We start from the raw sequence: 144,179 nt of genomic DNA on the forward strand, positions 1-144,179 counted from the left end.
TTACTATCAGCTGTCCCCTCCTTCCCGGGCAATGCAGAGACTGACTTGGATCAGGCTGAAGGTGGGTTATGGATCAAATATTGTTTTGACTCTGCATTACTCTTGATCAGAACCAGTTCTAAAAGGAAGAGAAAAACAGGCAGCACATAGGCGGTCTCTATGGCATGTAGTAGCATCAGGATGGTATCTTGCTTGATCAAAGAGAAGACAAAGGTCACTGTAGAAGCTCGCTGGTTAGGAGAATAACCAAAGCTGAGCTCCTTGAGGAAAGTGTGGGACACAAAGTCCTACAGCGAATACAGGGAACAGGAATAGTTTGGGGCAAATTGACTTTGGTATTAGGTAAAAAGGAATCATACACACAACTGGAATATATTGCTATACTGCATAAACAAATAATTTTAAATTATTTTTAAAATTTTGCTACAGGATACCTGCAAGCCCCAAGTGCCAAAATTTATCCATGAAGGAATGAGTCGGTTTGGTATCTGCCAGGGAAAATATTTGAGTAAGGTTTCTTTTGCTCTCTTACTTTGCAACGTCTGTGATTCATCCTTCATTTTAACTCATTACTAAACTTGGTATTTTTGCAGTTCTACTTCAGTACTGAATTATAAACATCATTAAAAAGTGTGACTGTTCCTGTTCACAGTGTCTTTTATAGCAATCTGAGAAAGCAATTTAGCAGATAAAAGCATTCCTATAATTGTATCTCTATGACAAAAGGATTCTGCATCTTGCTTGTTAAAATTCTGCATTTCAGGCTGCTGGTAAAAATTCAGGAGGAATTGTGAGCTTTCAACATTGACTTCCTTTGTACTGTGATGCTGCAGGCACATACATACATATGCACGACTCAGTATCTTAATCTGTGAAACACTGACAGCACATACAGACAAAATAAATCTTAAAATATTTTACTTTCTTACATTTCTGTACCTTACTTTAAACAGTAAGGCACTTTGAGGTTTTTTGGGTTTTTTTACAGACAGAAAGATAGTATGCAAACATGTAAATAAGTGAACATGGAGCTTGTAAATTCTACCAGCAATACAGGCTTCTATGTGTCCTGAGCAGTAATATTTATTTATTTATTTATTTATTCATTCATTCATTCATTCATTCATTCATTCATTCATTCATTCAATTTATGTAGCCACCCATCTCAGACCAGTTACTCTAATATTCTGATTATTATGGTGCAGGCTTTGTTCACCCCTGCAGAACGGTCTTTTCTCCAGCCCAACCACTAGGGCTGGGCTGTTAATTCTGGACAGCGCATGCCCCAAAGGAAGGCACAGTTCTCCCTCAGAGGTCAAAAACTAGTTAAACTGGAGAAGCACTCTGTCTCTAACCTCGATGAGGGCCCTAACAACTCATTGTTTGGAAACGCACTTGTTTCACTTTCTCACTGGCCGGATCGCACAAGATCTGAATACAGTCCCTGGTGCAATGCATTTGCTACGTTCAGTGTCTATCCAAAAAGCAGTGCTCCCATTCTGACAGGTAATTGCTGGTTCCTAGTGCAGTGGATTGCCTCACACGGCATCCACACCTTCTGCAAAGGGTCGTCGCTCCAGATCAAGGTTTCCAGGATGAGAATCATGTAGGCCTCTTCCATTTCCAGGTAAGTCTAGCCAGATCATTATTTCTCAAGAGGCACCTGAGGTCAGAATGGCTTCCGCTCAGAATACTCAGTGTTACAACTTCTGGGTTGCTCATGCTGACTGGTGAATAGCACCTCAATCCTGTATGAGATAGCATCTCTAATAGTGTTTTTTTTTTTTGTCATATAGAGACAGTGATGGCTTCATACATTTTTGCCCAATAGTTAGATTTATAGATTTATATGGTGATAGCATTTTTCATGCTATTTACATCATGGATAAAGGCAGGACTCTATGTTTCCAGCCTAAAACTGCCTTCTCAAACCTGGTTCTTCATATGCTTGGATTCGCAAAACATACTAGGCTACGTTAACATGGTGTTGGGTAGTTTTTGATCATCCTTTAGGGGGGAACCTGGTCATTGTCTTAACATGTGCTGGCATAGAGAATAAGGAAGATGACCTTAATGGAAATATGTAGGAACCGTTACCTAGGCAAAAGGGGCTGAAGTATGAGTGTGGGCATTGCTGATGTTACCTAGTTGGGTAATGAAACATCTGTGAGCAAAAAACCAAGCTGAGAGAGCACCAAGGACTCCAAAGTAAGATTTGCAAGATTCTGTTGTCATCATAGCCCATCTCAATAAAAGCAGTTTTGGCCTTCATGTGGAATTGATTTCTTGGTTTGGTCTACACAGTGGGGCTGACAAGTACGGATCAGGCAATCATATTAAGCCAAAGAGGATTTATTTGGGCTTGGCAAGTGATGTTTTGCCAACTCCAATTTTAGCACAGGAGTAGACAAGCTTACCCACCATCATCCAGAATACTTCCGGAATGAGTGGGATTAAAAGTTTGGATCCTTTCTTTTGGGAAGTGAAGAGGGTTATAAGAGGCAAAACTTTCAGCCTTGCAGATGTTTGGCACCAACTGCACCCCTTCAGAAACCTAAAACACCTTCCCACATGGACAGTGGACAACTCATTTTTGGAGTGTAGGCCTCAATGTGTTACACAAAGCTTGGTACTGTATAGACCTTGAATTGACATATGTTGCACACTCCTTTAATGTATAGTAAAGGTAAAGGTAAAGGTAAAGGTTTCCCTTGACATTACGTCCAGTCGTGTCTGACTCTAGGGGGCGGTGCTCATCTTTAATGTATAGTATAAACCAAATGGAAGTATTGAACTATGCCTATTATCCTAAGCCAGCATAGTTGTAAACTAAGAGAGGTTGATCTAAAGTACGACTAGGTTCACATTTTACTTTTAGCGATAATGTGGTTGGTTTGATTTTGACTTAAGAATGGTGTGTGAATCCAGATTATGATGGTACATTTAATAAACTCTGGTTAAGCAAATGATGAGTCAGGAATAGATATTCCACCTTTGTTAAGGCCTCTTTTACTGAACATGCCAGCATGGACATCTGCAGGAAGAGACAAGTAACCTCGTGTGCGTCATGATGTTATCTTGCAAATGACATGAATTACAGTACGTAATTCATGTCACTTGCATAGCGACGTAATCACACTTGTGACATCACAGTCAATTTTTCTGATAGTCACCCATTTGTTCCCTTTGCCTCCCCAGTTCTATCGATTTGGCCAGTGGGTAAATATGGTAGTAGAGGACCTGCTACCTGTTGTAGACGGGGAGCTGTTCTTTGCACACCCATCTGACCAAGATGAATTCCGAATGCCTTTATTGGAGAAAGCCTATGCCAAGTAAGTGAGACATTTTTCCTTCTGAGTTGCCCAAACAACCCAGTTGCTGAAGTTTGAAATTGACAAGAAAAAACAAGTTTTTTTTTTTGCTGGATACAAGCTGACTGCAGGCATGTTTATCTGGAATTAAGGCTAAAATCCACTGATATTCTTTTTTTAAAAATGCACACAAACCCACAGTGCTGAATGCTGAGAAGTACCTCCTTCAAAAAATAGGAAGAACATCAGGATTTGGAAAAGAGGAAAACACTGCTTCACTGAACACCTCTAGACCACTTGAAGAAGAAATGAATGGAAATTCCTCTTTCTATAGAACAATTATTGGCAATGGTGGGAACGCTGTATCTGGAAGAAGCCTACAAGCTACTGGACATCATCAGTCACTTGAACCACCAGAAATTATATGAGCTGCAGCTACAAGTTCCCCGTCTGTATACTGTATGTTGGGAAATGAAGTGCTTAGAAATGATGACTGGCGGGCCACTTACAGAAGCAGACTCGACAGAGGAGCCAGAAGTCAAACAATGTATTTGTAATGGGGAAAGTAATGCATGTGACAAAATCATGGCTTCTCCTGGATGTCTGTAAGGTCAACAGAGGCCCACACCTTTCTTAGTGCTTTAAGCATTCTGCTCCCTCAGTAATAATATTTTGTGTGCCTCCACTTCCATTTTTCCTGTTCCAAAGGCTTAATGAAACTTATGAAGATCTAGCATGGGGATCCTTGAATGAGGCCTTTGTGGACTTCACTGGAAGAGCTGGACAAAAGTTTTACCTGAAAATACCCAACCAAAGTGCTATGAAAAAAAGTGCAGGATTAGCTAAATCCTCTGTGATGGGGACAGGTTTGAAGGTAAGTGCAGGCAAAGAATGCCATGTAAGAGGCAGCAGCTGGGATTACCTATCAAGCCAAACTTGCGAATGATAGGTACATGTTAGAAACATCATGTTGACAGATAAGGATTTTTAAGTAATTCTGAAGTCATGGTTGGCCTGATGCTCCTGCATCATTTTGATTTTCTCCGGACATTTGGAATCTTCAAGAAAGAGAAAGGGACTGGTAAAGTCACATGTCTATGCCATCACTGGGGTCCACAAGGTAAGTCTTGGAATATTCAAAGTCAGCACTTTTTTTTTCTCATACTGTAAAGACCCAGCAAAGGCAAACAAGATGAAGTTCTGGTAGATTCAATAGAACAATGGGAGCAAAGCAGGACATGGAGGTTCCTTGGGGTGACAGCCTACCACTGCAAATTGTCTTTTTTTCTAGGAGGGACGGCACTCTTCTCCTCCATCCCCAATAAGTTGCAACTAGAAACCATCTTCATTCTGTAAAAATTCCAAGACAGTCTTGTGTTCTGCTTTCTTAATTTTTTTTTTTTCAAAACTCCAAGACTGTAATGAAGAAATAGGGTAGAGAGTCTGGGGAATACTAAAAGAGGGCTCTATGAGGACATTGGAGACTTTTGTGGCCAACCTGTAATCTAAAGGATTAGAAGCCATGTCTCTTTTAATCCTACCACATTGCCTTCTGGATGCACAAATGCCACTAATATTTTTAGCTTGACTTGTGGGACAAGATGGTGAGGCTGCGGAATCCCTGGGCAAGGTGGAATGGAAGGGCCACTGGAGTGACACATAAGTGACCCCGAGGAGATCATAAACAGGAGATGGTGAGGAAGCCTAAAAGAATAGGCAGGTGCTTGTGCTCCTGTGCATTCTGCAGCTCCTCTTCTAAATTATTTTTGAAGTAGGCACTTGCTAAGAAATATTTTAAATGAAGAAAGATAAAATTTATTTATTATGTCCATATTTTACTTTTCCTGGCTTCAGTTCAGAATGTTAGATTTAGATCCTGGACTCCAGGAGAAGCTACTTCTGAAGAAGGAAGATGGAGAATTCTGGTAGGGACTGTAAAAATTTTACTGAAGCAAAGGTATGTCAGGACTTCAATACACTTTATTAGATATGTCACCCAAAATTATTCTAGACATTATTCCATAGCAGCAATTGTAACCACCCCAGTCTTTCATATTGTATACCATATTAGTACCCTTCTTCTGGAGCAACTTGTCCCCTGGGTTAGACATGCTTCTACCCTGGTATGTTTCAGAAGACGATGAAAACAACCCTCTTTGAAGAATATTTAGACACATTTGATGGCAGCTATGTGTTTATTTATAATTTAAGTTTTTATTATTTATTGGTTTTATGGATAGATTTTATGATTTAATGTTTCATCTCACAAGTTGAAAGTGACCTAGAATTGGAAGAGTAGGTGGCATATAAATTTTGGCAAGCAAGCAAGCAAATACAGTAAAGTGAATGTTATATCCCTTCCTGGAGTATTGTTATTTATTTATCAAGCCTTTAACAAATAAGATAATCTGAGTTTGACTGCAACTACTGATTGGTGTCAACCAAGCTATTTGATGAAAGTCAGGATGTGAACAACAGCCAGGAAGGGTTTTGGTTAGAAAAATTCAGGATTGAACCAGCTGATGTTCTTTCAAGGGAAAATTAGTTCAGGCATTTTTTCCCCCTCCTTTTTGCTAGTACAACTTGGAAGTTTTGACTTGGAATCTTATGTTTGATGCCCTATAATGGATGCAGAATGAGGTTACTGAGTTCACACTTTCCTGTTCTATTGCTGGTTGCAATACAAGTGTCTGAAGTGGTAGCAGATGGCATTTTATTGCACATCACTGTCTTATGACTATGAAAAGGATTTTGATATCCTTGAGAGCTGCCATTTAACTACTGAAACACCAGAAGGGGAGAAGGGCTTCCTGAACAGCAGTAGTTTCCAAGGAAACTGGTGCCCAAGGTCTCACTTCTAGTGGAGACAAATGCTATCGAATGGTACCCTTGGAGCTAAAATGTGCTTAAGTGTGCACATATCATGGGAATGTCACATGAATATTTGGGGGGCTTACAAGATAGGAAGACAAAAGTGAAAGAGATGAGTCCCTGTCCCATTTGATTACTGGAAATTAAAAGAAAGCATGTACTGTATATGAACTCAAATCAAAAGACTTTAACAGTTTTCCCTGCAACAACAAATGAAGAAAGAGGTCTGAGTAGGCAACTTGTCATGAGCACTGATGGTGAGCAGGAGGGGGCCCCTATCCAGGGGGGAAAGCGCATGCGTAGTACTGAGGAGTTGAGCAGCCGTTCAGAGAGACCCAGATCAGACCCGCCTTGACTTTTGGGGTGTATCTGTCTGAGTTTTTCCCACGCTTCTTCGGTTTGTCAGGATTTTCTGTCTAATGTAGCAGTAATAAAACACTAGAGACCTATTCCTCGTCTCAGCGTGGTTCCTGACTGTTAGGACACAACTTAATTACAGCAACGTTTGCTCTGATTTATGTGGGATTTGGGTGCGTGTGTGTGAGAAATCCAAATCAGACTCAGATCCCTTTCTATCCTGCCATATTAATAGTGGAACACGCTGCAGGGTTGTTGTAAGCCACAGCACTGCTTCACCCAATATTGGAAGAAGGGACTGCTTTAGCAGGAACATAGGGAAGTTAATTTTTCTAATATATTGATAAGTAAAAGCAAACTTTTTTTCCACAAATAAGGTTTGAGTTAGTAAGAGCAAGATTTCCTGTCTTTTGGCTTGCTTCTACCACCAATACTAAATCCTGGATTTCTGCCGATAGTTCTTACTTCTGGTTTTAGGAAAAACCAGCAACAGCATCAACACACATTGGGAATACTGTTTCTTACCCAAATAATTTTATAGCAGGATTTACTCCAACAACCCACAAGATATAGAGCTGAGATTTGCCCAATATTACGAAATAAACTTTATTACTGCTCATAATTGACTGATACTCCTTAGTCCTAGTCTCAGCTTCCTAGTCCGCACACAACAGAAGCTAATCCCCCAGCTGATGATTTGCACGAAGTATGACAAGCATCTTCCTTCCTTCCAACAGGGCAATGCAAACGAGGGTGGACTAATCTACATGTATGAGAAGGAGGTGAGGGAAAAAAATCAACCATATTTTCAGAGTTTTTACTGGACATATATTTCTCCCATTGCTTTTCCTTGCTATACTTTGCAAGAGATACCCTTCAAGAGATTTTAGATTGATTCAGGTCCATGCCTGACAGATACACGTCTTAGCCCATCAAGTGTGAACTCAACCCTCCCTTCTTTAATGCAGGAAATAATAGAAATAGCAAACTTTCAGTGCAAAATGAAACATACAGATCAGTAGAATTATGGTTGTTTTCTATCAATAAGAACAACTATGTCTATGTAGTATGAGAACATGAAGACGTCAACCACAGAACATTTGAAAATCACAAGCAGTTCAGTATAGTTTACAGGACTTTTAAAATTAGTTCTATGCCTGCCATCAATCTCTGTATTTATATCGCTTCTTTTTGCTTCAGAGTACCTATGTTTTCCCTTAAAAGGACATCCAAATGTGAAATTAAAGCTCACCTGGTTTTGCCTTTCAGTGGATGGAACTTGCCACCTCTCCTTGATACAGAAGAACTGATCCAGCTGTTTCTACTATAATAATCACTGAATGATTGTAATGATTATCGCCAAGTCCATCAGTAGTCATTTCCAAATTAAATAAGCCTCTCAAGTTTTGCATCAGAAATCTGAATTCTGCAATCAGAATAAACACAATGCTGTAGTAGAAAACAACTGCCAATTTTGATTCTGACATGCAGTGCATAGTTAAAAAGTATTATGTTGTTTGCATTAAGGTCATAATCATTGCCATTTGTTCTTTGTACAATACCCAAGCAGGAGTACTTCTCCATGGACTTCTTGTCACTTTCAAAGCAGTTTTTCTTTCATTCAAGAAAAGCCAAACCAATTTCTATACCATTTTTAAAAAGAGCAATTTAATTTACACAGAAGTACTAAATGTACATAATTCTTTTAAAAAATTGTTATACACAATAAATACAGTACAAAATTATTTTATAGTACTATATTTTGTTTTTGAACTGCGATGTTCAAACTGGTACCAGCAGGGGGGAGAAAGAAAATTTGTTATTTTTTTCAAATATTAAAACAAGTGGGGTATTACTTTTGGCTTCCTGTTATATGGAAACTCTTCCTGTTATTTGGTTGTATTGGGTGGGAAAGTTGAAAGAGCTGGAAGAATGTAAATGTATGTTCTTAATTTTTAAAAGTGTCCTTTTAGAACTACCCTCTCAAAGCCTCTTAAGTTCTAAATTGGTGATTAATTGAAATAGGCAGGTGGAACCTTCCCAAAAGTTGTGATCTGTATCTTTCCTTTTTCTGATAACCTTCTCTCTCTCTCTCTCTCAAAAATAATAATAATAATAATAAAAAAAGTTTAAACACAAAGAGATGGGAATTTCTCTTCTGGTTTTGTGCCTATGAAATAAAAAAAACACAATCACTTTGTTCAAAATACTGGAAAAGGTGTAACATATACTTCATAACAGTGCACATTAATTTATATTAGCTTTTAATTTGAAGGGAAGAACTTTCCCACTTAACCATATTGCAGTGAGAAGAAAAACAATGGCAACCAAATGAGCTAACAATCCCAAATCTACACTTTTAAAAGGAAAAAAGAGAGGACACTAAACAAAAAGCCAAACAATTTCATATACATTTCTCTATATATATTTATATATAAAAAAGAAGAAAACCCATCAACATCCCTTATTGCTTCCTAACCATTTGTTTCCCCCCATGGCACAGGAATAAGGTTGAGAAACTGTGGTGCGCTGTAACTTTAGTGAACGATGCTTTTAGCAAACGACCAAATCTGGTTTTGTTTGGGATGCTCCTTTGACAGCTTTATCCTACATGAGCTCCCAAAGCAGCCTTTCTTGTACGTGCTACAACTCTATTTGACTTCAGTGGAGGGAAGAAGTGCATGTGTGCTCCATTGCACATGAGCTGGTAAAGCCTACGTGCACAGGAATGCTCTACATGGCGGGCACTGGATCATAAACAGCATGAACGTATTACTAGGAGCAACTTCCTTCCAAAAGACGGTAGTAAATGTTCTGTAAGGGAGAGCCACTTTGGAAGAGTGGGGAGGAGGGAAGATCAAGAGCTGGACAAGTGCTTGAGAATGTACGGAAAGCTTCCTCACCTTGTAAGAAAGATACATCACAATGCATGTCACCTTACAAAAAGCCAAAATTAAAGCAGGAGCTATACTATTAAATTGCATACTGCTACAAAGCATAAAGAGACAGGAACACAGTAGTCTCTCTGACATAATCCACTTGGATAGCTTCAGATTGGCAATGAATGAGAACTGCTCTGTGGAATTGTATCTTTTCAAGATTATCTGGACCCTGATCCAGCAATCCCTCCTGCAAATTCTGATGCAGATACAATTTCATATGCACAAGGCACTCTTCAAATGGAACACACAAAGCTGGGAAGATGCTGTGGTATACCATTTCTTTAAAAAGTCTGAACCATTTACAAAATATGAGACTGAGATATAAAAACGTAGACCTCTTATTAACTCCCTTTTTGGTTCTGTTATTTTCCTACCTAGTTCTTCTCCAGTAAACTTCATTTTTAAAGTCCAAAATGTTTTTCTCTACTTCACAAGACACAGTTAAGTTTAAAGAAGGAACTGATGCTAATGAATAGTCTTGGATCCACAGCAATTTATTTCAGCATTTAGCAATGCCCTGTATTTTGGGGCAGGGGGACTACTGGTATTGCTCTTATCTTTGGGAGTTAGTGCATGGTGGGGAATGCAAGGGGCAAAATCCAGATGTCAGAAAAATGAACGCAGCTGCATTCTATACTGTATTGTGAATAGAAAAGAATCTGGAAAAAGAAATGAAATGCAAGATGTTACTAATGGGGTTATATATCCTGATCTCTGAGAGAAAAAAAATGTATTAAGTAATTAAAATAGGCCTAAATTCAGTCCGTTTCCATTTAGTTAAACTAGATACTGCTTGGTTCTCTACCTTTGTATTTTAGAACAGACTTATCTGTCAAATATGCTTTGCAGTTGAGTAGCTATATTTAAAATACTTGTATGATAATAAATGCATATCCAACTAGGCGTGTGGGTACCAATTAATAAAGGAGGATGAGACAAGACAATAAATAAAGCAATGACACCGTATGTGTGCAGCACACTCCTATCAGGGAACCAGGAATGGGGCAAAATTGCTCAGATCACTTCTATTCAACAAGCTACACAAGCGTAATTATTTCCTCATCTTCTTTTAGACCAAGTTGTCTCAGAACTGGTCTTCTTGAAAACACAAAAACCACAGTATTATATGTATGTATGTATCTGTGTTTAAACATACTGATCATTATTTTTAAATGGATATATCAAAGGAACACATGGATAATATTAAGGCTTTATTTGTGCTTGTTATTTGAAGTGGGAAAAATTAGTGAAAGAAAAATGCTCAAGAGCATTAGGTTTTCTGTACCTAAACAATCTAAATTTATTAACAGTTCCAACTGCTAAATCATTTTGCTGAGTTGCTTTAAGAACAAGTTTATCCATTTTAGAACTTTATAGTCTTTTAAAAGAAGCATTTCTAATTTCACAAAAGGACATCTGAAAATAGATGTTTGCCTTGTTTTTTAAAGTGAAAATTTAGATTTGTTGTATCTACAGAGTTCCCATTTTTGCACACTTCTCCCTGAAAAGTGGGAGAATTTACTTTTTAAACAAAGTTCAGAATTTCTGAGGACATTATCTATGTTGACCAGGGCAGAATGAGGGCAATGGTTGTGGCTACAAAGGAAGAAAAGTATCAAAGAGACGTTGTTTTATGAATGCCTTCAGTAAAAAAAAAAAATTCACCAAACATAAAAAGGAAAGTGTGAAGGAAACTAGAAAATATCTGCATCAAATTTGGATGTGGAAATTAGGATTATAGTATTTTTTTTTCTTGGAAAGAAATAAAGAAATTGGAGAGTAAATAAAAGGTTTATAGCAATGGCTAAATACAGTTCATTTGGCACACTTCCCAAAGGACAAACAACTTATCTCCAAGTTGAACATTTTGGGCTTTGGTTCTGTTCTTGGTTTATCTTCTGGGACAACCACCAAAAGGATAGGCTGGCCTGCATTTAGCCTGAAATTTAATGTCAAGAAAGGCATTTCTTTTTCATGCAGGTAGTGGAAGATGGAATATCACAAATCCAATTTTGCAGTAGATAAATTAGCCTGTTATTAGGCAATTCTGATAGCGATAGACAAAGAGGCAGCTACTTAAATTTTGGCAGCACCAGTTGCTTTCCAAATTGCATGGAAGGTGGCACATTAAGTCTTTCCATTTTAGATAATATACAAATTTTGCAAAAAGAAAATGCAAACTGAAGTTTAATAGTAGCTAGAGGGGGCACACATACCAAAGTTAAATATCACTGGTTCTCACAACTGGATTTGTTTCAACGAAAGTACAAAACACACTGTTGGCAATTTGATGAACTAGAAAAACATTGTATCACACTCTTGTGTAGGAGCTTCCAACTGCAATCTGAAACAAGGGCAAGAGATTCATCCTATCTGACTAGAACTAAGAAGGCTAACTTCTACTGAAAGTTAAGCACCTCTTTTTAGAGAGAGAGGAACAATTCTAGTCCAGGTTAACATGAGACCTTGACACAATGAACCAAGCTTGTGCTCTGACACTATGAAAAGAGATGTCATCCCACTGCCTTCTTCCCTCTGCTCCAGCTCAGTGTTGTTGAAAATCTCTATTTTTTAAAAAAAGGGTGGGGGGGAGTATGTCTACATGCACATCCAAATGGTACACGTGACAGCCACTAAATGCTTACCCTAGAAAATCTGATCTTTAGGTGAGTTGTTGCTATGAACAACTCTACCACAAACACAGTTGTGCTAGATGGACTAAACATGTGTATGCCTTTCACCTTTCTTTCTTATTTTCTTGGTTGCCCATGCATGCCTCAGTAGGGTACAAACTTGTCCCTATACCTCTAAGTCCTTTCCATAATATACCTACTCTAATATACAGTAATGGGAAGAGGAAGAATTGCAGGGAGGCCACAGGAACTTGATACTTAAAGGCAGGAGAATATGATTTTGGTTTATTTGTTTTTGCATTAAATCTGTCACCTGAAGGTTACTTTTTCTGACTCTTACTAGCGTTCACTTACAATCAAGCCCAGCATTATTTTGTTATAGCTTCACTGGAGCATTGTGTTGATAAAAGATTAATGAGGAATGATCAGATGAAAGTTAACTGCAGATTGCTATGGAGCTTTTGTGAAAACTTAAAGATTAACGTTTGATGTGGACTACTGCTGCTGATATAGAGCCAGAAAGAGATACAAATTAAGAAAAGACAGTAAGCTTTCATCATACTTTCTGGCAGAAAGAGTACGTAAGTTTTCAAGTTTTGCAGAACTCTGTACTAGACAGAAGAGGCATGACTTATCAGCCTAGAAAATAGCAAAGATACTTTTAAATTGTTACAAATAAGATAGAAATGGTCAGCTTTTTGAACTTCACACTAGTTCAATCCACTGCTTTTTGTAATATCAGTACTAAAATTGGTCATAACTAGCCATTAAGCACTGAAAATATTTAAAAAGTCCTGTTTTTTAAAAAAACAACTAAGAGCATCTATCTTTCAGCTTGCCTTCCAAAGGGTTCTTTGCAAACAGACTTGCATATTATTCTAGCATAACTGTGTGCCAACAAAGGATCTCCTCACTTATGTTTCCTTTTTTCCCCCTCACAGAATCCAGTTAAAGTGGAAGAGAAAATGCTCCCACTGCTCTTCAAAAAAAGCTAAAAAACAGCATCTTAAAACAGCAGGCTGTATTTGCCAGTCAGTACACTTACACCCCCACCTACAAAGGAAGTAGCAATAGGCAACATGAGTAAGTCATACAAAGAGGAAGAAAAAATGCTGCAAAAGGTTTGAGCACCATCTTATTAGGCCCAGGAAATTGTGAAAGGAAAGACTTGAGTGAACACAATCACCCACGAAGCTTACAATTACAGATGGCAGAAGCACAAATGTATAGATAATGCCATTAGAAGGAATTCCAACGTGCAAAGGGAACTGTTTTTTATCAGCATACTGGTGAATACTTTTGTGAAAAGATGCCTCTTTAATTATCTATAGATGAATTGGGACAATGAGACAGACAGATGTTTTGTACGCCCACTCCATGTGTTAGTCCCTCATCCTGACTTTTTATTTTACCAAGCTAGTGATAATGAAGGCCTGTATCCTACTTCAGCTGTAACATTCACATAAATGGTTATAGGTCATCCTGTGACAGTTATAATGTGGGAAGGACATTTCCATTTATGCCTATCTATACATCAAGACTAAGGTAGTCCAAGAATTTGGACACTGCTTGACATCTTGTTTTGAGTCACAGAAAGCTTCAAATTTACAGGAAACCTTTAATTTTTTGAGGGAGGGAATTTCTGACTTATTGATGGACAAATCTGATACTCAAATTCTGTATTAGAAGTCTAGGTTGTGGAAAAAATGGTGGAGAAAATGTGAACTGCTGACATATGAAAACCAGGAATGAAGTGCTTAGTCACTGAATTATGAGCATGTGCAACAGTCTAGCAAGAGAACTAAGTAAATCTGAAAGGATGGATATCTTTATTCTCATCAGTTAATGAATAATGAATTCCAAAGAAGGTGTAGGATTAGACCCAAAGTAAGGTGGCCACACCAAGGCCCATGTTAAAATTTAGATATGATTAATTGAAGTTCATTTGAAATCAAGGGGGACTAAAAGTTACTTAGTCTGGAAATGAACAGTACTGAAGTAGCATTGCTGTTTTCTTCTCCAGATGACTACTGGGAGCAGCTGAGACCTTCCATCAAAGGCATGGCCAAATAATGGTTTTAAAAATAGGAACAACCACAGAGAGTACTGAACCATGGGAGGCAAATATAGGCAAACACAGGCAACTGTGGCACAGAGCAAAATACCATCAACATATAGAAAGGGAGCCAGCTTGACTTTCTGCAACTGCCCAGTTTCCAAGGCAAACATTTACCTGAGCCCCAGCATACAAATGATCATCTTGGACCATAATGTGATCAAAATCCCAACTTGATTTTTCTTTCCTTCTTATTTTCTTTTAGGATGGGACGGGAAAAGAGGAGAGAGAAATGCACATCCTCTTGCCAGAACTTTCCTTGTTCCACCCACCACGGTTATGTTAACAACACCCATCCATGTCCAGAAATGGACTGGTTTCCTCTTTCAAAGTGATTTATTTGTAAATTCATCCATGCTTATTTGTTTTTAAGCATTAGTGTTTATATTTTTTGCATCTTGTTCAGAATCTATTTTATATAAAAAAAGCAGACAGTTTATACTTAAAATAACTTAAGAAACCTGACAAAATCAATTACATAATTGCCCCATGTGCCAACTCCTTGTAGAATTGTCACCTTACCCCTGCCCCTTCCTTTGGCCTCCCTGCTGGCTTCTGATTTAAGATTTGTTAAAATGTCCTAAATATAGTAGTAGAGTTTGGGGAGAGGAGGAAAAACAAACCCAATTATCATCAGAGATTCAAATTAGCAATTTGTTACAGAATCTAAATATTACACAGCCAACACTACCTATGGGCCCCAATCCAACCCCCTCCCACCTGCCTGCTTGGCATTTGCTGAACTTTTTTTTTTTAATGGTGCATGTGATGAGACAAGTATATTGTAAATCCAGCCGAAGCTCGTACTTTACAACAACCAAAGCCCATCATATAAACACTTGGATGGATGAAGCCTCTGTAGGACATTCTTGTTGCCCTCCCCACCCCAGATCCCCACTCTTCCCTTCTGGTATCAGCCCTATTCTAGCAGGTCTCTGGGAAGTGGCACCTTGGCTTCCAACCGTTCCCAGCCAGCAGAAGCTGCTGCAGCTTCAGTCCTTGGCTCTCTTTGTACAGTCTTTACTTGCTTTAAACTTCTGTTATCTGTTTAACGTCCTTGCTCCAAGGCCACCGTTGTGATTGGGGGCAAGGTATGTGTCTGTGCGGTGGACAGGTGAGGAGAAAGGGGAGGAGGAGGAGTTGTATGAAGATGAGGGTGTTCGAGTGTTCTGGCTCCCAGCCTGAGGTTGCTGCAAATTCAGGATGCTGTCAATGGCGCTCTGTAGATGCTCATTTAGTGAGTCATCTGGGGGGCTGTCACTGGAGAAGCTGGCATTGTCCACATCAAAAGATTCGGACTTTCTCCGTTTGGCTGGGGGCAAGGGCACCTCCCATGTGAGTTCAGAGGCTGACCCATGGTCAAGTGGCTCAGTCTTTATCATTCGGTGGTAAAACTCATCCTCAACTTCCGCTAATTCCTTCATAAGGCCACTGGTTGAATCATCGGTCTTAGGAGGGGCAGGGCTTTCTTGCATCACCAAAGAACGGGCATCACTCCGGTTGAAAAAGGTGTGTTTGGTGTTTTCCTCTGACCTGCTTTTCTCTGCCACAGCTGTGGAAGGACTCTCCTGAGTTTTGTGGGATGTGATAACACTTCTGGACCCACCATCCTGTTTGATGATAAGAGAACTTGGCACCGTATCAGATTTTGGGATGCTCCCTTTCAGAGGGGTGTCAGAAGCTTTATCTGCTACAAAAGCATCCACATTCTCCCGGTAAGTTTTACGGAGAGGAAGCCTGCAGTAGGTCACAATGGGTTTTTTCTCCATCGGAGCCGCACTGATATGGTCAACCGTCCCATTCATTTGTCCTGCCACTGAGGTAGTGGCGGTAGCAGTCGTAGTTGTAGTGGTGGTAATGGATGAAGTAGACGAATGCTGGTCAGGTGTTTTGATAACCGTGCACGTGGGTGGTGGTGTCTGGTGAACTGGATCCAAAGCAGTGTTATGAACCACTTTGCTAAGTCCTGCTTCTTGTTTGATCTTTAGCTTCAGTCCAATCCGGCTCCGAGCTTCGTAGGTTTTAATGGGCGGCTTGCTCCTGGAGGGCAGGGCATCCTCATCCCCATCTAATGAGGGAGACGCTTTGGCCCACGTTACAGATGGGGAACCTCCACTGTGCTTGATGACCAATTTGGTGGGATTGATATGAGTTGCCATCTGTACTGGAGGTGATTTCAAGTTCTCAGAGGTCAAAGGAACACTGCTGGGCAGAGAGCCTTGAGCCACAGAAGAAGCAAAACTCTGCGACCGTGAAGATGAGGAGACATATTCATCTACAAGAGAAGAATGTATACCACTATTTTAGTCAAAAGCATGTTGAGAATGTATCTTTGGTTTGGGCAATCTGCAGAAATGACCAACAGTAAACTTTAATCTAGGGATGGCCAACTTCTCTTTCTCAGGCACTGGAATTTACAAGGTAAATCAAACCAGCCCCATTCATAAATAGTCAAGTTATATAATAATGCTGCCACTGCGTCACAGCAAGGTCGCTGAATGAGAAAAGAAATGTAGCTGATAACCATATGCATGTTCTGAAAGATGCCCTTAGGAGGGGAGTATCTGACCAGAGCTTTTGGCTCTCTAGAAACAGTCTTGCTATCTTGCCTACAGATACTGATATAAAATATGGAAGTAGCTTCTTTTCCTTATAAGTGGAACATTATAAAAATATCACACAATAATTAAAAATTGGAAACGTAAATGGACGTAAGATAAAATTGGTCGGTGATCTACTCTGGCTTCTGGGTTGCTTTTTTTTAAAAGTTGTGGATGACCATATATCAGCTTACTAAAACAAGATATGAAAAAGTATTTTGCATTATCACCTCAGCCCCTTTCTTCTACCCTTTATGGCAAACCATGGAGTGTGGTCATCTCCAGGTAACCATAATCCTCTTAAGGTTACTGCCTTCACAATAAACTAGGAACTTAAATTAATTTCAAGTTGTGTATTAGGATCTGGATTTGCTCTAAAACTAGTAACCATAACTTTCTGACTTGGACAAAACAAGAAAGCCTCGTCAAGTAGAGACATCCACATCCCACTGAGTTGTACTGTGAGGGGAAGAATAAAGAGTTGCATGCACAAACATAAAATTCCTTCATATTTTGGCTGACTAAATCAAGATATCATTGTCCAAACTCGGTCTCCATTCCTTAACTGAACAAGTGTTTTAATCTGCGCTGAAAGTGTAAAATACAATCTTCATAAGCTAAGAACCTCAGTTAACTTCTTCCCCACCTCAGTCCTTCAAACTATCTATATACTTTGATTCTCTAATGCTACTGTTCTGATATGAGAGGCACTGGAGATATAACTGCTTAAAAGCGAGCTCCTGGACCAGGAAGTTCTTCATGTTTTATGGGACAAATAAAATTTTGAAAAAGAGACTAATGGAAGGCAGCATATACTTTCAAATACGTAAGGTACCTAAAGAGCTGAAACAAATGCTTACTTACCTGGCTTCTCCTTTGCTAGCTGTTTATCAAGAGCTAAGGTAGTTTTTTCTTCCTGTATGAACATCCGGTCAATCATCACCATCTCTGCTGAAGGACTGACTCTCTGCAACAGAAAATAGTATTGGCAAATTGGCTAGTTCTCTATTTAAGAATCACCAACTTGAGTTTCTTAATAATGCATGCCCCCCAATTCGTACATCTCTGGTCACTTCTTTTCTTCTGCCGTCTCTCACTGCTGAAAAGCTACAAGCTGCTCAATACAAGATCCAATTTTATTAAAATGTTAAATACACTTTAAAGCCCATATATTATGAAATGAAATGATCTATAGCTACAATATACAGGATAACAACAAGTTCCACCCCAACGAACAATTTCAGAGTTTTTTTTTTAAACTGCACTGAATTCTGGAAATCTAATCTATTGTATCAGGCGAATGCAAATGGAAGTCTACATACACTGTACAAATAAGATGTGTTTATCTGTGATAAATATAAAAATGCATTTGAAAATGCACAGCTTCTGTTAAAATAAACTTTACTATTCAAGACTAAAACGTTATGTTTCATAAGCTCAACTGTCCCTTTTTGCAACCAGTCATTTCCCTATTGTTCTACTATCCTTCAACTTGCTTATTCCTCCCTTTTTGCTGTCAGCACACTTTTGCTGAGAAAAACAGCAAACAAAAAGTGTGTTAAATATCCCCTAACTTCAAATCTGCAAACTCTCAGACATTGTTCAAAAGATCACAGATTGAGAAAGTATTGAAAAAAAAGGATATTGACAGAATATATGTATTTGCATGAATGCATTCTAGGTGCAAAACTGAGTTTCTTTTCATAATAGAGAAAGAGTTTCAGATTATATACTGTATGAACACACCTACTATCAGCAGTGTTATTTAGCTGGTTCAGTCCAGTCTGTGTGAACCAGTTGCTAAATTGTCACACTTTATAGCTAAGTAGTAAGACTGGAGCCCTGGCAGGGTGGCACTCCAGTCTTTGTGGCAGCCAGCTTCACCCAACAGTGCTGGGTCAGAAGGAGGAATATTAGTTTATATCTTAGTTCTAGTGGCATTGACAATACTGGGACTTAGGCATCTAATGAAGAATTTAATTATGGATGAAAATCTCTCCCACTTTTTTATATGTACATATGCCAATTTAGATTTGGCCATAAAATTGTATCAACCCAGTTCCAAGTAGAATTGTGGCCACAGAGTTTAAATGAGGTGTTTAGGCCTTTAAAATTGTATTAATTGTCTGTTAGATAATTGTTTTAATTATCTGCGTACCATCATATCAGCAATATTAAAAAGTGTGTGCGTGGGGAGTTAAGTAAGGAAAAAAATCTCTCTTAGCACTCATACTTTCATCATCCACGTTCAAGCTACTCTTTCTAATATCTTCAATTTTCTGAGTAAGGCAACCAGGACCAAACTTTCTAACCCTTTATTCCCAACAAATTCCATCCAGTTCGAAGGGAATTCTTAATGTGATTTTGTCTGTCTCTCTCTGGCTTATAAATCACTCTGCATTTCACAACAGGTTCAGTTTAACTTTTGTTACACTGTATTATTTGGAGCAGATTCCTGAATTTGTGATATCCAGTGTTAAGACTCACAGATTCTTATCTTTGTTGAAATAATACAGCTTTTTAAAAGGCACATCGACACTGATATGTCTTGATTATTAATAATTTTGCTATTTTTAATTTGGAAAGGCTAACATGATAAATTCTTATCAGAACCAGTTGTTGCTTAATTTAGGTAAAATCCCTGCTGCCCATCCATCTCTTTTTACAAAAACTTTCTGTTTGTTAAGTTCTAATAAGTGAAACACACAACTTTCAGAGTATTCCATATTACTGTGACATATTCTCCCCAATATGATAAAAATGTTACCATTTTTTGGCCTGCTCACGGCAACTCAGCCAGTCAACTAAATGCCAATGAGAGGGGCAAGCTGCTTGCTGATGTTCTACCTGATCCCAAAGAGGGATCCGAAGAAAGAAAATCTTACCCGGGATTCCTCCAGGAGTAGCAACCGATATTTGTTCAGCATGGCTTGTGTACGTTTCAACAGCTGTGTGGACACCATTTCAAATTCTTCATCTACTAGAAAAAAAACACACAATGAGAAAGGAAAATAAAGGAGGGAAACTTGTCTTCTCTCAAATGGGAAGTGCAATAAATAAAGCTCTTTGAATTATTGGAAGATGTGTTTAATACACTAAGCATGTCCAAAAGGACAGTAATTACATATAGCAAATGGAGCCCTTTATAATCCCCCTCCCATCCACCACTCAATGACACAAATAGCTATGTATAATGTAGCAAAAATTGCAATAATAAGCATTCAAGAGACAAGCAGCTCTTGAGCCACATGCTGAAACAGGATTGAACAGAAGGAGGGTTTCTTCTTTATTCCCTTCAGTCATTGGACATGGAAAGCAACCATGTCTTTGTAACTAATGACCATTCTGCATAGCTAAATGACAATCCTAAACATGGTAATTACCTTCTGAAATGAGAAAACCATACCATAGTATCAAATTTCTTAGTGAATTCTAACTTTAACATATTGAAGCACTTTGGGTGCTTAGGAGAAAAAGCATTATTAGAATCAGCAAAGGATTGGGGAACTGAGGCTAAAACGTGTAACAGACAAGTTGATCTTGATCTATTTGCATCTGATGTGGGAAAGTCTCAATAAATTCACCTTTCCGATAGTCATGGGGAGAAGGCAGCGTTCCCTGATAGACATGGTAAGGTAGGAGCCTTTGTAAAGCATCTTCAAATGACCGAAATGAGGTTTTGTAATCAGGATGCAAAACTGCTCCTTGGTGTTTATGCAGCTGTTCCAAGAAGCTAAAAGGAACAACAGAAAATAATGCAAATGAATTAAGAGAGTCTATCCCTATATTATACTAAAGACAAGTAACAACTGTCTCCCATTTTATCTTGCTTAAATCTGTAGTAAGTGGGCTGCAAAACAAAACAAACTCAAGTTTCACTTTTTGACACTGCAGTACAATAGATTGCCTTGCATGGGGGCTAATCTACAAGAGGTAAGAAATTATTCTACTTTCCAGGTAGTATATCCTGATACAAACATGGGGTCTGAAAAAAGCATACACTACTGTTTGTTGATTCATTTTTGCTATTTCCTACGTCTGGTTCCTGGTGCCAAAAGCTGTTTCTAGGATGAACCTAAGTTAAAATAAATAACTTTACCATTGTCAGTTGTTCAACTGGGACACTCAGATAACATCCTTATATGTTCTAGATGCAATTTTGATATTATATAGCAATTAATAACTTAGTAAATAACTAATAACTATGCAAAGCAGAATGAGTAAGAGACATGCATATATCTGCACATGTGTGTGTGAGAGAAACATATGCAGTCTGCTGTTTTTGCAAGCAGGTTTACTTTGCATGTGTGAATTTTTCTCAGAAAAAAAATGAATTAAGTTAGAGAGAGAGAATATTATTCAGAAAGCTCTCAGTGACAATTCAAGCTATGTATTACTGATACACCCCCAACATTTAACCCACTATGTCACACTGGCTAAAAACATTTTGTTGTCACTATTCACATTTTATTTTTTCATACAACTAGCTCAGAGGAATTGGGATCCTTTACCCACAGGAAATCATCAGAGTTGGGTTGGGTTATGGTCAGATAATTTGACATAATACAGTATCTTTTTTACTGCTTTGCTTCTGTTTTTATGCTGTTTGTTGGATTGCTCCAGTTTAGACTTACCAAGCTTCCTTGCTCGGTTGTAGCATTGGGGGTGCTTTTTTCAGGCTTCCAAGCTTGCTATCATACTGGTAAAGAAAGAGAATGTAAGAACAAAGAGGCAATTAGGTGAACTGGAGTTCCAACTAAAGCATAATCCAGCATGTATCTATGAAAATGCTTCAAGATGAATTCTGCTTAATAAAAAGACAATTTATACAGGTAGTCCTCGCTTAACAATGGTAACTGGGACTGGAATTTCTGTTGCTAAGTGATGCAGTTGTAAAACGTGACGTCACGTGAATGCATCGCTTAGCGATGGCAATCCTGGCAGTCCCCATTGCTGTTGTAAGGCGAGCAGGTGAGTGCTACAGAGTGCAGCTGGGCAGGGGAGGGAGTGCTGCACTGTGGCAGGAGTGTGGCAAGGCCAGGGGTGGATGGGTGGCATGGCAGGAGTGTGCCCCCCTAGGGCCTGCACTTGCCCTGCTGCCCAGGGGCTCCTTGGGAGAAAAAGCAGTGGGAGTGGGAGTGACTTAACAGAGAAACTTGTGATGTTCCCTGCCAGCTTCCCCCTTGACTTTACTTGTGGGAAACTGGCAGGGAAGGTCACAAATGGTGATCACATACTACAGGATGCAACCCTTGTAAGTGGAGCCAGTTGCCAAGCACCTGAATCATGATTACGTGACCACAGGGACACTGTGATGGCTGCAACTTCAAGGACTGGTTGTAAGTCCCCCTTGTTCAGCGCCATCGTAACTTTGATCAGTTGCTGAACAAGTGGTTGGTAAGTGAGGACTACCTGTAATGTGCTTGATGATATAAAAAGCTCACATTAATAAAGATTTCCCAGAATACATCAATTATAAAAAACAACCATATTTTGACATGCATTTGCTGAATGAACAAGCACTTAGCAAGTGGGTGGTTGCTGCTAACCGAGGCACAGATTTCGGATGGGACATATTTTAACGATACCATGGTAGACTCACAACTATAAAGTGTTCTATGTAGGAATACTGAATTGATCCAGAATGTACTGGCCAAATTGCCAGCAAGACCTACCTAATGGGAGCATGTCAGTGAACCCAGATTTTCCTGCTGAGACATGTGCTTCCGATTGGTTTCTAGATCCAATGTAAACTGCTGGTTGTAATTTTGAAACCCGCTAATGGTTTTCTTCTTCCTTCTGAGTCCGAGATCTTGTGTATTCCAATAATCCCTGAAACCTCCCCTCCCTACTTTTTTAAGAAGGACTGTGGTTATAGTTTTAAAATTCTGTTAGAAATTGTTTTGCTTCATTCAACGCTTTTAATTCTCTTGTAATAAAAATGGTTCGTATCCCATGAAAGCTTATGCCATATCAAGTCTGTTAGTTTAAGCTGCCACTATACTTAAGTTTGTCACAAGAGACTAACACAGCTGTTTTTGAAATAAATTTTAACATCTGCTGTTTTAAATGTTTGTACATTTGAATATTGTGATTTTTATTGCTTTAAGTGATTGGTATCCGTATTGAAGGCTTTCTGAGGAATGGTGGGATTAAAATGTTCCAAATAATAAGAATACACATAAAACATTTATGTGCTGTGTATGCTATACCTCTCGATTCAATATATGAACAAATACAGTGCTGCCTTCAGATATTGTACTGAACCCAAAAAGAAAAACTTCAGCAAATAATTCTACAATAAACAAAGTAGATTCTCACCTGCTGCTGGATTTGGGCTTGTGCTGAAGACATTACTTGTGGCAAGCCTTTTCCAACTACCTGGAGCTGCAGCTGACCTTTCCCAAGATTCAGGCTTGATACAGAACTAATGACTCCAGGCTTGGCCTGACAAAGAAACAAGAAGGCAACTTCATATCAGGTGGCTTAGAAGAAAGGAAACAAAACTAATAACCTGAGGTGACTCGCTTAAATGACCGAATGGGAAGTGACATCGCAAGTCCGTCACAGTCATGTGATGTTTTGCTTAGCGATTGCATCACTTCGCGACGGAGTTGCCAGTCCCAATTATGGTCGCTAAACGAGGACCACCTGTATAGAGAAGAAGCATCAACAGTCTGAACAACAGGAAAGTGAATGCTAAAATAATACCAACATCTGGAAAGCCAGGCAGTATTACTACAGTTGTAAAATCAGTGTAAATGATAATCGTAGTGTTTAATAAATTATGTGATTCAAATTAATTGAGTTGTAATGAATTATGTGATTCAAATTAATTGAATACAAATTCAGTGGATAAAAAAAAATTGAGATGCATGCTTAAATTCTTTAAATTATTGGAGTTTAAACTATTAACTCTGCTTTTATCCATTTGGAAGAAAGCCTACCATTTAAATAATAATTACTAAAATACCAAAAATGCCAAAGAGATATTGATAAATATAACTATATAGTCAGTAAGTGGAATGCAAATTAATCTATCAACAGGATCAGCCTGTAGTTTTGATTAGAACTGTGAAACTTGACAGGAAAAATGGTCACTATGTTTTAAGATATATTTATTAAACTATTATTGGCTTGAATAATCAACCAAATAAAGCATTTAAAAAATTAAATAAAAAAGTTGAAAATATTTAATTACTTCAGGGCAGATATACAATTAGTTTCAATGTTTAGGTAACTGTAGTCGCTGACCTTATTCATTACTATCTTAAAGTCAGTAGTGCCTATCAGTAATTAGTGCTAAAAACTAACATTCAACAACAATAGCAGAGATAAATGTTTTCGCAAAAATTGGTTACCAGTTACAACAAACCTACCTGAACTGACTGCTGTACGGCATGAGGAATTGTGGGTTTTCCTTGTCCAGAAGTTGCTTTCCCTCCAGAAATAGCTGTGGAGCTGCTGGAAAATGTTTTACTCTCGGCAGAAACTGGAGCAGCAATTGCTGGAGAAATGTGGAAGAGGGACAGATACGTATGCACAAGATTTTGTAATGAGAAGCATTGCCGTCTCGTTTTTTTTTTAAGGACGATATCCTAGATGTTACATCTCTCTTCTGGAAACAGATAATCTACACAGGACCAGAAGCAGATTTATCCTCCTCTTCCCATGATAAAATGCATGGGACCTGTTTGCCAGTTCCTTCTCTTAATTTTTCTCCCAAATGCAATTTGCAGCTATGAATTTTAGAGAACTTTGAGTTCTGACTCCTCAATTAGTCATTGCTTGGGATAAAATGGAACAGGAAGAAGGCAAGAGGCCAGCAATATCATGATTGCTCTCTTTCTCTCTCTGCCTCTTTAATTCTTTAATCTGCTTTCTTTCTAGCTGGCCCCTAAATGTATTTCTCTCTCTGCCTCTTAATAATGATCCAGCACACTTTCGTGAAGGTTTTTCTTAAGATAAAAGTACAATTTTGGTTAATGAAGATCCTTGAAGGTAAGCATTCAGTGAAATATGATTTGGAGTGTCCACCACTATGTGGAGGCTACAACAGTGCCTGTCATTCTGCAAATTGGACATCCTTGCTCTTGCATCCAAAGCCAGCTGATTGTTCCATCAGTTAAATGCAGAAAACAAAGGATCTCTACCCTTTTATTGCAAGAGATGGGGAGAAGGCCATTAATCATATTGGAGTATGGCCAGGCCATCAGAATTAACATCCTTCTCAGAGATGTGCCAAGCAATATTTCAACAAAGGGAAAAACAGTTTTTTAATTGTCTGTTTAAAGGCAGGGAAGGCAGAATTAACGTAGGGAAAGTCAACAGCAGCTGGGGGATAAAATCTTGTAGATCAGCTTAAAAAAACTAAACCCCCCAAATTGCAAAACCTTTGCAAACTTGCATGAAGAATATTATTGATTTATTCTTTTTGAGAGCAAAATCAAACAAACCATTTGTTCTGAGATTATTTCAGTCTCTGAGCAACTGTAAGCATTTATTAACTGTAAGCAATGCTGCATTCTGCTATGCCATACAAAATAAATGAATGAAGGAATGAATGAATGAATGTTCATTTTACACAGGACTTTTTGACAATAAATGCTCAGGAAGAATTTCATAGACAGCAACATATACACTTGGACATTTAAATTATACGAGCAGGGAAACTGCTACATAAAATTCACTCTCCAGCAAATCTTCATCTCAAGATTCTGGTAGCATTTAAGATCTCAGGATGTAAGATTTTAGAAATAGATGAATCTTATACCAAAAAGAAAATTGAAACATGTTGGCAGTTTCTAATAATTGATCTATTGGTCTTATGAAAAACAAAACATCTGTAGCTTCACTGTCAGTCTAATGTCTCATGGTCTGTTTGAGGAATATAAATTTGGGGTTTGCACATGTATACTGTACACCCATATTGTTATTGAAAAAGACAAAGCAGAAGAAAGAAATCTTTGCCCTCACCCCATTCCTCACAAAAGGCACACATGGATACAACTATTATAGTGTCTGGAGATGGGAGGGAATCTCCTTCAATTCTCATAATAAGCAGATAAATATGAATATACAAGTCAAAAGTTGAAAAGTCAAAAGGACTGGCAAAACAAAACCATTATTCCCTTTCCCTAATTCAAGGACACCAAGACATATAAAGCTGTTTATCAACTTACATACTGATCCTGATTTGACTAACACAGGTGTTTGCTGCTGAAGAACTGCTGTACACTGTGCAGGCTGCCCTCCTCCTCCACTTGTTGTTCCTCTTGGTACTTGCCCCTTTTCAAGCACAGGAGCTGCTTTGCTTGAACCTGTACTGGAAGACTGAATTGTTGTGGGGACAGGCGTATGGCCATGAACTGCTGGTGCCTGAGCTTGAGTTGTTGTCACTGTGACCTGCTGTCCTTGGCTGCTAACCAAAACTGAAGAGGACTGACTGCTAAATTGGCTCAGTGCAGGGGGTGCCTGGCTAGTGGATGTCGACTGTTTTGTTTGAAGGATAATTCCCTGGGGTACCTGTATGAGATATGAAGGTAGAGAATGAAAATTAAATCCAAAAGTTATATCCAAAAAGAATTTGAAAACACACATTCCTTTTGGATATAGCATAGCCTAGGATTTATCAGAACAAACCCTTAGAACCTGGGAATGAGGAAAGTAATGTTTTTTAAGCATGCAGATAATACTTTTCATCTATCACTGAACAACTATAACACTCACTAACACCAGTGGGAAAATTGGTTAAAGGTTCTAGATTAGAGAATACATATTAAACCACAGCAAATAGATATTACTGTAGACATTAAATCAAAAATCAGTTTGGTGGTTATGTATAAAGATTCTAAGTAGTTATCAAATACAGGAGAGCCATCTTGGTGTGGTGGTTAAGGCATTAGGCTAGAAACCAGGAGACCATGGGTTCTAGTCCTACCTTAGGCACAAAGCTAGCTGGGTGACCTTAGGCCAGTCACTTTCTCTCAGCCCTAGGAAGGAGACAGTGGCAAACCATTTCCAAAAACACTGCCCAGAAAACCACAGGGACTAATCCAGGCAGTTGCCAGAAGTCAACACTGACTTGAAGGTGCGTGCTCACACACACACATACATATAAAATACAGAAAGTAGAAAAGTCATTTTTGCCTCCACCATTTAAGATGCTTGACATACGTCTCTCGCGACAAAAATTCTCCTTTCTTATAGTTAACTGGTGGAGCAATCAAAGATGAGAACTGACTTCCTTCAAAGAGTCAGCATGCACAATTAGTAACAACATTGACTATTTAGTTCTCACAAGTTCTGTCATATTAACACATTTTTTCATCCAACTTGCTTGAAATAAAGTAGGCCATGTTTCAGGTTAGGTTTCTCTTTCGTTTCAATGAAAATCGGTGAAAAAAATAAGGTAAAACATTAACCTTATGTAAGAATTTGGGAAAGAAAAAGAAAGCTGTAGGACTGTTCAATCTTTCCTAGGGAGAATTAGAAATCTTTGGGGTATGGTAGGGGTACAAAAAAAAAATCATCAGGAGACAAGGTTTCTAGTTGGGTTTTTTTTTTTTGTATTACACCAAATTGGCCCAAAGAGGTTTCATAAATGCCATAAATGATTAAGTAGCACCAGGAAGCTAGCGAGCTTCAAACATACTCTATATGCTAGAGTATAACTGCAATAATGATGGACCTACTGCAAACCATTTTTTCACATAGTTTTCTGGGCAATGTTTTTTCATTTAATATTATTGCCATACCTGTTGAAATCGATCCATTAGCTGTTTCTGCTGAGGAACAGGAGCTGGAATCGTGGAGAGAGCCTGGAACTGGTTTGAAACCATCTGAAAGCTTCTCTGTTGTTCTGATGTCAGATGAAGTGTCTGGGTTGATGTGGGAGGTTTGATAGGGCCTTGGGCAGGGAACTGTATCTGGAAATGGGGGGAATGAGTGTGCCGCACTTCAGAAGAAGCCTGAATCTGGGGTTGTAACCGTGCCTGCCCCTGAGCCTCAGACTGGGTCTGGAGTTGAGGAGCAAGCTGCACCTGTAACGGCAGATGCGGAGGGGTTGCTAGCTGAGGCTGTCCCTCTGGCTGGGCTTGTGGTGCTTGAAATGGTACCTGAGGCTGTGAGGGAGGTCGTAGGGGATGCTGGTTGGAACCATGAGGAGAGGAAGCAATCTGATTCTGGATCACATATAAGTTCTGCATCTGTGTCTGAGGGGTGCAAGATCGTGACAGGGGTTCAGAAGGAGGTCTGGATAAAGTCTGAGGCTGGGAAGGAGGCCTTGAGTGAGGCCGGGAGGGTGGCCGTGAAAGAGGTTGAGGCTGTGATGGAGGACGGGACTGGTGTGGAGACTGTATCTGGGAAAGGTGCGTGGGCTGGAGCTGGGGGCTTTCCCCCATTGAAGGATGAGGTAGTGAATGAGATGGGGAGGCTCCAGGGAGTTTCTGCTGCCCTGAAGGCAACTGAAAGAGAAAACGAAAAAGGAAGAAAGAGAGGTAAATGGGTTACAAGTCTTGTGTGAGGATCCGGTATTCTGAAGTACCTAGGCACCAGAATGCAATAGAAGCAGCCAACATTTTTCAAATCCTAAACTCACAGTTGTCAACTTATGAATCAAAAGGCTGTTTATTCCCTCCCTCATTTCATCCCCAGTTCACTCTGGAAGAAATCCTGTGCCACGAAGAGAAGATTTCAAGGGTAGAAAATGAAATGTTCATGCTGTTCCACTGAGAATACTTTTAGACGTCTGCAAAATTTATTTCAATATGTTGCTTTAAAAGACGTGCCTTTTAAAACTATGGAGATGAGAATAAGTCAATATAGAAAGAAAATTAAAGGTTTATTTATTTATATATATCAGATTTAGTCACTGCCCATCTCACTCAGAGAGCGATGTTACCTGGGCTCTGAAGGAAAGCAACTTAAAGCCCTCCCAGTCTCTGCCTTTGCCTCCCTATATGGTTTAAGCAGCTATTTAAGTCATAAATTTTATACTAGAGGCAGATAGCCGCAGAGCTGGTGAACTGTATTAGTGCCCTACTGTGCCACCATGTCAGGAAAGTCATGAAGAAGCGGTTTTTTTTTGCTATATGATACAGGAGAAGGGAAAGGGGTCCTCTAGCCCTATGTGAAGCAAACATTTTGCTACCCTTTCCATCTTTCCTGCCTTGGCCTCAAATCTTCCTAGATACTACTGAATCAGCCTAATATTAGATACATCTTCAAGTCCTGTTGTTATTACCTTGTTTTCATAAAATTTCTATAATCAATGTTCATGTTAAGAAGCAGTCTTAAATCATTATCTTCCACATGTTAGCTACACCACCATTATACACTAGGAAGGCATAGGATTTTAAGAATGTGGCCAGCATTGCAATACTTTCAACGTATGGACTACACACTGATATTAAGGAAGTCAAGTTCGTAAGTAATACCTCTTTAAGATATACAAATCAAATAGAGGTGCATGTTTTGGTCAAAGAGAAACATACCATGAGTGCAATGCAGAGAAGACAGGAGAAAAGCAACAAAAGGCGGCAGCAGCAGCACCACCACCACCACCAATTCCCAGGGTTAGTTGGAATCAAAAGGGAAGCAAGCAAGAGCAGCAACGAGGAGAAAAGACAAACAGTGAAGGCCACAGATGGGCAACAAGACCCGGGAACGGCAAAGGTGGTTCAGCACATTGGCCCACTAAGCAGAGCCAGGGATAGTTGCCTATTTCTGGACCATGTGTGCACATTCTGCAAACTCTGTGCAGACACATATGGCTCACCTTATATTTACAACTGGAAGCTTTTCTATTAGGCTAGATTAAGCTGGCTTGTATCTGATGTATCCATCTTGGAACTTACATTCTTTTGCAGAAACCCACAATGGTTATGACATAAAATGGTCTGTGCCTTTACTGCCCAGTACCGCATTTCATTATTTACTAGCACTGCACAGTTCATCACATTTGATTCCAAAACAGTGCTTTCAAATGTAGAGAAATGTGAATGTACCACCTGTTGGAAACTGTTTAAAGCAGCCACACCTGTTTCCAGAATCCCACAGCTGCAGCAGAACCTTCCCTACAGCAGCTGCACACTCCTAGAAACAGACACTTCAACAAATTGCGTATGAGTGCCGCATACACAGACTTGTACATTCCAAAGCCCCTGTTCGGAATCTAATCCAAAGAACTGCGCAGTGCTAATCTTTGCTATGAACTTAATCTGATCTTGCTTTATTACTCAAAGTTTGTATGATTTGCAAAACATACTTATAAAACCCTGCAGTCCTACTTGTATCTACTTAGAAGCAATCCTATTCAAGTAAGCAGATACGGATTGCAACCTAAAAAACACACTGGACAGATACAAAATGACACACTCAAAGCTTAAGATTTCTAGGTATGTGTCAATTTCTTTTAGTTTTAAAAGGAAAATTGAACTAATTTGGTTTTTCCTCCTATTTTTATAGTAACTTCAAGACAAGCAATGGTTGTCATTTCCATATTCTACTATCTACTCTGACACTCTCTAAAATATTTTTGCTTCATGGAACTACAGTAACACTCAGGAGGTAAAATAGTGCAGGAAGAAATGAATGTTTACCTGTTTTGTTCTCTCTAGTTCTTGAAAATAACACTCAGGCATGAAAGAATTTACCATGTTCTGTCAATTATTTTCAATGTAGGAAAAATGTTGTTTTATTTTTAGTTGTAGGTCTATTGCTATAGGCACTATAAATTTGAACACAGAGAGATAATCTTACATTTAAACAGAAATATTTATCCTGGTTGCTAGCCAGAAGGTTACTGCTCTTTCCCCCCTTGTATTATTCATGTATTTCCACAAGGGGGAGACTTCTATTGCAATAAGAGAAATCATGTCACCACCAACACCCAAGCCTTTGTTTTGAAGTGTGGGAGAATACAAACCTAGATGAGATGCTAATATTTCCCTCCTCCTTATTCTCTCTTTATGTTCTGCACTGAGAATGTGCAGGACAAAGCAAGTAGGTGAAGGGAAAACTAAGAAGAATGGGCAGACATATTAGACAGGAGGAGGTAAGGCAGAAGAACAGGCCAAAGCAGGGCAACTTTATGGATTTGCAAACAGGTAAGGTCTACCTGGCAAGCCAGTGCCTGCTGGGAAGGGCCAGTCGAGAACTGTGGTACTTTGGAATCCACCGGTGGCAGGTTGTGGTTCTGGTTCAGCTCTCGGCTGGCAGGCGGCTGCAGGGCTGCGCCTACACTGCTGCTGACTATCACCGAGGCTGGGACACTGCTTGTGGTGCTGAGTGCAGTGGTGGCTAGGCTGTAGATGGGCAGAGGCATTGGCAGGTGGGGAGGTACGGTGGGTTCATTCATACTGCTCTCCTGCTGCATTTTCAGGGCTGGCGAATAAAATTGCTGCTGCTGCTGCTGCTGCTGCTGCTGGCTCTGATCCTTCTGAAATTTCCAAGAGATTTAGCATGGACCACCTTTACATTATTTGCCCACCTTTAGCAATGCTGATTATTGTTTAGGCTCACATTTTGAGTTTCACTGAACTGAAAAACTTTAGCACATGCTAGACATAGTACCCTCAGCATTTCCTCCCCTGCTTTTCCCTTTGTCACAAAAATCAAGTTTATGTAGAAAGCCACACCTGAAGCTATGCTCTGCATAATTTTGTCACCAAATATCAACATACCTTCCTTTGTAATTTACAAAGCTCATAATTAATGAAAGCTATACAATCTATATTCACATTCAAATCAGGTCTGGCCCTTTAAAGAATGCAGTTTCTAATCATAAACTGATCTTTATACTATGAAAGGCAAACACATCCAGCCTACTCTGTTGCCTTGCTGTGTGTAGACGGCCTACTGAAATCTGACCCAGGTAAACAAGTATCAGTATTACCTATAAGAGTGGTCATACCCTCACCTCAAATCTGCAATCCATTAATTTGAATGTTGCCCTAATTATTCAACTGATTATGTGTCATCGAATCAGTGTTGACTCTGTGTACACATGACCATTACAGATATTTGTATTTGTTGATTCAAATTACATCACCTGTTCAGCCTTACTCTGATTCTTAAAAAGCTGAAGATTTGGGGGGAAGGTATGGTTACAAATAATGAGCTATCAGAAAGAAGTGATGAGGTCTATGGGACAAAGTCAAAGAAATGAAGTTTGCATATCAAGATATGTGAATAGGAAAAAAGGAGCAACATGGAATATCAAAACTGCTATACTTCAGTTAATAGAAACTGGCCACTCCCCTTCCACTATTTTTCAGCATTTACCAAGTGACCTTCAAAGCCTTCTTAGTTATCTTGAAGACTAGAAAGTTTCAAAATTAGAATAATTTAATGGCTCTGAGTTGTCATGGCCACAAACTTTCTTGACTCTTTATCCACTCATGTTCTGCTAGTAAATTGTAATAGTGAACAGTAAATTGTAATAGTAAATAGCCACTCAGAGTTGCTTAAGATGGGCGGCCATATAAATCTTTTAAACAAACAAGCAAACAAAATTGGAGTACTCCTCAACAGAGATAGACCAGACTAATCAAAGCATCAGGAATAGCTGTGATTCTAAGAATTGTTTAACTTGCCTGCTGTAGAAACATCTGCATGGAATCCTGGGAGATGACAGTTCCAGCAGCTGTCTGGCCCAAAATAATCTTTTCAGGACTTGATGCCACCAAGTTAGGGCTGGACTGGGAAGTCACGGGTATTTGCGCTGGTTGCTGAGGTGGTGATGTTTGTTGCTGAACATTCAGCTGAAGCTGAGAAGGAGCAGAGGGCTGAGAGGTGGACTGGACAGTGAGCATATTGGCTTGGTCACTGCTTGGTAGTAAATTGGTGCTGGAGGATGACTGTGGCTGAATAAGACCAGGGCTCTGGCTGCTGGCATTAGGAGGTGCTTGTATGGTCACGGTTTGGTTGAGGCTCTCAGTAGCGTTTAACATAGCCACTTGGTTAGGCAGAGTGACTCCTTGGATAACAGTCTGACCACTCTGATTGATGGCCCCGCTGGCCAGTGAGGCTGCAACAGTGGGCTGGCTTTGAGTTGTCAGGCTACCAGCCAGAGATACAGGCATCTGGAAGAGAGTTGGCTGGCCGACCTGCCCTGGTTGCAACTGGATAGGTGCAGAAAGAATATGAGCAGTTCCATGTGCATTCTGTGAGGTGAGTACCTGTCCCAAATTGAGTTGGCTTGCCAGATTCTGATTGGTAAGAATTTGGGCAGGCAGTGCTTGATTTGTTATTAGCTGCCCACCTGGGCCTTGGCTGGTGATGATATGAGTTTGCCCACTAGGATGTGAGGTTGTGAGAATCTGACCACCCATGTTAGCCTGTAATGCTGAGAGCTGCTGAGGGATCTGAACTGTAGATGTTCCAGTGAGTTGTCCTGGGAGAAGGAACTGATTCTGACCCTGCAGCATGGCCTGGGGGACATGCTGTGCTGGGATAACAATGCTGCTGCCTTGATTAAGCAGATGAACACTCATTGGCTTGTTAAGGGTTTGTTGCTGTGGTGGCGGCTGCTTGAACATGTTGGCGGGCAGCCCTGGGGGGAAGCCAGAAAGCACCACATTCTGTCCTGCTTTGCCTGCCATAAAAGTTAAGTTCTGCTGAGCTTTCTGTTGCTGGAGAGCAGCCTCATTCTGGAGGGTCAATGTGGTGTTGTTGGGGCCAAATGGCTTGGGGGTAATCTGGTACAACTTCTGCTGAAGAACTCCTGCAGGTTTGGGTTGAATCGGTGTGGGCGTCCGGTGAATGATTACATTTTGGGCTTGAACAAGTGGGCTGCTCAAGTTTGATGTGACAGTGAGTGGCTGGGAACCCTGAGTGGCTGATACACTTCCAAACATGGAGCTTCCATTCAGAGTTGTAGTGGCCACTGCTGGGAGGTTCTTCTGGATCACAAGACCAGCATTCTGTGGGGATACTCCAGCGGAGGCAAGGGTGACCTGCTGTTGTTCTGGTGCCGTCTGAGTGATATAACTTCCTACTGGCATAGTGGCTACTTGGGAAGGCTGAACTTGCTTAGCAATAATCTGTTGAGTAGGCTGGTTAATTGCCATAACTTGCTGGCCAACCACTTGAATCTGCCCAATGCCCAGTGCCCCACTGGGGCTCCCATTAGGCAACCCTTGAAGGTTGGAAATTGGCTGTATGGTGACATTCCCTAAGCCAACTTGCTGAAGAAAAGGCTGTACACTGATGGCTTTGTTGACAACATCAGCCCCAACAGACTGCTGCACCAGTGCTTGATGAGTTAGGACAGCAGGCTGCTGTAGTCCAATAAGATCAGCCCCACTGGAAAAAATCTGTGGAGTACCATCCGAGGCAGTGTGGACCACTGGTTGGAGCGTAGGGAGCTGAAAAGAACCCAGATCCAGTTCTGCCTCTGCTTCCAGAGTCTGCTCAGTGATGTTTGCCTCCTGCAAACTCTGCTGGAGGATATCACATGGTTGATCTGAATTCTGCAGGTTAGCTCCACCTCCTGAAGGTGACCCCAGAATGTCATCTTCCAAGAAGTCTAGATCAACACTTGTTGTGGGTTGGCTTTGCTCAGCATTCAAATGATTGCCAGAGGTTTCTTGTACATGCAGCTAATAACAAGTGAAGATTAAAGCACAGAGAGAGTAAAATAAATATTTCAGTGATATAAATAGAACAGAACTTCTAGATCTGTGTTCTGCAGCTTTATATTTTTTACTATATAAATAACATAATTCTGTTACTCCATAATCTCATCAGTGTGTATAATGACCATTTTCTATTATATAATGCACATAATTCAATGGTTTACTTTTCTTTAGATCCATGTTAGCTAGTTTAACCTTTCTTTATTCACATACCCAGTCAGTAATTTCCCTAAGAGAAACTTCTCTCACCAACCCTAGTTCTATTAGCCACAGAGGAGAAAAGATAGATAAAAGGAAGAACCTGAGTGGAAGAGGCAATTCAAGTTGGGGAGTAGTACTGGGAAACTTAGTTAAAAACCCAACCCTCCTTCTCAACCTTGATTCTAACCCTCATCTACTCCCATCCCCATATGCTTTTAGGCAAGGAACAAAATGCCAAGAGATTTGATACCATGTTTCCCATGTTCAGTTCTTAATATACATCATTATATTGTATACATATTCTACTGACCGCAATTCATAATGGACAAAAAAGTGGTAAGCATTTTCTGTTTTGTATCATGCCTCACAACAAAACATCTCATATGACAAAAAGCACTTTAGTAACCAAGATCCCAGGGCACACAAATGGAAATCCTTGACCTCATTCTGAAGGAAATCTTTCCCAAGCTTTTGTGGTCTTCTAAATATTGGTTGACCATACAAATCCTAGGATGGCACCACCACATTCAATGGCACCTAATATCAGTAATTCTGACATTAGGTGCCAAATCACTCTTAACGTTTCATACAGATTATTACATTCCAACTTAATTAAAGATAGATGCACAGACTACTTCCAAAATGCTTAAAGCAATATATGGTCTTAATTATATTTTTAATTTCATTATAGCATACAAATGAATATCAGAGCCAGAATTAACTGTAGAAATAGGGAAGGCTTTTTCCAGAAACATGTTTTTCAATGAAGATTACAAGTGAGACCTCATATTATTTACTGCCTTTCTGCACTGTAACAGTTTTTAGAAAAGTCTAAGTTAATTATGATACCAGCATGTCGTCTTCTGCTTAAATTCACTGGAACCCAACATTATGTTTTTTTTGCTATTGTGCCTATTTATATTTTGAATTGTGCATCATTTACAAAGAAAGGAGTTGGGATTTCTAAAGAAATCTAAACTATGCTTTAAAAATGAGATGAAAAATACATACCCCAGCACCCTCAAAGAAGGCACTGGCTGCATCTCCTGTGTTGTCCAAGAGATCATCACTGTCAATCTGTTATGAAAAAAGATCTAAATTACTGTATGTAAATTCAAAGCTGAGGGAGTATTTGAGGAATTGGACTGTCATAGAAAAGAGACCAAATGGTATAACTTTATCTGGACAACAAGACAACAGTTAAATCCCTCTCAGTGGCTAGATTTCTCTCCAGGAGCTATGCATATACTTCCCTTGTGAGGTGAAGTTGTCTTGCCTCTTCACTTTAACCAGGAAATAAACAGTGTATCCTCATACATAGGCAGTAATTCTGTGATAACATTTATTTTCCATTGTTCAAATTTTTGGAGAAAATGACTGGCAGAAAAGTTTCTCAGGTCATCAGTTCTAAGACTGGCACCATCTCAGTTTTCTTCATCCCTTTTCTTTTTGTAGGCATATAAGTCAAGGGTAATTATTGCATGGAGGTATTTGTATTTGTTAATTACACATGTAGCAAATTAAAATGAACATATAAAACAGCAAAACCTCACCTTTTCAGATCCATGTAAAAAATCATTCAAGGCCTGAGGATCACTGGAAAAATAATTGAGATGAATTTGTTTAAAGATGACTAGAAGAATTAACTTTTGCATTATTCTCTTGATTTTTAAAATTTCCTAATGAATTACCAAAACTTCATAATTGCTTAGATTCTGACTGTTATAAATAGTACATTGCTAGAATATTACCATTTTTATCCATTGCCTTCATACCTTATCAGCTACATTAGTGTGCAACATCTGTTTATTAGTATTCTGATAGAATACACTAATTATATAGAAACACACACTTATCTAGACTTGTGTGTGTTTCTATATAATTGTTTGTAGGGATACACACACACATATAAAATCAATCTCAATTTTTACACAAGGATGTTAGAGTGATTTCTTGGTTTCTCCCCTATTACTTTGGTCTACAAATACATTTTATTCCACTTATTCAGGATTTTAATTCTTAAACCATTGGTAAAGTTTATTTACATGATACAGATTGTAATATAAAATATTGTTCTAAAATAACAACTAAAGTTACTCTGCTTTGACCTACTGTTGTCTAAAACAACATTCCTCAATGTTTGCACATTGGAACAATTCTCAGCATTTCAAGGCCAGCTTGCTGGAAATTCTGGGAGCTGCATTTCTTGCACGTATAAAGGATACCAACCTTTTTTGGGGAAAGTTGGTCTACTTGTTTTTTTGTACAACTGTTCCATCCAGCTGTCACTATTGACACAATTCAAAAGCTTTTGGTTCTGCGTTCATCTCCAAAAAGTTTAAGAAAAAGCCAAGTGGCATTCAGCCAAATTTCACTTGGAATAGCAACAGTAGCTAGAGTTAGTGGTCACACAGAAACATTCCAAGGTTATATACCAAGTATGAATGAAAAAATATATTGGTTGATATTTGAAAATTAACAGAAATCTCTGACTAAATGCTTTGCTACAATAAGAGTGAAAAACAAAATATAATTCGTATCAAGGGCAAATACTTACCAAATTACATCTAGCAAGCATCGTCCATCTTCATCATCCATGTCAACTGAAATAAGAGATTGGAGTCCACATTAAAAACAGTAAGATGCCACATGGCATGTAAGCACTGTAGCAAGCTTCTATCCACAAAAGCCTCTACGTAAAATTCTACAATTCCAGCCATGGTAGTTCCAGGATTTGGGGCAAGTCATCCTCACTTACACTTTTATTAACCTGAAAGAATTTGGGACTTCAAATTATTAATTCTCTTACACTGCTTCTACAAGTTTTTAGTACTCTGTGCAAATTAAAAATGACAGTTGTTGAGAATTATGGTCCTTGGCCAATTTTGTAATCATGCATATGCTGCAACTAATCATTCTTTGGAATTGGCAATGCATCCACGAATAAATGATATTGCTGTTATTTTTTTCTTCTGGTAATAATCCAACTATATTTTTATTATATGTATTACCACCCAAAATTTCTAGGGGAAGACACGTTGCCTAAATTTATTTCTAGTTTGGCAAAGATACTGTAGTATCTTATGAATGTTTAAGACAAAAGCAGAATAAAATAAATTATTCTCATGCCCAAAGCATCCAAAGCAGTTCATATTAAGAACTCCAATTTTCAATTTAAAAATCATTCCAAAATCAGAAAAAAATAGTAATCAAACAGATCAACCATTAGAACTTGCTTAACCTCCCAGCCCAAATGTCTCATAATAGTATTAGGCATGTTAACTGCCTTAAGTTGACCAAATATATAAATGGAAAAGGCAGGATAAAATCATCACCACCACCACCACCACCTGTCATAGCACTGATTCCTCTGTCAACCATACTGAACAAGTCAGGCCATGGCTATCAAACTTCAAAAAAATCTGCCAGGCTATCCCACCTCCTTTACATGGACAATCTGAAGTTGTATGGTAAAACACCATCTGAATGGAATCGCTGCTCAACACTTTCTGAATATACAGCCAAGATATTGCACACTGAAGTCAAGAAGAAGGTTAGCAGTGAAAACATCAGAAGAGTAAAAAAGACATTAAAGTCCAAACTCGATGGCAGAAATACCATCAAGGCGGTTAACACCTGGGCAATTCCAGTCATTAGATATACAGCTGGAATAGTGGACTGGAGTCAAGCTGAACTAGAAGCCTTGGATAGGAAGACCAGAAAAATACTGACAATGAATCATACCCTTCATCCACACAGCAACATTGACAGACTCTATTTACCAAGATGCATAGGTGGGTGTGGAATGTTGCAAGTACACCGAACAGTTGAAGAAGAAAAAAGGGCATTGGAAGACTATCTGAAGGGTAGTGAAGAAGATGCACTGAAGCTAGTACACCATGAAGGCTTACTGAATACCACAGAGACCAAACTGGGCGATAAGAAAGACCAAATGAAGAATAGAAAAGAGATGTGGCAAGGCTAAGTATTACCTGGTCAGTACATTAAAAAAAAAAAAACAACTAGCAGGCAAAGCAGATAACAACAAGACTTGGCAATGTCTAAGAGCAGGAAAGTTGAAAAAAGAGACAGAAGGGCTAATTCTGGCTGCACAAGACAAAGCCATAAGAACAAATGCATATAAAGCCAGAATTGAGAAGACAGCAACAGACAGCAAATGCCATCTCTGCAAAGAAGCTAAAGAAACAGTGGACCACTTAGTTAGCTGTTTCAAGAAGATAGCACACACTGATTACAAACAAGGCATGACAAAGTAGCAACAACGGTGCATTGGAATATCTGTAAGAAATACCACTTGCCTACAAGCAAGAACTGAGCCACCCAGAGTCATTGGTTTGAGATGGGTGGCTACTTAAATTGAGTAAGCAAACAAACAAACAAACTGGTGGGACCACAAAATGGACAAAGTAATAGAAAATGAAGAAGTTAAAGTGCTCTGGAACTTTAGAATTCAAACAGATAAGCAACTGCCAGACAATACCCCAGACTTAACAGCTGTTGATAAGAAAGACAAAAAAGTCTGGATAGTGGACATTGCAATACCTGGAGACAGCAGAAGAGAAGAGAAAAAACCAGAGAAAAACACAAAATATAAAGACCTGCAAATAGAAGTAGGACAACTGTGGCAAAAGAAAGCAAAGATAGTACCAATAGTAACATAATAATATTTGTTTATATTTTAATTCTATCTTGCTGTATTGATAAGGTCAATTCAACTAATCAGTCATTAAAAGTTGTTATTATTATTATTGCACCAATAGTAATCGGCTCCTTGGGTACAATTCCAAAACATCTGGAGCAGCACTTGAACACCACCTGTATTGACAAAATCACCATCAGTCAATTGCAAAAGGCAGCTTTACTTGGAACTGCTGACATCCCGTGATGACACTTTTAACATTATAAAACCACAACATCTGCCTATCCCAGGTCCTTGGGAAGGACTCGACAGATGGACAAAATGCCTGATCCAGTCTAAACATCTGGCTGACAGTGTGACCAACCATCATCATCATCATCATCAATAGTAGTAGTAGTACCTGGGGCATTTGTCAGATTTTTTCACAATTTATATTGGATCATACTTACTGTAAAATTTTAAAATAAAATGTGTATTCAAATTTTGAATTTAAGGTATGAGTGGCAAAATTAGGAATCTGATTTTGAAAACTGATGCTTTTGCTTCCAATAAATTGAATTCTCAAGAGGCTGGTGAAACTGTAGTAGTAAAATTACGGCAAGCAATTTTAGACTATTCTCTGAGAAGTTCAAAAACTTGTTTCCTATTGCCAGCTGTACTCATTTAAACCAAACAGGCTAGGTGAGAAAAAGAATGGAAAACTTTTCTGTATGAACACAATCTTTGTGGTAGAAGTACGATCTTGTGTCTGCATATGTGTGCTACATGTTTTTTTGTGTATAAAAGTGTTGTAAACATGTTCTTGAGCAGGTATGTTGAGGAGGTGTAGTGAATCCCCAGTTGAAGTGACTCTAAACAGACAGGAACTTTACTGGATCATCTCCAAATCTGGACAATACTGGCTGAATTCAAGCCAGGAAAACAACAGAAAATAATTCAGCAGTCGTGGAAGATAAAGTTCTCATTCTGGGGAAGTAAAGCATTCATTTAGAAACACTTATGTTGAACATGCTTAATTATCTCCCATAAACTACAGACAGAGGAATTGCTCAAAGTCCACAATGCTTCTGAGATACTGAGTTCTACAGCAGAAGTAAAATGAATACCTAGTAAGATATAACAGCTTGCTAGCTGGAGATATTCAAGATTCTGTAATCAAAGTTTTGGATTTGTTAAACAAGCTGCCAGTTAAAAAGAAGCACAAGTTGTTCTCTTGGATATATACTCAAGTTCTAAAACTAAAAAGTGAATTGGATTCAGGAAGCACATTCAATCATAAGTGCATATCCAAATACAAAGATAAACTATCATCAATGTTTTATATACATTCTAAAGGAAACCTTCACATTTAATTAATGATTCTGTGCTTTAAAGTATTTGCTAAGTCAAAAACCTTTAATCAGTAGAGCCTAATATTCTAATCAAGGGATGGAGAGAGAGAGAGAGAGGCAACATACACGTCCAGTGCAAGTTATCCAGTATTTGCTGGACTTCATTCAAAACTATGCGCAGAAGAAATGCTTCAACTTCCAGGACCAGGCCACAAAGTGAGTGATGCCAAGTGTATTTTTCTGACACATACCTTCACTTTATCATTACACCTCTCCTTGACACTTTTGAATGTTGTCTGAAAGACAAGTATCCTCATTACTACTTGGTATATATCAGGCTGGCACATGTGGCCCACCAAGCGGCCTGCCAGTGTTTTTAAAAAAGTCGATGAATTCACTGCTGCCACTGCCACCTTAAAAAACACACTGCTGAGCCCTTCCAACATCTCTAGGCTTCACTGCCAGGCTGCCAAACAGCTGACCAATGCCCCAACTATTACTTTGTGATCCTTATTTTTAATTTATGACCGTGGCCCTTCCCCTCTCCAAGTTGTACAAGCCTAGTATAAATTGTTATACTCCTTGTGGAATTCTTGAACCTGTTGCCTAGAACTAATAGATCTTCTAAAACTTTTGTACATATTTTCAAAAATTTTAATTTTCAACCTACTTTGTTTTGATAGCATTATGTAGCATAATTACATAGAATTTTTATTGTGATTAATTAAAAAATAAGAGAATGATTAAGATATTCTATCACACTTCCTACCAACAATGATATTTACCTGAAAAAAAGACTGCTTTGACATCCCTGGATGGGATTAATTTTGTTTCTGAAAAGACCTATTTGCAAAGATCCATAAAAATTACAACTTGGTAAGTTGTATTTATTCATTAGCTGATCAAAACGCATGGAGAGAAGTCTGCTTAGTAAATCAACTTATAAACGAACTTTGAGTACATTTTACTTAAAAAATCCACAAATTTGCTAGATACAAAAAAGGACCTTCTCTGCTGTGACGAATGTGACATGTTTATAGTCCTCTAAAGACCATAAAGGAGAAAGGTTTCTCCACTTGTGTTATGCCTAAGAACCACTGAGAATGCCTCTAGAATTTAGCGCAACAGAGTGAACTCTAACATCCTTTCCCCCCATTCTGGAACTGAAAAAAGGACAAGGAGTAATCTAGACCTTGTGCTGGGTTTCAGAATGCTAAGAGCACCTCCAGAACTCAAGTCAACTTAGAGAGTGCTTGCCCCTCCCCAATGGAAAAAAGACGCAGTTGTAATTGCAACGAATTTGGCTGGCTAGCTAGCAAGGCAGCCCAAATGCATGCATCCCATGTTGTGGCAATGGCAAAACATTATTCAAACCCAAATACTTGGAATAATTCATTTCAAATATACCATATACCTTTTTCCATGCTCAAAATCCAGTCTCTGTTAACACGTGAGGCTTGGACATATTCATATACAACAGTCAAAGAGAAAAAGCTTGGACAAATTATTCTGATCTAATACACTCACTGTTCAGCTTACACAATCTGCAGTAGACAACAAGCCACAATATATATTTCAGAGTAAGAATCTATGAAGCAAGAAAGATGTGCTCTCTTCTGGCACCAGTGACACAGAAGACTTTCATGTCATCCATTGAAGTAAAAAGTCATTTCTCCCCACTACTTGCACTGCATGATAATTACTTTCTTACTCTTACTACCACCATAGTTCTCTCTCATGTTCACAACAACAGCCTGGTAAGTTCCAGCTCTGCCCTGCGTGGCATTTTTGAAGCTGCTTCTGAACTACAACCGTCACCTCTGAACTTCAAATAGAAGCAAGCTAATGAAACGTTAGGCAACTAGCAGATTTCTAGGTTTCACAGCAAAACAGCTTTTTGGTTGATAGCCTTGCTTAGTAGAACAAAAACCAATCAGGTCCAATAAATACGAGCTCTCTTTTACCATCAAGTAAGGAATCTTCCTCATCAGAGATTCAAAATTAACAGAGTAATGATATTAAATTGGTCTACGGTTGGCTTGTGATGTACCATTATAAAAGCAGAAAGCACTCTAAGGATCAAGTGTTACTAATTCAGAATTACCTTCTGCCTTTCATGGAGCATTTTTAGAGCACATAGCCAATACTTTCCAGTCACATTTCAATCTTTTTTTGGCTTACTGGAAAAAATCTGGACTAAATAAGGAATCTAGAAATTACATAATCTGAACAAAATAGTAACAAAATGACTTCTGTTTACTTCATATGCCAAGATGAATATACATGGTGCACAATGTACACCTCTCCAGATGTTGCCACATCAACCCCCACTAACCTGAGGCATAATGCGGGATGCTGGGAGATGTAGCTCGACAATATTAGGATGGCCACATATTCCGTATCTGTTAAATCATATACTGTGCAAACATTTATAGAGCAAAGCTTAGCTCTGGATTTAAATCAGTCGGCTCAATCCTTTTACACTTACCATGTCCTGGTGTAATTATCCCAGTATCTCTCAATTCAATGTAAGAAATCTGGTGTAAGGGCAAACTGAAACAGTCATGTCAGTGTTTTTATGGTTCAAACAAGGAGTATCATCTTGAAAAAAAGTGAATTATATGTAATGGAAATTTACATTAGAGTTAAGCAGAAGATATGTCTGAATCTACTGGTAGATCTCTAGATGATTTACAAGAATTTCTGACTTAACAACAACAAAAAAAGCAGCAACAGTCCTTCCTTGAATTATATTGCTGAAATGAGGAAAGCTTAGAGTAACTTGGAAAACAATATGGAAGGACTGTGAGCTCTATTCAGTTCTGGTGCTCAAGACAAATTTCTTGGCTCAGAATTATTGAATTCTTTTTTCCTCTATTCAAGGCTGTAGTAGCTAGAATCTTGGGATTTGGTGGAAAAAAACAAACCAAAATGAAAAACCAAAACCAAACATCAAGCCAATAAAATTAGATCCCACAAATGGTCATTTTAGGAACAAAAATCTGTTTTAATACAAAGTAATTTGAAATGACCTACCTGTCCTAAAATATTATGCTAACAGAAACATACTATCACTGCATTTCATGATGCAGTTCTCCAATATAATATGGTATATGCATAAATGCATATATGAGAATATGGATAAAAAAATTACAAACTGATACATAAATGAAATAGAATGCCTCAACTCAGCCAACTTCATAAACATATAAAGGAAAAAAGTGTCTACATGCTTAACTGAGCTCCTTGAACTTTCAGATACATACATAGCCAGTCATTAAAAATACTCAGAATAGAAGAAATATTAGATTGAGGGGCTGATCTTTTAATTTTCGTATTATGAAAATGTAATGGTTGCATTTTGAGAAAATGTGCTAGTTAAAAAAGTGGTACAGTATACTTTTTTTCTGAATAAAAAATATGCCGTCTGTTGCTGTGTTGAAATATCTGCCAACTGGGGCACAACACTAGCAATACAAATGGAACAGGACAATCAAGGAACTACCAACTCAGACAAACAATCAAGCAGTAAACAACAGCCTAATCAAGGAGCTGCCAAAGAGAGAACAACACTCCCACCAACACTGCCAGGGCAACCGACTGTATATAAACAGAGAGCAAACCCCACTCCCTGCTAGCACTGAAGATGTTGCCTAGTCAGGCAATGAAACATCTGCAAGCAAACCATCAAGCTCAGAGAGCACCGAGGACTCCACGGAACAGGACAAATCAGACATCTGGTACTTCAAAATGCACAATACAAAGCAGAAGTTACTTCCACAGCAGGCTGAGTTAGTGGAGCAAGATGTGAAGTAGCCTCCTTCCATATTAATTAAATGATTCTTTGCTAGAAGATGTTTGACTCAATGGAAGGCTTCAACAGTTTTGCTTCGTGCTTTTTTTGGATCTTCTGCTTCCTGTGAACCCATTCCAAGAAGGCAAACCCTGCCATGAAATGTGGAGTAGCCTATGCTTCCCACTGTATCGCAGAGTGGCACTGAGATGTGCCCTGATGGAGATTTTATTTAGTTATCAAGCATCATACTTCAGAATTCAAGAATGAGCCAGATTACCTCTCATAGTAATTTCAGTTTATGTGATTCTAGCCAATGTGGGAAAACAAAGATATAAGACACTTTAACATAATTAGAAAATTTAGTTACCGCAATTATTTCTTAATATTTTGGATGAATATTCATTTGTAGAATGAAAGTATCAATACAAATGAATATACACCCACACACAGAATAATTAGACATAAAGGGACTTACCTTGCCAGAACACTTGCCAACTGACATAAACATCAGTCTGATACTGATATTTTATTTCTTAATCAACATCCATTTTTTCCCTAACTTTTAAATCAAGAGAAATTTCAACAAGCACAGGTCACCCATTAACATATCCCAGAGGAATTCCTTTCCATTTAATGTGAAATAGCACTTTAAGATGTCTGGATAAAAAGCTGAATAGTAGGCCTGATAATTACACAGCATACCGTATTGAAATGAGGGTTCAGAAAAATAAAGAAGATGATTGAGACCATATAACCCACTACTGGAAATGCAAGATTTCCCCCTTTCTCCCTGGCAATTTTCTCTTTGCCAAAGCAAAGTTCTGGTTTTTCTTAAACCTGGTAAAGCTGCCTTGTAAACCAGCCTTTAGCAAGGCAATGGCTGGCTCTCTACTAGTGCCTCCTCATCCCTAGCACATTTCCCATGGATTTACACTAAACAAATCAAAACTTTGGCAGTCAAATCAATCTTGGTTCACACAGACCCATATCTTATACAGCTAGCAATTCCAAGCAGCAGTCAAATTAGCTGCCATAAACTTCTTTCTTCTTCACAAAGCAATTCCACGACATAATAGTCACTGTTGTGTCTCATGTTCATAGAAACAAAGAAAAGCTGTGTTAGGTACTGTAGAAGATGTGCACTTGGTTCAGTCTGCAACATTTATGTATAATGAAACAGATACAGTCATGAAGGAAAACATACTCTATGAGCAGACACTGCTCCTTTGAAAGACAGCAGAGCAATTGTCTTATGCCAACTTTCTACAAATGGACATTTTTTTGGATGTGCTGGATTCCAGTTCCCATCGTTTTCAGCCACCATTCCATAACAAATTTACTTCTTTGAGAATGATGGGCACTGAAATAGTTGTCTGGGTAAACATCAATTGGGGGGGTGGGGTACCTTTGAGTCAGTGACTGCCTGGACTAGTCTCTGCAGTTTTCTTGGCAAAGATTTTTGGAAGTGGTTTGCCATTGCTTCCTTCCTAGGGCTGAGAAAGAGTGACTGGTCCAAAGTCACCCAGCTGGCTTCATGCCTAAGGTAGGACTAGAACTCACAGTCTCCCAGTTTCTGGTCTGATGCCTTAACCACTACACCAAACATCAATAGTTTTACTGAAAAAATTAACTCCTTAGGATTTAGATAATATTTCGGGTATCACTGTACTAAAGAGAAACTTATTCATGTATACAGAACCATATATGTATATTTTTTATCTATCTATCATCTATCAAATTTGTCACCGCCCATCTCCTCCCACCAGAGGGACTCTGGGTGGTTTACAATAAAAATGTATATACATATCAGATCTTGAAGACCTTGAATGATAGCTGTAAAACCCTCAAAGACTAACTGTGTTCAAGGAGGCAAGGATAGCACATGCTGCTGGTTCACACTTACCTGGGGAGATGTAAAATATTGACATCAACAGTATTTTCATTCTTCTATGTACAAAATGCAAACAATCAAGATCATTAGTATTAGTATTAGTTAGTATTTAGCCAATTTTGTCTAATAGCAAGAGTAATGATAGGCCAACTTTGATTTTCCTTTTTTTTTCCATATAGAAATGTAATGCTAAACGGAGTAATTCAGTCTCTGGCTATAAAGCGTATAGGGTTCTTTCTGTGTGTGTATTTTGTATACAGTAAGAGACCTCTTCCTCAGTTTTCCACAAATGCTAGAAATGTCAACCACAACAGCTTATTAAGGGTTCCATCAAGCTGAGCTCAGTTGCTGATGACTACATGGATACATGCATGAGTCACATGCGTGAGATGGGCGGCAATATAACTTTGATCGATCGATCGATCGATCAATAAATAGAATACCACCTCTATTTTGTTGCTGAGAAGCCAACTAAATGGAAGCAGTTGTCACTGCCTTCTTTGGGGACTTTTGTTTTTGTTTTTCCAGTCTAACCCTGGAAGTTTCAAATGATCTCCAACTGAATTACTAATCAGCTCTGATCCTTCTTAGCTTTTGAGATCAGCCAAGAGTGACTATTGTGTTGCCATTTCCTAAGCCATCTAGCTAATAAAGGAAGCTGAATTTGTAGGGCCTAAACACCTATACTTTTTACAGGACATCATACTGTATTTTTAATTCCATCTCCATCAGCAACTCAGACTTTAGCAAGATCTCTTATAGTTTATGCAACAAAAGTATTTCATTCAGAAACAGAAATAAATTTCTGTAGAAATTGCAAGATTAAAAGTTGTGCATGGAGATTTTTTATATATGTATATATACATATAAAATCACAAACACATAATTCTGTGCATATTAGTTTCAAACCCTTCTGGTTTTCTGTGCATTTTGTAATTGAGATTCACGTACTGAAGGCTTATCCCTGATAAATAATTTTTCAGAGCAATTACAGATTCTCTTTAATGGTAAAAATTCCCTACATATATTGAAAGCTAACATAAATACAGAAAGAAGGCAACAAGCAGAAAAGAATGCCAGGTTTTTTGTTTTTGGTTTAGAGCTCTGAATGGAAGGTGGGACTGGAGATGCTTTTTCCAAGCTTTCATCGTAGCAACCTATTAGACTATACATAAATGCAAAACTGGCAGATAAGCAATAAAGCTTCATAGCTGGCTATCCATTTATTACATCAAGAAATTGCAGAAAATATGCAAGCCATTCTAAAAAGAGGCAAAAACTAGCAATATTTCTGTAGTATTGCCTTTTCAGTTACAGCAGTACAGTCCATTAAAAATTACCCAGAACACCACCCCCTGTTTACACTTACATTCACCTATCAGAGGTTTTATTTTTACAGCTCTTCTGGAGGGGTTGATGAACAATGAGCAGTGCCTGGGGCAAAAAAGGCTTCCCCATTATGAAAACCGGCATCTGGTATTGTGTGCCAACACATGGTGTGTCGTTCTTCCCCCTCCCCCTCCCCTTAGCTTGGCTGGGATTCGTGTCCTGACCAATAGCACTAGGACTGAATCTCTGCAGATCTCTAAAGCAGCAAGACTGCCTGCTGAGCTGCAGCAGGGGGCGAAGAAGGGACTGAAATGCCACTATAACCACAAAAGATTGTTGGGGAAGGGGGTGTCTTAGGCCAGAGGAGGAAGAGATACAACAGGCTACTGATGATTGTTTTGAGAAAGAGTTGCACTTCTACAGGACTGCTTTAAGGAAGTGCCAAACTCTTTATATGAGGAAATTATCTACCCTGAAAATTAGATTGCCTTAAATCAAATATGGAAGACAAACAGATTTGGAAGATATTACAGCTTTTATTTGACCATTCAGGCTTTCACATTACACAGGACTCCTCAACAAGTAGAATGACAGTACAGATTTCAATTAAGGGACAGAATCAAGAAAGAAAACGGACAGCAGAATGTTATATATGCCACCTGGAGATGTGCTGGAGAGAAGCAGGATGTAAATCTAACAAATAAATTAATTATTTTTTTAAAGGATACGCATGATTCAATACAAAGTAAATGTACAAGCTCAACTCTTGATGACATTATGGACACATTAATATACTTCTTTGGGAACAATATAGAAATGATATACCAATACTGCCTTCTGGGGCGTTTTTCCAACTCCACAGCCTAGCCTACAGCCCTGGTATTTCCTGGTACTAACCAGGCTTCCTAGAATAAAACCAAACGTATTATTCCATCATTTGAACATACTGAATGAGATGGATAGCTGGGTTTCCCAGAGTGATTAGCCCTATCACCTATGCATGACAAAGCCTGGTCCCTTGCACCTCATAGTGTGGAAATGTTTAATAAGATCTCTCCTGCTGACTGTAGCTTTCTTTTGTAACTCTGGCAAAATCTCACGCGGGTAGAAACATACTATATACTATTCTAGTGATAGTTTCACCGACAGGTAGCAACCATTATCCACAACTATTTCATTATCCTGTTAACTTTTCCTAATAAGTTAGCTAATAATTCTGGTGTTATTTTCCAATCCATATGCATCAGCCACTGTAATCTGTTCAGCCAAATGACTAATCATAAACCTATTCTAAACCTGTATCTATTTAAATAAACACAAATGGGAATTTAACAAGTAAATGAGAAAGAATTTCCATCTCCCCCCCTATTTCTGGTCCCCAAAACTTGATTTGGTGTGGTGGGATGTTAGAATGTGTTTATGGGTAAGCATTTCTCTTTCTCCAATTTATTTGCAAGATTTTAAGGTCTGTGTAACTTGTGCTGCTTAGTATCTCCCTACAATAACATCCTCAGCCATAGGATACATAGTTCAACAAAACATACCTCTGGATATTTCTTACAGCTTTAATTTGAAAACACTGAAGAGATGAGTATCTTAACAGTTCTTTTTAATATTCTTTCCTCTTATGTCTATGTCAGTTACTCAATGTTTCTTGCATACACTACCTCCATTTAGCCATTCCATATCACAGCTTTAAAAAGGTGGGTTCCCAATATTGTATATATAATCTCTTGCAATTTCTTTAAAACAATACAGTTCAGGGAAATGTGCAAATACGTTTAATTTGTGATTTTTATCTTGATTTGTATCTTTATTCTTATTTATATTCTTATTGTAATTTTATACTGTATATTTTATGACTGTGGTTTTCATTGATTGTTATAAACTGCCCAGAGTCCCCTGATGGGAGGAGATGGGCGGGGACAAATTAGATAAAACAAACAAATAAATAAATAAAATTTTTGGGTGATTGTATTTACTGGCAACAATCTGCTTCAAGCATGTAATTTAAGACCCAGAAGTGATAGCCTAAGATATTTGGTAATACAGTATAACGTTCTTAAAGTTTCTGGGTAAAGTTAAACTTAGGAAGGACCCGCCCTAACTACTCAGATGGTAAATAGGGAGGGCAGGAGGTTTGTACTTTCAGACTTGCAAGATTGATGTCAGCCCTCCCAGGTAGATGAGACAGGAAACATAATGAAATGAGCTAATGCCAGTTTATCATAAGGCTACATTAACAGAATCTTGCAAGTCTGAAAGTACAAATCTCCCCCTCCCTATTTACCGCCTGAGTAGTTAGGGCGGGTCCTCCCTAAGTTTCTTTCTCCGGCCGTTGCTCTGTGGAGGGCTCCTTCCTCTTTTATCTGATAGCTCCCGAGGGGCATCTCTTCCCCCCGTCTTCCAAGGTCACCTTCACATTCCATCACACACGGTAAAGATAAAGGAACTGGTGAGTAGACCAGTTCCTTGGAACCTCTCTGGATAAGGAGAGAACAGGAGATTGCCCACATGTGCTCTGGGCAACAGCGGTTTTCCAGGGGTTTGAGCTCTGGGAAAGCGGGGATCAGCCATCTTGCTTGCAACTGCAGCACTTTTAAAGGACACTAAGTTTGCAAGCCTCATTTTCTAATGACTTTTGGAAATTGCCTGTTAACCATCTTAAAGCTATTAGAGACCTTAGGAACAACAAGTCTGAAAAGTTTTCAATGGGTGAGAATCTTCAACTCTGAACAAAAGAAAATTAATTATAAGCTTAAGAATTTAATGGATATGAAATAAGCAGCAAAAAGCTAAATAAGATTTTGATCTAAGAAAGTTATAAATGGATTAAGGGTCCAGATAAATTTGGAATATTGACTTTTACTATAAGATTTTGGAATTAACTATAAAAAATAAACAGCTTCTTGTGGGAAACTGACTTATTTTGGCTATCCTGGCTATTGTAAGTCATAACAAGGATAAGTGATGATTTTAGAAACTGGACACTAGAGGGGACTAAAGATTCTAAGCAGAAGAAAAAAAATACAAGCCTGTTCTTGATGTCAGTTAATGCTGGGACTTACAAAAAGGCACATGTTATAACATCAGGAACATTAAAAGACATCTTTGAAGATGGAGCCAGAAATTAGTAACTATACTATCAATACTGTCAGTAATGTTGTCTGCTTCTATGGACAGACTATGTTTAAATGATGTTAATGAAGCAATGACAGTTGTGGAACAAATTTTATCTGACAAGACAGAGAAAGTACCGAAAGTGGAACTACAAATGACAGGCCAAGAGAATGATTTGGAAAAGGACGTTTTACTGGATATACCAAAAAAGAAAATTGGCTGAAGTTTTAAAAATTAAAAGGGAAATACAAATGATAAACCAAGAGAATGACCTGGAAAATGTTTTCTTATTGGATTTACAAAAGAGGCTTGTTAAAGCCTTGAAGAAATCTGTGTGATGGGACAAAGATGAATTGAAGAGAAATCAAATCTTATGACAATATTTGATTGCTGATAGACTGTTAGAAGTAAAAGGAAGGAATATAAAGTTGGTTTATTTGCTCAAGGTTAAAATAAGACTTTTGTGCACAGTTCTGGCAGCCCTTTATAGACTTTTTGCTAACACCAGCATTGAAAATTTGTTTTATGGATTTGCTTATAGATAAGGGATGAGATATGGGATGAACAGATATCTCTTTGTAAACTTATAGGGGGTGAAGAGTTATTAAATCTGTTTATATTTGCTGTGGTGAAGGTTGGAAGTCAATTCTTTGTATATTTCTTTTCTTTTTCTTTATTATATTCTTGTTCTTTCATTTTCTTTTTTTCCTGAACTTTTTATTCTTTTTTCCAATTCTCTTCTCTTTCTCTAAGTTTAGTTTGTATTAGTTTTTACTGTAATTACTGTAATTAATATTCTTAGTAAAAATTATATTAAAAAAAAAGAGCAGGTAGCCGAACTCATAGTCATCAGAACCTTGTCCACTTTCTCAGGTCCAACAGGTTCAAACCGTTCCCAGATAACATGGGAAGACTGTACCCCAGGCATCTCCACAGAATCTGTAAAAATTCTAGCATCCAGCTGAGAGCAAATTTGAGCAATTTTGTCTGACCGTGCTCTGCAAATTCCTTGGCACGGCCCTGAAGGTGAACCTCAGGGCTTCCCCTGCTCAGGAGAGTCCAGGTCACTCTAAATAGGGCTGCCAGTCAGCTGGAGAAGCACTGGCACTTTGCCGCCCTTACTGCCACAAAATAGGCTTTAATAGCGGGCTCTCACCTGTGTTTGGTTAAGTTCACTTTTCATTGATTCCCAGCAGTGCTCCAGATTCTCTTAACCTGTTTCATCTCTCTCAACTCTTCTGTGAACCACAGAAGGTGATGGGATCCATGGGTTGGGAGCGGTCGCATGGGCTTGATACGGTCCAAGGCCTCAGCTGCTCTCTTGTTCCAAGCAAAGACTAGAGCCTCAGCTGGCCCTGCAGCAGACCATCAGGAACAACCCCCAGCTCCCTGTGGAACCCTTCTGGGTCCATCAGTCGCAGGGGTGGACCAATCTAATAGGTCCAGCCTCCCTGCGGTGGAGGGCAGCACCAGAGAATCTCATGGTTACCAGGGCATGATCTGACTATAACAGAGGAGCCACAGAGAACTCCTCCAATTCCAGATCACTTTGCAACTGCTCCATCAAGAAAACTAGATCAGGTGTGTGCCCACTGTCCCGTGTCGGGCCCTGGATGACCTGGGATAGGCCCATGGCTGTCATGGTGGCCATGAATTCCTGAGCCACCTCGGACTCCACTCCCAGGGAAGACTGACTGAAATCCCCCAGGGCGATAAGCCTGGAGAATTCCACCACCAACACCAAGATGGAGTCAAAAAGCTCAGGCAAGGAGGTTGCTGTGCTGCAGGGAGTAGTTCATATAGTAACAAGTACAACAATATAGTAACAAGGCTAAAAGATGTTACGTATACTTTAAAACTGTAAGCCATGTTACACGTTAAACACATTACTGAAACAAGGATGGTGGTCTCTTTTTGGACAAGTAACACAGTAATTAAACATTTCATTTGGGAGAGTATTCCAGAAACTGAAATGTTACATGTTTCATGTAAGAATTAGAGCATGGGCAATTAAAGATGGCCTATGGGCACAGGTAGCAAGACTTTTTGGTACACTTGAAAAGGAGAAGGAGCAGTTCAGTTCCAGATCCAAAAAGAAGCAGGAGCTAATGGGATAGGAAGTTGGAGTGCAAAGATTCTCTGAATTCCATATTCCTAAATTCTTTATGTTAAGCATATGCCCATTGAGAATGTCTTCACCTTTATGTGACTCTGTTTACCAACCAGAATATATTTGACAGCCTCCTAGGAGAGTTCTGAAACTAGACTAATTAATGGCTAAAAAGTACCTAGAAGCAACTTGGGATTAAAGGTAATACCGGGAGAGAAGGTATTCTTAGCATGATAGTTTCCAATTTAAACTCTAACAACAATGCTTAACACTAAGAAAGAAAAAGCATAATAGACTGTATAGCAATATAGGAGAATAAACACACTTTTTATTAATTACCTCTAATCTCAGCACAGTAAGAAATAACTTTCTGAAAGTGAAATGAGCAGCCAAAATGCAGACCTAATTGTTGTTCACTAAGGTTTACTAATAGCAAAGAATTAAGCATACATAAGCCCATTTTAAACAATAGGCATAAATGTATCTGTACTCCTTAATGAAGCAGGTGCTATTGAAAAATTATATGCCCTTGTAATATATCCATTTAACCAGAAGTCAAGCTAGAGTTTTATTTTTCAGAAATGGAGTGGGTGGAGAGCAGAGGAACAATACTGACTTGTGCTACTAAATTTCCTGTTCCTAATCAGTACATTTTTCACAAAGGGTGAGCCTGCAAGGAAAAGGTAAAGACTGCACTGATAAACTGAAATACCTTGCGTCTATTCAAACTCTATACATACTGCCCTGCACTCTCTACAGAGAGAAAGGGCTTCATAGCTTCAAAAGAATAAGTAGAATATAAGCATGTATCTTCCCATAATTATATAGGCAATATAAAGCACTTCACTAATCGCTTCATTCTTGAAAGCATCCTTTCAGCTGATATTCTCCATTTCTAAGAATTGCAAACAATCATGAATTTACCATCCAGTCCAATCTACTTGTCTCATTTCATCTTTCCCCAATTTTCTATAGTATCTATACTTTCCTTAATCTTGAAACAAGCTACTTAATCTTTTCCCTTGACAGCCACCAAATGATTTTGATTTCTGTTTGTTTCACTTAGTGAGCAATACATTTACAGCATATAGGCCTAATTATGAGCTTCAAATTGCTTTTGTTCCTGACAAAATGTAGCATTACTACAGCACCTTTTTAAAAATCACTAAAATGTTTCAAATTTAAGAGTCATCTGCATGTTAAAATATGGTTAATTGAGCAAGTGTAGGAATTGATTGGGACTGCACAATTGCTTTTCACAAAGCTTCCAGACCAAACTTTGATAAAAGTTTTCTCCTACCTCCATATTGTCATGGCCAGAGAAAAATGACTCAATAAAGATACAATGTCTTCAAATAATGCCAAGTCTTGTCTTAGCTGCACAAGCCTTGGGTTTGGGTGTACCCTCCATTGTTCAGCAACTACAAAGAGACTGAATATGTCTGTTCCATTTTCAGCTAACTGCAGGTAATTGTTGTTTTTAATCTTGGTAACACTGGGGTTAATGTTAACTATATTTAAAAGAAAACTAAAAGAAAACACAAATCAACTCCATCCTAGGGTTAAGGAACCAAGCTTGCTTCCTGATACTATTTAATTATTATATGAATTTATATGGCTGCTCAACTTGTACTTGCAACTCCAGGCAGTTAATATAAGATTTAAAAAAAACAGTAAACTTCAAATTAATAGTAGAGAATAATATAAATATAAATTGTGCTCCAGGCCCATAACCCAGTTTCAACAAACAAAAAACAGGCCTACCTGATATCTTGGTCTCATGCCCAGGGGAACTTTCAGGTCTTTAACATTTGTTAAATGTTAAAGCAAGCAAGATTGGGGCCATATGAATCTCAGGGGCTATGTTCCAGAGGGCAGGTGCCACAACAGAGAAGACTTGCATCCTGGGTCTCTCCAGACAGCATTGTTTAATAGATGTGACCCAGAGCATGCCCACCCTGTCAGATCTGGTAAGATGGACAAAAATAATCTGAAATAATCTGTCTTGCAAATAACCTGTCCCTATGCCACAGAGGGCTTTTTTTAGGTGACAACCACCACCTTGAATTGCACCCAGAAGTCTACTGGGAGCCAATGCAGCTAGCCGAGTAGAGGTGTAACATGGGTATACTGAGGAGTACCAGTAACTACTTGCACCACTGTGTTCTGGACTACTTGCAGCCCTGTCTGGGAGGTGAGCAAGTCATGAATGACAGTGAGCAACACCTACTGATCCAGGAATGGACACAGTTGGTGCTTAAGATGTATTGTGCAAAGTCCCATGACTCCAAGAGGACCCCCAAATTGTGCATCAGTTCTATCTGGGGAAATGCTACTGCATCAAGAAATAAAGATGGAAAGTTTCCAGAACCAGGGAGCCCTAAAACCCAAAGCCACTCAATCTTATTAGGGTTGAGCTGAAGCCTGTTTTGCCCCCATCCAGATCTCCATAGCCTCCAGGCACCGAGAAAGAACCTTGAGAGCATCACTTCATCAGCCTTGGGTAGAGATACATAACTGAGTATCCTCAGCGTACTGATGGTGGGATGGGATGGGATCTAATCCCATGCTGGTGGATGACCTTGCCCAGTGATTTTGTGTAGAAATTAAACATGAGCGGGGAATGTGTAGAGCCCTGAGGGACTCAGCAGGGGCCTGGAGCTGGATCTCTGTCCACATCAACATTCACAGAACCTAGTCCTGGAGGAAGGAGGAGAATCACTGCAACACTGGCCCCCCACTCCTAATCCCCTGAGCCTGTTCAGAAGGATACTATGATCAATGGCATTAAAACCCCTGAGACACCAAGGAATGCCAGGATGGATGCATCACCCCCATCATGTTCCCACCAGAGATCGTCAATGCAGTCTCAGTATTATACTTAGGTCTGAAAACCAACTGAAAAGAGCCCATATAGTTAACACCAACCACAACTTGTCCAAATTTGGACATGCATAACTATAGTTAATAGATATGGGAGATAGCTTCCAGATTTCCTTGATTTTGAACATCGAATGCTTGTTCTCCTTATTCATCCAACCATAAAGCCTGCTATATTTCTGGCCTGTCTTCTCTAGAAGACACAGCAAAATAAGTTCACTTCTTGATTTTCTTCCAATAAACATACATGACAGTCCCCCAGTGGAGTTTTCATAGAAAGAGGTTACCGCAGCCTTTAAATTTGCAACAGCAATAAAACAAATACAAGGCTGAAGATTCACATAAAAGCATATATGCGATCAACTTAGAAATATAGTAATTGTGCAGAAGAGGTGGGGCTTTGAGAGAGATATTCTTCTCCCTCTATTTTGTCATGTCCTAAAAAGCAGCTGATGCAATACTTCAAACTCTTTTTAATTGTAACAAGTTATTTTCTGTTAACAGATTAAAGAACTGAAGGAATTTCTTGTATTATTTACAGAGTTGTTTTCATTTCACTTCCCCTCCTTCAGTGCCCTAAATAATAACTGATAGACACTGGGACTAATCTGTCTGCAGTCTATCCATACTCCCCGCTCCCACCCTTAGAGGTCTTGTACATCTAATGCTATCTTGCTGCCACAAGCAAGCATTTCTGGTATCATCCTGTAAGGTTTGCTGCCATTATTCGTATGATCCAAGTACAACTGTGCTTGCTTGTTCTTTGTAAATATTCTTCACTAAGTTTTTGGGAAACGTGTGAAATGCTTTCACAAAAGTCAGGTATTTAGGCAGGAGGGAGAAAGGGCGGGAAACATTCAAAAGTTATGTGATGGGGGGAGGAATTGTATCTACTACTCTATCTTCAGGTTCACTATGTTTAAATTTTAAAAAATTATGAAACCTGAGAAGCCACCATCCAGAAACTACTTATGAGTAAATGGTTTGGTGAGGACAGCCAATATCTTGAAGGGAAAAAAACGAAGAGCCAAGAATGGGGCTCTTATTTTCCAAACAATTTGCTAAATTTGGAAAAAGTTAGATGGAAGCCTAAAGACAAAAAATATGCTTACTGTAGCATAGCCTGGATTCTAAGGGAAAAAAAATATTTGCATGGCCTTCTTATTTCACTTCTTCTTTATTTATCAGAACAGAAGAGAACACATTTCTGGCAATAAGAATGTTTAAATGTTTCAGTAACAGCTGTGCAAATGTACACAGAATTGACTGTAATAATATGAGGAGCTAAGCCACAGTTTTCATTCTGCTTAAAGCAAGGGGATGCTTCCTGCCAACAGTAGCTCTAACTTGATTTATGATGCAGTAACATTCAATGTTACGCCTATTTTTAGAACTCTCTCACACAGAGACACATCACACACTTGTGAAACAAGGAAAAGTCTCTTAGAGACACCATTTGCAATGGAGTTGATCTTGAAGCAGCCTCAGCTTGTAGCACTTAGAGTGCAGTAGAAATGACACAGATAGGAAGAGAACAGTCAGGGTTCTTAGAAATCGGCTGTTCTATACATTTTAACCACTACTGTGGAATGCCCAAGTATCACTGGAAAACATGCCAAAAAGACAAAAACCGCCAGATGTTCTACATGTTCATTCTTATCCTGCTTTCAGCCGTTAACCTGTAATAGGCAAAACATGGTTTAGAAAATACTGTAGGCTGAAATCACATGACATTGCTGTATTACACACAGACTCAATGGGAGACTTGCTATTATTTTCAGAAAGAAAGCATACATTGCCTTTCTAATAAACACTGAAGGAGGCTGTTATTTCCTCATGGGAAAGTTATGAAAGTTGGAGAAACCCTCAAAATTCTGATAGTGCTTAGGGTTGGGAAAATATTTTTTTCATATGTTCTGCAATCAATAAGTGGCTCCTGAAGGCTAGAGGGTCGAGCAATTTGCCAGGTTGGACAATTTGCTCATCTAGCTCGGCACCTTCTCTAATGGGAAAGCAACCTGGTGCTCTTCAGATCTTTTAGGCTACTGCAGCCAGAAGAACTGTAGGTCAGGGATTGTAGGAACTGCTCTGAGAAAAAAGTAGGAAGTTCAGCACGCAAAAAAACAAAAAACAAAAAAAACCCCCATATATTCTACTGCTGAGCTATGGTCCTTCCCCAAGAAACCAGCATCCAGTCCAACCTTTCAGAACCTGGGTATACTCTGATTTGTAGATTTCAAGTTTTAGAATTAAAAAAAAATACCCCCCACACTTGCAGGGCATCTAGGTGGATGAAAACTGGTCTAGTGGATGCTATATTCCCCAAACAATATAAAAATTAAAATAAACAAGCTTAAAGACATATTGTAAAACTTACTTCAAAATTAACATTACCATACATCTCAGAAAGCTTGTGCTTTACGATTGAATATTCACATTTTATCCTTTCTAGCAGAGAAATTAATCCTTGGTGATTTCCATGCCAACATAATTACAGGTTGCAATTAAAACACAATGTATGTAAAATGCATGATTCTTTTTCCTGTACAACAATGTATTGGATCCTTAAACACATAGGGAAATATTCTAGGCAAAATTTTCCACACGAATAGTAAGGAGAACCCAAGAGTGCCATATCATGAAAACTAACAGCTTGTTACATAGGTAAATGTCACCTATGATTGCCAACAGGCTGCACTGTAATTAGCATATAACTATGATCTACCTTTGGAAGCCAGAGGGAAAAAAAAATTATGCTGGGAGCTGCAATCCACGCAGTGCTCTGCCTGATATGAATAGGCTTACCTCATTGACTCCAAATAGGAGAAACCTGGGTTATATTTATGACTTCTACATTTTAGCAAATAGGGTTAGGAGCAGTTAACTATAACAGGAATTCAGCATTTCCTGCGTATATAACCATTCATAACATTATTTGGAGCTTATCATCTAAACTCAAAGGATGCACCACTTTAATGAAGTCCTAGAACTTTCTTACTGTTTGTTTAATAAATTTATATGGCCCCCCATCTCACTGAACGTGACCGTGGGCAGTGTACAACCAACACTTAAAACTATGGCACAGCTGTTTAAAAAACTTAAAAATATAAATAAAAGCAAGATGGTGGGAGAAGAACATTCATCTAAACTCACCTACAACCATCATGTAGGCTCCCCATGGGATCTCCAAAGCTGCTGGAAAACCCACATTTTCAGGGCCTTCTGAAAGGCTAACAGGGATGAGGCTAACCACACCTTGGGGGGGGGATGATGTTCCAGAGGGCAGGAGCCACAGCAGAAAAGGCATGCTATCTGGGTCCCGTCAGATGGAACTGTTTAGCAAACGGGACCAGCAACATAGCCCTCCTACTCGACCTGGTGGGACAGGTAGAAGTGATTGGGAAGAGGCTCAAGTAGCCTGGCCCCATGCCATGTAGGGCTTTAAAAGTCAAAACCAGTACCTTGAATTGCACCTGGAAGCAAACTGTCAGCCAATGTAACGTGTGCCATCCTAGGGGCACAGGTAATTGCCGTGCAGCCTCATTCTGCACCAGTTGAAGCTTCCAGATACTCTTCAAGGGCAGCCCCCTGTAGAACACATTACAGTAATCCACTCTGGAGGTGACCAGGGTGTGAGTGACTGTGAGTAGAGCCTCCTGAGCCAGGAAAGGGCTAACTGGCACACAAACACAAAGCTGTGCAAAGGCCCTCCTAGCCATGACTTATAAGACCCCTATGAACTGCAGCTCACTTTACAAAGAAACCTTGGGTGATAGGTACATCTGCAACTAAAGCAGGGGGTTGCAATAACATACAAATTTATTTTCTAAAATATTTGTGGCATTCTGGTAAATAAAGATGATGCTAGAAACTGGCACTTTTTTTTGCAGCATGCCAGCTTCCTGTCCTGTTCCAGGCCATACAAGTTACTTTCCAGAATAGATTCCTTGCTGTTAGAATCCTCTGAGTCAGACCTGGCCATGACACTACTACTGCCTCCACCTCTGCTACCACCTCCTCCTCATTAGTATTTAATTAAAAGATTTCAAATAAAAAAAATAAAATCAGATCAGACAGCAACAGAGGTGTCCCTGCACACATTGGTGCCCATGGGCCCTGCATAGTTTATTTATTTGAAGAACTTATAAGGCTGCCAATCTCAGCCTAATGACTGTGGGCAGCTAACAATGCATAAAAACATAAAGAGAACAAAATAAATACAGTACAATATTCTACAATGCAATGCAACCAAGGTTATAAACAAAACTCACTCTTAAAAGATATATACTAGCCTGGACTACAGTCCTGGCCCTAATGCCTAGGGAAATGCCAGGTCTTCAAGGCCTTCTGAAAGGCTAACAGGATTGGGGCCATCTGAATGTCGGTGGGGTGGCCATTCCATAGGGCAGGTACCCCTACAGAGAAGGCAGGCCTCCTGGGTCCAAACAAATGGCACTGTTTAACACAGGGGACCTGGAGTAAGTCTACTCTGCTGGATCTGGTGGGATGGGTGGAAACCACTGGAGATATGTGGTCCCACAAGTAATCTAGCCCTGTGCCATGCAGGGCTTTATACGTGAAAACCGGTCCCTTGAACTGAACCTGGAAGCCTACTGGAAGCTTATGAAGCAGTAGTGTTATATGGGTGTACTCAGGTGTACCCAGAACTGCATGCACTGTTGTCTTCTGGACATGTTGCAGCTTCTATATGCTCTTTAAGTTCAGCTCCATATACAGTGTATTGCTTGCTCTCCCCAATTTTTTTATGCTACTGTTTACATAAATGTCTGCCTGTGCAAGCGACAGTCTAAAGAGTTAGATTATTTTAATACAGGTTTGTTGTTGTTGTTTATTCGTTTAGTCGCTTCCGACTCTTCGTGACTTCATGGACCAGCCCACGCCAGAGCTTCCTGTCGGTCGTCAACACCCCCAGCTCCAGGTAGTCCTTGCTTAATGACCAGTCACTTAATGACCATTCAAAGTTATGACAGCCTTGGAAAGGGCGCTTTATGGCCTGTAAATTACTTCCAGCCATTGTGAAATGTTGCACCATCTCCCCCCCGCGATCATGTAACTGCATTTCAGGTGCTTACAACTGGCTCGCATTTACAACCAGTTGCCAAGTGCCCTGCGATCAAGTGATTGCCATTTGCAATCTTCTCTACTGGCTTCCCCAGAAAGTGAACGGAGAAGCCAGCAGGAAAGGTTGCAAGTGGAGAGGATGGATGGGGGGGAACCCTTTGTGGAGCCACAGGAACAAGCTCAAATCCTGAAGATTTCTGCTTCACTCCTCCAGCCCAAGGATTTCCCCTCTGTGCACAGAGGGGAGGGGAAACCCTTCAGCATGCAGCTCTTCCACTACGTCTGCTTAATGACTGGGAGATCGCTTAACAACTGCAGCCGGGAGTGCTGGGATTGTGGTCATTCAGTGAAGTAGTCATGTGGGGGTCTCGCTTAATGACCAATTCACTCAACGACTGAGATTCTGATCCCAATTGTGGTCAGTAATCAAGGACTACCTGTATAGTTAAAAAATGTTTGGAAGACAAATGTTTTGTGTAGATAAATCTTAAAATGGGGAAAGAACTGAACTCTTATGGCTAAACTAGACATAGCAGTTCAAATACATTTGATTCAGACTAGTCAATTTAAAATCATTTTTAATGTGTGTAGTTTTTACAGTGAAAATGCATACAGGGTACAGAATCCTTCTCCTACTTATAGTCTATATACAATATGCTCCCCCAGATGTTTTTTTCCTTGGCTAAGCTCCAAAATTTCAAATGAACTTTTGTAGGGAAAAAGCAGCTATGGAAAAAAGTTACAAAGAAAGAAGTGCAGTCATTTTAGAAAGCAATGCCTAGATCCTGGAACAAGCCACTGTTCCAGAAAAGATGGCTGTTTTATGACTGGAGTTATGAACTGCTATGCTGGAGTGTGGATAGGAGCTCAGACCGTTTATTAATATATTGCAATGAAGCATAAGGGATTCAGGTTATGAAGTAGCAAGTAGCACTAAAATATGAGGTTTGGATAAAAAAAGAACGTAATCAGAAAGAACTGCTTCTCCCAACAAATGGAGCTTAGACTGTTTTACATTAATCTACTGCAACTAATAACTGAGTTAGGCTACACTCCAAAACAGGTAGTCCTTGACTTATGATGACACTTGGGACCGGAATTTCCATTGCAAAGCAATGCGGTTGTAAAGTGCGACTGCGTCGCTTAGCGACAGCAATCCCTGTATTTGGGAGTCTTCAGGTTTTCTTTCTGTCCAAACTGAATTTTCATACTACTAATTACTATATGTCCTAGGAAGAACAAGTGTATCTCTCAGTTTGTGTGACTGCCTTTACAGCTCTCTAAACATGCATATTTTCCAAGAAATAAAATGATGGGGCCAATTAGATTTCCCGCAACAGGTGCTGAAATGCTGTTTTGCTTTGTTTATAATAATGAAGAATCCACAAGTAGAGTTGTCACAAGCTTTGGGCCTTAGAAGTCTAGAACTGTAACCTGAGATTATAATGACATGGATCTATATAGGGTCAGGGTCAAGACAGAAGATGCAGTAAGAAATTGCCAAATGGTTTGAACTGACCACATCTCATAAATTTGAAAAGCCAAGAGTTCTACGTCCAGCTATACCTCATGTTCAACCACTCTCTCTAGTTCAATAAAAGGGTATTTCAGAGATATATTCATGGTCCAAAACAACTAGCTGCCCTGTCAGTTGTCAATTATCTAATCATGGATAATACTGTAAAGTGTTTTACAGGACTCCAAGAGATTTTGCTGGTACTCCCAGAAGCCATCAAGGGCTGAAAAAATGGCTAAAAACAAATCAAAACAATATATTTTGTGACATACATAATTAATCTGGAGGTTTCAATTCACCCATACATAAATACTGTTAAAGATTCTTCTGTGAAGCTTAATTAAGGCAATTTTATGCAAAGGGACTATAAAATTTCCTTGATTTGGGAACTTATCCATTCTTTGCTTTAGTCATTTTAAATCACATCACAGAAAATTCGCTAAAATTACATTTTTCAGAAGGGAACCCTGTAAATTTGCTACTGTAAGACTTTACAAAGCATTTTGAGACACTTAAAAGTTCACATATTTATTATGACATTAACTTTCGGATGTCGCAATTCTTTCCATCAGATGCATGAAATTTTAAAGCTGATAGGTCAATACACATGACTGAGCAAAGACAAAATGCTTAAAGTGCAGTAGTGACAATTATATTAAACCTTCAATGTAAAATAATAACAGAGACCTTCACCAAGCATGTTAATGATAATTTAGGTATGGAGGAGCTAACTAAATACTTATATAGTGACGTAATGTTGGTCTATTGCCGTAAAATCAGCAAAGCATCCTGTGGCACCTTAAATACTAATAAATGTATTATGGCATAAGCTTTTGTTTACACTATAACAAATTATAAACTCACATACATGTCCACTACTCTATTCCCTTTCAGGGTAAGCAATATAATGCACAGCACAGGAAAGGAGTAAAAAATAGGAAGGCAAAGACTTAAAGGGATCTGTTAAGAGAAAAGCAAAGGACAAATAGCTAAACTTAGTTTATAGTAACACTATTAGCTATGCTTCCCCATACCTTTTTACTTTGCAAACTATCTTTCTTCCACCATGTCTGTACACAACTTGATTTACTGCCTTTAAATCTCTGACCATTCTCTTTTTGAGATCCTCACCATCTCCATCCAACCATGACTTTCTTGGTCTTCATCCTCCACCTCCTGACAAATGTATTCTTCCTTCATGTATCTGTTTTGTACTTCAGCCCTTGTTCATTCTCTCTCTATAACCTCTAGGTGCTTTTTCCGTATTAGTCAGGAGCTTTTTAATTCAACATTTCTTGAACCTACCACTTCTTGTTTTACTGCACACAACTTTTAAGTACTTATTTCCATTACATTCAACTGATTTTGCTTGTTTCCCTTCATATACCAAACTCTCATATCTATGTAAAGAACTGGGCAGAAGCATCCTCTTATATATAACCAGTTTAACTTCTTTCAACAAATATTTATTCTGCATTATAGACCACACAGTACTGATTACCAAGATTATCATTTTTAAAGAATCTCTATCCATTCCCCCATGTGTAGTAAACTTTCCACCAAGGTACAGATTCATCTACTTGTTTTAGCTTTTCACATTTATTCCAATTGTTCACTCCATTTTTCCTGTCAAACTAAAGTACCTTCATCTTTAATACATTAGTTTTCAGATCCATATCATACTCCTTTTTGGGTCTTACAGTTAATCTAGATGTTAATCTACAGCAAATTATTCAGGTACTTAGCCAACAATATAAGATTTATATATAAAATTACATGCTCATTCATATCCCCAATCAACAACCTTTAAGATTACCTCAATCATTTATTATGTATCTTTCTATAAATATATTAAAGACTAAGGGGACATTAAACAGTCTTGTCTTATTTGAACGTTTTGCTACATTCAATTTATTCCCACTCATGCTTTACGTTCACCATACACAGCTCTTGAAATCACACTGAGCAACCAACGTTTACTTCTTATTCACACGACATATTCCATAATTTAAGCCTATCCATTTTATCATATGCTTTCTCTAAATCAACATAAAGGTAGTCCTCCCTTAACAACCATTCGTTTAGCGACTGTTCAAAGTTACAATGGTGCTGAAAAAAGTGACTTATGGCTGGTCCTCATACATACAACTGTCACAGCATTCCCGTGGTCACATGATCACGATCTGGGTGCTTGGCAACCGGCTCACACTTATGACAGTTGCAGCGTCCTGCAGTCACGTGATCGCCATTTGCAACCTTCCCAGCCAGCTTCCAACAAGCAAAGTCAATGGGGAAGCTGGCAGGAAGTCACAAGTCACGGTCATGTGATGTCTTGTTTAACAATTGTGGGTCATTCGCTTAATTGCCATAGCAAAAAAGGTCTTAAAATCAGGTGCAGTCATGTGAAGCCTCACTTAATGACCGTACCACTTAATGATGAATTTTCTAGTCCCTGTTGTGGTTAGGCAAGGACTACCTGTACAATAAATTTATCATATTCATATATATCTCATTGACCTGGTGAAAAGCAAAAATCTAGTCTGTACACATTCAGCACTTCCCAGATTTTGTTTATGTTACCTCTTGAATCAGAATTCTGCCAAACACCTTCCCAGGAACACTTAAACTGATCACACTGTAATTGTTGCATTCACTCTTGCTACCTTTACTTTTGTATACAAGAAAAATAGTAGCATTTTTTTCAATGGTCAGGCACAGATGCAATCTTTGTGCGCATGTTTAACAAGCTGCATGACTACTCCATAAACAAACTACATTCATATTTTAATACAACTCTTTTCACTCTGAAACAGCTTTCACATCCTTTTCTTCCCATTCATTCGGTTGGAAGATTAATCTAACTTCTAATACTTTCATATAGGACTCATACTTTCTCTTCCGGCAGTCTATGTTCACTTTCATTTCTTTCACTTCTTCCCTTTCCTTCCATATCCATTTTCCCAAGATCCCTCTGATACTATCAAAAAATGGTGTGCCTCACATTTAAAACCTCTTATCACCATTGTAATAAATAATTTGTTAGTCTATGTGGTTATCATGATTCATTGTTGTTCTAATTAACAATTGCAATTTCTCTGAAACATTTATATTAATTCTCAAAATTATTGATCTATGCTAGGTCTTTTACTTCAGTGATGTTTACATGTTACATCAAGAATATTTGCAGCAGATACATAAGAATAGTTGATAAATTCTACACAACCAAGTTATGGCAACTGAAATCAATGAACTTAAAAGCCTGTTGTCCCTTTTCAATAAAGTCATTAAGTGAGGGAGCAGAGTTTGACCACATCCTAACAGTGTCCTTAAAATTCTTTTACCTCTACTTCCATAAATATTGCCATTCACTACCATGGAAAATATTAAACATACACCACTGAAACAGAGATTAAAAACCTGCCCTGCCTTCACTTCTAATGCCTCTCCAGGAATTCTCTCAATCTTCAGCTCATTTTACTAGTACATAAAGATAGTTGGCTGGGTTTATACATAATTTGGTTTTGATTGTGATGTGTGCACCCTGCAACTGTGATTACCTTATGCCTTAGTGTTTAATGAAAACGCAGTCAATTATAATTTCAGGACAATTATTGTCATTGTTTTTGTCTTCCTTGATCCTGGGTGTATACAAATTTATCTGAACATGCCTGTATAAGAATTGAAAATAACAACATTCCTTTTAGAGTACAGCATGTGGATTCGTTCTTTTGATATAATTCATAATTTTATCATCAGCCTCTTGAGGCTGCAGAAAATAAAAGCATCTGGGAAAAGTAATTGAAACCACAATACTTAAAATTATTCTTTCCTTTTAGTGAAGGATTTGTTGGCCTCTAGAGTTAATTGCCAAATTATTGCCATGACCCCTGGAAAACCTCTATATAACAGTCAGTGACTACAACAGCAACATCTGCCAAACCCTCATTTTGAAAAAGTTTTGTTGCAACAAGAAAAAATGTTTACATCAGGATATGGTTTTAAAGTAGAAAGGCAAAGTAGCAGCAGTAGAGAGAAAAGAAAGTATTATAGGTTACTTGAACTATTAAAAGTTCTTGAGAGTAAAGTCTTTTAAGGAATGTTTTCCATTTAGGTATTTTGTTCCTCTTTCCCCAGAAGATGTCAGGACTGAGTGAAAGCAAAAGGAGTCAGAGATTATTACAGCAACACTGGGGGGAGGGAATACCAGAGGTCTCTGGAGAATTTAGTATTCTATACAGTATGGCATTAAAACAGTATAACCACAATGGCAATAATCATACACATGCGCATTTGGAAGGAAGCTTCCCTTTTAAGTGAGTTTGCTTTACAACATGATGCACATATTTTCTATTAAAGAAGTAAAGAGCTATACATGTAGAAATCTCAACAACAAAGCATACTGTAGTGCAGATTGCTGAAAATTAAAATCTCCCTACAGGAAGGGATTTGTAGAGTCTGCCAGAATTCCACTGGGAATCCAGGAAATCTCCATTTCAATGCATAACCAGCAGGGATACTACCTCTTCCCTTCAACTGTGTATGTGGAATGGGGGTGGAGGAAGAAGGGACAGACAACAGCTTTATGAAGAGAGATTCCTGCAGAAATATGCCTATGCAGCCATATTTCCAAATAAGATCCAAAAGCTGGACATTTTTTCTTAAGAACTGTTTAAGTTGAATAGAAAGAAAAATACCTTCAAAATAAACCCTATAACTTATAGGCTAATTATCCTGTTTTCTCTTTTTTTTCAAATGTGTAGTATTTCTGGCAATAATTCTTCACTAAATTTTTCTTCTAAGTAAGTCTACCAGGAACATAGTTAGATTTTAAAGTTTAATAATACTGTAACAGAACAGCAACAAACAGGAAGGGTAAGCTACTTCAATAGTCAGTTGCTAGCGTATCTTCTCAACTGGTTTACCAAATGTATAATGTTCTTTCCTTGCATGCCTAACACACAAAAAAGTACCCTAATGAAATTAAAGGCAGAATTCTGGGAGTCCTCCGCATCATGTTAAACAGTAACATGCTGCTAATCCTTCTTTAGCATATCTTCTAGTTTACATCTAAGTGAGTAAAACAAGACTGTAACTCATCCTATCCTCAGTAGTAAGTCTCACCAATTATATGTTGTTACACATGTATATAAAGAAATGTTTAGTCAACCCATATATTGTTTTCTTTAGAAAACGTTTTATGGCAATTTTTTATTTAGTTTTAAGTTATAAAACAGCAGTCCATTAAAACATCCTTCCCCCCTCCCCCCACAAAAAAGAGATAAAGACAGACAGCTCAATGGGCAGGCAAAGGGAGTGAATAAGATATGATATCATCTCCCCAGTAAAACAAAAGCCTTCTGGAATAGATGAAATGAGAATCAAGATAGCAAGCACTACAGGCAAAGAATCCCATGATTTGGGAATGACTATTAAGAAGGTCTTTCCTCTCCTCCCCATCAACTGAGCCTCCATCATAACTGGGATATGGAGAAGGCACTGTCTATCTGCTCATATTGCATAAGTAGATCTTTGCAGAAGGAGGTGATCCCTAAGGCTTCCTGGATTAAAGCTGTTTAAGGGTTTAATGTAATTACTACTGTTCTAAATTGTATTTAGGGACAGATAGATAACCAGTGAAGCTCCATAACTGCCCACCAACATTTTTGCTGCCAATATCTGAACCAAATAAAATCTGTGAAGATTCTTTAGAAGTAGCTTGCACAATTATCACTGCAGTAACCCAACAAACACACAATCAACCAAGTTTCACTATAGTCCAATCTGTGTCAGCAGACTATAGATGCAGTTAACCAAAGTGACTATAATTTTTGTATTAACTAACAGTGTGCAGCAAAATATTCCCTTGCCACTGGCAAAATACTTCTGCTCCTGGATAAGTGTTACTTCTTACAACAGTTATTAATGGCCATCAATTACTGTGATCCTTAGTTCTAACTACTTTTCTTTTAAGAACAACTCCCCTATTACTGCGTCTAGAAAAAAATAATTAAATCTATCAGGCTGAGCAGCTAAGTGTTGATAAGGCTGACACAGTCTACATCTGATATTTATTTATTGTTAAATTTATATCCAGTTTTTTGTTCAGGACCTCAAGGCAGCACACAAAACACCTCTTCTTCCCATTTTTCCCTACAACAACTCTGTGAGGCAGGTTAAGCTGAGAGAGAGTATCTGGTCCAAAGTCACCTAGGGAGCTTCCAGGGCTAAGGGCAGATTAGAACCTGGGTCTCCCCAGTACCAATCCAACACTTCAGTATGATAGCAGTACCCCTTCCTACTCCCCAATAGGTATTGTAACAGGAGAGCTTCTGTGCCTGATTTTTGTATGCGCAAATGATCTACCACTGTTTTAAAAACAAAAAATGCATGCCTTTTTCTTTTGTCATTGCATTACCCACAAATATTTCCAATAAAGAGTTCTTCTCATACTTGCTTTCATAACCATTGTCAAGCAGAAGTAGAAAGCTGCTTCATAATATCCCAACATTTGTTGTAATAAAATGGAAGCAATTAATTATTAATTATATTATGTTTATTATGTTATGGAGATGGGGGAGAGCATTATCAAACCAAAATATTTTGTATCCTCATCTGTTTGGCCTAGTTAAAATTAAAATTTGTTATAGTTGCACTTCCATCAGATAAATTTTATACACAAAATGTTTGTTTGTTTATTTCATTTATTTGTCTGTCACCCAATCCCAAAAGGCTCTGAGTGGCTAACACTGTCATCATAAAATAATACATCAATAAAAGAAAATAAAAATATATAAAAGAGCCAGTCAGAATAAAAAAAAATAAAACCAGCAGGATAACCATCATGCCCTTCTGCTACCAATTAAAGTGTCCCCTCTTCTTGTGCTAGATGGAACAAGTAGATCTTAACAGGTTTCCTAAAGCTCATGAGGGGCTGGCCAGTCAAATCTCCACAGGAAGGAAGTTTCAAAGAGTAGGCCAGGGAAAGGCCCCATCAAATGGCAATCACAAAGGGACAAGACTTGGAGGGAACTGACCTATTCAATCTTTTAGGATGGGCAGATGAATACAGGAGACGGGTCCCTTGGATAACCAAGTCTGGAGCCATGCAGGCTTTGAAAATGATAACCAGCATCTTAAATTGCACCCAGAAACCAATCAGCAACCAGTGCAGCTGCCTAAGAAGTGGGGGTCACCTGTGTATACCACGAGAGACCCATCATTGTCTGGGTGGCTACATTCTGTACCAGCTGCAGCTTACAAATGTTCTTCAAGAGCAGCCCCCTATAGAGTGTGTTGCAAGAGGTCAAGCATGAGGTCACTATGGTGTGAATGACAGTAAGAAGGGCTTTGCTCTTTGAGCAGGAGCTGTGAATTATCAACTCTGTTCAGAATCAAAGAAGGAATTTCTCTGAAATCATTACGCCTGTAGACCACAAAACACTACATCTTGGAGGGATTCAATCTGACTGTGTTCCTTTTCATCTAGAACCTAACAGCCTCCAGCCACCAGGTCAGCACTTTTGCCATATCACCTGTTTGGCCAAGGACTCAGATATATACCTATAACCTGATGGACCATATGATGATAGATGACCTACCGTAGCAGTTTCATGTAGATGTAAAAAAGAAGTAGGGAGAGAATCCTGAGGGACTCCACATAATAGAGGCTACTGGGCATAGCAACCCCACAACTGGAAACACCCTGTCAAGAAGGAATAGGACCACTGCAAACAGTGCCCCCCAATCTAATCCCTTGGGAGATGGTCGAGAAGGATATAACGGTTGACAGTATCCTCTAGGGCTCTTTGAAGTTCCAGGGCTACCATTTTCTCCACACGTTTCCTAAAAAAGTCTAAAATTATCCATGGCAGTTGGATTGAACAAAGGCATCTTGAGCAAGGGAAGCACTACCACCTCTTTCAGAGCCAACGGGAACATCCCCCTCACTCAAACAAACATTAATTTCTGCTTGAATCCAACCTCTTGTAAACTCACAGGAGGCCTTAACCAACTATGAAGGGCAAGGATCCAAATGGGAAGTGGCACTGACAGAGAGTTGACACTACAGAGAGCCCTGAGCCCTTCCTCAGAACACACGGGTTCAAAGTGGTTCCAGATCACTTAACAAGATGAAAGCAGTAACTTCCTATGGCACTGTCCAACTCTTCTGAAATCTGAGCAGTTTTGCCCACCAGGTGAGAATTCTTCACAGTAGCCCTTCAAATATTTGTGACAATTATCTTTCCTCAAAAGAGAACATTTTATTTTAAAGAGGGCTGCTGGGCAGGATTCAGCAATCAAGACACCCAAACATCTCTTTTTTGCTTCATGGATTGCTACTGTGTAGGCTCAAATGTGAGCTCTTACCAGTGTCTGGTCAGACTTAGGTTTCCCTCCAATAGCACTTTGGATACCTTCTCTGCTGTTTCATCTCCCTGAACTCAATAAACCCTATCAGTAGTGGATCTGCAAGAGGGGAGAGGTCACTTCAGTGCAATCCATTCAAATGTTCTGGTTGCCCCCCTTTCCAATGGACAACCAAAGTCTAGACTGTAACAGAAGGACCACTTTCAGCCTTAGAGGGGCCTAAAAAAAATCAACTGACAGAATAACCATGAAAGTAATCTATGATCAGTAAAAACCAACCTTTAGCCTAGCTAAATCTCACTTTGTAATGGCATATAAGAGCAGGACTTCTACAGTTCTCCAAGTATCCTTAAATTTATTTTATTTAGAAACTTATACGGCTGCCTATCCTATACATAATAATCCTAGGCAGCTCACAATAACATTCAATAAAAATAGAATAAATAAAACTGACCAAACCCCACACCACCACCATATATCCCAACCACAGCACTACAACATCCCATGAACTCTACATTTACATTTACATTTACACTTGCATTTGCTGGGCTCACTTCTATCCTAGCCCAGTGCATGCATGAATAGCCAGGTCTTCATAGTTCTTCAGAAGGCTGGAGGCCTCTGGGTAGGGGATCTCTGAATCTCAGGGGGGAGGCTGTTCCAAAGTACTGGGGCAGCCACGGAAAAGGCGCATCTCTGAGGTCCCACCAGATGACAACATTTAAGGGAAGGGATTTGGAGTGCGCCCACCCTGTCTAACCTGGCACAGATACCCCCAGGAAGAGGTGGTCCCACATGTAATCATACTATAGAGCTTTAAAAGACATATCAGTACTTTGAACTGTGCTCAGAAACCGCAAGAAACCCACAAATGGATTAGACAATATCACTATAAAAATACAGGTAGTCCTCAGGTTATGATGGCAATCGGGACAGGGATTGCCATCACTAAGTGATGCGGTTATAAAGTGCGACATCATGTGACCACATCACTTAGCAATAGCAATCCTGGGCAGTCCCAGTTGCAGTCATAACACCAAGACCACACAGGTCGTTTAGTGGGAAGAGGTGAGAGTCTCAGGTAAGGAGTGCAGGGGGATGGGGGGTGCCACCAGGGGTGGGGGAGGCTTGGGGAGGGCTGGCCATGGCCATATGCAAGTTACAGGAGGCCAAGGACAGGTCTGGGAGGACTGGCACAGGCCACACGAGTCACATGAGACTGGGGGAGTCTGGGAGGGCCGGCGTATGCTGCATGGGAGTCGTGGAAGGCCGAGAGAGGACTGGTGCAGGCTTCACACAAGTCATAGGAGGCCGGGGGTGGGCAGCAAAGGCTGTGCATGGACAGGAGAAAAAGCAGAAGCAACTTACTGGAGCAACTTGTGACCTTCCCTGCTGGCTTCCCCATTGACTTCCTTGTGGGAAGCCGTCAGGGAAGGTTGCAAATGGCAATCACGTGACTGTGGCTCCTTGTGATGTTGTAATCGCATGTCGGGCACTGCGGTCACACCATTTTATAATAAAAGTACAAGGTATTAAATTAAGTTTCAAAATTAATAACCTGATCACAGATTCATGTCCTTAAAAATCACGTTTTATAAGCTATGTATAAGAACAAAATATTTCCTACATGTTTCTTCGTATTATTGCCCACTTGTAAAGTTACTGTTTTCTTTTTTTTACAGAAGCAATAAACATTTACTCATTGTTTCAAATTTTTGTAGAACTTTGCTACAAAAAACTGCAATACCTCAAGGGAGATCATTCTGGTGATGAGGTATAATTGAGCATGTACTGCACTCAAGCAACATGCTAGAGATTTGGAAGCCCAGTTGGATCAATACCCTACCCTGGAATATGTTCCTGGGTAGTCAACCTCCTTTTTTAGGTTGGCAAGATAGTTAAACCAAATAACTGTCCCTAAACTCCAAGGAGTATTAAGATTAGCACATTTCAATATTGTCCTGATACAGTAGCTATGTTCAAAGGCAAATACAAAAAAAAATCTCCTACAAGCTACAATTGTACCCAGGTGCAGAAGCATCCACTGAATCTATACCTCATGTCCTATTACACAGCACCTTCTGTTAGAACGCAAGGGCCCACTTTATAACTACCTATTTGGCAAAGTACCCAGATAATTCTGATTTGTTTTAAGTACAGTTACTTTATCTGATCAGTGTAATTTTGCTTCCTTGAGTGTGGCTAAATTTTGTTATACTGTCAATAAAGCCTACACATATCCTGATCACTTTGATGACCTACGTATAATGTTATGCTGTTTCTATTGTATTTGAAATAGAAACTGTTTATTTTCTTGACTCTTTTGTTTTACATATGAATGTTTCTTATGCCTAGAATGCTTACCAGGCATAAGTGGTTTTTATCTATTTATGCATGACTTGTTATATGTACCTGTTATACAGATGCTGATCATGAATGTGGCTTGTAAAGCTGTGGGTAAAAGATTACAAGTAAACTGTGAGCACTTATGAGGTAATTAAGTAGTTACAGTGTGATGTATTAGACAGTTTTCCTTGCTCAGAGTGCCTTCAGTCATTATCCCTCAGTCTAATCTTCCTCTCCAGATTGTGGGAATAAAAATTTAAGAAAGCTTGAGCTGTTTGTGTATGACAGAAATAACACATGTATGAAGAAAGAGGACATGGCTACATCAGTATGAACTACCTCCATATAAATATGTTCAGTTTTTAATGTTTTTGTTGTGGCGGAGTTAACTTGAAACTGCTCAGGGCACCAGGTAAAACCACTTAACGTATGCACACGCATTAACACTGATCATACTCTGACATATTTTAATTGGTTTTTGTACATTCAATCAGATAATTCCTTTATGGTTGATTCTGAGATTTCCAGAATTGATCTCTGGAGTGATTGGCAGTTACACAGACAAAATAGTGTCTGTTACTTTTATTCTGATTTCAGGTATGTTGTTCCTCATCCTAAAATGTATGGCGGAATAATAAATAAAAATTGGCAAATATTAAGAGATACCATAAAATGTTCAAAACTATAAACTTCCTTCTTGCCTTACAAGATCATTGCCCTTTGAGGCTCAGCAGTAAATGCAGTTGAGTCTAAAACAGGAGTAAGATTTATTTACAAGCTGTTTCTGAGAAATGGAGCAAGTTCAAATTGCGTTTCATCTTGTGGTTGATTACTGTAAAGTATCTAGTTAATGAACACTTTTCATTTATGTGCAAAATTCAGTATTTTTGTCTCATTGGCTGATTATAAGTGTTAACAGTCTATAGAAGTTAGAAACATTTCTTTAATGAACCCCCATCTCCCTTGCCCCATATTACATTATATGAGAAGTAAGAGTGTGAGAGATGCTCAAGAGGTTCTCATGTTCTCTGTATATTTCAGCATCCGTGTGAAATTACTAGGAAAAGATTCCGGAGATTAAGAGCATCATCAGTGTGCCAGCACCATCCAACTTGATCTCTCTTTTCCATTTGAGTTGCTTTCTTGGATCTAGCTTTGTGCATGGATAAGGTGGTATCAGCTGTTTAAAGGAGCATATTTTAAACAGTTTCAGCTGAAGCACTAACTGCACATTTTCCTGGAAAAGGCATATCTGACAGTAGTCACAATATGCCTCATTGACATCCATAATAGATTGACTGCAGCACCACTTAGGGACTCTCCAGGTAAAGGTAAAGGTTTCCCTTGACGTAAAGTCCAGTCGTGTCCGACTCTAGGGGGCGGTGCTCATCTCCGTTTCTAAGCCTTGGAGCCGGCGTTGTCATAGACACTTCCGGGTCATGTGGCCAGCATGACTCACGGAACGCCGTTACCTTCCCGCCGAAGTGGTACCTATTGATCTACTCACATTTGCATGTTTTCGAACTGCTAGGTGAGCAGGAGCTGGGACGAGCAACGGGAGCTCACCCCGCCGCGCGGTTTCGAGCCGCCGACCTTCCGATCGACAGCTCAGCGGTTTAACCCGCAGCGCCACCGCGTCCCTCAGGGACTCTCCAACCAATGTAGAAATTCCAGCTGATGCAAAATATGGCAAGTAAGATTTTTTTCAACATTTACATGTAGTCCTTGGCTTACACCCATTCACACAGCAACTGTTCAAAGTTACGGTAGTGCTGAAAAACTGGATGTACGACTGGTCCTCAAGGTTCCAGCCATCACAGCATCCCTGCAGTCACATGATCGCCATTTGTGACCTCAGAAGCTTTCCGAAGGCTTTCTGAAACATTGCAAAAATAGTGCACACTAATTGGAGAACAGTGCAAGTGGCCGTGGGTAGAAGGCCGGGTGCAGCCAGCAGCTGCCTCACATAGGGCCAGGCCAGGGGTGCCTCCTCAGCAGCGGGAGGAAGATGGTAAAGGTCAGCTGGGCGCAGCAGGGCCTGGGGAGTGCAGGGCAGCAGGGGCGGCTGGGGCTTTGTGCTGTGGCACTGGGGTGGCTGGCCAGAGCCTAGGGTTTGAGGCGGCGCTGGCTGGCAGCACCTGTGGTGCTGGGGCTGAAGTAGGATGCTGGGGGTAGTGGTGGCTGGCTGAGACTGCTGAAGGCCCCGGGCCTCTTCTTCAGCTTCTGGGCTGCGACCGAGGGGTGCCGCTGTTCAGGGCAGTCAAAAAGGCAGAGATGGGGGGGGAGATAGGCGGGGGAAAGTTGAAGAGGAGGCAGCGGAGGCAGTCCCTTATCTTACTGAGGCTTGGGGTTGGGAGAGACCAAGCCAAGAATGTTTTGGATCGGGGTGGGTCCTCACATAACAACCAGTGGGATTCGGTTAATGATAGCAATGAAGACTGCTGGGATTGCCATCGCTAAGCGATGCAGTCATGTGATATTGCACTTTATGACCACATTGCTTAGTGACGGCAATTCCGGTCCCAATTACCATTGTAACTCGAGGACTACCTGTAGAGGGTTCCATATTTGTGGATTCTACCAGAATTAGCTATTTGATTTTTCTAAAAAGCACACAGTATTTTATATAATTTGATTATATTTTTTAATTTTTGAAAGATTATATGTATCTTTAATTCTTAAATCAAGAGCTGGCTATTAAACTAATTCAGTGGAAGTCAAACAGTAAGCAGTATTTCTAAAAGTTTAGCAATATGATTTTTTAACTCTATAACCTGCCACCGTACAGGAAAAGTACACATTCTAGCAGCTCCTTATGCTTCCAGGTCTATAAATGCTCAAACAAAATTGATGTAAGTTAATTTTATAGGGGTAATTAGCGGGGTTTGATTGTGAAGCCCCTGCTTAACTCCCAGTCCATCTTTGCCCCTAAGCAATTATTTATTTAATTCAATTCAATTTTGAGGCTGCCCAGCTCCTTAATGACTTTGGGAAGTTTATAATTAAAAGAAAAACATTATACACAGGAAAAAAGCCACAAGTGACAGAAGATAACACGCTACCAATAACCAAAACCACGGAGACTCTGCAAACACTCTATCCCAAGGCCTAAGAGAATAATCAAGTTTTTAATGATTTTCTGAATGTCATTATGATGGGAGCTGAACAAATGGGGGGGGGATCATTGCAGAGGGCAGGTGCCACACCAGAGAAGGCACACAATATAAGGAAAATCCCACTAGATCTGACCAAAGGCCGATCTAGTTCAACATCCAGTTTCTCACAGTGACTAACCCATACTTCTGGAAAACCCACAAACAGATATTTAACCTTCCTCCTTCAGTAATTTGTTTTCAACGCTGAGTTGTCTCTGATCTAGCTAGGCATCAAAACTCATCATTGTGATAAATCAGTTCTGCCATGAATTTGTCACATCCATCACTGAAATCATCTGAACTAACAGCCATCAGGTCTTGGGGCACCACATGAAGTATATGCTATATGGTCATAACAAAATTTGAACATTTTCTCAGATTCATTCTTTTTGAACTTCTATGTGCCTTGCTCTTACTCTCCATTTTTGCCCCATATCCAGATTGTACATTTTTTTTACTTGTGAAGTTAAAGTGCCATTTTAGATAATGATGCTGCACAAAAGGTCTAGAAGAACACAACCCGTTTAATTCCTGATCCCAGATCACTGTCACATAATGGCTTCAGCTCCTGTCACACAACTTGTTCATAAATTCATTTTTTTTAATGTAACTATACTGTTTACATACAACCTGAATATCTGTGGCTGGAATAAATAAGTGGCTTAATTGAGAGACTGAAGCTCATTGCATGCATATTCATCTCATTTTCTCACCTGATAAGCTTGTTAAACAGGTTTTGTATTGTTTCAAAACCTGTATGATCACAGGTGACAACAGGATAAAATAAGAAGGAAGTAAAGCTCTCCTGAGTTACTTTTAAACCTTAAGAAATGTTTTCCACAGCCTATATTGTAGAGTAACAGTTAATAGATAAATTGAACTTCAGTACGTAAAAATGAAGCTAATACTAGAAAAAATTGTTGTTTATTCGTTTAGTCGCTTCCGACTCTTCGTGACCTCATGGACCAGCCCACGCCAGAGCTTCCTGTTGGTCGTCAACACCCCCAGCCCCCCCAGGGACGAGTCCGTCACCTCTAGAATATCATCCGTCCACCTTGCCCTTGGTCGGCCCCTCTTCCTTTTGCCCTCCACTCTCCCCAGCATCAGCATCTTCTCCAGAAAAAATTGACAGAAGCTAATTTAGGAAACTGCCTGAAAAATACACAAATATATAATACAGTATTATTTTTGGATGTCTATTTAATATATTCTGCAGAATAACAAATAATTGTACCTGTTGCACCAAGACAATGATCTGGCATGAACTTGTATCTGGAAAAGCAGTATTATGCATTATAGTTTTGAAAAAGAAGTACTATTCCTGTATTACAGAAGGTGAATGCTTAAGTACAGAAAACAAACCAACTGCTCTCAGATTCTCCTCATACTGCATAAATAGAAACGAGGACAAAGACTAATTTTCAGATCCAGAGCACAATAACCCATGCAAAGTTTATGTGCAACTACTATTTATTTCAAGATGTTGGGCTGGCAAAGTACATTTTTCATTCATTTTGAACTGGCAAAAATAATCACTGTAAAGAGAATAAAGGGTTGGGGTAAATTTCTGTAAGAGAAGAATTCCTTTTATTAAACGAAGTTACAGTATGGTATTAATTGAAAGAGGAAAAATCAACATACACAATCAACAATTCTTCTGAATGATTTGGAGGGGGCTGCATGTTAGCAAAGCTGAAGTGAGGAAACGGTTAACTTGCTTCCAAATGTTAAAAGTGGCTGAACAACAATACCAGAAACATTTCCAGTAGATGGATTGAGAGATGCTATATTGACCAGAGATGGTGGCTGAAATGTCTCATTTCTAGGTCAAAAGAGCTTCCTTTTCTTAACAAAACTACATGCTGGACTGCCCTCTCCCTCTCCTCCTCCCTTCCCCCAAACATGCTGTATTTACTTCTAACATTTGCTTGAAATCATTTCCAGACTTGCATTCCCTCAAACCACAGCAGGAGCAGCAGGAAGAGTGCAAAGGGAGGCAGAGTGTTCTCTTTTCAACAAATAGGAAAAAAGAGATGGAAAGCCCTGATATGTGTGTGTGTGTGCGTGTGCATATATCTTTCCATCTCTTTTTTCCTATTACACACACACACACTTTTGTGTTGCAGATAGATATTATTTCATTCCCAGGAAACCAGACACACTTTCACACTTGCCTGAATGAACTACATGCTATTCTGAAACTGCTCACCTTTCAGAAATTTATATTAAAAACTGTCTTGACAAAAGCCTTAAAATGTTTTACTTGTAAATTATTTATGTGAATCCCAAGCTAGTAAAAAGTTGCCAAACTGATTGTTTTGGGAAAATTGAAGACCTCATTTCTTATGAATGGCAAGAACAATCAGTTGCAGACATCTTGGCAGAGAATCCACTAATATAGCAAATTGCATTCCACAGTTTTGTTAATCTAAATGCAAGAAAGTCCCAACTTCTGAACCTGTGTTCTTCACTAGCTCAGTTGCTTTCCTCTCCTGGAAATCTTTTTCACTTCCCTTGCAAACTTTTCTTTCCAATGGGCTCCTGTTTTTAGGAACAATTAAGGATTAATTAAGAGGATATTGTGGTATAGATAACAAAGGAGGTGAACAAAGCATACAGTGGTACTTAAAAGTTTGTGAACCCTTTTGAATTTTAAATATTTCTCTGTAAGAAATAGCAGTGGTTGTGAGAAAAGGTGAAGGAATGGCCCCAGAACAAGATAGGATGGTGCACTTCAAAATTCCAGGATTGCTGGAAAATAATAAAGATAAAGACACAGAACCAGAAACCATCCTTGAGACTTAATAGATTGAAAGCCTAGAAGTTGGTTAAAGAAAGATGATAGATGTAGTCATGAAGGCATGATACAACAGGATCCAGAGCATGTTTTGTGTGGGTTGTTAAGCAGCATTTTAATACGTCAGTCTCAAGATCATCTCTCAATTTCTCCATCATCCTCTTGGACTATGATAACAAACTACCTACAATTATATTAAAGACAATATTTCAACCTACTTCAGGTTAATAGAAACCTGTCAGAAGCTTCGCCATTAATTTAGAACATTACTGAAAGTATTTACCAAAAAAACAAAGAAAAAGGAAAAAAATCCATAAACTTATGCTTCAGCCAACTGTTATTTAATTCTTCATAATCTTAAACTTTCATCAAAGTAAAAAAGCAAACTGCTGCCCAAGATAATCATCTCTGCATTACACACACAATTTTTGCAGGGCTTAACATCTTCAGATTAAAATAAAGACACAGTAGGTGTGTTAATTTCCCATTTCTATCCTTAGCTCAATGAAGTGGATGGCCACTTTTTTAATGCGAAATAAAAGAGTTGACAGAGATGGGAGGACTGACCAATATGCAACCCTCAATAATAATTAGCTTGATTCCACTTTGCTGTCTTTTAATGTAACGAGGAAAAGGCAGAGGTACAAACTTTAAATATTTTAAAAGTTTCTTTTCCCTGAGACAGAACAAAAATAAGCAAGAAAAAAAGGCAGTGCCACAAAATACTAATCATTATACTTTGGATGTTTAATGAGACGTTAAGGAATGCTTTTCAGAGGCAACAGAATTTGTGTCTGGTCTCCATGAGTTCAGGTTGAGATGGAAAGTGGAAATAGCTATTAGAGATGCAGATCTAAGGAAATTAGGATGGCAATTCTTCTGAGATGAAGCACCGCTGAATTCAATGGAATGTACTTTTGAATAGATGCAAATAAGAATGAACAAATAGAATCTATAGTATTGCCTCTTGTCATTGATATTCTGATCTGGTTATTACCTAAAATTCTGTGTTTCCCAGAATCAAGCCAGAGAATACTTTAGAACTGCATAAAATGTTAGTTCACTTCATCACCACTGCAAATACATTCTTGATTAGATAACTTATAGGAGAGAATATATCTACAGTTAACCCTTTGTCTGCTGTTTTCCCCAATAAGCTGTTTTGCTTCCCTTGGGGTTTCAGTTCCTTGTTTATAAGGCACACAAGAGTCTGAAAACCCTAACAAGTAAAAAGCTGCAAGGGGAAAAACACTCTCCAAGCTGCTGCTTTTCCACTAGAAAATGCCCTGTCTTCAGAGAGAGTCTTAAAGCAGAAACTGGCCATCTGGCTGATGTTACATACAACTGTTTTTAAAAGGCATAGTCATTGTATAATGGAATAACAAGTAATTAAGATTATATATGCCTAGTGAAGTTGCTAGATTCAGCTACTTACAAGATTATAGCAGACCTGAGTAGAAATGTATTAAATAGCGATCAGCAGTCAGAGAGGTCAGGTGCCCCAATAAGGCATCAAACCAAAGCTAAGCTAAGCAGGACTTATTAGATAGAAAAAAAATGCCCGTAAGTTGCTGTTGAAAGACAATGGATAGCCTGAAGACATGATGGGGAGAATGGCAACAGCAGCCAGAGAATTGCCATACGTGTGGCTTTTGAAGTAGATTTAGTAAAAAGATATATATAACTTTGCCAACGCTGTGTAAATTGGTCTTCACCTGGCATTCTGAACAGATGGGCAAGTACTATTTGCATGGTGTCACAATTCATCCTCAGTTCATCTGACTTGGTTTGACGTGCGCCAACAGGACATGTAGAAAAGAAGTTGTCAGGGTTATGTATCATAACTTTTGGTCTCTCAAGTGAATTGCCAGATGCCCATGATTAATAGGTATACCTGAGGCAGCAAACTGGTGTGAGTGGACCAGAAATCAGACTTCTGTAATGGTCAAATTCTGTACTTTTTATGGATGAGAGTATTCTCCATCTCCAGTGTGATGAATTACAATGACATCAGTCAATTCACATGTATGGGAATCATATTCTTTGTATATATAAAACGGGTTCATGTTCTTGTCTTCTATATATAATTTTAGTCAGCCAAAGTTCAATATATGAGAGCATGGTAAAAAAACTCCCTCAATTCTCTGAAAAGAAGAGAAGCGCGAACTGGAACAGGGATGAGCTCTGACGGCCACCTTGCCTGTTCCCAACTGCTCTTTAAAAACCCGTCTTTTCCTGCAGGCCTTGAGTTAGTGTGATGGACAGGCTCTGAGAGTTGTGAGAAATTTGATGGGGGTTTTGTTCCCTGAATGGATGCTCTTTTTATTGCCGGATTTGCTTTGTATTTATTGTTGCTTTAATTCTGCAAAGCTGCCCAGAGTTGTCTGGGATGGGGTGGCCTAAAAATTCAATAAATAACATCAAAATAAATAAGTGTTCACCCTTGCAGTAAAGTTTTGGTGTAACTCCTTGGGAATATTCATTCATTCATTTTTATACAGCCACCATCTCCCAATCAAGTGACTCTGGGTGGCATACAACAAAGTTAAAAACGAACTATAGAAATATTAAAAACTTTAAAATTATAAAAAGCACAAAACTAAAAACAGAATAAAAAGAGATTAAGCAAAGAGGAGGTGTTAATTACCCAGGAGCCATCTCAATCTTTTGCCAGTCCCCTGGGTCCCCAGGCCTGCTGACACAACCAGGTCTTGCGGGACCGCTGTAAAACTAAAAAGGACGAGGCCGGCCTCACTGCAGGGGGAAGGATGTTCCCTAAAGCGGGGGCCACAGCAAAAAAGGCCTGCCGCATTGGACTTGCCAAATGAAACACCCTTGTGGATGGGGCCCATAGCACGCCCTCTCTGCTGGGTCTGGTGGGACGGGCAGATATAATACACAATATACAGTCCTTGTATTGTATTTGTTACCATATCGTACCTTCTATTGAAAATGAAAATAAAAAACTGAGAAGGGGGCCAACCCCTTTAAGCTTTATAAGAAGTGATAGTTTGGGAAGATCTTAGATTTACTGTAGTTTGGGATTAAAGCTTTTTCAGCTCTTATTCCGGTACTGAGAAAATCATCAGCATGAAACACATACAGCATCCATTAAATAGCTGCAGTTCCTGCAAATCTTGTTCTTTTATAACTTGGTAAAACTGTCTGTTCTTAAGAAAAGGATTGTTCTATTTATTCTGTAATTAATCTTTCAAATTTAAAGTTTATTTTAAGCAATTATGTTAGATTTTACTGATGCAGTTATCTCAGCATGTTAATAAAGCCATACTTGAAAATAATTCTGAAGAAAGGAAATTTTATTCTCAAGCTGTAGGCAGAGAATTAGGAAATTCTTATACTAACTGTCATCTCCAACATCAAAAGAGAGATCCCTAATAAAATATGGTAATTTCCCCAAGATTCTTATTTCAAGCTAACAAACAACATTAAACATTCTTGGTTTAGAATTTTAGCTATAGTGGAATATTTCTACTATATCAGAGAATATTATAGCTGTATAACATGATCAGCTTTAAAAGCTGGCAAAGTTATAATTAACCATGTTATAAAAACATTGTATTAACTCATTATGGAGGTTCTTAGAGGCTGTGAGGAGAGGGGAGGATAGAGAAGAGGAAACAGGAAAAGTTGTGATTGTTTGTGTACCTATTGCCTAATCTTGATTCATATTTATCCTCATCAATTTTCCAACTGCATTCCCCTGAATTGTTAAATGGCTGAAATTATATTTAATTATATTTAAATTCAATCTCCTCCCAAACTAGAGACAAAGCATAGACAAAATGGGGTCCTTCAAATATTTTTGAACTACAGTTCTAAGTCTAGATCAACATGACCATTGGAATACTGTATCCAAAGAGTCTGAAGAGCAGCAGGTTGCCTACCAGTGCTGCCTACTGCTAGTATACATCATACATAGTCTACCAATGTCACAGTGTGTTACTGCTGATGCCTGATGAGAAAGCATTCTGTATCCACAACTAAAGAATCACTGAGTGTATCAAACAATTGCTACCAATGAGGCATGACCTCAGTGGTATGATACCCAATTCTGACTCCCCTTTCTATCACATGACCAGGAAGGTATTAAGGCTCTGAACTGATGTTTGAGATAGTTCATTGATTGAAACTGAATCTTAACTCAGACAAGATTATACTGTTCCTGCTTAGTAAAAGAAGGAATAGAGTTATTGTATATTTAGGATGGTATTGTGCTTCCTCTGAAGTTGCATATAATTTATTTTCTATCCCGCCTTTATTATTTTTATGAATAACTCAAGGTGGTGAACATCCCTAATACTCCTTGCTCCTATTTTCCCCACAACAACCCTGTGAGGTGGGTTGGGCTGAGAGGGAGGGACTGGCCCAAGGTCACCCAGCCGGCTTTCATGCCCACGGCAGGACTAGAACTCACAGACTCCTGGTTTCTAGCCCGTTGCCTTAACCATTAGAACAAACTAGGTAAGTGTGTAAATACCCCTGGATCTGATTTTACTTCTGGATATTCAATGCGACAGGTCTAATCAGGAATGTCTTCTTTCAGTTTCAGCTGATGTAATATTTGTATTATTCTTAAATAAAGGAAACCTAGTCATGACTTGTAGCTATCTTCCCAAAGAGAATAAAATTATTAATAGCTACTGGTTATGATGGTGCTCTGTTACCTCCAGTATCAGATGCAGTATATCTCTGAATATTAATTGCTAGGGTATATACACAAGAGAATACCAAATTTATTTATCAGTGCTTATAACCCACCCCAATCCTAAAGGACTCTTGGTAATGAAACAAAATAAAATCCGTAACTATAAAAACAGAATTTAAATTCAGAAAAAGCACGCTCTCACTCAAAACTACCAGGGGCCAAACACCTGCTGAAACCATATAGTCTTGGGCTGCACTCATATGTTTTACTTGTGATATCTAGTTGGAAGCTGTAAGAATAAATACTGGACCAGATAGGATGTTATATAGTACCATTATTATATTCACATGACTAAATTACATATATTAGAGTTGTATTTGAAGGGCTTCATTGCCTTTAAAGTTCTTTATAGCTTAGAAGTAGGATATCCAAAAGACCATCTCTTCAAATAGTAGTTAAAAAAAGTTCTCCTCCACATCCCATAGTATCTGAATTGATAACTGGGAAAATATTTTTCTCTATAGCTACGTCTAATATTGTGAATCTTGCAGCAAATTGGGTTTACCTTGTTTTCTATTTTCTACTGACCCACTGATCTGCTTTAAAAAAATCTGGTTATGTGATTTGCCATTTTTTCCCCACGTTCTCTAGAACTCTTTGTATCCTTGTCTCTTTTCTGCTATCCCTGTCTTTTCTGTTTAATTTTTACTGCACTTTTAACTGATGGATATAGAGTACCACCAGATTTTGGGGGTGAGGGGGTGCAGGCTGAGATTTAAATCCTTGCAATTCACTGAAGATCACTGGGTGGCTATGGACAAGTCTGTTCTCTTAGTCCCAACCTAATTTCTAAAGACAGAATGAGTTAGATACAATGCTGAGTTCTGGGGGGGTGGGGACTATTTTCAGATAATAAACTAGGATTTTTAAACCGTTTTTTGTTGAACACACTATAATAGCGTGTTTTACACTCAATACTAATACATAGTAGGTGATGTACACATTACACGAAGCCAAAAAAGCATGTTATGACTTAGTGCAGGGTGTGAACCACATTATGGGGCCATAGGATCTTAATGGAAAGTAGTAAAAATGTGGCAGTGTAAATATATTTACTATACAATTTAAAATAAAAAACCTAACAAACAACCACCCACATATAAATTATTAGCTAACTTTCTCTGTGCTGATCTTTGTTTTAAAATAATATACATAGAAACTATGGCAAACAGTAGGTCAAAGTATAAAGGTCTTTGAGGGAATAAATGCAAAGTAGGTACAGCATATTGCAAACTGGGATATGTACAGAAGACAGCTGTATGCACTCATCAAAAAAACACAGGATGCTAAATGTGTGCGCAGCCTCCAGGTTCTGAAAGAAATATTAAGAAAGTGCTAGCTAGTGAGGTCCAATTGCAAAATGAAAATAGGAAAAGCAAAACGCAGCTCATTTTAAAAGGTAACCATTTCAATATAGATTGCTAAAAGAGGAGGTAAGTGACATAAAATGTTGTTTAAAGAACAAAGGAACAATAAATGGGGAGACAGAGACAGATTAAGAAATTTGATGACCAATCCAGTGAATATTTAGCATAGAAATAAAATATCTACTAGCTCTCCTTGTTTTTAAAAACCAAATTTTCTTTTGCAAAACTAGTAATTGTTATGAATCTTGGGGGACTGAATTCTACTTTGCAGTATATGGATTACAAAGAGATCCCAGCAGGATTCATTGTCATACAGTTAAGAAAATCCCCAAGAGAGAACAGTCCCAAATAAAGTCTCCCAATTAATTGCATTAAACATATGCATTTATCTTTCCCAATTACCCTAATACCTGAGAGTAAATTTTTCTAGTTATTCATCTGTGAACACATATATAAAACACTGCGAAATTCAAAATTTGTCTATATGAGTAGCAGAGGAGGAGGAGGAGGAGGAGGAAGGGAGTATTTCAAAAGCAGTGTTTTCTTTTAGTGCCACTTCTGCATTTGAGCCTGCAATGTAATAAGTCCTGGAGGTCAGACACTGTGAGCCACAGCTCAATTAACTTCTGTATCATTTATCTGAACACCCTCTTGCTGGTTCAGAGTACAGAAACTGACCAAAGGCATTTCAGTGACTTCAACTCAAAACACCCAAAGCATGTTTATTTGCTAGCATTATTCTTCCTAACAGCCAGTTTAATCTTGCATTTATTTGAACAGGATTATAGTACACGTACTCCAGTTTAAACAAATTTGAATTAAATTTAAAGTCTACTGAGTCAACCACCCAGTGTACTATATTGCAGATCTCCTATAAAGTCAAAAACAACAGGCCCTTCAGACAAATGGAAGCATCAAAAACATAGATGTTTTTTTAATATAGCCTCAGTGCCCTGAAGAGAGTTTTTATACTGGTTTACCCAACTCACCCAATTATCAGCTTGGTTTTAGTAACCTCTACAACTTTTAAAGAATGGTCTGTGTAAAACAGGAATTTTCCAAAACCATATAAAAAGATTCTACATCTTGATCAGTCAAGCTGCTGCCATATAATCGAAGAAGTTTGAAACAGGTTCTAGAGTGTATTCTCAGCTCACAATGGCTATGTAGCAAGCAGACTATGGCTAAGCTTTAAATGCCTCTCTACAGCTGCTTCTAAACAGACTTTTTTTTTTAATCTGTTCAATTGTGTCTGATTTTCAGAGCCTGCCTGGACAAATCCCTACAGTTTTCTTGGCAAGGTTTTTTTCAGAAGTGGTTTGCCATTGCCTCCTTCCTAGGACTGAAAAGTGACTGGCCCAATGTCACCCAGCTAGCTTTGTGCCTAAGGTGGGACTAGAACTCACGGTTTCCCAGTTTCTAGCCTGATGCCTTAACCACTACACCAAACTGGCTCTACAAACAGACTATAAACAGACTGAGTTCCCATGGTTGAATGTAGAAAAGTCTGAAGTCTAGGTATTTGAAAATCAGTGTGACACTAATGAGCACATGGTTAATTTTTTCCCCTTTGGCCATAGTGGCATTTGCATGATACACTGACCACGAATTAGCCAATATGTTTTAAACATGTAGTTTGTGAATTCAACCTGTGTAGTTTATAGCTTAGAGTTGTATGAACTCAGAAAATTGGAATAACTAAGACAACCATGATTAATCATATATCATCTGTTGGAGTGGGTAGCTATAATGTATTTAATCTAGATATCTGCAGTGTTGAAATAGACATATGCTAATATAATGAGCATTTTTTTCTTGTAAACTCAAAATGGGAAGGACTATTATACACTTGGGATTATTAAATAAGAAAATTGGAAGGGGGAACCTAACAGAAATAGGTGATGGCTTATGAGGTTTCCCAATAAAAGAGATAGTGATTGCAGTTGTAGACAAATTGTTGCAAGGATGGATTTAAACCAGGTCCATTTATTATATGCAAACAATTTTACAATATCAAATCAACTGGCAAGAATATCTCTCTGTAAACTGTTATATACTAATGAGGAGTTTTGTCACAAAAGAAAAAACAGAAATTGCTCATATTGCCAGTGAAGGGGGGACGACGACAGAAAATAGGGTTAACAATCTCAACAGACAATCTTGCAACACTTGATTTTTAAAGTTGCAGTGAATTCAAAATAAACAAATCAAAGACAGAATATTGGATTATCTGTGATTTCTCCCAATGTAATCCAGAAATTCTGAATATTTTTCTTCCAAGCACATGCCATTAATACAATTGCCAGAATGGCTAGTTATTCTTCTTGGTCTCTTGAGTTGGCAGGTGAGAGTCTTACAGCAGTCTTGATACCAGACCTGGCCCAGGAACTACTGTCTGATGATGATTCTCCTATTGAAGTTAATTCATACAGAGTTTACTAGCTGAGGTTTTCAATTTAAATAACTGCATGTAAAAGCCTCTTGAAGTATAAAGTAGGCCATCCTTGGAAGACAAAATCTCCTTTCCAACTCCTAACATCTCTCTTAATGGAAAGGAAGGGGGGAACCACAATAGAATCCTGTCTGTCTCTTCTCAGCCAGAGTTTTGATTGCATTATTGATGTGTAAGATTGCTCCTATAGGAAGTTACGTATGGCCCTAACATTGTGTATTTTCCGGTGCCTAGAAGAGATCAGGCTGTTTAAGGAGAACTTTGGATCTTTGAATTGCAATTGAATTATCTTTTCCTAAGTGGAAGAAAAGTAGGATAGAAAATAAAATCAAACTCCTACCAGATATGGACAAGAGCTAGAAGCTTCAGAAAAACTGCCTTTTTATTTTGCATTGGTCACAAACTACGGATATTCAAAGCAGTTTTCATCTTCTTTTAGGGACTGCTCTCTAATAAATACTGAATAACCTTGATTAACTAATTATACACACACACGTGTGTATTATATTTAAGCATTATTACATTTAGACACACACTTGCAATTAGGAAATTTTCAAAACAGATTTACATAAGCACATGACAATTCAACGAACTATTCTTCTATCAACCCATTTCCTCTTCTGTAATCTAGGACTTTCATTTGTGAGGTCCTTCCATAATTAGAGCCCAGACTTGAAAACTGATTGCAGTTTTAGGATATTTTTTATTGATCAAGTTGCAATTCAGAAATCATACTTAATCATATAGGGCTGTACAGGAAAAATATATAAAACTGCCTTTCTTCTAATAATGTGTGGCAGCTTTTTTGTTAAATCCTATGCCCTTTGATTTGCCTATTAATATGTGATGCAGATACATATCAAGGAACAGGTCATAGGAAAATTTAAAATTAAATTATGTTAACCACTATTTTTAGATTAAATCAATTAAAATCTTTATTTTATAGTTCTGTATTTTTAAAAAATGAGTAAAATTTGAGCAATTGGAATAATTGAAACCTCTCTTATACACAACTTCTAGTGTTCCAGAAGATAGTAGATTATACCTACATTGCAGTAAGACAGAATTCTTCAAAATTCTGGGTTACTATTAATTTGTACATTGCTGCATACTGCTCTGTCATTCCTATTTGGATCCTCCTCCCAGAGTGAGCAGGTAAACAAACTATGAAAGGTGCTTCGGTAGTTTATAAGGAAGCAGGCACCACTTCGGTTTGTTCCCTCAAGCCAGCTGAAAGCTTCTGATTCCTGGCTTGTCTGGAAGGTTTCAGTTCATGGTTCATGGTAAACAAATCACAGGAGTTTCTGTGCTTTGTTAGCTCTTCCATGGGCAAGAGAGCCAAGCAAATCTGATCAGCTAGAATTTGAATTACCACAAAGTACAAACATGACTAGAAGAACATTGTATTGCATGGCAGTGTTTTACATTTTTTGTCAGATGTTTTACAGCTGTTTACTAATGGAATTCCAAACTGAAATGTTTGCAGGGGTTTGGGGTTCTTGGTGAATTAAATCAGGCTTCCAATGTTTTGTATGCTTTTTGAACAAAGTTATATATCAATCGATTGCTATAATAATTAAATGTAGCAGTTTCCAGTTAAATAAAGCCTTTAAATCACCTAGAAACATAATTTGAACACTGATTCAAGTAGTCCATATACCTTCCGTGGAAAAGATGTTCATATGCTAAAAAAGCAAGGTGAGAACAGTGAAATTCACAGATTTTTGTTTGGCTTGACATTTACATATCATTACATTCAGTAAGGTATCTCACTGACAAAAGCAATGATCCAAGATCTAGTTGGGCATATTTGACTCTGTCCAAGTATAAGAATTTTCCAGAAGCAACGGTGTTAGTAGAGACAAAACAATGTTTCTCCATGGAATGGAAAGTAGGAATGTGCAGTCCTCAGTCTATTAAGCCATGAATGTTTGTGATTCGTCACACTGAAACTTCATAATGTATTACATCATCTTTATAATGCCTGTGAGGTATTTTCCCCCTGGATTAAGAGATACTCTTTCTTATTTATTTATTTATGAAAATAATACTCAAGGCTGTTTAGAAACATTAATAAATATAATAAATATATTAAAATGGAGATATATGCAACAGGTAAAACATCTCACATAGATTGTATAAAAGCACTTTGTTAACATGTCTCAACCAATAACTTTAATATGCCGAAACCTTGTTTGAACAAAATGTCTTCAAATGCAATACCCTCTGAGGGAGTAAAAGGGACCTCTAGAGGCATGGTGTTCCACAGTCTAGATACTGCCACAAAAACATACAACTCTATGAACCACTGGGTCTGTCAGAATTTGAAGTGCCTCCCCTACAGTTTTTAAGGCAGGGATGAGGAACTTGTGGCCTCCCAGCAGTCCCAGTCAGTGCAACCAACAGGTTCCTCATAACTGTCTGAAGAAGCAAACGGGTTCGTACAGGGTGACATGATTCTTCAGTTATTCTGAAAGCAAATCATTATGGGCCTTAAATGTCATAGCAGGCCCTCTAAACTTTTCCAGAAACAACAAGGAAGCTAGTGCCATTCCTGCAAATCAATGTCACATACTCCAAAACCACCAATCAAGACCCTCTCTCTTACAAGTTGGACTACCTGAAGTTTCTGTCAGAGGCAGCTTCATGTAGAGTGTACTACAGTAATCCATTCTGGATATAACTTGCATATGTTACTATGGCTTTCCTGTGAACAAGCACATTTGACATATTACCCAAACTGCTCCCAACAGAATATTTCAGAAGCAAATCCAATTTCATGACTATCCCCATAACACTGATTTTTCGATACAGTCCTCATCATTCAAAACAGTGTGAACCCCTTATTTCGAAATCATCTGATTAATTTAGAGCATCTGTTTTATATCAATTAAATTTCAGTTTGTTAGCGCTCATTCAGCATATTACTGTTTTCAAATATGAGACATTAACATTTTGTAATATTAAATACTGGTCTTCCCTGCACACACAAACGTTAACTGAGTAACTTTCCTGATTTTTTTCTGGACATAATAAAGTCATGAGAAGAGAGAGAAGATAGGTAGAAGTGAAGATTGTTTCTAAGAACAATCGGGTTCACTCTTAATTTCTTAAAGCACCTCACACATTCAAAAATGCAAATAGGATGTATTCTATTTTTGTTTCTATATTTTATAAGAAAGTCTGTTTTTATTTCTCATATTTGTATAAAAAGGACAGAGATGCATTTCACATTAAAAGTATGATAACTTCATTCCAACCAAAATAGCAAGAATTCCAAATTTTAATGTTTTCAACTACCTTAACTTCTCCCTAAATGTTATTGGCTGTCAAGTATGAAATTTACATTTACTACTTTGTGAGAAATAATTAAAAAATATGAAGCACTAGCTCCCACTTGATTAAATATGGTGGATCTGTACAAATTGGCATAGGTAATTTGGCAGCACACATATAAAACAGAAAAAGGCAACTCATGAAAAATGAAAATTTCATGTTTCTACAAATATCAACAAAAAACTATGGCAGCTAAGAAGTCTTAGTCGTTCCATTTTTTTCCAGAATGGCTGCATTTAAGGCTTTAACAACAATATAGCAAGTGTTGGATAACTGCTTTAGAAAGCACTGAAGAGAATTATATATTATTTGAATTTTGAAACTGGAAAACTCTCTTAACCATATTTACTTGCCTATCTAGGCAATTTGTAAAAAAGCTGTTTCAAAATGTATGCAAGATCAGAGATTAAGTAACATAATTGATGCACATTTATAACCAGTGAATGTGAAAAAGTTGGTTGACCAATCACTTAAATATTTAGAAATATAATAGTAAATGATAACAAATGTAACTGAAACAGACGCGAACCCAAATTGCAGTGGCCTACTTCACACAAATATGCTAGGCCATAATATAGGTTGTTTTTGGCATAGTATGATGTAAGCTCACTCAAAACAGTTAAGTATGAACCAAAGCACCATGGCTAGTTCAACCAAGTTTATTAAGAACGTTGGCTTAGGTTTATGTGTAAATCAGGTTATAGCAATATGTACAAAACTGTAATGTAGTGTTCCTAAGTTTGCTATGTAAGCATAACCAATTATGATTTCTTCAAATCTTGATTAAACCATAGCTTAGTATTATGAGTGGATACTTTCTATGAGTGGGATTACACAATTTGCTAAGACAGCATTTTGTCATGGTTTGATCAATAAACTATAACTGGCTGGGCTCACATACACTAAGCCAAAACCAAACTGATTGTGGTTTAACATGTAGCAACCAGACCGCAGACTAGATTATACAAAAAGATCAATGGTTTATTAAGCCATTATTTATGGAATAATCCACTATCATATGCTAAATCAAAATGGTTTGCTTTTTGCTTAGCATACTATACAAACATACGCACTGTGACTTGTAAATCTTAATTTATGGCTTCATATAGTATGTGAAACCAGACAGTTGTGGATTACTCAAATCATACTTAAAAAGTGATAGTTTAATATAATATGTGAACTTAGTAATTGATCACTTTTCATGACACACTAAGGATGGTTGAACATTAACTGTGCTTAAAGCAAGTCAGATGTCATATGCCAACAAATGCACCCCAAATCATGGGTAGAAATGGTTGTCCCCCTCCTTTTTAGTTGATATCTCAGCAATTTTCTGGTGGCAGGCCTTCTCCACCCCCCCCTTTTTGTTGTTGTTGTTGTTGCAACTAACTACAAATCAGCAGTGGCTCAACAAAATCAGAATCATTACATCTGGGGTGATGGAATAAACTTTTTGTTAGCTCTTTTGCTTTCCAAAAGAACCCCCGACAGACCTGCAAGGAGTGAAAATCAAACACAAAAAAGTAGCTACAGCTGAGTTCCTATACTCAACTTCCTAGCGATGCAATAGTTTAGCAACCAATAGTCCAGTGCTAGTCCATACTAAAGTATATCTGCCACTGTTCAACTAGTAAGAAATTTTGCTATTAATTGTGATTAACGACCTTTCAGCTATCTCAGTTTCCACTGTTAATTTGTGGAAATGGGCATTTGAAACCAAGGTTTATAGTAATTTTAAAATCTGGTTTTTACAAATTGAAAATAGCTCTAAATTGGCAGAACACATACAGCTTCAGCTAAGCCTCTGTCCCTGCTTAATGAGGTATGTGCACATGATGGGATAAAGTAGCAGTGTGTATATGCTCTTTAGCCCTTTCCAATGAGTTAGTAATCAATGAAAACACATCATGTCTTCCATCCTAGATTAGTGTAGTAACTTTTTAAAAAAGGAATATTCCAAATAGAGTTCTACTTCCAAATCAACAAAGCTTGGGGAAAATGCAACAATATTTGTTAAAAGCCAGTTTTGAACTTCCCTGAGACAAGGAACAGAGGCAGAAAGGACCTCATTTTTGCCTTCAAAGATCTCAAAACACTTATTACTAAACTTTCCATTTTACCATAGGTTTTGATAATTACTTCCAAGAGTACTAGAATTTATCTCAGATGCCCATTGAATATGTTCATCCATTTTTTAAAAAAACTGACATGTTCTTGGTAATGATGAGGAAAATGGTGTTTTTCTTGGACTAGCAAAACATTCACAAAATGACCTCTTGCATATTGTAGGGTTTATTACTATGAACTTTGAGGTATGCCAGTGTTCAGATAAACTCTAACAGAGATTAAACCAAATTGGTCTAACTTAAGCATACAAAGAAGGTTAGGCCAGAGAATTAGAATTGCATATTGCAAATATATAAACAGGTATGAAACATGCAAAAAACAAATGCAATTGCAGAAAAAACAGGGGCAATGACCAGAATTAATGTACAAAACTAAAAGAATACCTTAAAAGCAAGAAATGTTTATTTCACAGAAAGCCATGAGACTGAAGTGCAGGAATACAGAAGAGGGTGATAACATTCCATTTGGAAATAAAATAATTTGAAAAAAATTAAAAAGTGATTTGTGTAGTACTGTTTTTCTTCAACCAAATCAGCACAAAATAAACATGGAGTGGTTTGTAGGACAAGGCCGGAATCTTAAGTAGAGATTTTATAAAGGGAGATGGAGAAGACCAGGTTAATAGAGGATAACCTCATCTGGCAGTTCTTCCTTGTTTTACTGAGCTCAAGAAGGCATTTTTACACTATCAAAATAAATGACTTTATACTGTCTGGAAATACCTTTAGAAGTAAGTACTGTAAACATCTGAATTCCCTTTTTAAGTAAGAAACCAAAGAAAATGTTTTTGCTTTACAACTCCCCATCCAGCCTTTCAGAAACCACGGGAGAAGTCCCATCGTCTGGAGCTATCCTTTGCTTTTACTTTGGAGATGGCGTGGGGGTGGGGGAAAATGAAAGAGACGATGCCTCTACAACCGGAAAAACAAAAAAGCTACACATAATCATCCAACCCTACGAATGATAACCTCCTCTCTTTCCCCCACTCCCCAAAGCCCCCACCCCTTCTGTTGGAGAAGGAAAATCTATTCTAGAAGCCTGTAGAGATATGCGAAGGGATGGGGGTGGGGAAAGAATCTCCCAGCGCCCCCCGCTACAACGATTAGAAGATTGTGTATCATTTTATAAAGCTACATTGTATTCTGTAGACGTGCTCTGCAGACGCAGGAATAGAAGGCTGTTTGGGGGGGCAGAACTGAATTGGGGGAGCAATGGAAAGAGATCAGTGCTACTACCCAAGGAGGGGGAACACGGTTCCCTTTCCCCCCAGTTTTTTTTCGCCCTGTCACAGCCCTGAGTTGCAGGTAGAGAGAGTTAAGAGATTTAAAGAGAAATTGCTACATTGTAACAAACTCACCGTGATGTTTGAGCAGCAGTCAGCGCGGGGTCTCCGAGACATCCCCGCACGGGCTCCGGAGGCAGGACCCCAGCAGTCACAGACTCATAGAGGGTCAGCTCAATGCCTGATTGCAATGGATGAAGGTTTCCTCTGAAAATAAAAATAAAGAAAGAAAAAGCAGAGGCGGGCAGAAAAGGTAAAAATACAAACGGGCCGTTTTATTTTTACATTTTTAAGCGAAAGCTTTTTTTAAAAAAAATCTTCCTCCACCCACTCCACCAAATTTGCATTCGTGCTGCCCCACCCCTCTCTCTCTTTCAAAATACTGTAGCCACACGCGCGCACGCTCAAAAGGGAGCATTGTACCAAGACATCAGCGATGGTTGTCAAGAAAGGGTGAATTAAAGGTACAGGCTCCCCGAGCGAGCTTCCTGATTAACGTGTTACTTGTAAACCTCGCACTTCCAGGAGGAAGGGCTTTGCGCGACGTGCGGACGACACTGACGAGGGCGTTTTTAGGCGAAAAGGACGGTTGAAATCTTAATTTCCAGAGAGTTCTTAGAAAAATTAACGAGGAAAAACCCTCACGGACTGAAAAGGGGATCTAGAAAAAATTTCATCCAGCTAAAATCAAAACGCTTTGCAGAAACAGCGACAATTACTCGTTTTAACCCATCAGCCCCGGCATGCTTACTATAGATTAAGCCCTTATGAACTTTGTAGAATCTACGTATAAATAAATATACTTAGGATCACATGGAATCATGCGATGGACCATGGGTTGTGCGAGTCATACTTCCCCCAATGTTTGGTTTGGTACATAAATCTTAGAATAAAAAGCTTCAAGTTTGACCCCTAAGGACTAAATGGACACATCCTTGTCGTTTTCTGGGCAGTGCTATAAAAATGGTTCGCCAAATCTTCAGGGATGTCTTTTGCCTTCTTAGTCTCCAGCCCTGGGATTTCCTAGTGGTCTCCTTTCCAACCACTAAGCAGGCCCAAATATAACTCCAAACCCATTTTATTCTACTAAATAAATTTTAGACTTTATTTAGTATGCGCAGGATTTATTTGCTGCTGAATTTGAACAGACGAAAACTATTTATCTGGACCTTGTAACCCAGACATGGCTAAAGAAGTTAACTAGGCCACCACCACACCACCCCAACTGCATTTGAACACATTGACTTAATTAAGCATGGTTTACTGGCAACCTAATTTTCATACACAACACACTAGTTGTGTTCGCTTGGCATATTTGCCTGTGGGTAACTATGTTCATTCAATTAACTTAGGTTTGGGTTCACTGAGCACACTGAACCCTGAACCAGCTACACAAGCTGAGCTTATACTACTCACTAGTAGTTGGCTAAATGGTTTGCTTTTGGCTTAGTGTAACATATGGATATAACCTTGGATTACACATTAAATAAGTTTAAAAATATGATCACAAGTGCCTGCGTGGAAGTAAATTCTGCTGAAATAAATGGAACATTCTGAAATAGCCAATGGATTGCACTATAGTTTAGAAGCACCTGATAAGGAAATATTGACATGCACACATTGTGCCAAACCATGGTTTGTTTAAATATTACTAACTGAACTACAACTGGCTTCACATATGACATTAATCCAAACAAATCATATTTTGGTGTAGTGTGATGCATGAACCCATCTGTACAGTGTTTGGCTTAACATATACATGTTAAAAAAAAACCTACATAAACCCCACTGTCTGTTGCTTTACTACAAAACATTTTTCCAATACAGTATCAATTCTAATATAAGCTTTGTGTTTGGTAAAGCCTAAATCTATGCATCTTTCCTGAGGAAAAAGTCCTATGGTATAAAATAAGTGCATTTAAGTATGTGTTTACAGAATAGCACATATGCAACCTAATCCTAAATAGGTTCACCAGGAAATAAATCTGACATAATTCAATGAAATATGTTGTTAGTTCAGGAAAATTTGTTCAAGTTCTCCAAAGATATGTGTCTGGCTATTTAGAACGTATCAATTGTTTTTAACTTTATAATCAAAATAATTGTTGGTTATCATTTAACAAAATGGATTAGTATTACAGCCTCAAAACTTAACTTTATTTCTAACATTATAAATGTGAGAAGAGGTCACTACTACCCATTACTGAAAGAGACATGAAGATAATGTTGATTTGTAGTATCATGGATCATACTCAAATCAATTTGTAAAAAAAATACAAAAAATATTTTGCAATTGTGCTGGCAACAGAGTTTACCAGGCCAGTTTCTGCACATATCTACTATAAAGGAAATATTTTCCAGTTCTTATAAATTAGCACCCAAACAAAATAAAATACATTATTTCACTTTTACAGCCAACAACTTAAGCAAAGTAATCAAGATAGCCCTCATTACTGTTTTGAAAGCTACATCAAGCAAAACGGAAATCAACAAAGTCAAACAAGTTAAGAGTTTTCGGAGTATTCTCTGCAGATGTTCTTAACTCCCGTCGAACAGCCAAACAGGCATCGTCTTAAACAAGCGTTGTTATCAGGCAGCTGAAGGCACAACTCAGGAAAGGGTCCTTGGCGTACTAATTAAAAACTGGTTTCACCGGAGAGAGAGCTCTCCTGATTGGCCAAAAGTGAAGCGGATCAGAAAGTAATGGGACGGGCTAAAATCAGCACTCGTCACCCTGATTAGACAGGTTAAATGTGATTGACTATCGTTGGTAATTAAAAGAGGGTGGAACTTTCTGCTATGTTTATACTCTGCAATTGGCTGGATTTGAATTGTCTTTACATTCTGTATTGTATATACGGAGGGAGGGAGGGGGCGGTGTTGTAATGTAGAAAACGCCAAAGCTAGGAGTGGTGACAGAGTTCTGTGTCTTTGGAGGAGGAGGAGGAGGAGAGGAGGAGGAGGAGGAATATTAGCAGTTTCGCGCTCTCCCCCCGTCGTTCCTTGGGAAATAGCTTTACCTAGCATTTTTACCATACAGTGGTGCCTTAAAAATGGAAGACTATAGGAGGAACAGATTGTAGAAGATACTATTAAATCACAACCTAATTTTCTTGATAAAGAATGGTACTTTGGAAAAATTAGTAATTCAAAATGAAAATTCTTGAAGAGTCTCTACTTGCAAGGTGACAATCGGCTCAAACTATTTTCTGGATTTATAGCTGCTTCATTAATTATGCCCTTGTTTATATAGTGTGATGATTTTTTTCCGCCTTGTCTATGCCTAGAAGCTTTCAGTCTGCCCCGTGGGATTTGGAAGATTGGGACTTTGCAATGGGACTGGGCAAGGACGTCGACTGTTCTGAAATCTTATACTTGAATAATACAGCAATGTATTTTCAAATTTGAATATTGTTTTTAAAATTAAACTAAAAATTATATGGCTGTCGCTCTTACGACAAAGACCCCAGATTCAGTATTTTGACAACTGAAAGAGCCCTAGCCTCGTTTTTTGAGCAGTTTACAATTACCCCACGGGCATCCTCTCAGATGTTCAATTGCACAGGTCATAATAGTTTTAATTCTGAAATTTCATTCTTTACATAATAGAGGCTGAAATGGTGGAACCTGAAATGCTGATAAGTTTTAAGTCAGTCCTAATACAGCCAGTCCTGTGAGTTTTGATAGACTGGCACACTGGCAAACAAGCAGACAATAACACTTTCTCTCGCCTCTTTCACTGCAAAATCATGAACAATATTTAATAGTCTGGAGTATGGTATGTATATGTGTGTGAGCGTGGTATGTATGTGAACACCCACCTGCATCTTTGCTTACATGTTGTGGGTCTGTAGCACAGGCTCTCCCTGCCCCAGATTCAGGCTTCCGTCCTGCCTGCTCCAAAAGCTCTGGGACTCGGAGCACACACCTTCCTTTTCCCTCATACTCTGCTTTGGAGAAAGCTCTGGAACTGGACGGAGGTCACTGCGCTGCAAAAGAGCAGGGCGCGGTGGAAGAAATAATGTTTAAAATCAAACTTCACTACTTACTTCACTGAGTTTGCTCATCGCATTAGACTGGGCCCCCCCCCTCTTTCCTGGGTCATTAGGATGACCCTGGTGACTTCTGATGATTTCATAGCAGGAGCAGGACTTCCGTCTTGGGGGTGCCGGTCTCCTTTTCGGTCCCCTCAGGACGAGAGGTAAAGCATCACCTTCTGTGGCTTGGAGGGGGGCCACAGCAACCTCTCTTGGAACATTCTTTGGCGAGGAACAGTATTCCCTCTGTAGTAAAATTAGATCAGTCACTGATAGGCCAATAAGTTACTAATTTAAATAGAATGTCATTATAAAACTAGAATAAACTTGATGGCAGCAGTGGTGCTTCTTAAAGACCTGTGAAGCTTTTTGTTTTGTAACTGCTTTATAGCAGTTACAAAACAGTGCCTGATCATATGACCACAGGGATGCCGTGACGGTCCTAAGTGCGAGGACCGGTTGTAAGTCGATTTTTCAGCACCGTCTCAAGTCTGAACCGTCACTAAATGAATGGTTGTTAAGCGAGGACTACTTGTAATGTGTTGTTAACACCAGCGCAGTAGCTGCTCGTGAGCCTCGTGTGCTGCAAAGTGGTCGGCGGCGGTATTGCAACCGAAACTCTCCCCACAACCCGAGTTCGATCCCGGCGGAAGCCGGATTCTCCGGTAGCCCGCTCAGGTCGACTCGGCCTTCCGTCCTTCTGAGGTTGGTAAAAATTTTGCCCAAATATGGGCAAAACTGTGGGCAAGCTTTTGACATCCCCTGATTTCTTCATCTGGCAAGATGTGGTTAAAGAGCACCAGGGAGAGAGAGAAAGAGGGAAAATATGACAAGGCTGATATCATGAAACGTGGAGAGTCTGTCCTAAGATGGCATGGAGGAACAACCACAGGCCAACGGATTAGGCTCGTACAGCTGGAAGGAAAGGTAGAGTGATTTTAATACCAGACTTGATATAGCCATGATGCATCTGAGAGCATCTTCTGTACCCCTAAATTCTATAATTTTTAAATTTACAAATCCAGTGTAATACAAGAGTTTCTTTTCGGTGTAGGTTTTTGAATTCCTGGTTATTTCTTTTTATTATGGCTGTGGAATCAGTCTTTTAACTGCTAAAATATCAGTTTTTGTTTTGAGAGGTGAACCTTTCCGTGAGTGGTTCCCTCTCATTAGCATATTTAACCCTCTGAACTATTACGGAAAAACGAGGGGAAAAACGTTTTCACTTATTCCAACAAATCTTGCCACAGGAAAGTTGTATCTCTAATAAAACTGCCAGAGCCACAGTTTCCCTAAAGTCAGTATGACCACAAATAGGGCATTTTCAGCTAGAGCCACAAAACCCACTCGGTGGCACTTGGCTGATCTACGTGGCACTAATGGTTTCCTACCACAAAGGAAACCAAGAACCACCATCACCAATCCTATTTGGGCTGGCTGCAGAGTATAGAATAAGTGTTATTCTCAGCCGGCTTGATTTAAGCTAGTACAGCAACCTCGCCCTCTGCGACTGATGGAGGGCTCGGTGCCTCATGAATTAATTGTGCGACCGCTGAACCGCCGTGGGAATACACCCCTCGTGCCTTCCTTTATACAAGCAGCTATTCCGTCCTGAGCAACCCTGCATCCTCTCCCTCACGGCCGTCTCCCCTCAGGCGTCCCTGCCCGCTTTCCCCCGCTTCGCTTTCGCGCCTTCCCAATCCCTCCTCCCAAAATGGCGGCGCCTCTGCCTTTTCCCGCCAAAATAGTTAAAAAAAAGGGGGGGCGAAAGACAAAAGTCGCCGCGACCCTGAGGCGTCCCCCGGCAGCAGGCCCCGCCCCTTTCCGCCACGGGAGGACTCGGGCGCGTGGGCGGCGCCTCGCCGCCCGCGGGCGGAGGGGGGCGTGGCGCGAGGCGACGGGTAAAGCAGTCCGCCCGCCCGGCCGCCCTTGTCCTCTCAGCCTCGCGCTCCCTCCCCCCCGCCTTCTCAGAAAGGGGCGGTTCCACTCCGGATCCCCCCTTTAGGGAAACTGCAGCCTGCGCTCCTCCCCCCTCAGGTGCAGATGCAACCGCCCCACCCCTCAAGCAGCACCCAAAGGCAGCTTCATCCCCCCCGCGTCTCTTCAGGGTGACCCCCCTCCAAGCGTGGGGACAGCCTTTCTTCACCCCCCCGCCTCGTGTCAGAGGTGTGTCTCAGTGCGTGCAACCACGTCCCCGTTTCCCAGCAAAACCCGGTGGGGGGGGCAGAGCCTAGCGCTCCCCCTGTCGGAGCAAACAAAAGAGGCTTCCTCTGGGCCTGTGGTAAGGGGCCGCCCCCCCACCCCCGCTTTCAAGCGAGGAGCAACCCCAGGTACAAGTGGTGGTGGCCGCAGCGGCTGGCTCGCCCCCTGCTCGGGTCGTGCAAGAGGCTGTTTCTCGGCTCTCCCCAGCAGCGGCTGGCTCGGCAGGAGGAGGAGGCCTTCAGCCATTGCACAGCCTGGCTTCAGTGGGGCCCCTGCAAGCCGGGGAAGGGTGCTTTGGGCCTCTCGGGAGGGGGGGAGCTGGAAGATGCCCCCCCCCAGCCTTTTTGTGTGGTGGGGCGCCCAGGTTTGTGAGGGTGTGAAAAGGTGTTTAAGCTGCCCTTGAAGGGAAGGCAGCCCCTGTGCTTTTGGAAATCCATTTTCTGAAGTATGGAACCCAGTCTTCAAACAGGACCCAGGCTGGTAATCAGGATTCCTGACGATTAGATATTGAGAGGTTCCCGTTTGGTCAAGGTTTTCTGAAGTAAACCTGGAGAAAATTTGAGGAAAAATACGGAATATTTTATTGCCAAGAAATAGGCTATTGTTCACTGTACTTTGATTTGTGGATTGAATTGAAGATCTTTCTATGGGTGGCTACAGGCCTTATTTCAAAACAACTCTGGAGAACTTCAGATTCTGTTGCGCATCTTTTAAAACCACTTTTTATAAAATTTTGCAGTTTTGCTTTTCTGTTTTTCTCTTTAAATAATCAGATTTTTAGTTTGGTCATAGACCAGCATCATTTCCTTTAAACATTTGCTTTATTTCCATCAGAGTGCAGACTAGCAGTACTTTTTTTATTTTTTTAAAAAATAAAGTACTATCCTGAAAATCAATATAATGCAAGTGACTGACTTAGCATATTGAATGGCAGATAATTGAGATTTTGGTGGATCGATCTGTTTAAGTGACGTTTTTAAACAAACTTGCATGTCACAAAGCCCCCCCTCGCCATGCCCAGTATGATGCCTTTTTGGTGTTTTAAAATAGTTTATGAAAAATAAAAAGGCATTTTCCCTTTTTAAAAAACCATACAGGTTTATTTCAACATTTATTATTCAGTTCTCTTTCCCAGGCCTAGAATTATTGCTGCTTCCAGAGCCATCCTAAACAGAAAAATGGCAGGCTCTCTAAATGATACTGAGGCATTTAGCTTTCACAAGTTTCTGGTGGGAGAGAATTATGTAATTGCACAGCTCATAAGAGAATTGAAGTGTTTCTTATATTTGCACTGGCATATTGACTGAATTATGACATTGTTAGCACACCGAAACTACAATGCAAAAAAAAATAGTTTATTTGCATTAACATTACTTGAAAATAGTCACTGTTGTGAGATGGGCAGCCATATAAATTAGGTAAAGAATATCCCTAATATTCTGGTTGCTATAAAAAAATTTTTCTTGTTTATATCAACTATCTAATGAATTCCTCACCCCTTCACAGTTTTATAATATATCTTGTATCTATCTTTTTTGTTTTAACAAGCTTATCAGTGTATCAATCGCTTAGGACCTTGGTCAAAACTATCTCTATTCCAGTTTTATCTAGTGGTAAATGATTATACAACAACAAAATGACAAGACATAAATGAAGAAGTATGTGCCTTTTATAGATTATGCACCTTAAGAACACGTTTTTTTAAAAATAGTATGCTTATGCTTGGAAATAGCTAAATTGATTAGAACTTCAGACTGAATACTGAATGCAGTTCTTCAGAGTGAATGTGAATTAAAATTCCTTTTACTTTTTATTTTATGGACATTCCTTTCCCAGGATTTTTCCAAAATGTATGCTATGGCCTAAAAATAAAGATACTGAACTTTTGCTACTTTTTTTCATTATTGGTATAAGACAAAAATAAGTGCTGATGAATTTAGCTTTATTGCTAATGAATGGCACCTATGAGTAAATGTTTAATTGAAGGACTTATAAAAGGGAAGAATTGATGAACTTTACTCCGCAAACATGAATCTTCATGCATAATCTTGCATACATAAGTTATTTGCCCTGCCACCAAATTAGGAATACTGTTCCAGAGACAAAATAACACACATGCTTTAAAAAGTAATTTTTTGATTTATATACTGCCTTTCTTGTTAAAAGTACCCAGAGTGTTGCACAAACAACAACTCATTTTTACAGCCCTAAGGCCAGATACAATAAAATTATACAGTAGCAACGATCTTACATTTATATATATATTAAAAAAAAACAACAATTAGTATAATACGATCTAAAATGAAAAGCAATAAAACACAAAGCAATAAAAGAGTAGCATCATAGTTAAAAATAAGATAGTATGCCAAAATGTATACTGTTCATAAAACTACAACAAACATAAAAACTGCAACAAAAAGCTATGCTCAAAGGGACAAAGCTGTTTGGTGTAAGAAACAAATGGATTAAATAACTGTTCAGAAGTTCCAGTGTTTGTTTGTTTGTTTATGTTTCAAATTCCTATCACCGCCCATCTCTCCTGAAAAGGGGACTCCGGGCGGTTTTTCCTTAGCGGAAACCATTCGTTTTGAGTAGCTGTGCATGTTACAATTTCATTGTCAGTTGTTGAATTCCTCAGACAATGCTGACTGAGACGTCGCCCTGTTGCTTCTCTTTTTGTGTGTGTTTAGGGAACAACCTCAGATTCAGACACAGAAGTGATTAAATATGGACCAGTACCATCTCAGCGATGACAGCTCACTCCATTCTGAAATGCAGCTCCCTGAGTTTTCTGGGAATCAGGCTTTGGACTGTGGTGATACATTCAGCCATGATCTTTGTCCAGATATGAGAGACATGATTTATTCTGGACTGAGCAATCTGGATGTGGATCCCAGCCTTTCGGCCACAAATATGAACAGTGATTCGTTGGAAGACAACCTGGACACGTTGTCTTTGTACTCAGTGAAGGACTGTGATTCTGCTAAACTCCTTGAGGATTGCGATACAGACTCACGACCACTTTTGCATGGTGAGTAATCCTGTGCAGAGCTAATGTGGTAATATGTATAAGGGGAATTGTCTTATTTCAGATATGTTTTCAGGTCTGCCTTACTAAACTTTATTTCAGCTAAGGTAGTATTCCTCAGCTGGATGTTTTCCAGAATTGTTGGCATTTCAACTGTCCAGAATTCTCAGCCAGTATGGAGAAATAGCTGTGCCAGGAGGTTGTTTCTTAAGGGTATATTCTGTATATACAAGGCTAATGGTAAAAGGAGAGGTAATTTTTATGTGATGGCACCAAGTTTTTGAACTGCCTTCCTCAGAGCAGCTCTTGTGGTATGTTCATAACAGTCTTTGGCATCTTGTGAAGTCTTTATTCTCCTTGATATTTTAAGAACCTTTAAATGTTTTTATGTATTGGTACTATTTTGTATTGCTGCTGTTTTTATGTTGAGTTGCTATACTGCATTGCTTTTAATGCATTGCTGTAGGTTTCGTCTTGCTTTATTATGTGCTCTTTTGTCATTGCTGACTGTTTTGTATTTTATATTTCAGAAATAACTGGTTATTAAGCGGTCTAAAAGTAATAAATGAATAATTGCCAGAATTTAGCTCTGGATGTACATGTTAAACCATAATCTGTGGTTTGAAAACCACTGGGGTTAAGCAAAAACCAAACCACAGTATGCCTTAGCATGCTATATGTAACATTAAGCAACCCCAGTAAGCCATGATATGGGTTCTTTGTTTTGGCTTAGCATGTCGTATGAACACAACCTATATAGTTTGTTAATCATGGTTTAGTTTGTGGTAAAACACACATTGCTTCATATGTGTGAACCTCATAAATCCTGGAATTAATAATTTCTACCATTTTTGCAGCACCTGATGTCTCAGATACTGCTTCTTCTCTGGCACGTGAGATACCAATATAGATCAGGTGTATCTATTGAAACATTTTGGGGTCCTTTTGTGTGCTTAACACAGTCTGTGGACCCCACCTAAATTTCTGATCTTGAATGCCAGAAGGCTTTATTACTTCATTAAGCTTTACCACAATCCTCCAAGGTAGGATAGCATTATTTTGATATTGCCGAGAAACTTGCTTGCGTGGTTTGAACCTGAGTCTCCTGAGATCTCTCTGCTACTGTGTGCCTTGCACCAGAGACAGGATAGATCAGCCTTTCTCAACCTTTTGACCATGGAGGAACCCCTGCACATTCAGGCTCCAATAGAGGCCAGAAGTTACAACTTTATTATACTCCTTTCATGTGTAGGCCTGTCTATATGCATTAACAGTGTTCTTCAACTAAAAATAAACTTACCTCTTCAATGTGAAGTTGCCCGAATTTGAAATAATTTTTTAAATAAATTGTGATCTACCAGGGAACCCCCAGTGACCTCTCGTGGAACCCAAGGGTGCCACGGAACCCTGGTGGAGAAACCCCAGTGTAGATGAACTAAACATTGGTATTACTCATTTAGAATTGGGGCTTCCTGCCCCTTCAGCACCTAAAGAAGTGGAGCAAGGAGGCAGATCCGGTTCTGGCAGTGGAAAGAAAGGAAGACCCCAGCAAAACTCACTCCAAGCCCCTTTCTTGGATTGCAGCCTCTGCGGGAAGGTTTTCAGTAGCACCAGCTCTCTCAGTAAACACTATGTGACGCATAGCCAGGAACGGAAGCATGTCTGTAAGATCTGCAGCAAGGCTTTTAAGCGACAGGACCACTTGTAGGTATCTTTTTGACTAAAATGATTTAAATGCTCGATAGATAATAAGGGCTTCTGATGAAATCTACTCAGTGCCACATATGCGCACACTGAGTGGGCACTCCATAGTAATATGTGATGTAATCTTTCTGTCATGAAAAATGCAAAGCTGCCAGTTTAGGAGTAGCTCTGCTTACTGCAGTATGGAGCCACTGGAACTCTACAGGGTACCAAGTTTCCATGTATTGTGCAGCACTAGTTTAGTCTGGGTTCCAGGGATGAAGAGGCAGCTGAAGAAAAGAAGAAGGGTTTTCCAATGCTTGGGAAAAAAATAGTCCCCTAACCGTTTGGAAGCAGTTGAGTGATAGATTGTGGGAACAGGGATTGCACAGGAAAATCCCATGAGCCAAAATCAGTTAAATTGCTAGCAAATGATTAATCAATCAATTAATTAATTTAATTTAATTTAATTATAATATAATATAATTAATTTAATTAAAACATATCTGCCCTGCCATCTTTCTAGGAACCACAGCCCTCCGGTTGTTGAGGGGAAGTCACAAAGTGAAAAATTTGCATGAAAACTGGAGGCACGGAGTCTGGGTCTAGTGATCCTTGATGAATTTGTGCTTGTTGGTATCATTTCAGTCTGGAAGCAAAGGCAAATACGAGGGAATGTAGCTCTAAGCAGAGAAGCCCTCGTAGATTGAAAGAAAGCCCATTGTGTCAGAAGGCTACAGTAGACTCTCACTTTGAGACCTGGCTTAAAATTTTGTATATGTGGGCGAGTATTCAGCCCTATAAATCTCCACCTGAAGTGTGAAATGACACAGTGGGCTGGTTCACACGTTGCTTATTCAGTCTTGCCTTCCTCCTCATTCTGTGAGCCCTGCCCATTTCTAGGATCCCTTTGGCTGCTTACTCTCTCTTCATTAGGAAGGCAGCTGATATATTCAGTGCTGTGGGCTGCACCATAATACTCCTTTTCTTGCATCATCGTATATATTAATATATGACGATGGAAGTGATATTAGTATTTGATAGCAGTAATGGTTAAGCCTAGACTTCTCTTGCATGTTTCATGGTTTAATCTTATATTTTTTTAAAAAAACCCTCAGGAGTGGTCATATGCTGACACACCAAAAAACAAAGCCATTCATTTGCATAGAACAAGGTTGCAATAAGAGCTACTCAGACCATCGATCGCTGCGCCGGCATTACGAAATGCATCATGGCTTGAGGTTGTTGAAGGATGATGACGCGTTTGAGGGCATGCCACCTTCACATGATTCACATGCCCAGATGGGACACAGCAGTTTGAGAACTGCAGAAAGTCTGGCTGTTCATCCAGAATCACAAGCACCCAATAATTCCGTCCTGCCCAACAGAGACCTGCTGAGATGTATTGTTAGCAGCTTAGTCAGCCCGAAGCTTCCGTCCGCTCCTTCGCCATCTACGGGACAGAATGAAACTGACTCCAGGGGACCCTTACAACCTTGCACCTCTGTCTGTGGTCAGATTCCACGTGTTCCCACAAGCACTACTGCACTCAAAGAAACCACTGGTGATAAAGTGATGAAGGAAATTTATCCTTGCCAAAAGAATACGCCTTCTTCCAGCATGTACACTATAATCAATCCTGGGAATTTATCTATACTTGGGCCATCAGAAAGCATTGCAAATTTGCCAGACAGGCAGTCCCATTCAGAACATCAGTTCCCTTTAGAAAGCAGAGCCTTGGAGTACTGGTCGAACAGTGGTGTGCCTCGTTTTCCATTATTCAGAGGCCAGAAGATTCCTACTACTGCTCATCAGCCAAGTGGCAGCTTCCAGTGGGTCAGAAATGTACCCCCAGTTGGCACCAAAAACAAGGGAAATGGTGTTTATGTTGCTCAGCTGTCATCTGCAGGTCAAGATGTTACTCAAGGGATAGTGGGACCATCCCATGGGTTTGACGCAGTGACACCCAGCTTTGAATGTCCAGATGTTTTATCATTCACCCCAACTCTTTTAAAGACCCAAGGGGAAATTTCTGGAGAGCCCACACTCGGTGGCTTTGAAGAGACATTTAGTCCAGCAGCAAGACTTCCAGATGCCCCAAAGCATAGCCTACTTCAGAAGGGCGAGGCTAGACCACTGTTCAGGCAGCTCTTTATGAAATCCCAGGAATCCACTTTGAATCAGGATCAGCTACAAGTCCAGAGTCATCTTTTCCAGAGGATCACCAAATCTCAACACATTGTGTCCCACACCCAGGTGTTAGCGCCATCGCAGCTGGCAGCTGTAGAGGCAGAACAAGTGGTAGCAAAATCACTTCCCAGTGTGTTTCAGCAGCAAGCAGATTTGATTCACCCAGTCCTAGAACCAGTGGAAAGTGAAGGGCTTTCTCTGCCTCTGAAAAAGGCTTTGACTCAGTTTCAAAGAGACTTTTCACCTGATACTGAGAAAGAAGGGTATCAGCTGCCTCTGCAGTCCTTTCAGTCATCTACCATACCCTCTGTAACCACAAACAGTATTTCTCACGCTAAGCACCCCGGGTCTTTAAAAGGATGCCTAGAGTTTAAAGACTTTTCCAGCCCTAACCAGTCAGCATTGTATGAAAACACCCCAGGAAACCACACTTATGGGAAGCCAAGGGAATTGGAAAATGGTTCTCCTTTGCCAAGGAAGAAAGAGAAGAGCAAGACTTGCACTAAAGAATCCGGCAGCAAAGGGCATTCTCGCAGCGGTAGACCCCGCCGGAAGGAGAAACCAAAGTTTGATATAACTTCCATGGCTTCTCCCAGTCAAGTAGCCATGGCTTCGTTTTCCTTGCCCAGTACCTCATTTGATAGTGTGTCCAGAGTGAAGCCCAAGCTGACTATTTTCAACAGAATTCAGGCATGTTTTAAGGCTTCTTTTTAGAAATCAGAAGTAGAATACTTAATGCATATCAGCGCTCCTCAAATTTGGGGGGGTGATGGGTGCATTTGGAATGAGCGTGTGTGTTTTAGGAACCCACAAAAAATTGGCAGCTGCAGAAGGGCTTGCCCTTGTCACGAAAGAGCCGCTAGGGTGGGCTTGGATCTAAAAGAAAGAGAAAACGCCTATTTTTAAAATCAGTGGGAGTTAGAAATGGCCCAAAACACTAGCATGCAGAAGAAAGGTGAGGCCCAAAAGACCATTTCACTGCAGACAAACTGGTGATGCTCAGTGAGGTATATAAAGGCAGTGCACCCATTCATACGTCATAGATCCACATGAACTCCCCACCATTCCACAACTACACAAAGCAAAAGGGCAAACGTGCATACGGTCTTAGAAAAACATGGAACAAAGAATAAATTGGGCAAAATTCCACACGTGTAAAACAAAACCAAGTGAAAAACACAAGCGCGCAGAGGCAAAGCACTCAACATTTGAATGTTTTTAAACGTGGGCAAAAGTTATTGCTGCCTTTTTTTTCCCCCAGGGGCAGCCCATGCCTCAAAATAACAAACTGGACTATAGCTACCTGCTACATTTACTTAAGATTCTGGTAGTAAGCTGGGTTTAAAATATGTTGGCCTTTTTTTCTAAATGGAAAAAAAAATAAGGTGCTGAGAGACGGGTGAGTACAAAAGCAAGGCCTACAGTTGCCACACTGGGGACCCTGTATTTCTGTCAGGGTAATTACTGGTTTGTTGCAAAAACTTGTTATTGACAGTAGCATCTTTATTGCAAATAACAACATGACTTCCTATACTGTTGGCTAGGAGTTCCTTTTCTTCTTAACATAATTCATTATGAATTAAGCAAGGATGTAGGAACCGATAATAATTGATTTTGCTCATAGTCTGACCATAGTCCAGGACACAGACAGGCAAAGAACTTTTTGGCTTCCTTCCTCCAATATTTTTATTTATTTATTAATCACATTTATGATTCCAGGCAGTGTACAACAATCAATAAAACAACAAATACATAAAAACAATCATTATAAAAATATAAAAAGTCATTATTATAAAATAAATTTAACAATATAAAGTTTAAAATATACAAACCCCATGGAGAGAGTAAAAAGATCAACCACAATGGAGCCCTCTAAGCATGTCTCCGGTTCCCTGGGACCCCCAGGCCTGGTGACATAACCAGGTCTTGAGGGACTTCTGGAATGATAACGGACGGAGCTAACCTGACTTCGGCGGGGGGGGGGGATGTTCAACAGGGCAGGTGCCACGGCAGAGGAGGCCTGCCTCCTGGGACCCACCAACTGTAGGTCCCTGGCCGATGGCACCCGCAGCATGCCGCCTCTGCCAGATCTAATGGGTGGGCTGATGTAATTGGGGAGAGGCGCTCCCTCAGATAAGCCGGTCCCATGAATTTCAAATGATGCTCAGGTTTCCTGGACTCTTCCCTCCCTCGCTGTAGCAGCTATGGTATGATTCACATGTTTAGACAGAATACAACAAGAAGACCCTGATAGTGTGCAAGGTCAATTGCAGTTTTGATTTTCACATTCATTGGAAAAGCAGTAATTTAGTATTGCAAGGAGCTGCCTAATTGTAGCAGGTGGTAGCCCCACGTCCACTTTCTCTGGGCTTGGTTGGAGACTTCCAGGGAGTTTCATGGGTGTAGGCTAAAAACTCCAAATCCATCCTGGAAGAAGGCAACGACACGCCACTTCTTCACTGCTTGCATAGGCACAGGTACCTACCTGTGCAAGCACTAAGAATCCAGCTTGGTCTCAGGGTGTCTTTTGTAAAGAAACTGCCTGCATGAAATGCATTACCAAAAGTTTATGATCATCTTGGCCTTGTAAAAAATTCTAAAGAATACAGCTCCTTTGGAGATTAAAAAACTTTTTAAGTTTTAAAGAAAAAAATGTATTTAATTTCTTTTTTAAAAAACACAGGGTGGAAATATCTACAGCTTTACTAATGCAGTGAAGGAGGAATACTTTTCCCCTGAATGGTAAGCAGGGCTTGATGATGTTTTCATATCAATATGAGGGATATATATATATTTTATTTGGTAGACTTATATATTTTGTTTGGTAGGCATCCATGTGAACAGTAACAGTCATTTTATGCTCTTTCGTTGGGTCAGAAGGAGTTTGCAAAGATTATACTTACCAGCTGGAAGTTGCTTCATTGAGAAGCTATTATACTATCTGTATTGGCATGGCCTTTGGTGCCATTGGGTGTTTTATGAGCTTCTAATTCTGTATCTTTCAGCATTTCAAAAGAAATCTAGCATTACTCATACCTCAAGTTTCCCATAAAAAGACAACCTTAAATAAACAGCATAAAATTATATATATATATATATAAACAAACAAACAAACAAACATTAAAATAAACTTACTTCTTCTTGTAAATGAAAAATAAAGAACCATTACAAATTTGGCTACAAAACAAATACCCTTTATCGTAGCTGGATAAATGGTCAGAGATACACCCCTGCTTTTGTAATGCAGTCTGTAAAAGTCCCTGTTCAGGACATTTTGAGATGTGCTGGTCAGGCTCTCTGAAAGGACTTGAAGGATCTGATAAAGGCAACCAGAAAAATAAACCAAAAGTGGGCTAAACCCTGGGCCACAAATAGTAGTAGTAGTAGTAGTTTATCAGAGACAGAATTTGGGAAAAGCCAGTCAGAAAGCTTACGCTAACATGAGGTTTCTGCTCCTCATGCTATAGCTGAGGTAAATATGCTCCCAGCTCTTAATGGATTTTAATTCCGTACCTGTATGAGGAAGACACTCGGGCAAGCAGAGAGGCAGTCAGCGCTTCCAAAGTGGGAATTTCAGAAGCGATTTATGGGAAGGTGCACAAAGAAAAGGAGCACTACATTTGACTGGGCTGGCATATGTCCCTAAGCAGCTCTTTGGTTCCCAGTTATTATCTCTTGGACAGCCCTTGTTTATATATGGTGCCCCAGTGCCGTTCCTTCTCTAGTTAACAGTTCAGTGGTAAATGAACCATGGAAGCTCTTTTTTTTCCCCAGGCAGACTTAAAATGAACTCTGAAGTGCAGAAATATAGTTGTGCTTGTAATAAGCTTGGAGTATAAATCATAATACCATGGAAATTCAAGCTTCCTAATATTATGTTTTTCACCTTTCTTACATCAATCGTTGCCCACAGTAGTAAGGCTGGGGGAGGTCCTGGAGAGAGGAATGAGCAAGGAAGCAGTTTTGTCTGTGCGACCTGCAATCAGCTGTTTTATACCGAACGGGGCCTGAGCAGTCATATGTGTTTCTATGGTGAGCAGTGGCAGTCTCCATCAGGGAAGGAAAAGCAGCAGGTAAAAGGAAAATCACTTTGATAAACGAATGTTTGTTATTGCTAAGGCTGATTATTTCTGTAGCACATAAAAAGGGAAGGGGTGCAATAGTGGATAACGAATCTCAATTTCTTTGTCAGATCTGTTCTATGGAGGGGCAGTACAAATTCTGTTCGCTGTGTTCCTTACTTTTGATCACCAGATCTTCCTTTAATTTTCCAGAAGAAGGCTGCATACTGCACTTCTCGTTTCTGAGTGTAGCTATTTTTTAAAAAACCAAGCATTGCCAGGATGTATTCAGGGAGATAAAATGTCATCTTTTCACGTGCCAAGAAAGACGTGCTGCTTTCATCCTCTTCCCAGACTGTTGCACTGTGGAACCCCTGTACTATCATACTTTTCTGTTTTGAGATTTTCTACCGGAGGAAGCTCAAGACAGCTAATAATCCGTACAGAACAACTCATAGCATTAAAAATGGTGGTGAACCTGCCAGTGAGGATGTCAAAATATCTTAATATATTTGCAATAATGTATGTGAAATGCTTTGAATGTTGGGAAATCGCTACATAAATGCTAATAATGGTGAACCTACAGCCCAGGCCTTTGAATATTTACCTGAATGTATCCCAGCATGGCTATTACTTGGGGTCGGCTCCCAGGAAGGTATGGATAGAATGGTAGAAGTAAGCCCCACTGAACGTAATGAAATTCAACTGCCAGCTAAATCCATTTAGGATTGCAGTTCTAACAGCTTTGAAAGGAGGAGTGTGAACAATTTTACTTTTTTTTATTTCTTTAGATAATTTTTTTCCATTGCTTTTTAAATCTTAAATATTTATTTCCTGATTAAGTCCTTTGGAAAGAGCAATACAGAACCTGAAATAAAATAATTAACCAGCATTAGTATTATAGTTTGTAGTCTTGTTGCTAGAATACATATTTCTTTTTATATTTCCTTTAAGGCATATGAGGCAGAGCATTTACATCCTCAGAAATGGCCCTTCAAGGCAGCAGGGGACCGAGATAATCCTCCTGAAACTAAAAGGCCTTCAGAAGATGTAGCGGTAGCACCTCTTGTAATTCCTGTCTCGGTACCCGTAATGGCTACAAACCAGCAGCAAGAGAGCAAAGTGGGTGGTGATTTGTAGTATTAATTTCAGATTACAATGATAAGTGAGTTGGTCAAGTTCTGATTAACATAGAATTTCATGGAGCTTCACGTGTAGTCCAACCGTATATCTAAAGTTCCTTCCCGTGCAGAATTTTAGGAAGCAGTCTCCATTGCCATTTTGAATAATAAGAAATTAAAAGTATTTTATTGCCTATCCTTTAAAGTGAGGCAAACAGTTGTGAATTATGAGCTCTTTTTAATGAGTCTTGTTTTTCTACATCTTATAGCTGATTGTATCGCATGGCATATGGAAGTAGGGAAGTAAAATATATATATATGAAAAACCAATCCTTTCCAGACTTAAAACTCCAAACCTTGCTGCAATGATTAAAAACATCCTTCAGTTTTTCTGTAAGATGTTTGGGTTTCACTGTGTCTTCAGGGGCATAAACATATCTGCAGTACAGTTCCAGACTTAAATTAAGCTAATAACCTCCTTTAGTTTGTAGTACTTATTTCATTCATATCTCAGCTTTCAAAATGAAACTCAAGTTACTGTACGTAGAGCTCTTGGGCAGTCCCTCACTCAGAATTGTTGCACTAAGTACCTTTACCTTACAGCCCTTGAACCATTTGTTTGTTTAGCATTTATATAGTGCTTTTGATCTTCACATACATTATCTTGTAAGGGTTATATACTGCAAATGGAGCTTGCTGAGAAGTGGCCAAGAAACAGTGGTTTGCTTGAAAAAAAAAGGTGAAAGGTCCTCTGTGCAACCACCGAGTCATGTCTGACCCTTTTGGGGGGACGCCGCTTTTGCAATGTTTTCATGGCAGACTATAGCGGGGTGGTTTGTCATTGCCTTCCCCAATCGTCACCTTCCCCAGCAAGCTGGGTGCTCATTTTACCGACCTCGGAAGGAGGGAAGGCCGAGTCGACCGGAGCCGGCTACCGGAGAATCCGGCTTCTGCTGGGATCGAACTTGGGTCATGGGGAGAGTTTCGGTTGCAATGCTGCCGTCTGCCACTCTGCGCCACACGAGGCTATTTGCTTAAGGCCCCCTAACTGAGTCATGACCCAGTTGTGATCCAGATCAACAGCATCCTGACTTGTAGCTCAGCCTCTTAACCATGATTGTGCCACAAGTCAAGTCCCAAAGAAAGCAGGCTGCACATACTCCATTACTTCTCCTTTCTGTTGGACCCAGCAGTTCTCCCTGCCTTCTGCTTTACAGTGGCTCAGCTTCTTAAATTCCTAGACAGGGATTTCCCAGCATCTCTCCTGTCCCTCTCCTAAATAAAGACTGCGACCAACTTATCCTCAAAGGAAGCAGTAGGACCGCTGCCAAGTAACGTCAGCTGGAGGAATAGAAATCTCCATTTTATATCCATAGACTACAGAGTTGTCCATTTTAAAGGCTCCCTAGATTTGAGGCCTGCCAGGTGGCATCAGCGGTTACTAGTGCTAGGTGAGGGAGTGACACCCAGGGTCAGTATTTATAGATGGATATGCTGTAGCTGGAGGAACAGAATAGTGATGTCATAATCCTGTCACCAATGGGGTTGGCATTTTCAGTTTCCCTCCAGGATTGCAGTTTTCAGCCTTCTTTAAAGTACTTTTTAATGAAAACTATACTGTAGCAGCAATTCTTTTTTATTTGGCTATTTATTTTTTTTCCTATGGCTATTCACTGTTGAGATTCTGAAATCCTCCGGGCATGGGGCGGGTGGTATAGATAAAGGATTTTCTGAATATCTCTGGCAGACTACAATTCCTGGGATTCTCTGGGGGAGATAACATTTAATATGGTATCAAACCCGATATATTTGGTCCTGTGGGTAGATCTTGAATGTGTTACTTGTCTTGGTAGGGTAACGTTAATAAAATCTCCGATCGCTTGGATGGGTCGTGGGGAAGAGGAAACCAAGTCTGATGAAGAACAATTAAAAGGGTTTGGATATGTGTAGGTTTGAGAAAGAGACATAATTTTAAGGCATGTCATAAAAGTTGAAGCAGACTTATTCCTGTTATTCAAGAGGGCAGAACTAGAACTAGTGTAAAAATCATCAGGAAACGGATTTTGACTAAACATAGGCGAAGCGTCTTTAAAGTCAAAGCTGTTTGATAGTGTAAGAGACAGCCTGGGTGTAGTGGGTTCTAGAGATATTGAAGCTGAGGCTGGACTGGGTCCTATAATTGCAGGATCTCTGCAGTGCAGCATTTCCAGTTCTAAAACTTTGTGATTCCAAATAGTCTTTAATACCTTGAACCCTTGGGAGAAACACCCAGTGCTCCTTTTAAGGATACAGTACTGTGCAGGCCACATTCATTTTCTTTTCTAGTTGTCAACCTAAACTCTTCTGATCCATATCTTTTGTGTCAGGTCAGTGAGAAGGAAGGCCAGGATGATAAAGATCTTCAGGAAGGCATGCCACCGAAGAAGAAAAAGAGGCGAGCCCGTCCAAAATCTCTCTTCATCCCACCTCCTCTACCTGTTTGCAGTGAGATTCAACCTGGTACTGGAGGATGCTACCAGAGTAACCTGCGCTCACCTGTCTTCCTCATGGACCACCTTCTTCAAGGCTTAGTCCAGTGCTCCCCTTACACACCACCCCCAATGCTCAGTCCCATTCGTGAGGGCTCAGGGCTCTATTTCAACACTCTCTGCTCTACGTCTACAAATACCGCTTCCGCAAAGATGTATACCTCTGTTTTAGGTAATTACCTTGCCCAAATCCTGTGACCTACCTGCACAAAGCTGCCCAAGGCAGAAGAAAACCACTGTGATTTGTATCCTCTCTCCCAGCCATTCGGCTGGGCTCGGATTCTTTTCCCCTGCTCCCTTACTTGAGGTCTTTTTATATGGGTTTCTGGGGAATTAAACCTAAGTCCTTTTATATGGAAAACATGTCCTTTGCCACTGTGTTTTGACCCCTTCCCATACCAGCAAAAAAAGTATTGATTAGGTTACTGTTGTGTTAGAATTAGTGGGGTGGTGTAGAGACTATGCGGAAAGAAATGGGTGCTTTGGGAGAAGCAGTTTAGGTCAGCTGACAGTGGTTAGCTCAAGGCAGAGTTTGGATCAAAGTCATGAAGCGTTCATGCTTTGACACATGCTTTAAAAACATGCTTTAAAAGCAGATGCTTTAGACTTCATCCCATAATCAAGATCCTGTGATTTAAGTAGAATCGGCCCCCCAAGTATAAGGCGTATTCCTCTTCCTGCTTCCAGTTAGTTTTCCCCCAAAAAGAGTGTACCTGTTTCTCTCTGTGAACTTACGCTGTTTACCACGGCTGTCGAACATGGTTTATCCTCACCGAACACCTGTGTTTATATCTTGTTTTGCCCTGTTGGGCTTTTTAAAAATACAACTTAAAGAAAGCTTCGTGATTGAAGCTGTAAATGAGCAGTTAAAAAGAGAAGAAACCATATTGGTCCCATCCTATATCCTGCTGCTGGGGTTGCAGCTGAGAATGATAAAAGGGAAGAGAAAGGTTCCATAAATGTTCGTTTTGTTTCTAACTGGTGCTTTTAATTTTAGATGGAATGGATGGAGCCCTTTTATTCTCTCTCGTGAAAGATACTACCAAAATTAACATAGAACCGTAAGTGAAACGATGACAGTGTTGGTAAATGGATGCAATAACGCTTTACCTTCCCTCCTCTTTACTGATGTGTAGCATGGGAAGCACAGAACTTTGGACGGTTGTAGTAATTCTCTCATTTTTTCTTCTACTCATACCATTTCCTCTTGGCTATTTGTTTAATTTATAGAAATGCTTTTATTCTATATTTCAGCCTCAGAAGGTGGTTTGCAAAAACAAAAGACAAATTTGGTGACATAATTGAAAACAAAATCAAAGCAGCTGCCAGCAAACAAGTTAAAAGCTGGTGAAATCAAATTGCCTTGACTCTGCTTTAAAGTTTATCAGAGAGAGTCCTAGCTTTTAGGATTCCGTAAACAGGGTGCTTCCACCGAGAAAGCCGCCTCTGATCTCATTTGTCTCGGTTAGAACTTCGCGGGTCAGAATGCACTTCCTGTGCTGCAGGCGGCTGTCAGGGCAGTTTGCGCGGCGCTTTGTTTACATTTTGACACGAAAAGCAGCTGTGCTCTTACACGATGGGGAATGCGGTCCTCACGTCGTTAAAGCAAACTGCGCTGTGCTTATCTCTTCTGACTGAAACAGACAGTATCCTGAGCAGAAGAATTAAAAGAGGGACCTCCCACTTAGTATTCGATCTGAAGCAGGCCAGAACAGTTCACACTGATAAGGACCACAGAATTTGCAGGAGGAGGAATTTGTCGAAGGAGTTCTATTTCCAGGACCATCCAAGTACTCTAAAAAGTGTTGGATTCAATTCTCTACTTTGGACACTCTCTTTCTGCCTCCCCTCACAGAACTTTGTATTCTGCCATGGATCAGTAGTATTTTCTCCCTAGATAACGGGATGTGGACCAAAGTGCCGTTTGGAGTTGCTCTGGTTTGTTGTTGGCTTAGTTCTCCACAAGGCCTGAGGCGTAACGAATCCTCTCTTCCCCCTCAGCAACTTGCTTTAAAGTGAATTCCCCTGCCCAGCGCTCTTAGCAGCTGAAGGGTGCAGTTGATCATTGAGCTTTCTGGTTAACTCAAGAATGAGAGACGTTCCAGTATAAAGGTGAACTGTGAGAGCTTTTCAGGAGGCGCTTCTTTCTGCCAAAAGGGCGAGTGGAGCGTTCTCAACAGTCACGTAGTTAAAAAAAAATTACCACTCCTGTCCTCTAACTTACTCAGGTTTGCCCATGTCCTAAAGACAAAACAGGGAGCAGTTTTATGAGGATAGAGAAGTTTCTCTAACAAAAGGCTTTGCCAGATTTCCTTGCGACCTCTCGGGGGGTTCCCCTTGCCTTGAAAGTAGCATTTCCTTTCATTGCCCCATCATACCTGTAAAGAGTGGGACTGATAGACCCTAATCATGAATCCCGAGCAAAAACAGCCTCCGTTCCTTTCATCGTAACTTGTTTCCTCCTGACACTGAAGCGCGTACAGAATCAGCGTGAGGTTGGGATGCGTTAAGACTCCTCTTCCTGGCCCCTAAAACACACGACTCTCACCACACTGAGAGGCCTCTATTCCAGAGCAGTAAGAAAACCCTCTCTTTCAGGTGTTTGCTACTGTATGACTGTTGCATTGAATATGGTAGTATTTGGCTCAGTAAGGCTGGTATGGAATGGCTTCGTTTTGGCTTGTCAGCAGCAGGTTTTCGAAGAAGGGCAGTGAGATAAAGGTTGATGGAAATAATAGTTCTAGGCCTAAGAGGCAGCATAAACATTTTCACAGGATAATGGCCTAAATGCACCTTGCGACAGAATAAATCTGTAACAGATTATTTTTAACAGTTTCTGATAAATTCAAATTTTATTTATTTTCATTTATTTATTTCTCATATTTCTGCACTGCCCATCTCGCAAGCGACTCTTAAAAAATTAGTTCAACGTAGGTCTTCCCAGAACAAAGTAGGTTATCAGAGAGCAAGTAGAAACACATTTTTGTGTTTATTAACAATCGTTAAACTTAAAATTACATTGCTACACTGTAAAATGGTACCTTAAGAACTATTTTCTTAAGTGCACAGAAAATTTAAACATGAATATTAATTGGATGCATAGATGTTTAATAGAACTAGAACTTGCTATTTCTGGGTTTTTCACCAAAATTTCACGAAATTTGGCGATCTAGCTTAAAATCTTGCAAGATTTGGGGTGATGATCTAATAAGAGTTTACCTGTTTTTTTATAGCACAATGTGAATTTAACACCAGTTCTTCACATTTTCTCCCATATATCCATATTTATGTTATAACCAAAGTTTGCAGCCCATTTAACCATACAGTCTTAAATCTGTTTCAAATGTTAGTGACAATTTGTACGTTTTAGCTATTATATGATCCTCCTTTTTTCTATTTCTGTCCAGGAATGGCCACTTTGGTCTCAGTAACAGGGAGGTCATTATATTCCCCCCACCCCCAGTTTTTTAATGTTGCCATGCTGGATGTATGTCTTTCCGTAAGCCGTCCAGAGTCATTGTACGTGAGATGGGCAGTAGAGAAATTAAATTAGATTAAATTAAATTTCTGTAAAGAGACTCTCTTAGTCATACTATGTAGTATGTCGAAGTATCTTGTTAGCTGATGGTACCATATATCATGTTAGAAAATGAGTAAATGAGCAGACTTAGGTCTTAGTACTTGAACAGATGTGGCAACAATTTCTGAGTTGCTTTCACTTTCCAGTTCTTGTGTTTGTACTTCTGTTATTTGACCTATTGTACTGGTGTACAGCTGTTTATATAAGCAAGAGTGGGAGGCAACCTAAGGCTTGTAAGTGAAGTATCAGTGCTGTCCAGAATGAGCTGTAGTTCACTGAAGGTAAAGCAGAAGGGTTTTAGCTGGGAGGTATAGATGAAGAGAAGTTTTTTTCTGTCTCTCTTCTAGGTCTGTCCTGTCCTAGATTATTCCTGGGTACGAGTCTGGTCTTCTGACTTTTCACCTGATTGGGTGGGTATTGTGTTTAAGATAATCCTGGTATAAAGTGGTGAGTCTCTGTAAGGTGTCAAGAAAAAATACGTCTGTTTTATAGGACTTGGTTGTAGACTATGGATTTTGTGTTGTGTCTGAGTGCAGCTGTGTAGCAATTGTTTTCTAATGCCACAGGCCAGCAAGGAGGTCTTGCTGTATTCATTTTGATGTGATTTGAATATGTGGGAGGCTATATATCTATGATGTAGTTGTCCTGGAACATCCAGAAAATGAATCTCCTGCTTGGATTTTCAGCCTTTCCCAGTTGGCTTCCTCAGGCTGAAGGCCATTCTTAGCTGCAGTTCTGGAGCTGCAGGCTAGTGGAACTGGCGATCACTGGCTTGGGGGAAGGCTGTTATTAGCTCACTCTGAATTGGAAAAATGTAAAAGTTCTACATGCTGGCAAGGGAACATTTTCCTGTTTCACTTTGTTTTCTCTTCCTTATCTTTGCGCTGTCTTCTAACTTCAATCAAGCACTGGTTGATTCTAAATCAGTATTAAATAACAGCAGTAAAATTGTTTCCAGATCCAGCAAACTCAAGATATGCCTAGGAGTCACCTTTTTTTTTTCCTTGCAACATTTCCTTAGCTTTTTGGTCAGTTTCACCAGAGAGAATGAGAAAGCATATATTCTGAGGCCTTGAAAGCATATCTTCTAAGGCTCACCTCCTTGGTTGGGTGGCTGCTGGCTCAACTGTTGGCTGGAGCGCTGCTTCCCCAGTACTGGCAGTTGGAAAACTGGACTACTGGATGTGTGGAGCAGCTGTGGCACGTGGATAATCTAAGGCGCGCTAAGCAGCGTTTGACCACATGGCAGTGGAGGAAACCGCGCCTGCAGCGACAGAGGAGACTTTTAGCTGGCTGGTGTGGAAGTGCGTACTCCTGTGTGGTGACAACAGAAGCAACAAGGCAATTTGGAACTAAGATCAAGGGATTTTGGGGGGTAGGGAGTGGGCTGCAGCAGACCTGGGGTTGAGCTGAGATGTCATTTTCAGCTCTATCCTTGCAGCTGTGGCTCCCCTCCCCCTGCCTGCCCATGCAGCTATTTCATTTTGCCTCCTCCATGGGTCAGAGAATTGAGTGGAGGGACTGGCAAATCTGCAGACTCTGTGGACGGATGGACTGGGGTTGGGGGTAGGAGAGGGTTTTCTTCCCCTGAATAGGGTCTGTTTCCCTGCCTACGGGTGAGAGCCAGGGGGAGGGGGACTGACTGATCACCCTCAGAGTTATTTGGTGCTGGCTGTGTGAGCTTCTGCCAGTCGAATGAGAGTGGATTGGTATGGGGGGGTGAAAGTATAGGGTGGAGTGGGCTGCCTCTCTGGAGGTGCCAAGTGCCAGAAGCGGAAGCACCCTGGGTTGATGGCCCAGAAGAAGGCTGTGACTGGAGATGTCTGTGTGGTGGTGGTGGTGGTGGGGGCCCTATAGGCTTGGACTTTGCCAGGGGGTGGGGGGAGGTCTTGGAGGAGTGGGGCAGGCTGTAACATCCCGGTATGGGAAAATACCATAACACAGGTGGGAGACGACGAGCGGGCCACACACGGGAACGGGTCAGAGGTGTCTTGTTCCTGTGGCATGTTCCAGCTCCTCGAGCTCATTCTCGGGCCCCGGTTGGCAGACTTTCAAGGCCCTGGACTGTCGGCTGCTGCTACTGAATGCCAGGTTGGTTTGTAATAAGGCCACCCTCATCCATGATTGGATTGTGGATGAGAAAGCTGACCTGGCTTGTATTACGGAGACCAGGCTGGGAGAGGAAGGGGGAGTTCCCCTTTCTGAGATGTGCCCAGCTGGTTTACGGGTGTGGCACCAGCCAAGACCCCAGGGTAGGGGTGGTAGGGTGGTGGTGGTCATCAGAGACACTTGGGAGGCATCCAGGGGCACTGGTCCTCAGATTGCTGGCTGTGAGACCTTATTTGTTAAGCTGGGCTCTAAGAGGGATCAGTTGGGACTTGCTACTGTACCAGCCTCCCTGCTGCGAAGCAACCTGCCTGCCCGAGCTCCTTGACTCCATAACCAGGTTGGTGGTGGAGTTCCCCAGGCTTATGATCTTGGGGGATTTCAACCTGCCTGCCTTGGGGGCAGAGTTGGAGGTAGCTGGGAGTTAATGTCCATCATGACAACCATGGGCCTGTCCCAAGTCATCCAGGGCCCGATGCATAATGGTGGTCATTCGCCTGACCTGGTTTTTCTGTCGGAGCAGTGGCAGAGTGTTCTGAAATTGGGGGAGGTATTGGTTTCTCCCGTCATGGTCAGACCACTTCCTGGTGAGCCTCCAGTTCTCTGGCGCCACCCCCCTCCACAGGGAGGTGGGACTTATTGGATTCGCCTGCCCCAGGTGACTGGTGGACCCAGTTGGGTTTCAGAGGGAGCTCAGGGTTTTTCCAGGAGGTCTGCTTCACGGTCCATCCAAGGCCTTGGTGGCTGTGTGGAATGAGAGAGCGGCCACAGCTTTGGATCGGACTGCGCCTGAGCAGCCTCTCCATGCCCACGGCTCCCGTGGCTCCTTGTGGTTTATGGAGTTGCTGAGGAAGCATAAGAGGGCTAAGAGATGCCTGGAGCACCACTGGCAGAAGACGGGGAACGAAGACAATCGAACACGAGCTAGAGCCGCAATTAGAGCCTACCTCGTGGTGGTAAGGGTGGTGAATTGTGGTTATTTCTCTGCTCTTACTGCATCTGCAAATAGCCGCCCAGCGGCCGTTTCGGGTGACCCAGACTCTCCTTGGAGGGAGTAGTTCGGGGGTCTACCTTCAGGGCTGTTGTGAGGAATGTGCTGAGCATCTGGCAGGTAAAGTCGCTTGCATCTGCTCTGCATTGAATTCCAGCCTTGATGCAAAGCCAGTGGGGGCTGTGGGGGCTGAGTTTTGCATGGTTATCTGGGAGGAGTTCGAGCCCGTTGAACTTGAGGGACAGGGTTCTTGTAGTGGTTAGTTCGACCACTTCTGTGTTAGATCCATGCCCCTCCTGACTAGTCAAGGCTGCCCGGGAGAGGACACGTGGTTGGCTCTGGGCAGTGGTTAATTCCTCTTTGAGGGAGGTGGCTTCAGCTGGTACAGAACGCAGCTGCCAGGGTTGTAAATAGTGTCGGCTACTCTGCACACACAACACCTCTGCTTCAGGAGCTGCATTGGTTGCTGGTGTGTTTCCAGGTACAATTCAAAGTGGTGGTTGTTACCTTTAAAGCCCCTCATGGCTTGGGACCAGGTTACCTTGGGGACTGTCTTTTCCCAGTTATTTCCACCTGTCCAATCCAGTCCAGCAGGATGGGCACACTTCGGGCCCCATCAGCCAAAGAATGTCGGCTGGCGGGGACCAGGAGACGTGCCTTTTCTGCTGTGGCTCCTGCCCTCTGGAACATCCTCCCTCAGGAGATTAGGATGGCCCTGACATTGTTGGCGTTTCGGAAGGCCTTGAAGACCTGGCTTTGTGCCCAGGCCTGGCGCCCCGAGTGTGTGAAGGGCCCCGTTTCCTGGTTATGCTGACGCCAATGGCTTTTAAGATCTCTCGGTAGTATTTATATTTTAATTTTTTGGTATTGTTTTTATTGTTGATTGTTTTTATTATTGTTAGCCGCTCAGAGTCACTGGTTTCAGATGGGTGGCTATATAAATTGAATGAATGAACAAACAAACAAACAAACATAAACTCTTTTTCTTTTCAATAGTTACCTTCTTATTCATGTTTTTTTTTAAAAAAACTTACGCTGTTTTTCATCTCTTTTCTGTCATTTCAGGCATATTAACATTGGAAGTCGATTCCAGGCAGAAATACCTGATCTCCAAGACAGATCAGCTATAGAGAACTATGAGCATCCAGCCTCACTAGTCTGGAAGCCGTGGGGAGATATTGTAACCAACAGGGAAACACAGAAAAGAGGTCTGGTGACAGTTTTTTCTCTTGAGACTCTTCCCACCCCAAATTCATGCTGCTTTATTTTTATACTACGTATTTTTAATTGCTGATGTGCAGAACTTATTAATCCTTGCAAAAACGAATTCACTTACAGTAACAGATCTGCTAAAGTTGGCCTGCTCCAGTGCGATGCCAGGTGGAGGGACCAATCTAGAACTAGCTGTACATTGCCTGCATGAAGCCCAAGGCAACATTTTGGTAAGATGCACCAACTTAAAGTTAGACAAAGCAAACCAGTTCTTTGTGGAGCAGTGAAGTCTCTTGTTGACGTTACATAATGTATTGCAGGGTATATTAATTCATATTGAGCAGAGCCATAATTCAGTTGAAAAGCAAACTTGTCTTGCATGAGAAGGTTCTGTGGTCAGTTCCTGACACCTCCATATTACAGGAGATGCAAGCTATTCCTGCACCATGAAGGATCTCTTATGTAGAAAGATAAATAGTTCAACCTGGTTAAGGTAGTTTTGTTTATTAAGGAATAGAAATTTGTGAGGGGTGGTGTGTGTTGGTGGTAACTACATATGGAATTCTCAGGTTCTAAACATGGACCCTAAGGATGTGATCCGTTGCTTAGGTCTCTTGGGCACCTTGTACAGGTGCATTGTACCATTTTAGGGCAGATTTAAGGACTGATTAAATCTCTCTCTCCTCTCTCCGTTCTTCTTTCCATGGCTATTAGGACCAAATATTGTCCTAATGATTGTTTTTATTGTGCACTGCCTAGAGTCACTTTGCTGGGAGATGGGCAGCTATATAAATAAGATGGATGGATGGAAAAATAAAATAAAACAATTCATGGGAATGCAGAAATTCCTCAAAGTTTATGCTGTGCTCAAGATGCATTGTCTCCTGCTCTAATCAATTTGGATGGAAACAGATCCAAACTAGCAGGAAACTTCCATTTGTAGTTTGTTTAACTTATGTCTCAACTGTGATTCCTGGCTCTTCTTTTTTTTTTAAAGCAAGCCGGGTCATTTTTTATTCTGGCTTATTAGAGTACCGGGATCTTAGGTTAGATGAAGCACTAAACAAATAGTGGACATCCTGATTTGTTTAGCCACTTCCATCAGAAGGAGAAGCCATCCGGAATGAGCCTGTGTTAATGTGTTTGCTTATTCCTGATAAAACACACTTCTAAAGAATGCAAAGCCCCTGTGATATGTGAGCTTCTGATGCTGGCACCATTTAGCTGAAATCTCTACCAACATACCTTGCACAGTGGATCTTATGTAACACTGATGTGTCATCTTTGTCTTCAGTTTTCACTATGATGTGTTCATTATTACCAGTTATTATTTGATATTTGCAAATTGCTTAAAATCAAAGAATAGCTGATTATGTGGAGTCCTGGGTGCTCTCTGAGCCTGGTTGTTTTCCTGCAGACGTTTCATTGCCAGGCTAGGCAACACCTTCAGTGCAAGGAGGGAGCGGGCCTTGCTCTCCGTTTATACACCCTGGCTTGCCCTGCTTGTGTTGGTGGGGGTGCTGCTCTCTCCTTGGGGGTTCCTTGATTGGGCTGTTGTTTGCTGCTGGGTTGATGGACTGAGTTAATGGTTCCTTGATCAGGGTGTATTGTGCTGTTTGGTGGTTCATCTGGTGTTAATCCTAGTGTTGATTTTGTATATTTTTGCAATCAACACCCAGATATCCAAAAAGGAACCATTAACTCAGTCCATCAACCCAGCAGCAAACAACAGCCCAATCAAGGAACCCCCAAGGAGAGAGCAGCACCCCCACCAACACAAGCAGGGCAAGCCAGGGTGTATAAATGGAGAGCAAGGCCCCCTCCCTCTTCGCACTGAAGGCGTTGCCTCGTCTGGCAATGAAACGTCTGCAAGAGAACAGCCAGGCTCAGAGAGCACCCAGGACTCCACCGTTCAACCCTGAGCTACAGATACTCACTTACGAATAGCCGATTACTTAATTCAAAGCTCGTCATTCTATTAGCCTCCTAAAAAGGGTATTTCTGAGCGCATCGGTTTGCAAGAAGTCAGGCAGCCTGTTGTAGTGCATCTTGGTAGGTTCACTTTGCCGCCATTTGATGCTGCAGCACGGGCAGTTGCACATCATGAGCTTTTTCCCCACATGCAGAAAAACTACTTCCTCTTACAGATTAGCAGCTACAGGCGGTCATCGAACGGTGAGACCGCTCTTCTCTGTGTTGCAGGAAACCTGGTTTGTTAAGCTGGCCATTTTAGCCTGCTTTACTCTGAGTACTGCACTGATTGATTGATTGATTGATTGATTGTTCACATTTATATCACCGCCCATCTCCCCCCAAAAGGGGGACTCTTATGATGTATCAACCATAGTGGTTGGGGTCACATGTAATAAGCCAAAAGCAAATGAACCATGTTAAAGCTTAGCGTAGTGCCTATACCCATCTCCATCTAAGATTTCCCTGACGGTTCCTATTTGACAAGAGTTAATGACAGTCTTCTCTAAAACAATTCTAGGAAGCACTGGAGATGATGTTGCTCCAAGGACCACAGAAACCTTCTGGTCATCCCCTTGCTAACTATCATTACTCAGGTAAAAGAAGATAACCTAAATTGGTCAGGATGTAGCCGTGGCCTTTCTGAAACTTAAAGGAATTTAACCAATTGCTATATTATAGTTCAGGGGTGTGACTCCGAACTGTCACTCTGTAATCCAATTTGATCTATGTGGAGAAGTAAGATCTACTAAATATTGAGGGAATTGTTTCAAAACAAGCACCCACTGCAAGTCCTCAATCTAGTTTTGATTGTGGTGGGACTTCTGCTGAGAAAGAAAAATAAAGAACCACAGTAGATCAGACCAGAGGCCTATCTGATCTAGCGTTAGGGTCCTAAGGTGACCAACCAAATGCCATAAGCAAGGCAGGAGTGTGTCATGTTTTTTGCTTGTGTTCCCCAACAACTGATACGTGGAGGTTTGCCAGCTGCTTAGGCATGTACATGGCATGACTATTGCCTTATCTGTGCTTAAAGCAAATTCTGTGATTCCTTCCTTGAGAAGTCAGTCCCATTATATGCAGTGACATTTTCAGTTAAGTACGAATGAATAGCTTTATTGATTAGTCAAATGACCATATCGCATGACCATAACAACGTGAGTTTAAATGAATTCATCACCTTTACATGCCACCCCAGTGTGTTCTATAAATTGCGTTCTCAATTGGACAGCCCTAACTATAAGCTTAACCGTTCTATTGACCGTGTAATGTATTTGCGTGTGTGCAGTTAAGTAAATGTGCATAGGATTGCGGATCTACTGGAGTTCTGTTTCCAGTAGAGTAGTGATATAGTATGATGGGGCCTCCCACAATGGATTCTCTTTCCAGGGAAGGCAGAATTCAACAGAAAATGGCTCATCTTCTAGAGTTCTCTTGCAGTTCTCTCTACCTCTTCCCAGAAAAGAACTGTCTTTCTGGAACATCTCTGTTTTCTTCTGACATTGTCCAGAATATCAGCTTTTTTCGGGTGGGGGGGGAGTTGTACCTTTCTCTTGTCTTTTAACTTCCCTGCCCTCTTCCCATCATCCTTGACTTTAGTGGGAAGACTGAGTCCAAGCCTTTTTTAAAACTGGAAAAGAAAAGTTGGAAATTACAGTTTTGAAATTCATTGTAAAATCAGTTATATTTGGCAAGATGAAGTAACTCCTTGGAAGAAAACAGACTTCAAGGTTTAAGGCTATAACTATAATAGAAAATGATGTCACTTAACGTAAATTTCCTGAAAACTGGACATTATTTGTCTACTACTGAGATAGGAAATACTTCTACTATTGTTACTCTTCTGTGTTGTTTTCTTTATTGGGAAGTGATGTGAATTAGTTTATTCATCTTTATGGCTTTTAAATATTAATTGATAAAATAGGCTCTGAGTTTTCCAGATGTATTAACAAACTCGTTATGTTAGTACGTTTCCCAAGAGGCAAAAATAAGCAAAAGGGAGGCAGTAAAGATTTTAATTTTACAGGAGTGATAGGCCATTAAACAGATTGTCTATATTACTAATGTGTTTCGTGTTGGAATTCCAGGTTCACATCTGTGGACTCCTGCTGAGAAGCAGTTGTTTAAGAAAGCTTTTGGCTTGCACAAAAAGGACTTTTACCTCATACAGAAGAAGGTAATTATTTTCACAAACTAGTGCTTTTATTTCCTATTTTAAAAATATATCCTTTATTATTAATACTCCAGCTTTTCTGTTACCTTTAAAATCCATTAACTACAGGTAGCCCTTGACTTACAACCACAACAGGGACCAGAAAATCTGTCATTAAGTGAGGCATCATGTGACTGCACCCAATTTTAAGACATTTTTGCAGTGGTTGTTAAGCAAATCACACGGTTCCCCATTGATTTTGCTTGTTGGAAGCCGGCTGGGAAGGTTGCAGGTGGTGATCACGTGGCCCTGGGACTCTGCAACTATCATATATACATGCTGGTTGCCAAGTGCCCGAATTTTGATCACTTGACTGCGGGGACGTTGCAACAGTCATAAGTGTGAGGACCGGTCGCAAGTCACTTTTTTCAGTGCCATCATAACTTCAAACAATTGCTAAACGAATGGTCATAAGTTGAGGACTACCTGTATTTTAAGGGTGCATAACTTACATGCCCATTTATATCAGCCGTTTAGGTTACTTTTGTTACTTGGCACCTGAGACTAAATCTGATCTCAAATCTTCTTGAATACAGAAGGAATGCAGAGAAGGACAGCAGCAACATCTTGTTTGTTTCATATATTAAAACTATTCCTTGTATTTTACCCATATTGAAATTATTTTCTCCTCCTCCTTTAATAGATACAAACTAAGACTGTTTCTCAGTGTGTTGAATACTACTATAGCTGGAAAAAAATATTAAAGTTTGACTGCAATCGAGCACAAGTGGTAGAAAAGAGACCCAAGATTGAGCAGGATGAGATAGAATTGGATGAAGAAAAGGTAGAAGGAGATTGAAAAGTTTGTTGGGAATTACAGCTGAGATTTAGTAGATGGATTTTAAAAATCTGTACTTTCCTCCTATACTGTGCCCCCCACTTACTTTAGGAAATGCAGAATTCATGCAGCAGAATTCCAGGGTCATGCAGGGGGAGATTTCCCTGGTCTCTTTCTCTTTTCCTTTTGTGAAGCTGTCAGAATAAATACTTGTCTATGAAAATTCATGGTATAATAAGCATGTATATTTTGCGATCTAGGAGGTCCTTCTTTCCACACCATTGCAACCTATTGGCTTTCAGGTTGAAGCCGTTGCAGTTCCTTAATGACTGTGTGGGCTCCTCACAACCGTAAGGAATAACTAACTGCCTAATTAATTAGAAGTGACTGTACCGTACCCATTTGAAGACACAATCTGCAGTTTTTCAAAAGAGCTGGCAAACTGATTTTTTTTTCTTAAGATAAAAGTTGAGGCTTTCAGGAATCCAAATCCTGTACTAGAGCCACGTTCCAAGTGGCATAAGCAAAATTGTGAAAGGCAAAATTCTTCTGGCCATTGTAAGAATTTATAACCTTGTTGACTTACAAATTATTCTGATGTTTGTGCAACGTGTGTGCGCCAGATGAGACATGAACACAGGATTTGATATTGTGCACTTGTTTTTTTTTCTGTAGTCAACAGGAACAATTTTGTTTCCTTTGCACCTGCTACAGTCCTGATCAAAAACAGGATTGTAGCAGGTAGCAGTGGACTAAATCCCCCATATGCACTGCTGTTTATTTTACTAAGTACTAAGGCAGTTGTACAAAAGGTAGTCATGTGATTAACCTTAACCTCTGCTTTGGCCCTTACAGTAGTTCATTTCTGGAGGGATTGCATTACATTTTGTCTTTTGATTGCACAACCCTTAAGTATTGTGTTTTTTGCACGCTTCCTTGTGTGCAAGTACTTTTGGAATGCTTCATTGGCTTTGCCAAAACACAGTGGGATGAAAAGGAAGTACGTTTTCAGTGGACAGTATTCCTCAAGCATATTTGCTTAGCACCTTCCTCTCAGATTAATTTATCTGAATATCAATATTTTATTTATTAACCATATTTGTATAGCTGCCCATCTCACAAAAGACTGACTGGGCAGTGTACAACATCATCTAAAAGAACCAATAAATACATAGAAAACAATCATTAAAACTATAAAAACCATTAAAAAACACACAGGAAAAGAGAGGATGATGCTATGGGTTTGACAGAATTGTTTTAGCTTTGCATGGGTCATGTTGTAATTCTCTCTCTAATTTAATGGTGGCAGATATGGTCTTCGTTTCTGTTTTTCACATGGTTGTTTAGGGTTATTATATTGATCTACTTATTGACAGTTTGGGGAGTAGTGCTTTTAATTGATTTTATCTGAACATTGCACAAATAACTTTTATAACTGGAAAACTAGTGAATTGTAATTAAATCAACACAGAGATATTCCATGACTTACAGATTGTATGCAGCCCAAAGAAAAGGCACTGCCACCTGCCTAAACAGGAGAATAAGCTGAAACCAAGGAATTACAAAAAAGCAGTACAGAGTGCCTTCAGTCCAACCAGCAGCCAGAAGGAAGTTCTAGATAGGCCCAAAAGCACAGGCAGTCAGGGTGTGTTCCCATGTAAAGAGTGTGCAAGGTAGTACTGTAATTTATTCATCCTCTTGGTGTTTTGTGATCATTTTACATATTGGTGATGATGCTTAATCCAAAAAAGTGTTCCCCCCTTCCCCGTTTTTCATGTTGGGGTCACTTGCTGTGACATCTCAGAAAATTCACTCTGATGGCCATTGTCCATGTGCATCAGAAAAAGCTGGAGCAAAGGGAGAGCCTGTTTTTCTTACACAAGTTGAGAATTGCTTGTGTGTGTGTGTGTGTGTGAATTGTACAACTGAAGAGTACTGTCTCCGGTCTACATCTAGAGTGTTTGACAAGATAAAAAGTCGGAACGCTCACATGAAACGCCATCGCCTACAGGAGCAGATGGAACCAATGATAAAGATTAAGTGGCCCATAAAGCATCTGAAAAATGAACCAAAGAAGGAAGAAAAAACCTTGGACATGGATTTCCTCCAGTGGTAACTGGGAAGGAACAGTTTCAGGGTAAGAATGCTGTTAAACTACTGCATGCCAGGAAAAAAAAAATCAGGATAATACTGGGGTTCTTCTAAAAATTATGTTTAAATTAATACTGCAAATAGATAACTATTCCTAGCTTTGACTTACCTGGGTTTGAGTTAGCAGTGGAAAAATGCACTGTAGATGCGTACATCTGAAAGGATCGTTCATCCATCACTACAGTATTGAAGGTCAGGAGTTGACAGTATGGATGACACAGTGATGCCGTTAAGGAAGTAACCCAGTAATCTTTGATCCTCCATTATAAATAGTGAAATTCATCATATAATTTGACACGATCATGCTCTGAGCTTCTGCATTAACTCTAGGGAAAGCTGATAAGGTAGAAAGGAGGTAGGGAAACTCACTGTGATGACATCATGTTGCACAGTGGGATTCATAAAATTAGAAGCAATAAGGGGAAAGTGAGATGATAAAACTACTGTTGATGCCAACTGCTCTGTTGCATAAATTCTAATTATTATATCCGTTTCAAGAAGTGCTAACCATATTGCTTGCAATAGAAAGAAAAAATAATACAGCGGCTTAAAGACTAATTTATTCTGATATCAGCTTTGACCATTTGTATTAGGTATTTTGGGGAGCTTCTGTGCCAGTACAGATTAAACTTTTAAAAACTCAGTATTATATAGCATTGGATAACTCATGCTTTATCATAAGTGACTTATGAATTAAGACTGCATTAAATTTTAGATAGATATAATTGGAAGGATATTTATTAAGCATGTGCAAAATCTACTGATCTGGCTGTTTTAAGGATAGTCTGGTGGTTTCTGGAACTTAATCCTCCAAACTAGAAGGGTTTTGTGGCATTCAGTACAAAACAGGCTGATTTAGAGGATTAACTTCCAGATCTGAAGGTTTAACTTAACAACTAATTTAATGGTTCATTTAGCTTATAAATGACATCCTCTGCCTATCATATTTAGTTGCACATTTTGTTAAGTTCAAATGTTATGATACTCTAATTCTCTCTTTTTCCCTTCTATCCCTCCCCAACTGTGTCTTCTAGGATTCTGTTATTACTATTTTTTTTTTTGGAGGAGGATGAAGTAGACCAATCAATGAAAAATCACCATTATATTTAGTATCTTTTCTGTGATCGATATTATACAACTGCTTTTTGATTCACTCTGTAGTACTGAAGTGATCTGTGTTATTGTTATTTTGTATGCACTCAGTGTTGCTTATTAAATTGGGTTCTGCAGCCAAAACTGTAATACCTGTCTGGATTTATTCTTTTGGTTAGCTCCTATCCAAATGATAATGCTGAAATCCAAACAGAATGGGGACTTCGTTGTGTTTTGGTAAGAACCTGTCAGCCCTTCAAAGTAGACCAGATCAGGAAACGCACTCCATAAGAAGCCAGAACTATACTTTATTGAGATAGTAACAAAATTTTGTACATATACCTGTGTTTTACCTCCCCTCCCTGTTATGCCCCATTGAATCAGAGAGGAGTCAGCCTGAATCTTATTATCTCCCTCCCCAGGACTTAAGGAATGCTTCTGCTGTTTATATAATGGTTTCTGAGTGTTTGCTTCAAGGCTCTCTCTCTGGCTCTCTACAGAATCAAAGGGTATTATTCTTTATGGGTATCAAGCAAATGCTTTTTGGGGAGCTCTGACGTGGAGCTGCACTTTTCCTGCCACATTTTTAAAAATGAAAGCCTTATTTGAACCAAAATGATGTCAATAATTCTTTTTTTTTGCTTTCCTCAACGTGGCGGTCAAGTTTCCCTAAAAGATGAAGCCAAAATCAAACCATATTATTGTGTACCATGGTGGCTTAACCCAATGAACGAGGTGGCGTTGTGTTATTCTATCCCGTTTCTTGAAGGTTAACACATCCTGCAAGCTTTTGAGTGTGACTCTTTGCTGAGGAAGTTGGGTACATGGATAAAAAGGAATCAGCAGTGCAGCCTTTGCCTTCCATCTTCTGTTGCACGTCTGATGCAGCTGACTAATCTTGTGCTGGAGAGTTGGTCTCTGGTTTCTATTTTGCTGGGCTTATTCATGAATATATTTCAAAAATAATTTTATATAAATCTCAGCAGTAGCCAGTAACAACAGTAGACAGCTGAACTGAATCATTGTATTTATTTTATTCACTGAATATATTCATCTCCCCAATAGGCTCAGTGTTAATCTTTTTAATGTTCCATACCTTGTTTCAGTTTATTGCACCATTACTTTGCATAAGTAACAAGCCCATGGGACCGGGGGGGGGGGACATGTATGGAATAGCAACATAAATTAGTTTGATTCCTAAGTTTGTTTAAGGGATCTTGGTTTACCCCTCCCTGCCAGATACAACAAATCTGTTCCTACTGACGTTTGGCCTGAGTAATTGAAGGACAGCCCATTCTGGCTTCATCCATTGACTATGGGAACAAGGATCACAAACATGTATTGAAGTCAAGGAAACATGAGTAAAAGTGGATACTATTGCCATTTAGGACTTGATTCTTCATTCAGACTTCCAAGAAGTAATTGCTGCCACTTCCCTTTCTTTACGGGTCTCGTCTTAGGAGTTTACAAGCCCGGGAGCAGGAGCTCTCATTTTAAAATTGGCCGCGGCCGTGTCTACATTATCTTCAAAGCCATAAAGCTCATTTAAAACACATTTGCTCACTGCCATCATACATCTTGCATTGTGGCCAGCTCTTTCATTCACATTTGCAATCACTGTGGACAAGATAAATGCATCTTGGAGATACTGAGACTGGAATTTATAATCTACATTCATTGTAGATGACAAAGTACAGTTTCCAGTCCTTCAGGATAGCATGTGATATGGGACTAATTGATATAGCAGAGCTCTGTAAATGAGCTGGGTATGACTGGAGATAATATAGTGGCACGTACTTACAAAATGGGCTTTCATAGCTTTGTATCCTGTTTTGGAAGCCAATTTATCTGTTAAATGGGATAAAAATATAATAAATAAGCATTGTGATTTGTATCTCCATGAACCTTTTCAAGGGGGAGTCCATTTTATGGCCTGCAGTCCAGCCAACACATCTCATTGTTTGTCTTCATTTCTTACATCTTTTCCCACTGCTGGCAGTGAAACCTAGATTTCTCCAAAATGCCACTTTGAGAAGCAGGCATACATTTTTGCGTTCTATAAATTATGGTTATTCTCAGACGCCAATCGTAACTGGTTAACACACATCTTCACCCACCAGTTTCCATGGGTTTTGTTTCTTCATGCACTCGTATACAGGCAATTTTGCTGCTTAATTCAGCTACGAGTGGGTCTGAGCTGTTCACATCCTATTGAATTTAGGTCTCCACCTATTTCCATCACGGCTGCTCTTTTTTTTTTTTGACATTTCTGAAATGCGGCAAGATAGCCTTATGGACACAGAGACCGGCCAATAACTGATAGAATACTGACAAGTACAGGGTTCTCTCGTGTACATGCCAGCTTTCACAGCGACTTGCAAAACACAGCCATGGTGCATTTTAATCTTACTTAAAATCTGAAAGCAAGTTACATTCTTACACTATATGCAATCACTATTCACTCTGTTAATGACATAAGAAGGCTTTAAGACTATAGCTTTTAAACACTTAGTGCAACTGAAACTGATAAATCAAGAACAGATCACCTTTTTTTCAAAGCGAAAACCTCAATATTCAGATCTATGCAGTGGGAGTACTGTGGCAAAATACAGTTATAGCTTTAAGTACTGTATATCTGCATTGTCTTGTTCTGCACAGTGCAAATTCCCATAAAACCATCTTTTTAACCGTCTTTCTGCACCCTCATTTCCTGTCACTTAAATCTTTTCAAATTTAGATGCAAGTTTCCAAAAGCTTAGGTTGAAAAAAACAAAGCTAAAATCATGTATTGCTAGCAACCTCTCAGCCTAGATGTCCATCCCAAGTTCAGATTGAGCTTTATCTGTATGAATATCACAGGGCTTAGATTTGCCTGTGGGGGCCTAATGTCATCCTCCATCCTCCCGTCTCTGCCTTCTGGATGTGTTTGGAATTCCATCATAACTAGCATGGCTGCTTATGGAATAACTGGAGTTCAACATAACAGGAGGACAACAGGCTCAGGAAAGCTGCCCTTTGTAATTGCTGGGTTTGTACAACACACTAAACCCTAAACTCAAGTTAACTATGTTCACATCATATTCTGTGCTTAAACAAACTATGATATGGAAATCTAGTTCATACAACATGTTTTAACAATAGCTGGGCTTCCACATCATGCTCAGCCACAAACTACTCAGTCTCATTTGGTAAACTCTAGTGTGTTGTGTGAATCCAGCCTGCAAGTGCCACTTGCTCATGGATTATTCCTTTTTGGTCCGTGTGCATGTTTTAAGTTTGCATCTTTGGGATCCTGTAGAAGGAAGCATTCAAGAGATAAAAAACCAAGAAGGCTGCAGATGTTTGCAAGACAGGCATTCTTGTTGCTCTCAGAGTGACAAAGGAGGAACTGCCACCTTCGGTCTTGATGAGCTTGGGAGCTTCCTAGAGTTATCTGGTTTATATACTGGGTTTCTATTCAGCTTTTTCTCAAGGAGTAAGTGGCCTAGGGTGCTCTTGTGTCATGTTTTAGTCCCCGAACAACTACAGTATGTCATACTGGATCTGGGTGGTAGAAAATGATGCTGGAGTTTTGAGCTCTTCCGGTGGATCCAGTATCTAAATTTATTCCATTCTTAAAGCAGCAGCGCAAAGTTTGGCCACCAAGACCAGACTGGGTAGATGTGCCTAGTGGTAGCTTTTTCCCTTTTTCAAGGCCCAATAACACTCCGGCTTACCACTTGCAAGGTTCTTGCGCTATAACGTAGTCATTTAAGGAAGACATCTGAAATCATTTCAACTTTTCTTGTCCTTATTAGTCCTCTTTCCAAAATAGCATGTATCTAGTTCTCCAATTAGATCTCATGGATCTCCAGACAACCATTTGCCTTCCAAGAGTACACCCTGAACCTTTTTAGAGGAGCAACAGGAACGTCCTTGCTCTACAATCTGTTTGAAGTGATCTTTAAAAAAAAAGTAATCTTATTTACAGGACAATCTGCACTACAGGGAAAAACACGGGTAAGCTTAGGCAATAGGCAAACTGGTTTTTAAATTAAAGGGCAAGCTCAAACACTGCCTGCCAATTTGACTAAAGTGACCTGAAAGTCACGTTATCAAGACTGAGCATCCTCTTCGTATCTCCTTTCCCAGTGTATCGGCTGCATTGTGATACACTGATTTCTATGCTTTTTCCACACCTGATTTTTCAGTACTGGCTGTGTACAGACTTACTCAGATTCTCATTCCCATTTCGCATAGATTCTAAAAAATCAAAATTTTGGTGCAAGAAAAGAATTTGGTCCAGATTTTCAGGGGCAAGTACACCCCTCCGGTGCTCCAGGGCACTTTCACTGGCAGCAAAGGCCTGATCTGGTGGTACGACTGTCGCTGGGATAGCCAGATATTGCCGGGCTAATCGGGCAACCGAGGGGAAGCGGTGTTCGTTGCTTTTCCACCAATCTAACGGGTTCGTGCTACGCTTGCAAAGAGGTTCCACAATGTAGTTCTCTAGCTGTTGATGGATCTCAGGCATGCTTTCAGTAGGGTCTTTTCCCAAAAGGATGTCATACATACTTTGGGATTGCCCACTTGGGCCTCTTTCCTTATGAGCTGAAAGCTGGCTGCCTGCTTCACTAACCTCTGCTTTGTAATCGGAGTTTGGCACCCAGAACTGGGTTGACAATGGGGACTGATGATTGAAGAACTGGGACAACATAGTTTTAATTTTTTTGTGCAACTCGCTCCGTAGACTTGGGCTCAGGAATCTCATTTCCTTGAATCGTGGGTCTAGAAATGATGCAATCACTGCTGGGCTCTCCAGCAACTCATTTTCATCCAGAATACCCCAACGCTGGGTGAGCTCTCCTCTTATATTGTTCACCACAGTTTTAATGATGCCACTTGCTTCTTCTGACTGCTGTCCAATGGCAGTGACAATACCATGGATGCAAGGCATCAGGGAGGAGATAGAGAAGTTCTGCTCTTCTCGCAAAAAGGAAGTGGCTATCTTAAGTGTCCTCATAACTGGCACTAGATCTTGCAAGAGCTTCCACTGGTGATCAGCCAAATTCTGGACCACTGAGGTTCCCTTGGGATGTTCCTCCAAAACGGACATGATGGCCCACTTGAGGTCTAGCAGGCACTCACACATCTCAATGGTAGTTATCCATCGAGCCCCAGTGTCCATTACCAATTTCAGTTTCGTCTTGTTGATGGCTTCCAATTTGCTGTTCAATGAGCAAGTAGCCTTAGCATCCTGCTGGAAGTAGCAGACAATGCTTCGAGCAGCAGTCAGAGCTTCTTGCACCTGCTCCACCTCAAGGCCTGCCTTGACACAAAGGTGTAGCAGGTGGGCCGCGCAGCATAGGCTAGTCCAGCCATAGATGCATTTAAGGTGTGATGAATTTGCCTCCATGTCCTGTAGGCTGTCATGCATCATGCAAAAGACAGATTTGTTGGACAATCCAAAGTCTGTTAGGACTGCATATAGTCTATCTCCCAAATTGCTCTCTGCTTTCTCATGCACCTGTTGGGTCTCTAGGATGCATCTAGCCCTCCGCCACTCTCCATCAATAAAATTAGTCACGATTGTCAGGTATGTCTGGTTGGGGTGAGAGAGCCAGAATTCAGCGCAGATCACAATAGACTGAGCTGTTTGCAGGTAGTGTTCTAGATGTTGCTTGACAACATTATATCGGTGCCACAGCATGCTAGACAGCTGCATAGGGGATGGGAGAATAAAACTAGGTTCTAAGTAGCCAATTAGAAGGCCAAAACCTTTGTCCTTCACTACTGAAAGAGGATGCAGGTCCCGAAAAATCATTTCTAGCACTAGCTCCAGAATCACATCAGTCCTGGGTTCTGTGCAGGTCACAGTATGGTACTGATTATTGTTTTCAGGTGTCAGCTGGCGAGCCCGTTTTATTGCATTCTCCTGAGCCACATAATCGGGGTCTGAAACCTGGTCATCCTTCAGTTGTGATAGTAAGGTGTCACGAATGCTGTGTTTCCGCACCAGATGTTCTCTCATGGTTGTGGTGCTGTTGTGGAAGGACAGTTGCTTCTTGCAGACGTTGCATTCCACATAGGCATCCCCCAGCTTGGTGTAATAGTTCCACACTTTGGATTTTCGGCGGTCAACGTAGAGAGATGCGCTTGTCCCATCGTGGCCATTGCCTTTCTCACGCCGCCTCCTGGCACATGGGCCCAGATTGGCTGGCATTGCACAAGTATTGAAAACCATTGAGATTTCCTCTGTCAAAATGGAACAGGAGAGAAAACAGTAACACCAAGCTGTGTTGTTAATCGCAAAACAGATGAATTGGTCTCATATAAAAGGATTGGAAAGGGAGAGCTGGGGTGAGGCACCACTGTGCCTTGTAATACTTCATCAGAGACTGACATCACCTTCAGGAAAGCATTATTATAAGGTTATTTGGACCTCCCAACAATTCTTATCTTAGGAGTGTTCCCAGTTTTTATGGTACAGTCACTCTATCTTCTTCACAAATTACCAGGGTGCTGCTGCTTTACACTAAAACCGCTTAAAGAGTATGAAATTCCTACACAGGGCCTTCAGTAATACAGTGAGCTGCCCATTGAGAAGTGCCATGCCTTGCTCAGCATTTCAGCCTAATTCTAGCAAGCAGTAATTATCTAGACTAGCCCCCTTCAGACAGGTGACGGTTCCCACTTCCCATCACCCACAAGGCCATAAAAAACCACTTTTGAAAAATATCAAGAACCTCCCACTTACGCACATGTTTTACCTGGAGGGGCTACCTTTCATATGTTTAATCTATCCTAATAACTAAGTCTAATATATCCCATCTATTTTTTTAAGTTCTCCTCCTATCACATGCTTAAGAGCATTCTTTCTATTCAAGTTTAAATTTGAAGACGACATGGATTCTGCACTTGTCAAGCAGCTCTCTGGGTGCAGTGGTTTCTGGAGGAGAGAAATTCCCATACCTTGCACTGTCTGAGGGTAGGATGGAGCGAGTATAGGGAGGCTTTGAACTTCCAAGATCTCCTCCTTGGGCTGAGGGTCCCCCTCGTTGTCCTCAAGTTTGACGCATTTCTGTAAGAAGTCACTGACCCTTTTGGCGCTCACATCTTCCATTTCGGTCTTAGAGTGGGAGTCAAGAAGGAAAAAAAAATGGCAACAGTAGTATCAGAAGCAACAAGACGGCAGGTCTTCATACTTTTCCACATCGTGACTTGTGCTTCACCAAGAGTTATGGGGCTAAATAGCTCCACATATAAGCACCAGCTTTCCTCCCAGGAGAATTAAAGTGAAAAATTAAGTGTTGGGACCTTGAGGCACAGAAAGAAATTCAGAACAAAGCACCCGACTTAGGGTTCTATTCCATACAAATGATGGAAGATTGCTTTAAAAAAAATAAGAATCGCATCATTTATGAACATATTGAGCAAATGCGATTTTATTTATTGCAATGCTCGATTCTTTAAAGACATTTGCTGCCAAGGTGCATATACAATATACAAAACAAGTAAGTAAATAAATATAATTGGATAGGAGTGCTAAAAACACTTTTGCCCCACTGGAACTTCCTGAGTTAGGTTGTTCCACTTGTGCAGTAGGAAAAAAACAAATTTCAGTGCTAGAGCATATGATCGCACAGGCAGGAGGTGCCAGCAGCTCAGGCTGAAAGGATCAGGAGTATCTCTTAGGCTAAAGAATTATTTTGGAGATTAGAGACTGTGGCTACATTTGCATCACTTGCTTAACTTGACTGAAGCAATCCACTTTCTGGGCTTGCACAATATAGCGAATCATGAATTAACCAATTCTGGATTCTTCCAGCACACTAAACTAATCCAAGTTAAAACTAAATAAGCTCCCCGTGTGCAAATGCAACTACAGCTTTTTAACCTAATGGTTAAATATTGAAACCAGACTGCCAATCAAAAGTAGCAATAATGGGTTGTTTATTTGAACGTATATAGAAACAACCCCCCCCCCCCGAGAGTGGTTTTTCAAGGGCCCCTTTCCACTTACAGGTTCAGCAACCCTGCTCTTGACTATGTCTGCGGTCCTTTCCATTCCTTTCCTCTCTCACACTGGTTTCAGACCAGCCTTTCCATGAGAAAGGTCTCAATCTTGAACAGGCAGGTTGTAGGCAGATGATCTTGGGATTGCAAAAGAGCCCTGTTTGAACGTTTTCACTGTCTTCCCCACCAGTCAGTCCTGAGTTAGGTGCCCACGTTCAGGGTTCCTCTGCATGAGCTTGCAAGTGACAATTGTGTAGCCTTTCCCATGGAAAGGCTGGTCTGAAACTAGTGTGAGAGAGGCTGGGAAAGGAATGGAAGGGGGCAGTAGACGTAAGTCAAGAGCAGGGTTTCTCAACCTGGGCCACTTTAAGATGTGTGGACTGCAACTCCCAGAATTCCCCAGCCAGCATTGCTGGCTGGGGAATTCTGGGAGTTGCAGTCCACACATCTTAAAGTGGCCCAGGTTGAGAAACCTCAGTCAAGAGACAGAGGGTGAGCCAGTTTACAACTTATTTCATAAATGGCAACTCAGCCCAGGTTAATCATCTTAATAAATGAGGCAGGAAAATTCCTTTTGCCCTTTCTAGGGTTCTGTATTTACTCCGACTAGCATTTAAGATACTTGACTGAAATCTGTGTAGTTCTTGTTGACACCTGATTGGGATAAAAAGGGAGCATGCTGGGAATGATACAGGAGATTGGTGATAATGTAATACAGATTACATTACAAGAGACAGTCTTCCCACGTTTCATAGGCATCGCATTGACAGGTGCAGCATCCAAGTGTGAAACAAATCCTCCCCTGCTTTGAGTTCTGTGGACGCTGGTTGGGGATTTTAACCCAACATATCCAGGGGATGCCAGGTTGGAGAAGCTGATATTCAGAGGAAAGAAAAAAAAACAGGAGCTCCAATGATCAACAATAGATTTACTAGCTGGTATGATTTAAAGCAGCAGGCTTCTCTGTAATGGTCTAAAAGGCAGGGCTGCCAACTCCAAATAAAAATCCTTAGAATTCCAATAGGAATGATGTCATGCCTTAAAGTAATACCAATAAGATCCAGATTGGTGGCGGTGAAGTAATATAACCACTTTCTTTTTTCTTTAATTGTTCTGTGAACCCCTTTCAACAGCCTGTGACTCAGCTAAACGGCAAGGCATCCTGAGATGACAGGTTGCTTCTGAAGAAGGCCTAATTGCTTAGCCTTTCAAGCATCCTCCGTGTTCCGATTCTGGAAAAAAACAGCAGTCTTACATCTGCTGCAAGAGCAGCACAGTGCCGTAAGACCTAATCGTGCACTTATTCTGACCGAGGATCTCAGCTCCAGCTATTTGCCTTAGTTATCGCTTCTGCCTTCAATTACACCAACCGAGTCTCCCATTCTTACCATCTGTCGTTGGGGTATTTTTTTCCCTCATCTTCCTGGATTTGCTTTCAGTTCTCTGCTGGTGCATCCAGTCACCTACCTAGAACATCTGCCTGAGAAACAGTCTCACACCAAATGTGATCGTCGATCCATTTTGTTCTGCTTTCCGACTGACTAGAATCCGGTATCCGGATGAGTTTTTCACAGCCCTCCTTCACGCAAAACATGAACCCTATTTGGAGCTCCTTCCTTTCCCCCCCTACCCCTTTGGTATCTCATGATTCCTAGCTGTAATAAGCAATCACTGTTGGCTATGAGCAGAACCAGAACCTCTGCATATCTCAGTATGGGCAAGCCACTGGCATGTAAGCAAAAGATAGTATAAAATACTGGAGGTTGGTCAACTACAAAATTATATTGGTTTATTCCACTTTTGCTGCCATCTCATCCCTAAAAAAGCCTTGTTCTGCCTAATGTTCTCACATCTTTGAGCACAGTTCCCATCACCTAAAACAGCATAGTGTCCAATTAAGGGAGGTGGTCTGAAAGGGTCCTTGAAACTATATTAAGGACAATTCAGAAAATGGGTTTAATGGATTCTTGTTAGAGAACAAATGTTTCTTGAGAAAAAAGGACTACAGGTAGTCCTCGCTTAATGACCACAATTGGGACCACAAGTCATTAAGTGAATCTGACCCAATTTTACGACCTTTTTTGTGGTAGTCATTAAGCAAATCACCATGGGCGTTAAATGAACCACATGGTAATTAAAAGAATCACACGATTCCCCATTGATTTTGCTTGCCAGAAGCTGGCCAGGAAGGTCGAAAATGGTGATTGCATGACCATGGGACGCTGTGATGGTCATAAATGCGAACCAGTTGCCAAGCACCCAAATCATGATCGTGTGACCGTGAGGACACTGCGACAGTTGTTAAGTGTGAGGACCAGTTGTAAGTCGTTTTTTTCAGCACTGTTGTAAGTCTGAACCGTCACTAAATGAATGGTTAAGCGAGGATTACCTGTACAACACTGATTTAAATCTGTGGTCTAAATATGCTTCCAGATATTGCCTGCTTTGCAGATTATCTTCCACTCATATTTGTCAGCTAAGACATTTCCACCCACACATTTCCATCTGATACGAAAGCAAAGTTGTGTCCTCTCATTCTTGGCCCTCCAAGGCTGTGTAGAAAATCATCACAATTGGTTTTATTTTCCTTCTGCACCATGCTAAACTGAAGGGCCATTTTTGTTCTTGTCAAAACAGATTAGTAGGATGAAGGAGACAGTAAAAAAAAAAATCCTTACCAAGCATTCCCTCAAATTGAGAAATTAGCTTCCTGACTTGGATATAACTTTATAAGAAGCAACAGCAACTGGCAGTTTTACTATTTTCTTTTCACAGTTGGGCAGAACAGATTTTTAGCCTAATACTGTAGTTTCCAAACCATGTGGAAGTGAGAAATAAATGCAATGTATTTATAAAGTCAGCAACATCAGATACCCTTTTCTGAGGTACAGTACTGATGTGACCAGACTATAGAAATCCCTTTGTTCTAGTGCTCCAGATTCCTTTTGTTTTTTTGTAACAAAAGTCTATTCAGCATGGTTGGTTTATAATTAATAGGCACTGTATATTTAATACGTTTAATTAATTACACAATTTATTCAGTTGCTTGTTTCTTGCTATCTCAGACCCATACATTTATTCAATTAAAACTTACAGCCCCGTATTGAACACGATCGAGCAGCCTTCCCAAACCTGGTGTCTTTTGATTAAAAGGGATTCCAGCCCCCATAATTCTCAAAGGCTATGCTGGTTGGAGTTAATGGGAGTTGAAATCCAGTACAACCGGAATGCACCAGGTTAGGAAAAGCGGTTACACTGCCTCAGTTGCACACTAGACACTGTTATTCCACCTCTCTAAATCCTGTAAACTGCCATAACTAAGAGGAAAAACCAATACAATGTATGTGCCCACAATATACTTGTTCCCAACAGCTATTTGAAATGAGCATGCTGTTAATTTACTCTTCGCCTGCATTGATTTCTCTGGTGACATCAGCTTCACAATGCCAATTTCATCTGATCCTGAAAGAGGTGCTCCAGAGCACACCCTCCTGGATCCAGAGGGAGGCAGGGAATCAGCAGGTTTTAGTTCCCATCGACGACTCAAAACAATATTGCTGCAATTCAGACCCGCTCCCGGAAAGCCAGGAAAGCCACGTTCATTTTCGGCAGGTGAATTTTCCGCTGGAATTGCCATTCTGCCCATCCCACCTCCCCTTTAAAGCCCCACAGGAAACATTCCCAAACACGGCAAATACAGCTCTTGGAGCATAGTGGCGAAGCAAAGTTTCCAAGGCGCAAAAACAGCACAGATTCTGTGCCACAGCACCACAGATTCCTGCCACCCCTACATGTAGATGCAGCTGTGCCCATACTCACTCCTTTGTTGTCATGAGCAGAGCGCAGCCTCAGCCCTTTGCGGTCTCACAGCTCCTGGTGCAGCAAAATGGGATTACAGCCTAACCTTTCTTCGGGAAGTGATTCCTTTAGGGCTCCTCTGAAAAGTTCACAGCAGGGCAAAAAGCGTCCCCGGATTGAGAGGGATTCCCAAGAGACAACCGGTCTATGGCAGTTTCTGCCTTTTATTTTTAGAAGCCTGCCCTCCTTCCTGGCTAGCAAACGATAAATGGATTTCCCTGCCCTTATTTGCCGGATTAGAGAGAAACCCCTTTCGCTAGTTGGAGCGTCACGGCTGCAGAGACGATTTTTTTGCTATCGTGTTGTTAATCCTGCTACATTTCCCCCCTCCAGGGGCCCTCGGCGTCTGTGATTTCCTGCCTAAATGCTGGCTTTCTCTGGCAAGGACTGCCTGACCTCCGTAGCTTTCTGGTTTGCAGAGTTGGGCGGATAAGGAAGCTCACGGCAAGAGCTAGCAGAGGTTGAAAATGAAACAGAGAGGGTGTTTTGGAACAAGCATGCATTGCGTGGACAAATACAAGTTATTCAGGTTTAGTATATGACTTACATCGCACCATTCTTGTCTTTAAAGAGCCACTTTGGTGTAGCAAGGAAAAGCACCAGGCTAGAAACTGGGAGACCGTGAGTTCTAGTCCTGCCTTAATTAGGCATGAAGCCAGGTGGGTGGTTTTGGGCTATCCCCGATCTCTCAGCCCTGGGAAGGAGGCCAGGGCAAACCATTTCTGAAAATGCTGCTAAGGAAACTGCACCGACTTGCATATGCAGTCTTCGAGAGTTAAGAGTGACTTGAAGGGATACGCGTTCTTAACACACAGGCTGTCTTAAGATGGTTTACAGCCTAAGAGCTTTGCACGATCAGGCCAAAAGTCCAGCCAGTTCAGTATTCTAGACCAGTGTTTCCCAACCTTGGCCACTTTCAGATCTGTTGGCTTCAACTCTGGGGCATTCTGGGCGTTGAAGTCCACACCTCTGAAAGTGGCCAAGGTTGAGAAACACTGATCCAGATCACAATCTTCCAGCCAGATGCATTCAATAATTTGAAA

General features: G+C 40.0%; 3 protein-coding genes across 7 annotated transcripts; 1 reads left to right on the forward strand and 2 right to left on the reverse strand.

The window, feature by feature from the left end:
* Positions 1-12,379: 12,379 nt before the first annotated feature.
* On the reverse strand, positions 12,380-94,564 carry BICRA (BRD4 interacting chromatin remodeling complex associated protein). Its single transcript, XM_063312467.1, has 15 exons — positions 94,416-94,564; positions 37,228-37,273; positions 36,224-36,266; positions 35,682-35,747; positions 32,427-34,433; positions 30,950-31,270; positions 27,588-28,295; positions 26,013-26,355; positions 24,210-24,337; positions 23,152-23,277; positions 21,465-21,529; positions 20,415-20,563; positions 19,716-19,807; positions 17,695-17,797; positions 12,380-16,505 (listed from the first exon to the last, which is right to left on the reverse strand). Exons 2-15 carry the CDS (start codon positions 37,266-37,268, stop codon positions 15,271-15,273), a joined length of 5,427 nt encoding a protein of 1,808 aa, XP_063168537.1. The 5' UTR covers positions 37,269-37,273; positions 94,416-94,564; the 3' UTR covers positions 12,380-15,270.
* An 8,708-nt stretch (positions 94,565-103,272) lies between these two features.
* ZNF541 (zinc finger protein 541) lies at positions 103,273-131,433 on the forward strand. Of its 4 annotated transcripts, XM_063311921.1 has the most exons (15): positions 103,273-103,610; positions 105,068-105,311; positions 106,409-108,170; positions 110,164-110,222; positions 111,394-111,553; positions 115,029-115,362; positions 116,188-116,251; positions 122,933-123,075; positions 123,206-123,309; positions 125,571-125,646; positions 127,138-127,226; positions 127,906-128,046; positions 129,532-129,713; positions 129,997-130,177; positions 131,226-131,433. In XM_063311921.1, exons 1-14 carry the CDS (start codon positions 103,307-103,309, stop codon positions 130,154-130,156), a joined length of 3,822 nt encoding a protein of 1,273 aa, XP_063167991.1. In that variant the 5' UTR covers positions 103,273-103,306; the 3' UTR covers positions 130,157-130,177; positions 131,226-131,433. The 4 variants fall into 4 exon arrangements, with proteins under 4 accessions (XP_063167991.1, XP_063167990.1, XP_063167992.1 ...); XM_063311920.1 differs by having other exon boundaries at positions 129,997-131,433; XM_063311922.1 differs by lacking the exons at positions 129,532-129,713; positions 131,226-131,433 and having other exon boundaries at positions 129,997-130,127.
* Positions 131,434-132,293: 860 nt separating this feature from the next.
* On the reverse strand, positions 132,294-143,182 carry LOC134503196 (E3 SUMO-protein ligase ZBED1-like). Of its 2 annotated transcripts, XM_063311873.1 has the most exons (3): positions 143,098-143,182; positions 138,235-138,391; positions 132,294-137,517 (listed from the first exon to the last, which is right to left on the reverse strand). In XM_063311873.1, exons 2-3 carry the CDS (start codon positions 138,383-138,385, stop codon positions 135,470-135,472), a joined length of 2,199 nt encoding a protein of 732 aa, XP_063167943.1. In that variant the 5' UTR covers positions 138,386-138,391; positions 143,098-143,182; the 3' UTR covers positions 132,294-135,469. The 2 variants fall into 2 exon arrangements, with proteins under 2 accessions (XP_063167943.1, XP_063167941.1); XM_063311871.1 differs by lacking the exon at positions 143,098-143,182 and having other exon boundaries at positions 138,235-138,589.
* Between the last annotated feature and the right edge of the window lie 997 nt (positions 143,183-144,179).

The sequence above is a fragment of the Candoia aspera genome, chromosome 10 (genome assembly GCF_035149785.1).
Source record: "Candoia aspera isolate rCanAsp1 chromosome 10, rCanAsp1.hap2, whole genome shotgun sequence".
NCBI lineage: Eukaryota > Metazoa > Chordata > Lepidosauria > Squamata > Boidae > Candoia > Candoia aspera.

Bases quoted from the DNA above. Each gene is read 5' to 3' on its own strand.
- ZNF541 (XM_063311920.1), top strand. From the start codon at position 103,307: ATGGACCAGTACCATCTCAGCGATGACAGCTCACTCCATTCTGAAATG. The intron at 103,611-105,067 runs GTGAGTAATCCT...TTACTCATTTAG, and splicing joins CTCACGACCACTTTTGCATG to AATTGGGGCTTCCTGCCCCT. The intron at 108,171-110,163 runs GCATGTTTTAAG...TAAAAAACACAG, and splicing joins CTATTTTCAACAGAATTCAG to GGTGGAAATATCTACAGCTT.
- BICRA (XM_063312467.1), bottom strand. From the start codon at position 37,268: ATGGATGATGAAGATGGACGATGCTTGCTAGATGTAATTTG. The intron at 36,267-37,227 runs GTAAGTATTTGC...TTATTTTTCCAG, and splicing joins TGCTTGCTAGATGTAATTTG to TGATCCTCAGGCCTTGAATG. The intron at 26,356-27,587 runs GTATGGCAATAA...TATCTCATACAG, and splicing joins TAATGGATCGATTTCAACAG to GTACCCCAGGGAATTATCCT.
- LOC134503196 (XM_063311873.1), bottom strand. From the start codon at position 138,385: ATGGAAGATGTGAGCGCCAAAAGGGTCAGTGACTTCTTACAGAAATGC. The intron at 137,518-138,234 runs GTATGGGAATTT...CCATTTTGACAG, and splicing joins CTACCCTCAGACAGTGCAAG to AGGAAATCTCAATGGTTTTC.